Source organism: Raphanus sativus, chromosome 5, assembly GCF_000801105.2.
Source record: "Raphanus sativus cultivar WK10039 chromosome 5, ASM80110v3, whole genome shotgun sequence".
NCBI classification, from domain to species: Eukaryota; Viridiplantae; Streptophyta; class Magnoliopsida; order Brassicales; family Brassicaceae; genus Raphanus; species Raphanus sativus.
In genome coordinates, this window is record NC_079515.1 from 26047814 (window position 1) to 26158434 (window position 110621).

General features: G+C 35.6%; 19 protein-coding genes and 2 pseudogenes across 29 annotated transcripts; 11 read left to right on the forward strand and 10 right to left on the reverse strand.

Annotated features, from left to right (window-relative positions):
* The first annotated feature begins 537 nt into the window (after positions 1–537).
* On the forward strand, positions 538–3437 carry LOC108860843 (regulatory protein NPR6). Of its 2 annotated transcripts, none has more exons than XM_057010881.1 (2): positions 538–1500; positions 1689–2238. In XM_057010881.1, exons 1-2 carry the CDS (start codon positions 1015–1017, stop codon positions 1854–1856), a joined length of 654 nt encoding a protein of 217 aa, XP_056866861.1. In that variant the 5' UTR covers positions 538–1014; the 3' UTR covers positions 1857–2238. The 2 variants fall into 2 exon arrangements, with proteins under 2 accessions (XP_056866861.1, XP_018490194.1); XM_018634692.2 differs by lacking the exon at positions 1689–2238 and adding an exon at positions 2247–3437 and having other exon boundaries at positions 559–1500.
* An 11452-nt stretch (positions 3438–14889) lies between these two features.
* LOC108863193 (N-acetylglucosaminyl-phosphatidylinositol biosynthetic protein gpi1) lies at positions 14890–18201 on the reverse strand. 7 transcript variants are annotated; one of them, XR_008946352.1, is made up of 9 exons: positions 17700–18201; positions 17265–17585; positions 17035–17190; positions 16840–16946; positions 16029–16745; positions 15570–15946; positions 15384–15472; positions 15194–15306; positions 14890–14959 (listed from the first exon to the last, which is right to left on the reverse strand). XR_008946352.1 is itself a non-coding variant. In XM_057011066.1 (9 exons), exons 1-9 carry the CDS (start codon positions 17871–17873, stop codon positions 14895–14897), a joined length of 2124 nt encoding a protein of 707 aa, XP_056867046.1. In that variant the 5' UTR covers positions 17874–18200; the 3' UTR covers positions 14890–14894. The 7 variants fall into 7 exon arrangements, 5 of the variants coding, with proteins under 5 accessions (XP_056867046.1, XP_056867047.1, XP_018493030.2 ...); XR_008946353.1 differs by having other exon boundaries at positions 14890–14972; XM_057011066.1 differs by having other exon boundaries at positions 15384–15477; positions 17700–18200.
* A 75-nt stretch (positions 18202–18276) lies between these two features.
* On the reverse strand, positions 18277–21060 carry LOC108863205 (GTP-binding protein BRASSINAZOLE INSENSITIVE PALE GREEN 2, chloroplastic). The gene is made up of 4 exons (XM_018637547.2): positions 20850–21060; positions 19444–20771; positions 18840–19007; positions 18277–18755 (listed from the first exon to the last, which is right to left on the reverse strand). The coding sequence occupies exons 1-4, from the start codon at positions 20956–20958 to the stop codon at positions 18405–18407; spliced, it is 1956 nt and encodes a 651-aa protein (XP_018493049.1). The 5' UTR covers positions 20959–21060; the 3' UTR covers positions 18277–18404.
* Positions 21061–21607: 547 nt separating this feature from the next.
* On the forward strand, positions 21608–23530 carry LOC108861300 (peptide chain release factor PrfB3, chloroplastic). The gene is made up of 6 exons (XM_018635139.2): positions 21608–21893; positions 22023–22240; positions 22318–22518; positions 22600–22797; positions 22876–23047; positions 23122–23530. Exons 1-6 carry the CDS (start codon positions 21746–21748, stop codon positions 23412–23414), a joined length of 1230 nt encoding a protein of 409 aa, XP_018490641.1. The 5' UTR covers positions 21608–21745; the 3' UTR covers positions 23415–23530.
* A 1058-nt stretch (positions 23531–24588) lies between these two features.
* LOC108859046 (glycosyltransferase-like At3g57200) lies at positions 24589–27582 on the forward strand. Its single transcript, XM_018632890.2, has 11 exons — positions 24589–25113; positions 25291–25440; positions 25523–25575; positions 25731–25839; positions 25927–26064; positions 26162–26206; positions 26275–26462; positions 26584–26725; positions 26816–26862; positions 26945–27032; positions 27129–27582. The coding sequence occupies exons 1-11, from the start codon at positions 24766–24768 to the stop codon at positions 27369–27371; spliced, it is 1551 nt and encodes a 516-aa protein (XP_018488392.1). The 5' UTR covers positions 24589–24765; the 3' UTR covers positions 27372–27582.
* A 414-nt stretch (positions 27583–27996) lies between these two features.
* Positions 27997–30700, forward strand: LOC108859269 (uncharacterized). The gene is made up of 11 exons (XM_018633156.2): positions 27997–28454; positions 28648–28735; positions 28923–29014; positions 29091–29209; positions 29300–29415; positions 29504–29631; positions 29723–29809; positions 29907–29967; positions 30055–30095; positions 30181–30301; positions 30405–30700. The coding sequence occupies exons 1-11, from the start codon at positions 28087–28089 to the stop codon at positions 30462–30464; spliced, it is 1281 nt and encodes a 426-aa protein (XP_018488658.1). The 5' UTR covers positions 27997–28086; the 3' UTR covers positions 30465–30700.
* Positions 30701–31700: 1000 nt separating this feature from the next.
* Positions 31701–32853, reverse strand: LOC108859826 (glucan endo-1,3-beta-glucosidase, acidic isoform-like). The gene is made up of 2 exons (XM_057010237.1): positions 32748–32853; positions 31701–32638 (listed from the first exon to the last, which is right to left on the reverse strand). The coding sequence occupies exons 1-2, from the start codon at positions 32836–32838 to the stop codon at positions 31701–31703; spliced, it is 1029 nt and encodes a 342-aa protein (XP_056866217.1). The 5' UTR covers positions 32839–32853.
* A 2621-nt stretch (positions 32854–35474) lies between these two features.
* On the forward strand, positions 35475–36652 carry LOC108858618 (ethylene-responsive transcription factor ERF061-like; annotated as a pseudogene).
* A 132-nt stretch (positions 36653–36784) lies between these two features.
* LOC108860009 (glucan endo-1,3-beta-glucosidase, acidic isoform-like) lies at positions 36785–38244 on the reverse strand (annotated as a pseudogene).
* Positions 38245–39262: 1018 nt separating this feature from the next.
* Positions 39263–40630, reverse strand: LOC108859830 (glucan endo-1,3-beta-glucosidase, acidic isoform-like). The gene is given in 3 exon segments (XM_018633740.2): positions 39263–40325; positions 40327–40394; positions 40505–40630. Coding segments are annotated over 3 exon segments (1029 nt in total). The 5' UTR covers positions 40596–40630; the 3' UTR covers positions 39263–39455.
* Positions 40631–43262: 2632 nt separating this feature from the next.
* LOC108863368 (protein FATTY ACID EXPORT 1, chloroplastic) lies at positions 43263–44819 on the forward strand. The gene is made up of 6 exons (XM_018637764.2): positions 43263–43446; positions 43625–43856; positions 43941–44108; positions 44333–44379; positions 44457–44497; positions 44592–44819. The coding sequence occupies exons 1-6, from the start codon at positions 43348–43350 to the stop codon at positions 44683–44685; spliced, it is 681 nt and encodes a 226-aa protein (XP_018493266.1). The 5' UTR covers positions 43263–43347; the 3' UTR covers positions 44686–44819.
* A 157-nt stretch (positions 44820–44976) lies between these two features.
* LOC108863384 (eukaryotic translation initiation factor 3 subunit E-like) lies at positions 44977–47499 on the reverse strand. Its single transcript, XM_018637791.2, has 8 exons — positions 47192–47499; positions 46940–47094; positions 46435–46662; positions 46228–46349; positions 45817–46036; positions 45585–45727; positions 45320–45457; positions 44977–45241 (listed from the first exon to the last, which is right to left on the reverse strand). Exons 1-8 carry the CDS (start codon positions 47418–47420, stop codon positions 45142–45144), a joined length of 1335 nt encoding a protein of 444 aa, XP_018493293.1. The 5' UTR covers positions 47421–47499; the 3' UTR covers positions 44977–45141.
* A 462-nt stretch (positions 47500–47961) lies between these two features.
* LOC108862532 (chromatin-remodeling ATPase INO80) lies at positions 47962–55495 on the forward strand. 3 transcript variants are annotated; one of them, XM_018636693.2, is made up of 22 exons: positions 47962–48243; positions 48361–48448; positions 48547–49346; positions 49439–49639; positions 49757–49867; positions 50142–50569; positions 50648–50756; positions 50842–50922; positions 50995–51167; positions 51305–51430; positions 51632–51793; positions 51888–51945; positions 52215–52445; positions 52566–52712; positions 52812–53372; positions 53472–53732; positions 53806–53913; positions 53999–54093; positions 54180–54336; positions 54504–54713; positions 54829–54990; positions 55185–55495. In XM_018636693.2, the coding sequence occupies exons 1-22, from the start codon at positions 48184–48186 to the stop codon at positions 55398–55400; spliced, it is 4545 nt and encodes a 1514-aa protein (XP_018492195.1). In that variant the 5' UTR covers positions 47962–48183; the 3' UTR covers positions 55401–55495. The 3 variants fall into 3 exon arrangements, with proteins under 3 accessions (XP_018492195.1, XP_018492193.1, XP_018492194.1); XM_018636691.2 differs by having other exon boundaries at positions 47963–48243; positions 48535–49346; XM_018636692.2 differs by having other exon boundaries at positions 47963–48243; positions 48544–49346.
* A 1093-nt stretch (positions 55496–56588) lies between these two features.
* Positions 56589–58895, reverse strand: LOC108858621 (uncharacterized). Its single transcript, XM_056985808.1, has 2 exons — positions 58445–58895; positions 56589–58336 (listed from the first exon to the last, which is right to left on the reverse strand). Exons 1-2 carry the CDS (start codon positions 58893–58895, stop codon positions 56589–56591), a joined length of 2199 nt encoding a protein of 732 aa, XP_056841788.1.
* Positions 58896–60136: 1241 nt separating this feature from the next.
* Positions 60137–65389, reverse strand: LOC108862337 (putative calcium-transporting ATPase 11, plasma membrane-type). The gene is made up of 7 exons (XM_018636434.2): positions 64944–65389; positions 63613–63667; positions 61576–63500; positions 61322–61477; positions 61064–61235; positions 60687–60985; positions 60137–60605 (listed from the first exon to the last, which is right to left on the reverse strand). The coding sequence occupies exons 1-7, from the start codon at positions 65112–65114 to the stop codon at positions 60306–60308; spliced, it is 3078 nt and encodes a 1025-aa protein (XP_018491936.1). The 5' UTR covers positions 65115–65389; the 3' UTR covers positions 60137–60305.
* Positions 65390–76205: 10816 nt separating this feature from the next.
* LOC108862188 (chaperone protein dnaJ 49) lies at positions 76206–77703 on the forward strand. The gene has a single exon (XM_057010316.1). The coding sequence runs from the start codon at positions 76399–76401 to the stop codon at positions 77491–77493; it is 1095 nt and encodes a 364-aa protein (XP_056866296.1). The 5' UTR covers positions 76206–76398; the 3' UTR covers positions 77494–77703.
* Positions 77629–82561, reverse strand: LOC108862187 (nuclear pore complex protein NUP93B). Its single transcript, XM_018636240.2, has 15 exons — positions 82402–82561; positions 82222–82313; positions 81940–82006; positions 81564–81623; positions 81385–81474; positions 80785–81048; positions 80446–80541; positions 80226–80360; positions 79990–80043; positions 79786–79869; positions 79571–79660; positions 78594–79496; positions 78272–78453; positions 77899–78187; positions 77629–77819 (listed from the first exon to the last, which is right to left on the reverse strand). The coding sequence occupies exons 1-15, from the start codon at positions 82501–82503 to the stop codon at positions 77742–77744; spliced, it is 2586 nt and encodes an 861-aa protein (XP_018491742.1). The 5' UTR covers positions 82504–82561; the 3' UTR covers positions 77629–77741.
* A 173-nt stretch (positions 82562–82734) lies between these two features.
* Positions 82735–83926, forward strand: LOC108859308 (uncharacterized). The gene is made up of 4 exons (XM_018633199.2): positions 82735–82939; positions 83026–83157; positions 83246–83629; positions 83712–83926. Exons 1-4 carry the CDS (start codon positions 82827–82829, stop codon positions 83845–83847), a joined length of 765 nt encoding a protein of 254 aa, XP_018488701.1. The 5' UTR covers positions 82735–82826; the 3' UTR covers positions 83848–83926.
* Positions 83927–84174: 248 nt separating this feature from the next.
* On the forward strand, positions 84175–87619 carry LOC108857368 (xylan glycosyltransferase MUCI21). Its single transcript, XM_057010315.1, is given in 4 exon segments — positions 84175–85517; positions 85613–85687; positions 86161–87095; positions 87097–87619. Coding segments are annotated over 4 exon segments (1662 nt in total). The 5' UTR covers positions 84175–85129; the 3' UTR covers positions 87361–87619.
* A 2550-nt stretch (positions 87620–90169) lies between these two features.
* LOC130494949 (uncharacterized) lies at positions 90170–98023 on the reverse strand. The gene is made up of 16 exons (XM_056985809.1): positions 97960–98023; positions 97712–97836; positions 97522–97591; positions 97174–97260; positions 96931–97041; positions 96785–96841; positions 96541–96621; positions 96267–96446; positions 95278–95719; positions 94241–95172; positions 93607–94156; positions 92852–93183; positions 91975–92193; positions 90950–91902; positions 90829–90835; positions 90170–90750 (listed from the first exon to the last, which is right to left on the reverse strand). Exons 1-16 carry the CDS (start codon positions 98021–98023, stop codon positions 90170–90172), a joined length of 4791 nt encoding a protein of 1596 aa, XP_056841789.1.
* A 9459-nt stretch (positions 98024–107482) lies between these two features.
* LOC108857369 (agamous-like MADS-box protein AGL18) lies at positions 107483–109675 on the forward strand. 2 transcript variants are annotated; one of them, XM_018631349.2, is made up of 9 exons: positions 107483–107647; positions 107801–108026; positions 108406–108523; positions 108601–108656; positions 108741–108840; positions 108923–108964; positions 109045–109086; positions 109170–109315; positions 109413–109675. In XM_018631349.2, exons 1-9 carry the CDS (start codon positions 107629–107631, stop codon positions 109504–109506), a joined length of 843 nt encoding a protein of 280 aa, XP_018486851.1. In that variant the 5' UTR covers positions 107483–107628; the 3' UTR covers positions 109507–109675. The 2 variants fall into 2 exon arrangements, with proteins under 2 accessions (XP_018486851.1, XP_018486852.1); XM_018631350.2 differs by having other exon boundaries at positions 107497–107647; positions 107790–108026.
* Positions 109676–110621: the final 946 nt, after the last annotated feature.

Genomic DNA, 110621 nt, shown 5'->3' on the forward strand with positions numbered 1-110621 from the left:
TAACTTTAGTCTTAGCATTTTAGTATATTGTATATTGCTAATATGCACATTGGTTATGGGTTCGGTTTAGTTTGGTTTGGTTCAACGTGGTTCGGTTCAGATCGGATTCGGTTCGGTTGGTTCGGGTTGGAAAAATCTTAAACCTAACTGTTTGATAATAGACTTCGGTTCGGTTCGAATCGGTTTCGGTTCGGTTGGTTCGGTTCGATCGGTTCGGTTCGGTTTTTTTACCACCCCTAGTACTGATTGAGTTTCACATATGTCGTGAATCAATCGGAAAAGACAGTTGCCCAATCGTCTTGGCTTGCTCTTCTATTTTCCTTGCAACTAATTTTGTACGTGATTATGTATGCGACTAAAGTGTTAGGTGGCATGGATTAATTCGGGGTATTAGTTAGTCGGTAGCTAATGATATTTATAGTGCTAATCAAGATCTATAATCATATTTTATAATTAGTTTCTCTCTCTTTCTCTTAAATGTTTTAAAAAATAAAAGCTGATTATTTCTCTTCTTTCCATATTGGATTGGCCCCAAAATGGATTCGGCTCGTACTTCTATGTTAATCACTTTTCTATCTTCCTATTTTAGAAACAAAGGATATCACCAAAATTTCTCTTAACTCTCTAATTGCTGAATTTGCTTGTGATGACCAAAAAAATACTATTATACAAAACTCCAAATGCTTCCATCCAATAAGAAAGAGCACACACGTCGACATTAATCATTTTGATCGTCTTTTTCTTTATTATAAATTTATTCATATTAATATCTTCCGGTCCGGTCATTCAGATCTCTGTCGTCTCTTTCTCTCTCTCTATATCTATTATACACACAAACCAATCTTTAAACACTACAGAGTCTCTATCTCTCTTCTTCTTCAGCTTCTCCATGAGCTTCTATAGATAAAAGCTTGACCCATCTTTGCTTATAACTTCTTTCTTTAAGAAAAAAAGACTATTTTCTTCATCTTCTATAGGACTTTTGTTAGGTCCTCTACAAACCCTAATTTTATAATGAAGAATCAGCAAGAAGCGATGAGCAGTAATATCGAAGATTCTCTAAAATCTCTATCGTTGGATTACTTAAATCTATTAATCAACGGTCAAGCTTTCTCCGACGTCACTTTCAGCGTGGAAGGCCGTCTAGTCCACGCTCACCGTTGCATCCTGGCCGCACGTAGCCTCTTCTTCCGCAAATTCTTCTACGGATTTGATCCTTCACAAGCCGATTCAGCTGACCAAACCGGGCCAGAGGCTAGAGCAGCCGTAGTGGGAGGAGTCATACCGGTTAACTCGGTTGGTTACGAAGTGTTCTTGCTTCTACTTCAATTCTTATACAGTGGCCAAGTCTCAATCGTCCCGCATAAGCACGATCCAAGATCGAACTGTGGAGATAGAGGGTGTTGGCACACGCATTGCACTGCAGCTGTGGATCTCTCTTTAGATATCTTAGCTGCGGCTCGTTATTTTGGCGTGGAGCAGCTCGCTTTGCTTACTCAGGTTCTAATAAATTGAGAAAAGTCTATTTAGGTTATAATGATGAATGTTCTTTAAACTTGGTAATGTACTGTTTAGATTTGGTTTGGTTGAGTTAAAATTTGAATCCATATTGATGATGCACGCATAGGAGTTGTTATTGTTTTGATTTCATGTGTAACTGGCTTTAAGATTGATTGCATTGCACGTACTGCAACATCCTTTCTTCCGACAGGCAATGGACTGATATGTTTTATACCGATAAAAATTACTTAAAGATATTATATGTGTTTGTTTTCTTTTTCTTTAATGTTTTCCTTTCTTCAATATCCAAACTTTTTACTAATAAATATATCTTTGAAATTAGTAACTTTGACTAATAATAGGGATCTTATTAGCAGCCGAAAAATATAGATGTGACATGATCTTTTTTGTGATTTGGATGATTTTCTATTCAGATATATGTATAGATTTAATTCGTTGATTTCGGTATTTAACTAAATTGTGCCATCAAATTTCGCTTTTAAAAGAAATATTTTTGCCTTATCTTCGGCTTTCAAAATGTTACTAGTATATCTATTTTTCCTATAATGGCGCTGCCCTATTTTCTTCATTCAGGTTTGAATACAATGAAAACTCTGGTGATGAAACATAGTTTCTTTTGAGCACTCCCTTACAATGAACATGCATAATGAAAAACAAGTAGTGGCTAGTGTCTTTGAAAATTCTCATTTTATCTTACCCTTATTCTTTCTTTCCTTAAATCACAGAAACACCTGACAAGCATGGTGGAGAAGACCTCCATTGAAGACGTGATGAAGGTGCTAATAGCTTCAAGAAAGCATGACATGCATCAATTATGGACCACTTGCTCTTACCTAGTCGCCAAATCCGGTCTTCCAACAGAGATTCTAGCCAAACATCTCCCAATCGAACTCGTAGCCAAGGTTGAGGACCTTCGTCTCAAATCTTCCATGCCTCTTCGCTCCCTGATGCCTCACCAACATGACCTAACCTCTGCTCTAGACCTAGAGGACAAAAAGATCAGGAGGATGAGACGAGCATTGGACTCCGCAGATGTCGAGCTCGTGAAGCTAATGGTTATGGGAGAAGGACTCAATCTAGACGAGTCCCTAGCTTTGATTTACGCTGTGGAAAATTGTAGTAGAGAGGTTGTCAAGGCACTTCTTGAGCTTGGAGCAATCGATGTTAACTATCCAGCGGGTCTCACAAGGAGGACCGCACTCCACATTGCGGCTGAGATGGTCTCACCAGACATGGTGGCCGTCTTACTAGACCACCATGCTGATCCGAACGTCCAGACAGTTGATGGTATCACTCCTCTTGACATCCTTAGAACCCTAACGTCGGATTTCTTGTTTAAAGGGACAGTTCCTGGATTGACTCATGTTGAGCCTAATAAGCTTAGGCTTTGTCTAGAGCTGGTCCAGTCCGCGGCATTGGTGATGTCCCGCGAAGAAGGGAACAATAATAATAACGATAACAGCACCGTGATGTACCCTAGGTTGAAAGACGAGCACACGAGCGGAAGTAGTTTGGATTCAAGATTGGTTTATCTTAATCTTGGAGGTGAACATGGAAACCAAATGGAAGGAATGAGCCTGCATCATCATCATGACCCGCCAACAATGTATCATCATCAGCACCATCACTTCTAAGTTTTTATAGCCGATCATCTTCTAATTGAGATAATTAAGAGTTTAGACATATTTGAGATCGTATTTATTTGTTATGGTGGACATACGCGAACAATGTAAACTTTTATGTTCCATGAAGGGTGTGGGAAGGAGAGACGAGAAGAATATCAGGCCACCAACAAAATGGTCATTAGAAAAACGTATTTTTATATAAAACGAACAATTATGCTGTTGTTATTGGAAAAACTCCATGTAAGAATACATTTATATAGTTCTTATATTCTCTTTATAATTTTTTTTTAATTCTACAAATTTTGTCTTATAATCTCATATCTCTTCTCAAAGTCCCTCAAATACAATTATTGACTCAACATAATTATAACAATATTATTCCAGTTTTTAGATATATAATAGCATGCTATATATAGCTATTTCAATTATCATTATATTTTAAAAGACCAGTCAAATACATATGATTCAACATCAATTTCAGTGAATTTTTGTCAAGAACTTCACGACATATATAAATTTTATTTTGTAAATCAAAATTGAACCATAAGTATTCTTTTAAACGTTATCAAAAGGTTAAACCCAAATAATTGATTCTAACAACATTTTAAAGATTGGATAATATGGTTCAATGAAAATTAAATAAAGAAATTCTCCAAAGATTTACAGTTACGGTTAAGCGTCATACTCAATCTGAAAATTAAATAATAGTAGCTCAGTATTTATAATCGAGCAATTAGCACATTAGTTAGTCTTTGGCGGGAATAGTTCTATTGGTGGAAGTTTATTTCAGGAAGAAGTTTCATGGCTAAAACGAGGTTTAACCAAATTTAAAAGTCTGCACAGTACACCAAAACTATTTTAAATAATCAGAAAATAATTGGTTATTACAAGTTACAACCCTAAATGAGGCACGAAGAACGCCTCATGCTTATCTTTTTTTTTTTTGAACAACTACGCCTCATGCTTATCTAAAGAGTCATATATACGTCTCTCTCTTGGCTAAGAGGACAATCCTTTTTTTGTCCAACCTTATCTTATTTTATTAAAACAGAAATATTACAACTTTTTCTATGTGAATTTTAAAGTTGTACCTTATGTAACTAATGCTATATTAATCTACTTATTATTAGACATGCCTTTTTATAAATAACTAGGTTTTCAACTCGCGCTACGCGCGAGTTTGTTTTAATAATCTTAAATTTTTTATTTAAATATCTTTAAAATAAAATATAAACATTTTTATTTGTATATTTAATTTTTTACACAATTATATTCATTACATAGCTAATATTTTTATATTTTTTGTTTGTATATGTAAATATATAACTCTATCGATAATAGTATATATTTTTTTTATTAATCACAATTTGAAATAATTATATAGACTGTTTCGATGAATCTTAATTAGTTACTACTGCATTTTTATAAATAATTTTACTATAATTTTTTTTTTCATTTTAAATGTCATAAAGATTACTTCATATGCATAGTTATAACTTTGGTTTGCAATTACAAAACCTATAAAAAAATAAGTATGACTATTATACGAAAAAGGATTCTCAGCTACATGAATTATGCATCACTACATTGCCAAAACCAACGACATGAACTATATGATTACATGACTACATCTCAAAACTATCATGTTTTATGTTGCTAACACCATCAAAATCTATCTAATAGCTAAAAAGTTTTGTTTGATTTTAAACCCGACAATTTCTAATGAGGTTTTAACATATTATCACATGTACTCGGATATATAAAATCAATTTTGAATTATTGATTTTCGTATTTATTTTTCTTTCGATCTCTTGTATGTTTGTTATAGTCTATTTCTAAGAGTTTAGTTGATAAACTTCTTACCAAATCTTGCTAGATCGATTTCAAATCTGAAACATCTTTTACTATTGGAAGGATGTTTATGGTGTAAGCAACATAACACCTCAAGGATGTTGTCAAGTGAATCATATACTTTATTTTGTCCTAGATACATTTTGTTTTCCTAGATGTGCATCCATGAAATCGCATATAGTTTATATAGCTCATAATCATTTTTCTATTATTATATACTTATCGTGTGCATAAATGAATATGTCTTTGAAATAATATAATTTTATTCGTTTAAATACATATTTGATAGTATAATATTTATAATTTTTTAGTCATATTTATTTTGATGAAATTGAAATAATATTAAATTGTTTTTGTTAGATATAAGAAAAGGAAATAAATAGAGATTTTTAACTACGGTTAAGTGTTTTAAATTAAAATAAGAATTTATAATAGTAGATATATTTTCTACTTGATTTGGTCATAATATAATTTATTGTCGAAAGTATGATGGTTTATTAGTTCACATATTTTTTTCTTATTGCTTGAAGTTTGTCAGAATTTCATTGTTTTCAATTTATTCATTAATTTCCCATAATACCAATTGATTAATGTATCATGAATATTTTTCATATCTTTCTCATCAGTTGTCGCAGAGATTATAGTCTAATGTTAATACTATTAAAAATATTGATAAAATTTTAAATAATTTATTTGGTTTAGAATTTTTGTGTTTTAACATATTTATTAAAATTGTTTAATAAAACTCATGTGAAATCATTTTAAAATTATATGTTACGTTGATCACATAATAAAGTTTCATAAACACAGATTGTTTTCAATTTTATTTCTAAATTACATCAAAGAAGTATAAATAGTCACCATGTACGTGTTTTATTGTTAATGAGTTATAATTTTTAGAATACCTAAATTTTCAGGTATGTTTTATTAAATCTTATTTGGTTAGTTTAATGAAGATTTAGATTAAAACTTTCTAAGAACATTTATTTTGAAACATAATATATTAATTTTTCAAATTTTAATTGTTGATGAGTAAAGTAAATTTAAATTCATTTGATTGAAAAATGTAATTTAAAATCACATCAGTAAACAACATGTGTCTTACATGTGTCTACACATGTGGATTACTTTCACCATCATTTATTTTTAATAAAACTTTATACTTATTATTGTAAGTCAAAAAATGAATTGGCTACATTAAAAAGGACCAAAATTAATAAATTTTGATGCTAATTTAACATATTTTGATATCTAAATTATATGTGAATATTTTTTTAATAATATATAGCATCTATCCTAAAACGTCTGTGTAATTTGGTTTTCTTGTTTTTTAGATTAATTATAAATATAACTAATTATTAGACGTAATACTTTAGACTCATTATTTTTTCATCTTTGTTATATATATATATATATTTATAAGAAATCATCATGTGGTTTTATTATTGTTAATGACAGTAATATAAGATGATAGTGTTGATTACAATTTCAAAATTTAATGAGTAAATAGATTTGATAATTTCTTTTGATTGAAAAAATCAGTTTAAAATTCTTAAAATAATATTTTTATACAATATGTGTTTCACACAAGTGAATTATTCTTACATGTGGTTCCTTTAAAATAAATGTTTTATAAGTCAAAATAATAAATTGGCTCCGTAGGAAGAAAGAAAAAAAATTGAAACCAGCCATTGTTTTAAAATTGTTTAAAAACCATGTAAAACCTATTATAAATTTAGATAATTATTTATATTCTATACAACTACTTTAAAATCTATATTAATTTCATGTTCAATTTCTCCTAATTTTATTAGTCTTTAAATTTTGATATTATTATATTATTATATTATAATATATACAATATTTTATGCTTCAACATACTTTAGAACAAAAGGGTTTATTAATTTCTTTGACGTTTTTTCACCAATAATAGCATGTATATTATGTTAACATAAACTCCCCTATATTTGTTTATATATTGATTTGCTTTTTATTTTTAAAATAAATATGTTATTCTGAAAATCTTGATATTTTTAAATTCTGTGTGTAAATTTTTAATATTATGTAATATCAACTTTTAAAATAAGTGTGTTTTAAATTCTTATAATTTAAATTCTTGAAGTTTATATTTTTAAGATATTTTAGTTATTTTTTTATATTAAGTTTCCAAAATGTGTATATATGTCAATTTAATTCTTTGTAGTGAGTTTAAAAGTTTATCTTAATTTATATGAAAATTTATTTTATTTTAAATAATAGGTTTTTGGAAAATTGTTGACATTTTATTTATCTCATTTCATAAAAGATTCTATCAAATCCAATGTGGTCATCATCCTTCGAAAAAACATTACTGAAATCAAAGTCAGCGTCTTTCTAATCTCGCAGTCGGTGCAACATGGGTAGAACCTAGGCAAGTCCTAGGTGGAGCAAGTGCCATAAGAGAAATTGTTTTTTCCATTAGTTGAATTGAAAATCAAAGATCTTAAAATGGCTTATAATCTTCAATGCCTCCATACACCTTTGGTTACACTTTGTTATTTTATCAAGTCTACCCATATGTGAAATTTGCTAAATCCACCTCTTGGTGCAATGGATCCAGTCCAAGATCAACCGATCTTATAATTTCTCAAGAAGCGTCAAGATTCACCACTCATCTGTTCTCACATTCATTGCCTTTAATTGGCACACTGAGTCGAGGTTTAACTACTTATAGCCTTCTCCCTACAGCTTTCTCTTCAGCTCTTCGGCTTGTTTATTGTTAAGCTCAATATATAGTAATCAATATTGTAATTTTTATATTATCTCCTGTGTAACAAAGCCATTATGTTTCACTTGTATTTGATGTTTCTTTTACCAAAATAGGAGTAAATCTCTTAGCCGCTTCAATTTTTGATATATACATAATTATTTATTTGTTTCGCTTCTCTCTTGCTTGAATTATAATAAGAGTAATTTATCCAAAGAGATCATATATATATATATATATATATAAATTGACAACATGCCATGGAAGTTAACTAATTAAAAATTTGTTGAAACCTTTAATATTACTTTTACCCTAGTTTTCGATTTTTATCATTTACTTTTACATTACTAAAAGTCATCGCTGCAAAGTATTTGTTTTATATTATTAAAATTATTGACTATAATTTATTTTTAGCAATTTTCATTCAATTGCCTATGTCACAAGAGAAACTCAAAATGTTAATTTTGTTGAACATATTAAAAATAATAAACGTTTTTGAATAGGGGTTTAACTAACTAATGGTATCGACCAACCCAATATAGACAACTTTTTGAAAATATTGATTTTTGATAACAGTAAATTAAAATAATGACTTGTCATATTTTGATCTGAGTTTTAAATCATATGTGTTTTCACTTCCTATAGCTTCGATTAAAAAACTTTCGTATTCTATTTAAAATGTTAATTTTCCAAAAATAAAAACTATATATATTCAAAAACATATTGTTGGTTTATGTTATTTAAATGTAATTTAAAATTATAAGTGATTTAAATACTATACATTTAAATTTTACAAAGTTTTGTATTTTAAGAACATATTTTCAGTTTCTAAAAAATCATATATATTAATTGGTTTATATTGATTTTTTTTATTAGTAACTGTATTTTGATGGATTTCTATTTTATTATAGAAAACTATATATTTGTAACTTTTTATTCAAAAATAATAAACTAAAATAATGATTTAGCATATTATAATTGGTGATTTTAAATCATATGTTCAATGCTTATAGCCTCAACATATTATAAGAAGAAGTATTTTTTTGTTAATATTACAATTCTAATTTTCATTTTCCATTTTACTATAATAATACCATTTAAAGCAAGTTGTCAAATGTTAATACTTATGTTATTAATTCAAGTTAATATATATATATAGTATTATTTCGTTTCATTTATATATTGGAGATATTAACATTTTTTAAAATAATAAAATAATCTATTTTCTACTTTGACTACTTTAACATTAATTTCTATTTTATTTTGGTATAAATGTATTTTAGATTTATTATATCTAAAAAAAGTAATTTTTTGGTACTATAACTATTTTGATTTTCCATTTTCTATAAAAATTACCATTTATTTAAGTAAGTTGTTAAATATTAATATTTATTTTGTTAGTTTAAGTTATATAAACAATATTAATTTCGTTTTTAATTTTTTTGGAAATATTAAAATTTTTTAAAATAATAAATTTAAAATCTGATTTGTCATATTTCAATTGAAATTTATTTTGCTTTACTTTAAGTTTTGTTTTTGGAAATTTTAACATTTTTAAAAAATGAATAAATCTTTTTTGTCATCATGAATAAATCATAATGATCAAATAAGTATTCGTAATGTAATAATTAATATATTCTTAACTATTTATTGTTAAATTTCGAAATTATTATATATATTAAGTTAATATATGTGTAATGTTTTTACTTTTGTTAGTTTGCGTTATTCGAAATCAAATAAAACAGTTTTTGGGAAATATTGACATTTAAAAAAAAAATTGATGTGTCATATTTTGATTGGTCGTTTAAAATCCTATGTGGACGTTCTCAATGGCTTATAGCCTCAACTTTTATATAGTATAGATTAATATCAACCCTTATCATAATTTTTTACTTCTTACCTTATTATTATATCCACTACGTATGTTTCCTTATATTGCATATATTTTACTATAAGCTAGATACATCCACTAGCATATTATACTATAAGATAGATTATTAATAATACATCTACTAACATATAATACTATACGACAGATTACTAATAATACAATATATTATCTGTATTCATTAACTTGCATCTATCAATATTATCAATACTATGAAGACGACTAACTCTATACTTTGAACATATAAACCATGATATACTAATTTATAACAAAAATGATATTACTGTTACAAATTAGTTTTTATAAAAATTATTTATAGCAGCAATTTGTTATATAAGATAAATTTAATCAAGTTCCAAATCTTTTTTTTTCCTGTTCAAAAAAAAAGAAACCTACGAATATATATCATTAAGTTAGCTAAAAATCTTCCGAATAAATAGTAAATCTCACCGAACCAAGAAAATGAATTAAAAATATAACAAAAGATATTATGTTTGAAATTTAGCTCACTGGGTCGGGTATAAATCTGTTCATTTCAGATATGAGTTCTTCCAGTTCTTAACATTTCGATCTAAGTAGATATTTGGTTTTTTTTTTGTGCGGGTCGATTTTTTTGGTTCCGATCATTCTAACTTTTTATATTATAATCTTAAATAATATACAACATATATATAAAATATGTGAATCAAAAGATAAATCCGCGCAGGCGCACGGATCATAATCTAGTATATATTATAAGAGGACAATCCTTATATTATAAAAACCACCAGGTCCACCAAACCACCATCGTGGGCGTATTTTGACCGCACAATAATTAAATATGGGCGAATATATTGTATAACTATAATCTATCTTCATCACAAGAAAAATGAGGTTTTAACCGGGTACAACCTCTAGTTTAAATACTGTTATTCTTTAACATTATTTTATACAAACGAATCATGTGCCCCTCCAAGCACCACCGCCCACGATTTTCTAATATATTCGAATATCCTGGTTTATGCCTACTGATTCGCATATTGGCCAAGAAGAACCCCAATTTTTTTCAAGGAAAAGACCCCATTGTTTTAAATTCTTATATTTTGGACCCCCAAATTTTTACAAAATAGACAAAATCCAGCTCTTTACTTTTTTTTTTGCCTATATATACGTCGTAACAAAGAAACACTTCTCTCTAAACATAACACTCACAAGAAAGAAGAGAAACCACTAAAAGACCAGGACATGGCCGGACTACAATACAGTTTCTTCCCTACCGACTTCTTCTACCCACGAGCTTCTCCTCCGGCTACAAGCCTCGTCGCTGCTACTCCAAATTTGAAGATAACCCAAAAGAGAGGTGATTCAATAGTGGTTGATAAAACTAGTGTGTCTAATTTGTCTCTTCTTATACGTGAAAAAACGAATACTCATCAGTCACGTTTCGATACGCAAACATGGAAGATGAAGAAGCCACTTCTGATCGAAGATGACATGTTACATTTTTGATATAACTTTGTAATCATCAAGATACAATCCTCCTTTCAGTCTTGAGTTGCTCGTTGTGCCTATACACATCAATAAGGTCATGGTCTATATTTCTATTTCTAGTATAAAGGTTTTGAGCCTCACAGATGCCAATAGGCAATACAGTTTTATTCTCATGATCTGTTTATTGTCTAGAGCTCTGATGTATACCTTTACATTTTAAGTTTTTGATAGATTGTAATAAAAAACGTATGTTCTTGCGTAGACTTCTTCTCTTGTAAACCCAACGTCCATGACTATGATGCTATTTCAATAGAAATTCAGTCCACTACTTTACTATTTATTAAATAACACTAGGACAGTGACCATCGACCATCGTTAATATTACCAGTTTGAATAAACGACAATGTTTTTGAACATTAAAATGTTTGTTTTGTTAAGCTTAATGATTTTCATTACGTAAATTTTTTGATTAATTAATAAATTCTCCATGTACAGTTGTTTTTAGATTTCGAGTTATAGCCAGATTGTTATCTTGTACTTGTACTTTTACATACAAAACAAAAACTTACACATTTTATCTGTAAAAGTTGTTGCGTAATGAATAATTTTTTAATATGATAATAAAATTCTGAATCAATGAAACAAGAGATGAGAGCAATAAAGAAGCAGAGAGGGTTGCCAATACTGTGTAACATCATTTTGTAGATGATGAATTCACTAATTTAGCGCCGGCTAAATAATTTAACGAGCCATTGAGCTTTGAATCCTTAAATTTAATATTTATATAAAGTTTGCAATAAATATTTTTAAAAAATTTTAAGTAAACTTTTATAAGTAAACTTTTACAAATTTTATGTTGAAAATATGTCTATGTAAAATATTCTAGAGAAATTGCCAAAAATACAATTTTCATAGTACCACTTTTCATGTTTACACTAACCACTTTTACCACTACTTTTAATGAAGGGTTTAGATTTGAATGTTTAGGATTTAGGGTTAAGATTTGATGTTTTAGGGTTTAAAGTATATAGTTTAGGGTTTAGAGTTGAGGATTTAGGGTTTAGAGTTGAGGATTTAGGGTTTATAGTTTAGACTTTAGGGTTTAGGGTTTAGGATATTGAATTTAGGGTATATAGTTTAGGGTTTAGGGTTTAGAGTTGAAGATTTTGGGTTTAGGATTTAGAATTGGAGGTTTATGATTTAGAATTTGGGATTAGAATTTTGAAAAGCATATAAAAACAAAGATATAAGAGTTTTTACCATTTTAATAAATAAGGTATTTTTGAAAATGTGTCTTTAGTGGTGGTAAAGATGAATAATGGTACCTTGAAAGTGGTATTTTTGAAAATTCCCCAATATTCTAGAGACCCTTTTATTAATTTTAACAAAATAACTTATATTTTCTAAAAAGTTCAGGGTTTTGAATGGTGACCAAGGAATGAAGATGAACACTAAATTCCTTATTATTCCTAAAAAATCATCATTTGCAAGGAATATTTTTTTCTTTTTCATTCCTCCAATTCTTTTTATTAGAGAAATATAGAACAAAATTGTTTTTTTTGCTAGATTTGATAAAGAACAAATATTCTTTTTCATTCTTACTATTTTATTCCTATACATTTATTTTCTATTCTTTCCTATTATTCCCGAAAAAAATCACCAGCCAAAACCATATTTTAATTAAATATTATAAACTGAGGGATACGAGATCATACGTGTGATGGTTGTATCGCTTGTTCCCCATCTAAACGAGATCATACGTGTGGTGGTTGTACCGCTTGTTCGCCATCTAAACCAGCACTGAGTGACGCTTGTTCCCCATCTAAACCAGCACTGAGTGAATTCCCCAAGTAAACTCAGAAGAAAGTCCACAGCCATTAATAACTTATGATCCAGATGATAAACATATATAAGACAAAAGAGAAGAATAAGATGAGATCAATAAAAATAAAACAGCAAACAATCCAATTTCACAGCTTCATGCATAAACTCCCCTCAGAAGAAAGCATCCAAGACACAACAACAGCAAATAGCAGCCAGACTGCAAAGAAAAAAGAAATGCAATTAATTAAACACAACAAAGATTGCAAAACATATATTCAAAAAACAGAATATAAATCACATCGTATACTGGTAGCAAATATTAGAGCATCCACGGTGCCAAACCCCTTCAATCTCGATTCCCAATATGTATTTTTGATTATTTTTTGTTATTATTTTTATTTAAAAAAAAACAAAATTAATAACTGAATTTATCGCGGATCACCATGTGTCGTGGGGTCCGTAGAACAGTGACGATACGGGTTTATCGTGGCAAATTTGCATGATACAGGTTCATGACTTTGTCTTTATTATATTCATTTTTTTTGGAATTTGTGTGTATCTACCTTTAAATTTCTTAATACAGATGTTCTAAATACGCAATTGAAAAACCACTTGCAATAAACTAGAAATGTAAATAAAGCTTAAATAAACCTAACAATATCAGATAAAGCATTTTTAATTAGAAAATTAAAATCCATTTAATCAAATTACTTCCACAAGGAGATAATTAGATAGAAAGATAAAAACCTTGTGAACAAAACCAGAAAGCGAGACAAGATTTCTAAGCTCTAAGAATTTAGAATCATATTCAGGGCCGTCTCAATATAATTGTGGACCATGTTCAAAAATATTATCGATATATTTAATAATGTAATAAAATAGCTCTAATTATTTGTATATATATTATGTTTTTAGACATTATATACTCTAAATTTAGATGTATATTTAAAATTTTAAAATTTTCGACTATGATTTATATATTTATTAATTTATAATTTTAATGGAATCATATTATCTACGCATAATGTATTGTACCGTTTCAGTTTGGGACCATAAAAGTTTATTAATTTATATTGTTTAGTAATTTATATAGTATTAATTTATATACTTTTTTCTAGTGTTCAAGAAAGCGTTAGGCGCTAAGCGAACGGCGACTTAACGCCTAGCACCTAGAACGACTAAACGGACGCCTAGATTAGTAGTTAAGCGTTTATAAATTATAGCAATATATTAAATATATGTAATATTTTATACTTAATAATAGTAAAACTATTATTTATATATGATAAAAATTATTATCATAAGAATATATATATTACAATATATTATTTTTTATAATTTATGAATAATAAATTATATATTATTTATTATTACAATATTGTAATTATCTAGACAGTTTAAAGAGTAAATGCCAGAGTAATTGCCACAGTCCTATAACGCCTAGCGCATAAGCGCCGCGTAGACCACTTTTTAAAACACTGCTTTTTTCTATAACAAAGAAGTAATTTAACCAGAGATAAAGCCGGTATACGTTCATAGATCTAGTAGGTTAACGTTGACAAAAAGAAGTAACTACTGATTAACAAAATCAAGGAGATGCCCAATATGTATAAAGAAGGCCCAAGAAAATTAAGGCCCCACATTATAAAATATTGATTCAAATGGGAAAACAAAAAGAAAACAAACTTACTAATGAGCCAAGTAAACAACAAAAAGCTGAACCACGGCTAAAAAAACTAACAACGATTCAGACATCAATTATAATAACTTCTCCTATCCTCAAGCTGCTCTGTCTACAAGTACTGCTTCAGGTAATCAGACTCTGATCGTTTCATTAGCAGCATATCCATAAACGAAGGTCATATTTTTGTCTGTGATCATATGAGAATATCAGACTGTTTCAACTTTCAACTCAGCAACAAGACTTAACAACATCTGATGAGATTAACAAGATATAGACTGACCAGTCCTATGACGATGATGATTGAGATGCTTTTGGTAGTTCCTTCTCCAAAGACAAATCATGATTAGAACCTGAAAGAAGATACTGAACATTATTCTAAAATGACTCATTTACTGTCTAGTGAGTCCAGTATGTATAAACAAATCATAAGAAACCCAATACTTTATGCCTTGCAAGTTGTACAAACCTACAAAACTTATAAGGAATAATCTAAATGTGGTTGACGGAGTAGAATTAACTGTTAACCAAATCACAGTGCCTGCTTACACAGTTATAACGCTAGAAGATTAGTTAGACGGATTCACCTTTTTCTGAGGATGAGATAATGGAACCGTGGCATAGGATCCAGTACTGTCTCAACGGCATGTGCATCCATGGCCTTGGAGGAGGGAGATCAAGCCCCAGTTTCGATGGCATTCTGGAAAGACCGACCAGAAGGTAAATCAAAACTAAAAAGAGAGGTAGCGAGAGAGGCTAAAGATTATTCAAATTCACCTTTTCCCACTGAGGACTCCGCGAGCTGAAGTAGTCAGAGAAGAAGCTGATATTCCTGAGAACATTGTTGTATAGTGAGGCAAAAGAATCTGTCCTGCAATATGTTTCATACAAGGCTAAGTCAGCAAAAAAAAAATTAAAGCATAAACACAAGTTATAACAGAGCATCCAGGTGAAAGAGTTCACCTATGCTTAAAAAATTGCTGCGAAGATTGGAAACCATTCGAAACGGATTCTTCTCAGGACTATCATTGGAGGAACTGAGGATATTCTTCTTATAGTGTTCAATTTCAAACCAAACACCACAAGGGAATCTTTGACGCCTGACAAGCCAGATCATAATCTCTGCATACGGTGTTGCATGGACGATAGAGATGGCGAATTCAATCAACATACATACGGAGTTGATTGTAGTGCTTGTAATGGTGAAAAAGATGTAGAATACTGAAGTTGTTGGCAAGAGAAGCAGAAGAGGAGTGAACAGAAGAGATCCCACTACATGTTGCTTCACAGTGTAGCCATAGCTGTCCAGCCTTTGTCGTAGAGGATTCATTTTTCGTCCTCTGAAAGAACAAACAAACAATCATTCAAGACAGTGTAATGAAATGAAATGAACTTAGCTGGTTTTAATAATATAGATTTTACCTGAAAAGCCTCCACAAAGCTGCTAAAGCTTGAATCTGGTGAGAGTAGACAAGTGTGATTGCCCAGTGAAGAGCAGTTACATGAAGCGTTGCAAAAGTAATGACATCTATGACAAATGCAGCAGAAACTGTTGCACCAAAGGTGATTCCCAAGACGGCAACTGCTCTGATCAAATAAAAGATGAAAGAAGCCATGAAGATCCAGAGAGTAGACCATATTTGGATTACATTAAGAGACACCATTCCTAAAACTCCAGCCAACTCTGTGTTTAGCTTAAACCCTGCTGGGACTCCCATCAACCACACACAACCGGATCGCAGTATGTCGTTTGTAAACTCCTTTGCAAAGTGGAATAACCAGGAGCAGACAGATCCGGTGTTAAACAATAGACCTAGACCAACCAAGTTCCCCAAGACGAGATCAACAGCCATGGCTGACCACGTAGAATGTCTCTGCAGTGAAGCTTTCTCTGCATCTTCCACACAGGATATGGATCTCGTGTCATTCTCTTGAAGGAGGGTTGGCCAATATAAGATCTGACAACTGCGTACTCTGAAGTTGATCCATGTATTCTTGAGTAATCTCTTTGATGCTATACGCCCCCATGAGAAAATAGGAAAACTTGAAAGTACATATATTAACTGGAGAAGGCTGTAGTATAGACTTGATAAAGAGCTTAAAAGCGTGGCGAGTAACCACCATGCCAAAGTAGATATCCTGAAAAGTGAGATGCAAGCAGTTAAAAAGAGCTAACAAGAAAGATAGAGGAAGCACTGAACAAGTGAAGTAAAGTCTCACTGAGAGCGCTTACAGGTAAGTAACAGAAGACTTCCTGGAAGAAGTCTCCAGCTGCGTGGATAGCTTCTTATAGGCTATCTCAGCAGATGCGGCGCAATTTATGGAAAGAATTACAGTTTCCTGCTTACATAAGAATACGATAATATTAGCAACAAGTATAGAAAGCAACAGCACAACAAAGAGTGTCCTTTTGGAAAAACTACTTAACCATTTCAATCAGAGGTTGCCTCTTGTGAAGATCATTAACCCAATTGGGTTTCTGAAGAGGAGCTTTAGTCTGAGGAGAAGCATTCCAGAAGCTTAACGAGAAATGGTGAGAACCAAACACTGGAGTGTCATAGACTATAACCTGACAATGTCCATGCTATACAGTCAAGTAGGGCATAGACTAAAAAAAAGAAGAATAATACAAGAGAAAGCCATCATGAACTTACATACGTGAACATCACATTGAGATACAACATCCTCATTCCAATGTATATGATGCATTCTAATCCCACGCTCCCTAGAAGAATCGTGCACCATATGAATCCAGTGACTGCTCAAAGAATCTTTCCTGAACTCCTCTAATAAGCCATCAACCTTATGACAGCCACAGCTGTATCTGCAAAGACTACCATAAGATCCATCTTCATCTGTTGCATTCTTGGGTGCGTTTCCGTTAGCACTAAGACATGTATCATAACAACCAAGAAGAGTAAAGGCGGCTTTATCCGGTAAGGTCAAAGGCATCATCTCATTTGTTTCACTGAGAATTTCCTGTTAGACATCACCAAAGAGAAAGAGAAAGAGAAAAAAAAAGGTTGTCTATCAAAATGCTAGAGACAATTGGTAGTTAATTAAAAAAAAAATCTAAAGTAAAGTTTTTTTTACTTGGAGGCTAGATCCGCGGGATAAGGAGACTTCATCAGTGATGAAGGCCACAACAACGTCGAGACAAGAAGAGGAGTGGGACACGAACCATCCAAACAAGAGACTGTGAGGAGTCGAATCATCATCAGTTGATGAAAGGGGCTTAGGCAACCAAATCCTACATTGTCTCTTCATTACAGCTCTCTTCTACACACAACTGCCAGATCCTCCAAACCCTACAAGATCCTAACTTTCGATCGATACTTTGGAGAAACAATCAAAAAGTCTGCGCCTTTAAGAGGGAAGGGAGGAGATCTCCGGACACAGACTTGACAGGTGAAGTTATTCTTTCAATCCATTTGAATTGAGATTAGGTCACGGGTTCGACGAAACAGAAGTAAGATGCCGGAATTCAGACAGAGAGAGAGAAACTGTTGTGGGGTAAGAAGATGACGAAAGCAAGTGTAAAAGAGAGATCTTTTAACTAAAGCTACCAACGCCCCCCTCTCTCTGGTTCCAATGTCTATTTTCTTTCTTCTTTACATAAATGAGTATATGCACGTGGTCGTGTATCGCAAATGATTGGTTATGTGGCAAATTCATGATAAATCATATGTTATTTATTTTAAGATAAACAAATCCAATACGTTAACTTTGATTTCAAACGAACTGAAAAAAAGAAATATTTTCGTTTGTATCAGCCCTAGATCTTTAACCTCTTTTATTTTAGACATCAGAGAGAAAATCAGTGCTGTCTTGTTGCTTCTTCCTCCTACGAGCATCATCAAGTTTACTAGAATAGGTTCCAAGCGCTTCTGTGATGGCCTTTGGCAACCAGAAGCCAGGCCGCTCAAGAAACGGTGCTCTGTCGATTACCAACGGTTCTCTCAAGGTCACATCAATCCCCTGATAAGTCCACAGCGCTAACGTTGCTTCGCCTTTGAGACCAAGCGAAAACCAGCCGAGACCAGCTACTGCTACGTCGATGCTTTTCACCTCCCAGCTACTTCCTGTCACCTGGATCTCCTTCTCTTCCCAGTTTCCCAGTTCAGACGCTCTCTCCTCTCCTATCGGTGGCTATTTAACAAATAATAAACGAAGGTTTTTAGTTACATTTTTTTATGTTATGGAAACGGGTGAGAGGGTAGACTTTTAACTCACCTGCAAGCGTAAACCGGAATGGGACTTGAGTATTTCTTCTGCGTTCTCTGTTTTTCCCAGATGCAATGAAACACTGTGTGATGCCCATACTGTTATGTATATTGTTTCAACTGTAGCACGAACAAGGTCTAGCCTCACCAGGCCACCAATGTGAACAGACTGTCCTGCCTGCAACATAAAAGATTCAGCATAACCAGCTTAGTTCTTGGAACAAGAGATTCTATTTGAAGCATTTAAAACAGGTCAAGTCAATTCTTTCTTTGAACAGTTCACTTGCTTAGAGTAAGCTCTCTCTAGAGTTCTATTAGAAAAACAAAGGTTGACATCATTGTCCCCATGTACTATTAGTAGCAACACCTCGGTACACCCACACTTGTTAGTGTCTCTCTAGACTAGACTAATAATGTGATCAATTTGGTTAAATTTAGGTTTTAATCGAACTAAACTACTAGAAAATCTTTTTCAAGCAAAACGTGATTATGTTAATTAAACGAGATTTGCTTAATTTGATAAAATTATGGTGTGTTGATTGTTGAGTGTTGGCGCCAATCATTCAGGTGGATATCAACCAAAAAACGTTATATATAAGTAAGAGAGGGCTTGCCTTGACTCTGTAAGACCGAGGCTGAAGCTCCTTCCTAATCTCCACCATTTTCCGCTCCTCTGAGTTCAACCTAAGAGACATAATGTAAGGATGCAAAAGACCAGGAGTGTCATACATCTTCGCCTTTGCAGACAACACTCCACCAATTCTCAATATTCCAAGAGTTGTTCCAGGAACCGGAGCCTCCGTGAGCCTTGTGACCTTTGCACCGTCTTTCTTCGAGAAGGCATTGATCAAAGTAGACTTCCCTGCGTTCTGAGCTCCAATAACCCACACGTTTCCTCTAGGACCAGCCAGTTCCTTGATGTAAGCTAACAGGTTCTTGATACCAAGATCTTTCCTAGCACTAACCATATACACGCCGCTCAGCTTAGGCGCTCCTCCCGCCTTGGCACGATGGCGAACCCAACGGTCCAACCGAGCTGGTGAAATCTGTGATGGGAGTAAGTCTACTTTCGTCGCAACGAGCACAAGTTTGGGAAGGTTCTTGCCAACCTTTGGATCGTTTTCAGCCTTCTGAAGCGCCTTGAACAAAGAGTTAGCTGCTCGTTTGGGGAAAGAGCCATCAAAGTCCACACAATCAACAACCATGACTACAACCGTGGTACTTGAGTTCCTACTCATCGGTTTTATAAGTCTAGTCGAGATCATCCTATCGAAATCGAAATCAGGCAAGAGATTCTCAGCGGCTTGGTTCTTCACTTGGCCGTAGTTTCTCAGAGAATGGCAACGAGCACATACCGTCACACCATCATCAGCAGCATCCTTGTCTTTCTTGGCCTCCTCTCTAGCTAACTTCTTCCTCTCTGATTTCGAAACCCGTTTCTTCTCCACCGTCTCCTCTGTTACATTACCATATCCAACGCCAGCTGGAGCAAAACCATCGAGTTCAACTTCGTTTCCTTCCTCCTTCTCTTCCCACTCATCTGACTCCCAGTCAAACTCATCCTCCTCACTTTCAGAGTCACTATCCTCCAATACATTCGTGATATCATCATCATCATCATCATCATCATCATCATCAACCATTTCAAACCCATCAAGCTCATCTTCAGTCACCTCTTCCAAGCTCTTTGGAGCGACCTTTCTCTTCTGATAATACCCAGGCAAATCAGAATCATTATCCTGCATAAAAATCCCACAACCTGGACAAACAAGCTTCCCATACACCTCATCTTCATCTCTACCTTCGCTCATCATCATTCCTCCTTTCTTGGGAAAGATTGTCCCTTTAACTCTATCCACGCTTTCAACAACTTGCTCTTTCTTCACAGCTAAACACTTCACAACACATGTCTTCTTCTTCTTCTCATTCGTCTCACTCAACCCTATTGAAAAAAGTTGTCTTTTCCTTCAGAATTCAATCACGAAAACGAGTTTCAACGAACAAGAGAGAGAAGATTTACCTGAGAAAAACTGAGCTTCGGGTCTGGGTATTAACCGGTTGACAAGAAAGCTTGCGCCTTTGAGCTTTACTCTGCAAATATTCACTGTACTTGAAATCAAAACCACCATTTTATTTGTTTCTGTGTATCACTAAGCTGCTACATCCGTCGAGAGGATAATCAGAGTGAGAGAGTGAAAACGCAGCGTGTTGGCTCGGTCCGAACTTGATTACTTCAGTCTTCACTGAGTCCTATCTAAACCCTACGGACAATTACTTAAACACCCTTCAAACTGCGGCTGCAATTTTCGGTTTATTGGTTTACTCGGTTTAGATATTTTCGGTTTTGGTTAATTTAGTTCGGACATTCCCACCAAATGAACCAAAAAAATTGTTTCGGTTTAGTTTTTAGATAATTTTGGTTTTAAATATTCTTCTGAAAATAACCAATTTTTAGGTTTTTATTAAATTTTGGTATAATTTTTATAAGAATCAAATAATTTCAGTTATTTTTTGTTGATTCGGTTATTTTTTTTGGTTTTGTTATTCTTTTAGTTTGGTTAATTCAGTTCAGTTATTGTTGGTTAATTTATTCACTTATTTTTATTTTTTGCAAAATTGAAAACCAACCAAAAACCAAATTATTTTTCAAAATCGACCCAACTCAATCGAACTCAAAACAGTGTCCAACCCGAAAACGGAAAATTTTGGTTTGGTTCTGTTCGGACAAGGTCTGCTACAAAACATCTTATGCTTTTTTTGTAAGAATTGCGAGTAGCTAATACGTGGAACACGTAAAAGACTCAAACTTTAAAAACAGAGCTTGACGATAAGGTTGTGCGGAGACCCATCCCGCGGGCAAGAACTGAGCTTAAACCCCATTTGATTATTTTCTTGCCGGAGCTCCGACGAACAAAAATGGCGGCAAAGATTATATTCGGAGGCTGTTCATGGCGGCGCTTCTCAAGAAACTTGGACAAGAGAGCATCATCATCTCGAGTTCTTCTCTTCTCTGTTCGTTCCTCTCATTCCATGGATGACATGGACACCGTCTATAAGCAATTGGGTATCTCTCTTTCTGTCTCTCGTCTTCATCTAAAGATAGTGTCTTTGAACTGAAGCTGATGAGTCTTCAGATAAAGTCTGGAGCTTTAAGTTTTTGAAAAGTTTTTCTTTGTGTGTGAATATGCTTTAGGACTGTTTTCACTGAAGAAGAAGATAAAAGATGTTGTTCTTAAGGCAGAGATGTTAGCACCAGATGCTCTTGAGCTCGAAGAAGAGCAATGGATTAAGCAAGAAGAGACATTGCGTTACTGTGACTTATGGGATGATCCAACCAAATCTGACGAGATTTTTCTCAAGTTAGCTGCTCGTGCCAAAGCAGTTGATACTCTCAAAGACCTCAAGTACAAGGTTCTTACTGTTTAATCTTCTTGTTTTAGTTTTCTTTTTGCAAGACGTTTAGTTTTGAATGTTTTTTTGATGATTAGGCAGAGGAAGCTAAGCTAATCATACAATTGGATGAGATGGATGCTATAGACTACAGTCTCTTTGAGCAAGCTTATGATTCATCCCTCGATGTGAGCAGATCTTTGCATCACTATGAGATGTCTAAGCTTCTTAGTGATCAGTATGACGGTGAAGGCGCATGTATGGTTATCAAATCTGGTTCTCATGACACAAAATCTCAGGTCACTTTCACCATTCTTAAACAAGCTTCCTGTCTTACTTTCTTTATGTTCTTATAACATTTTTTTTTTGAGGATTTGCAGATGTGGACAGAACAAGTTGTAAGCATGTACATCAAATGGGCAGAGAAGCTAGGCCAAAACGCAAGAGTGGCTGAGACCTTGAGGAATAGAAATGGCGTGAGTTCAGCCACAATAGAGTTTGAATTCGAGTTTGCTTATGGTTATCTCTTAGGTGAGCGAGGAGTGCACCGTCTTATCACAAGTTCTACTTCCAATGAGGTATATTATACATTATGATTCTCATAATCAAACACTCTCCATTGTAAAAGAACTAAAAAGGTGTTTTCTTTGTGATAGGTTTGTTCAACCTCTGTAGAAATTATACCGTTATTCTTGAGAGCATCTCCTGATTTTGAAGTAAAGGATGAGGATTTGAATGTAACGTATCCTGCAGAAGAGAATCATAAACTAGCTGAGCAAATGGTTCGTATCCAACATCTTCCGAGTGGCATAACCGTAGAGTCTTCAGGTATTCTTGACTTGTGTAACATTTGGTTTACTGCATTGTATGCAGGTTATAATATGTGATTGTTTTGATTGCAGGAGAAAGAAACCGGTTTGCTAATAGGATCAAAGCTCTAAACCGGTTAAAGGCAAAACTGCTTGTGATAGCAAAAGAACAAAAGGTTTCAGATGTGTATAAAATCAACAGCAAGAACATTGTGGAGCCATGGAGAGTAGAAGAAATCAGGAGATATGTTTCTAAAGGTCAGAAGATGGTGGTTGATTTGAAAACCGGTTTAGAGATCTTGGACCTGAATTCGGTTTTGGATGGAAACGTTGGACCGCTGCTTGGAGCTCACATTGGAATGAGAAGATCAATTGATGCCATTTAAAATTAATTGAGGCTTTTTGTTATATCACACATAATATAGTCAAGCTTTGTAAAAAAATAAAATTTAATTATATAACTAGATCATATTACACAATATAAATATTTTGTTTTTGAAAATCTAAGATTCTGGATTTATTGATTGTCATGATTTATAATTGGTAAAATATATAGAGGTTTGGCAGAAATCTCTGATATATAAGTAGAGTTTGGCAGAAACTTTAAATTATCCAGTCTCCTAGATTAGTACTCCCTCTGTTTCTAAAAGATGTATGTTTTAGGAAATTTTTTTGTTTTAAAAAGATGTATTTTTCATATTTTCAATGTAATTTTTGTCAACTAATTATGAATAATTGTGAATCTCAAAAACATTAATTGCATTTCTTAAAATCTTATTGGTTTAGAAATATAGAGAATATAAAATAACAAAAAACCATGCACTAATAAGTAAGTTTTAATATGTTTTATTAAAAAGTGTGAAAATCTTAAAACATGTATTATTTAAAAACAGAGGGAGTATAAATTTAATTAGTTTACGTTGCCCATGACCAGACTAGCTAATTGGTCAGTTTGCACAATAATTAAATGCAATTTCTTTGCTTCTGATAAAAGTTAAAACCATAATTTAATGCGATTTCTCACCATCATCCTTTCAGCAATACATTAATTTTGACTAACTCAACAACCCGTTAAAAGGGTAATAGAGAAATCTAATTTATGTATTTGACCAAAAAATCTAATTTATTGTTTACCAAAAAAATAAACAGGAATTTTAAGTATTTTGGATTTAATAGTATAACTTTTTTAGCCAGATTTGATGGCCATTCATTAGTACACCACATCCTGATTTTCCTAAGCAGATTTTGAAATATGTTGACATATGTAATCTAAAACTTCCTCAAAATCAGTTTTAGTTTTTACAATATTAATTTAAAATAGTTATAAAAGATCTCATAAAAAATTAGCAATTATTTAAACATATGCTTTTGTGTTTTTGTTTCTATAATTTTAGACAATATTTTTTGTCAGCTTTAATTAATTTTGGAGTATAATTTATGTAGAAAAAGACAAGGTTTATACTACTATGAAATTAATTTGTATTTTCCATGTACTGTAAATAAAAGAGATTTATTAGTGTATTTGTTGATATTATTATAGGAAGGAAGAAAGGCCAACTGTCAAAACGGCTTTCGTCTCCAAATTTTTCTCCTTTAAAACTCTCTGTTTTTCAGTTTCAACTTCGTCTCCCTCCTCCCCCTCTCACCATCATCTCTATATACACACACTCCCTCCCTCCCTCCTATGGATTCATAATGTAACAATCTTCTTCCTCTTCCTTTACATCCTCACATCACATGGCGGGCCTCTTCTACTCCTCCTCAAAACCCACTCCTTCATCAACACCCTCTTACTCGCGTCTGTTATTGCTGGTGACCCTTCTCCCTCTCTCCCTCGCCTGTTTCGCCTTCGTCCTCCAATGGCGCGGCGGACTCGACGACCCGGCCACCCACTGGTCCACGGATCATCTCGAGTTCCCCGGAATGGCCTCCACCACCCGCGAGAAACAACAACAACAACAACAAAGCTCCTCCTCGCGTCGTTCGGATTCAGGCTGCGTAGATCTTCTGGGTCAGAGCCGTTCGCCTTCCTTTCCTTATTTCCGTGACTGGACTTTCGATTACCAATCCGATCTGAATCCTAAGGTTGGGTTGATCTCATAATCTGGGAGGGTTTTTCCTGATTCCATGTTTGAATTGCTATGATCTGATATAATAAAGTTGTGATTTTTTTTTTTAAATTCTAATCTGGGGTTGATGAAATTGGCTGAAAGGTTCTGACTTTCTGAGGATTTACGTTTTTTTTTGTTTTTGCTATGATAGATATGTATAACAACAAGCACTTCTGCTGGGTTAGAGCAAACACTGCCATGGCTGTTCTACCACAAAGTTATCGGTGTTTCAACGTTTTATCTTTTTGTTGAAGGGAAGGCTGCTTCCCCTAACGTGTCTCGAGTTTTGGAGAGCATACCAGTAATAGAGCTATTTACCCCCTGATCCTTTTGCTTTTGTTTTTCTTAATCTTCCTTTTGGCCAATGAGATTTGTTGTTGCAGGGTGTTAAAGTTATACACAGGACCAAAGAGTTAGAAGAGCAGCAGTCTAAAAGGTACTTAATGGTGTGAGCCTTTGTTGATTATCACACAAGGGAGTTTCTTTTAGTGTAGACAAGTTCTGACTTCCCCCATGGATTAGCATCAATTTTTTTTGTGTAGAAAAGATTAGTAATGGATATGCTCTGCTTGCATTGTGATTGATTTACAGTCGGATATGGAACGAGACTTGGTTGGCGAGCTTCTTTTACAAACCGTGCAACTATGAGTTATTCGTGAAACAGTCTTTGAACATGGAGATGGCTATCAAAATGGCTCAGGTATCTTCTTATTACATTTTTTACCATATAGTCGAATTACGTCATAACGTGGTTATATATATCTGTTATGCTGGTGTGTGTATTTAGGATTCTGGTATGGAGTGGATAATTCATCTTGACACCGACGAGCTTATACACCCTTCTGGAGCCACCTATGAATATTCTTTAAGAAAATTGCTTGGAAATATCTCTGCAGACGTTGATGCAGTTATCTTTCCAAACTATGTGAGTCTTACAGAAGATGAGGATCTTCATCTTTATACTGAATATATATAATGCCTTCTTGATTCTGGATTTCATCAGCGTTGTCTCCTTGTTTCAGGAGAGCAGCGTTGAGAGGGATGATATCAAAGAGCCTTTCAGTGAGGTACTGAACATTAATTAATCATCTTATGTGTTAACTTGCTTCTTAGTAACCATCTAAAGCTATTTTAGGTGTCAATGTTCAAGAAGAACTATGACCATCTTCCGAGGGATGTTTACTTTGGGAACTATAAAGAGGCCACTCGTGGGAATCCAAACTACTTCCTAACCTATGGAAATGGAAAAGCTGCTGCTCGTGTGCAGAACAATCTTCGTCCTAATGGTGCTCATAGATGGCACAACTACAGAAAGAGTCCAAAGTATGGTGTCTTTTGTCTTTGGATTAGACAACTTGGTCTATTATTTGACTCTTTGTTGTTATTTGGCATCACTTTACTCTGCATCTAATATGTTTTGATTTTGTGGCATGATTTTTGACAGGGAGATCAAACTAGAAGAAGCGGCCATTCTGCACTACACTTATCCCAAATTTTCAGATCTTACTTCAAGACGTGATCGTTGTGGTTGCAAGCCCACCAAGGTGGATGTTAAGAGATGTTTCATGTTGGAGTTTGACAGAGCTGTGAGTGGGGGAATTGATACTTTTCTTTTTCTTTCTATTTATTGATTACTATTCTAGAGCATACACGTCACAGTCATAATTTTTGTGCAGGCATTTATCATTGCTTCAACCGCAAGCTCAGAGGAAATGCTTCAATGGTATCAATGTTGACTCAAACATAAACACTACTCTTGACCCCATTTTACGGATGGTGCATTCTAACAAGCTTCACTGATACAGGTACAGAGAGCACGTTGTGTGGACAGACGGTGCATTGAAGCTGAAACTCCTTAGGAAGGGAATCCTGACTCGCATTTATGCCCCCATGGTAAAGAAGTAACCCCAAACCTTGGTTCTTAATTGGACGTGATTCATGCTTGGTTTTCCACAAGCTGCACTCATTTTTTTTTTAATTTATTCACAGGTTATAATCCAAGAGTTAAGAGAGGCAGGTGTGTTCAGCTCGGTGGTAAACTCAGCTCACATGTCTCTGAACAACTCTTCAACCCTAAGCATAAGCCGAGACTCATCTCAGGTGACTGGTAGGAGGAGAGTGTTGGAAGCCCATCTTGATCTTGATAGTGAATCTCAAGCATCAGCCGTACCACCACAATCGCCTCCAGGCGTGGAAGCAACCCAGATAGGACACAACAATCAATCTGAATAGATATTTTTATTCATAAAGAGAGTGATTTTCGCAAGGTTTTGAAACATGAGCTGCTGGTGTACATTTCGGAAAAGTTTGTTTCCCTATAGGTTGGTTATACACACAGATGAATAGGAGGAAATAGAACGTTAGCAGGCTCTCTATTCTCTATGTAATATGCAGAATACTTGATTCTATATTACTTCTAATACAAAGTCATCACCTTTTCTTATCCAACTGGTTCTCTCTTTTTATCTTTCTGGAATTGTAATGTTGTTTCTGACACATGACTCATGTCTTTATGGGTTCTGTGTTAATCAGCTGATGTTTGAATCCGTAAGTTTGCAGATTCTTTCATGTTGTTGCTCCTGCTCTCACCCCCCCAGATGAAACGTTATCAGTCTAATCCTCCTTTCTGCATAACGTCCTAGGACTTTAATAACATCTCCAATTATGGGATAAAATATAGAGTTAGGTTATTAATCAATTTCACTAGTAACAAATGGAGTTGGGTTGGAGATACTCTAAGCAAAACTTTCAGTTTAGAAAAAGAAGAAAAGAAAAGTTTGGGCCTTTCTTAACAATTCAGATTTTCTTTTGGGGCGAAACTGAAAATTTTCTTTAAACTCTGAATACGGTGTCGTATCGGCAACTCTAATGACGCGTGCGGTGGTTCGAAAGCTACAGACTTTCAGCTTTAGCGAAAAGAGTCGAGAAATCCTCCAACGGATCCGCCATGACAGCTCGCAAGAGAACCACCTCCTCAGCGACTAACTCAGACAACCCGCCTTCTTCTGCGACGACGGAGCATAAACCCAAACCCAACGTCGCTTCCCCTGAAGATTTCCGTCTCGCGCCGCCGAAACTGGGCGTGATCTTCGTGATCTCTTCGCTTCTTTGCTCGGTGTACCTCTACCTCCTCTGTTTCCACTACAATGTCGATGGTGAGCTCAAGCGTCCGATCCTCATCAACGCTGGGCTTAGCTTGGTGGGGTTCTTCGTCACGCTCAAGTTGATTCCGGTTGCTGCTAGATACGTTCTGAGGCGTAACATGTTTGGCTTTGATATCAATAAGAGAGGCACTCCTCAAGGTCATGTTAAAGTGTAAGTCTTTTTTAAATTTGTCTCCTTTACTTGTGTTTAGGTTTCAACTTAAGTATATTTAGTGTTCTATGGAAGTTTAGGATTTGATTTGATCTATGTGACATCTGAGTTCTGTTTGTGGTGGTGGGGATTAAAGAGTATTGGTGTGGTGAGTTTCCCCCATTTCTTACTTTGTGTTCATCTCTTTTTGTAGGCCTGAGTCGTTGGGAATCGTTGTGGGCATTGTCTTCTTGATTGTGGCGATTATATTTCAGTTCTTTAACTTCACTGAAGATTCGTTGGTAAGTGTGCTGATCTCAAAAGCTACAAGCTTGATTGTTTATCTCTTTTGGCTGAATAATGAGTCAGTGGTTAAGCAAAGCTCATGTGATAACTGTTGAATGTGAACTATGAAGTTAGTAGCTTTTGGTTCATTTATTGCTTTGAAGACACATTTTGTAACAATATGGCTTAATGACTATGTTGCAGTGGCTTGTGGAGTACAATGCAGCACTGGCATCTATTTGTTTCATGATATTGCTTGGGTTTGTAGATGACGTCCTTGATGTGCCTTGGAGAGTGTAGGTGCACTTCTTTATTCTCTTTCATTATTAAGTTCATGCGTGAACTTTGTTCACATATTAGTTACATATGCAGGAAGCTTCTCCTGCCATCTTTTGCAACCCTTCCACTCCTGATGGCTTATGCTGGACATACAACTATCGTTATACCAAAACCTCTTGTTTCTTATGTTGGCTTGGAAATACTTGATCTAGGTACACTTCTTCTTCTTGTTACAAACTATGAAAAATTGCGCAGCAACTATCTTCAAATTGATTTCCTTGATTGTATATTTATTGTGGCAGGTCGGATATATAAGTTATATATGGCGCTACTGGCTGTCTTTTGCACTAATTCTATAAACATTCACGCTGGTCTGAATGGCCTTGAGATCGGTCAAACCGTAGTTATTGCAGCTGCTGTAAGTTCTGCAATCAAAATGTGTCGGATTTCTTCATTTTTTTGGTTCCTCTTTAAGTGAAGATATGATGTATCTTATTTACTTGTAGATTTTGATTCACAACGTTATGCAAATTGGAGCATCTGTGGATTCTGAGCTTCGTCAAGCTCATGCCTTCTCTATATATCTTACTCAGCCATTGATGGCAACATCCTTGGCAATGCTTGCTTTCAACTGGTATTACCTTCAAGTCTTTTCTCTGGAATAGTTAAGAAAAAAACTAATGGTTACTCTTACCACATTGATGTCCTCTCTTTCATGTTGTTAGGTATCCTTCTGCAGTTTTTGTTGGAGACACTTACACAGTCTTTGCTGGAATGACTATGGCAGTTGTTGGAATTCTGGGTCACTTCAGGTTTGTTTCCCTCTTTTCAGTTTTGCATCTTACTGAAGTGTGAAGCCTGAAACTAACTAACTAACTAACTCCATCTTCTGGAAACTCTCCTTTGCAGTGAAACACTCCTAATCTTTTTTCTTCCACAAGTGTTGAACTTTCTATTGTCGCTTCCGCAGGTTTGGTTCCATTTCTCCCTCTTACACTTTCTTCTACTTTTCAAGTTTCTTGTTAAGCATCTAACTTGCTAGTGTGTAACTCCTTAGCTTGCTGGTATTGTTAAATGTCCACGGCATCGTCTCCCCAAGTAAGCTAATTTCTTTCCCCCTGTTACATAAAAGCAGCGCCGGCAACGCATGAGCACATGAGTAAGCTAATTTATTTTGAACCAGGTTTGATCCTGCTACGGGACTATTAACTGGAACAAAAGATGGGACACTCGTCAACGTCTACTTGAGGATTTTTGGTAGAAAATCAGAAAAGTCTCTTTGTATTCACCTTCTTGTTTTCCAGGTAAGCTTTCTTAATGCCCATTTATCTCTAGATACAAGTTGGCTTAATATTACTTGTGTGAGAGTCAGAACTTACAGATTTGGTTTTTGTGTTTATGTTGCAGGCATTAGCTTGCGCCTTCTGTTTCCTACTTCGGCATTTTCTTGCTGGTTGGTACAAATAAATCTCTGCAACATGAAGAATCTTTTAAACGGCTCCTCGTTTTATCTCTTCATTCAAGAATCACACATACAGAACTCGGTTTTGTTTTCATATCCATTAATTAGCGTCATCGTTTTACTTCACTTGCAAAGATTGTTTACATCCTTAAAACGAGATCAATGTAGTGAATCTAAAAAATATCAGTATATTTGTATTTTGTTACATTTTCAGCTAATTGCAGAGAGATTAAACCGAGGATTGAAGCCAATGAGTGAATCAAAACCATTTCTAATGGAATGTATATCACTGCATAAACTTATTTATTTAGTATCTGTGTCAATTACTAATATGCTAGAATGATAATGTAAATAGTACAGTGGTATATGAATTTTCTTGTTGTCATCCATTATCCGAACCTTTTTTTTATAACCGTGGTGTGATCCCAAATAGTTTTTTGGTCCAAAGACTAATCACCACAAGACCCACAAAATCCGTATTTTCTTACCACTTAAGTGTTCCGAGTGTCATCCATTATCTAAACTTAGGTACTTGCATCAAACTGATTTATAAAATTGTAAAGAAAACAAATTTAAAATATAAAACAAACTGATTTATAAAATTGTAAAGAAAACAAGTTTAAAATATAAAAAGAAAGAAGAAAGTAAGTTAAAAAGATATAAAGAAAAACCTTTGTCAAATAAAAAATATATTATAGAAACAGATGGAGTAAAACATAGATAAATAGCATTTTACTGCATCTCTAGCCCTTACTTCTGTAAGATTTTAGTTCAAATTATTAGGGTAATTCTCTTAAAACGCAATAAAATAAGTTTTTCAACCAAAAAAGATTAAAAATGACTAAAAGAGATTTCATTAAAGATTAGAAGACCATTATATTCTTAATTTATATGTATATAAACATAAACAATTATTTAAACTAAAACTAAATATATATATATATATATTTTCGAATAATACGTTTTTGAACTTTTATATTCTTATTTTCATATTTTTGTTAAAAAAAATTTGAAATCCAAAAATTCCTTTTGAAACTATTTAAATTTTTTATTTAAATCCTAAATTCCACCCCTTAAATCTCATCCTTCAAATTAAGTTTAGATTAATTAATTTTAATGATATAAATGTTTATTTATCTCTTTAATGAAACATTTTGTTCATTTTAACTTTTATATGCTATAATTGTGATAAAAATAATGTTATTTTATAAAATTTCTCTTTTTATTACATTATTATTTTATTAGTTGAAGTTAACATTATACTTAGGCTGTCTACTAGGAAGAAACAACCCCCAGAACTTCTCAAGCTCAGGGGGACCCTTCTGATTCTCATCGAACATAGCGAATATATAAGTCTCTATAGCTTTCCCTGGCCTTCTCGGAGTTCCACTCTTCACATGTTGTATCAAATTATTAACGTAAGTCATAGCATTCTCCACGCTAGTCCCTGCTCCTCCCTGCGTTGGCCAACCGCTCTCAGACACCACGATCTCCAACGATCCTCCCCCTGATTTCTCCAATGCCGCGTAGACCAAGTCAAGCTGGGCGTCGAAGAGGTTTCGGTAAGAGTACTGACCGTCAATGACCGGAGGAGTCGGTTTGAACAGAGCGTACTCTAGAGGGATGTTCGCCATGTCGTCCTTGTAGCTGAAGTAAGGGTAGCTATTCAAAAGCAGAGGATATTGCTTGCTCGCCAAGAAACCTATCACTGGTCCGAGAAAGCTGATATAATCATCTCTAAATCTCCCGTGCGACGGAGGGTACGTGTCCATGGTGGCTCCCATGTCTATAGCCGTCGACACCTTGATCCTCAGTCCTGCTCTAGAAACCGCGTTATCGATGTTTTTCATGGCCTGGAAGAGAGCCCTCGCAGCTGGCTCCGATGGTTCCACCTCGTTTCCGACCGTGATGTACCTGAACCTGACACCGTTGTAGCTCTTGACGTTGTTTTGGACCCACGTGTCGGCCTCGGCTTGGCTGGAGGCGATGCGTACGAGGTCTGTTTTGGGAACGTCGAGGATGAGCTCGATGTTGGAGTTGCGGAGAGCGTTGAGAGTCTCGTGGTCGGGGTCGTAAATCCGCATCCTCTTGATGTTGCGCTGCTTGTAAAGAGCCACAACGTCTGATGGATTTGGCCGGGGATTGCCTAACCTCCCGTAGCATACTCCGATTTGTGCAGCTGTATCATTAGTAATAGAATTGCAGCAAATAATGTAATATTTTATAACATAATCAATATGGTCATACGAGATGATTGGTGTGTGTAACATAAAGGTTGAAAAATATACACGTGGCGTCGAAAAAGGAAGCTATTAGAAGGCTGAGAAGAACCAGCAACATTAGTGATGAAGGTAATATCCTTGATTCAGACATTTTCATGAAATAAACGTGAAGATGTGATTTTTATGTTATACTTTGAACCGTACCATTGTGCAACTAATTTATAGTGCGAATCTGGGGTTCAAGTCAGTCGATGGATGAAGTATCATTAACAAAATTTCCTAAAATCTATATCTGGTTTGAAAAGTCTACGAATATGAATTTTCTGCCAAAGTAGCTTTTAATAGGGTCAAACTAGCTAGAGCGACTGAATTGTTAAATGATTAAATGGTATCAATCGCCCAAAACAATTTTGTATTCGGTTTTCATAATCCTAAATATAAATCATTCTTGTGTTTTTTCTTGGGGTACTAGCTAGGTCAAATCATGGTATTATTAGTCATTTTATATGTCAAACAGGCGTCGACTGTTAATTAAATTGTATCATTACGTTATTAGACTTAAGACTCACTAGCCAACAACAGTAGTATTCTAGATTTTTATGGCAATGAATTATGATAACCATGCAAATAGTTAAAACATTAAATTTCTAAATATTTCCAAATAATAAATCCATGCACACACCTACCAATAGAAAGTGATGCGATGAGGAATTTGATTTTGGTATATCATGGCACAAACCGTTAAGCGCACGTCAATCATTTGACTTATAATTATACATCCTTACGTCATTAGACAAACTAGGCAACATCAATCATGGTAAGATGATTTTCGTTACTAATAATTCCTCTAATCATCATTCAAAGTTCTGTCGTTTACGGTTTATCTAATAGCCAAAGAAAGTTCTTTTTGGGATCGATTTCAGTTCTGGACAACAAAAAATAGACGCATGGTGGCTTTGGTTAGGCTTGTGTTACGTCCAAACGTTTGTTTTAGACTTTTATGTAAGATTTATAAGTTTTGTTTTACTACGAACGAAAAATATCATAGTTATATATACTGTAGATTTTAAAACCACTCTCGTTATATTATACTACTAGGTACTAACCTGCGCCTTGCGCAGGGTAAGATGATTAATTGTGTTATTTTATAAGATATAAGAAAGTAGATCTGTTTAGTTTGAATATTGGTTCGATGTTAGGTTTTGTGTATTTTTTGGGTGTTTCATCTTGGTTGTGCTCATTGTTTTTTTGGTTTTTAATACGTAAGTAGATCCGTTTAGTCTGGATATCTATGTAAAAATAAAAATATATATAACCAAATACTATTTTTTTGGTTTCTACATAGTAATTAAAATGAGAATTTGAAATTATCCAACATTATTTCTGCTGTAAGAAATTTCATATATGTTACGCATAATATAATTTTTTTATAAAGGTTTATAATCTTTGATATTTTAATGTTCAAAATGAATATTAATTTTATTTCAACAAACCTTTTAGTTGAGTTTAATAATTTAACTTTTATAACTTGTAATTCTATATGATTAATATTTAATAGTTATTTTTACTATTTTAATTTGTTCCTTTTACTCTAATATAGTTAAAGTAAAAAAATAATTAGATTTGTAATGGATCATAATATTTTAATCTTTTCTTTATAAGTTAAAGCAATGTTATTGTTTAAAAAAATTGATATTAAAAAATATCAAAGTAATGTAAATACATAATGGCTAATGTAAAATATAAACCCAACATATTATTATAACTAATTATAACTAAATGGGCAAGGTAATATATCGATTGTTTTTGTCTGATATCTAACTAATTAAAATACTTTTTCACTAAACCATCCAACGAATGTATAAAAGTAAAGAAATACTCACAAAAATCATCGTACGTACCGTGCATGCAAATGTATAAAAGTTTAATTTATACAAGCATTTTAAGGTTGCTAATATTGTTGACTTTAATTAACTCATGTGGAGAACATAAACCTCTAGACTTAATAATATTCATTCACACGCATTGATTTATCTGATTATTCTGGTTAACGTTGTACATGAGCAAACAACGTTAACAACATTTTTTTTTCTTGCTCAAAAAAAACATCAGCGTGCTCTTACAACACACACATATATATATATATATATTGGAACAAAGAAATATGAAACTGTCGTTTGTGTTCATTGTATATATGTTTTTAAGATAGTTTGCGCCAATTGTGATCTCTCAAATCATATACCAATTGTGACCTCTCAAATCATATTCCAAGAAAGAGAGTAACATCGCCAAAACTGTTTCAAGAAAGAGAAGAAGAGAATGCAAATGTATAAAAGTAAAGGAATACTCACAAAATCTATGTACGTACCGTGCATGGAAGGCAATAGAGTTGTACATGTCTCTCTGGCTGCACACATACAGTGGAGGATCTTGTGAGATTCCAGTAGATCTGATTGGATCCTGCCTCTCGGGTCTCCAAGGAAAGCCTAAAGCAGATATAAAAACATCAGATCAAAAGAAAGCCATGTGAAAAGTTTTAAGCACCACGAGAAGCGACAACTAACACAACATCTGTACGTAGTTTTATGAAACAGTTTCAAAAGAATGATGCTCAGAACTGATCCTTCATGTATATTTCCTGTTCCATACAAAAATACTATATGATTAAACTTTTAGTGAAAAAAGTATTTTATTCCCTTTTACTCTAAACAAACTTTTTTGTTCATTCACAACTAAATCCACCCATGTTTTTTCTAGATCTCCAGAAAAACAAAATAAATTCTACTTTTTCTTATAACAAAACTCTATCTGAACTTAGAAACCCACCACCACCATCCTCTATTTGATCGCTATTTTTGTTTAAACACAATTTTTTTTCTTCCTCTTGTTATAACACTCCAAGAAATCAGGAAGATTAGGTGTTCTAATAATCTTTTGTTCTTAGAGTTTGAAAACATAGAAGAACATAACTATCATTCTCAGACAAATTTGAGTCCCAAAGTCTCAGAAATCAGAGCTTCTCTTTCTCAGATCATATTAGCAGGAGGACCAAACACACTCGACTCAGTCTTCTCATTTCTCGCTACTTCCTCCGTCACAACATCCCTCGACACTCTCAATCCTCCGCCGCTGCAGCTCGGCTCCTCCGTCTATCTCCACCAGCGAGATCTTATCGAGAGCTTCCACCTTCAAAACAGAGCAATCTCCACTCCTCCTCCTCCTCTGTTTTCTTCATCGTTTGATCATCAATCTTCTCCGGCCGCAGCTTTCGCCGCAGCGTTAGCGGCATGGTGGACGTTGAAAAAGAAGAAGCTATACAGAGGAGTGAGGCAGAGACACTGGGGAAAATGGGTGGCGGAGATAAGACTACCGCAAAACAGAATGAGGGTTTGGTTAGGTACTTACGAAACCGCGGAAGCCGCCGCCTACTCTTACGATCGCGCGCCGCGTATAAGCTCCGCGGAGAATACGCTCGTCTCAACTTCCCGAACCTCAAGGACCCAAGCGAGCTGCTCGGACTCGGAGACTCCTCTAAGCTAATAGCTCTCAAGAACGCGGGAAGATTCAGTCGATTTGCCAGAGAGTCAGAAGAGAGAGAGAGAGAGAGCCAAAAAGAGTAAAGATTCTCCGTGCGACGGCGGATTCATTCTCGCTGGGAACTCTGTATTCTCCGGCAGCAACTATTACTGCGGTTAATTCAGAGGATATCTACTGGAATAGCATGAATAGTTCTCCAGCGTCGGTTACTGTCTCCGATGAAATTCTGGCGACGACATCGACGACGGAGGAAGGAGACACGATGATGGATACTGAAGGGTTTTTACTTGCGAGGATGCCATCGTTCCATCCAGAGCTTATCTGGGAAGTTCTCGCCAATTAATTCACACCAAACTGTGAATTTTGATCAGAATCTTAGGAAAGTAAAAAAAAAACTTGGGTATCAGTCTCCACGCAACCACTCGATTGTTTTTTCAAATGTGTCGTTTGACGTCAAAGATATGAAAAAAGAATGTAAAAATAAACTGTTCGAGCATGAAAAAAAAATGGTTACGTTTCTTGTCATTAAAGTAAATAAGAAAAGAAAGCTAAGAATTAAATGATCTGTTTTTCTTAAAATCGCTCACAGACTGATACGTGGAATGGAGCTTTCTCATGCATTCTCACCAAAATCGTTTAAGGAAAACCTTAAAAATGCTTCTCCTTTAATACATAGGGGATTGAAACATAAGTAAACATAGATTAAGGCTCAGTATTCTTTATTGTTACAACAAGTTCCCTTTTTTTTTTTAAGTTCCCACTTTTTAATACTCAAATAATAGATAAATAGCAGTTCATTGCATCAATAGCCCTTGCTTCTTCAAGATGTGTCTTCAGGCATAGATGAAATTAACATTATACTTAGGATGTTGACTAGGAAGAAACATCCCCCAGAACTTCTCGAACTCCGGAGGACCCTTCTTATTCTCATAGAACATAGCGAATATATAAGTCTCTATAACATTCCCTCGCTTTCTCGGAGTTCCCGTAGTACTCACATGTTGTATCAAATTATTAACATAAGTCATCGCATTTTGTACACTAGCCCCGGGTCCTCCCTCCGTGGGGCAACCACTCTCCGACACCACAATCTCCAAAAATCCGCCACCTGATTTCTCCAATGCTGCGTAGACTGCGTCAAGATTGGCGTCAAAGAGGTTTTGGTAAGCGTACTGGTCGTCATCGACTACATTGGATTGTGAAGTGAACAGAGCGTACTCTAGAGGATTGTGTCAATGCTGTCCTTGTAGCTGAAGTAAGGGTAGTTATTCAAGAGCAGAGGATATTGCTTGCTCACCAAGAAATCTATCACCGGTTGGAGAAAGTTCTTGTACTCATCCGCGAATCTTCCTTGCGACGGAGGATAAGTGTTTGTGGTGGCTCCCATGTCTATAGCCGTCGACACCTTGATACTGAGGCCTGCTCTAGAAACCGCGTTATCGATGTTCCGCATTGCCTGAAAGAGAATCCTCCCAGCTGGCTCTGACGGTTTCACCTCGTTGCCGACCGTGATGTACCTGAATCTGACACCGTCGTAGTTCTTGACGTTGTCCTGAACCCACGTGTCGGCCTCAGCTTGGCTGGAGGCGACATGTTCGAGGTCCGCTTTGGGAACGTCGAGGACGAGCTCTATGTCGGAGTTGCGAAGAGCGTTGAGAGCTTTTGGGTCTGGAGCGTAAAGCCGCATCCGCTGGATGTTTCTCTGCTTGTAAAGAGCCACAACGTCCGATGGATTTGGTCGGGGCTCGCCTAACATCCCGTAGCATACTCCGACTTGTGCAGCTAATCATTAGTGATAAAATTGCATCAAATAATGTAATTAATATTTATATAACATAGTCAATATGGTCTTAGATGATTAGTGGGTGTTACATAAGCTTAAATGATGATTCAACCTGTGGTGTCTAAGAATGAAGCCATTAGAAGGCTGAGAAGAACCAGCACCATTGGTGATGAGGATAATATCCTTGATTCAGACATTTTCATGAAATAAGTGTAAGATATGACTTTTATGTTATACTTTGAACCGTACCATTGTGCACCTAATTTATAGTGCGAGTATGGGGTTTCAAGTCGGTCAATAGATGAAATATCATTAACAAATACTATTTCTCTAGATCTATGCTTTGAAAAGTCTACGAATATTAATTTTTTGCACAAGTAGCTTTCAGTATGGTCAAAGTAGCTAGAGAGACTCAAGTGTTACGTTGGATCAATCGTCCAAAACAAAATTGTATTCGGTTTTCAGAATACTCAAATTTAAATCATTCTTGTGTTTTTCTTTGGATACTAGCTAGGTCGGCTCACGGTAGGAATGTATACGAATCGAATATACATTGGAAGTATTCAGAATGCTCAAATTTAAATCATTCTTGTGTTTTTCTTTGGATACTAGCTAGGTCGGCTCACGGTACGTAGGAATGTATACGAATCGAATATACATTGGAAGTATTCAGAATGCTCAAATTTAAATCATTCTTGTGTTTTTCTTTGGATACTAGCTAGGTCGGCTCATGGTAGGAATGTATACGAATCGAATATACATTGGAAGTATTGGTGATCCGATCCATTTTATCCAATTCAAGTCATCCAAACCACACATGTATTGAACATGATTTAGCACACGTCAGATACATCAAAGCTAATTATGGGTCTAACTGGTAACCATCTCGGGAATGCTAGGAACAAATAGGAAAATAATGGATGGGAATAAAATTATAGGAATGATGAGGAATGGTTATTCCATATCAAATTCAGTGAGGAACAAATTAATTTTTTAATTCTTTACAATTAAAGGAATGAGAAGGAATGAAAAGGAACGACTATTCCTTGTGAATGGTAAAATTTGTTAGGAACATTAAGGAATGCATTATTCCTATCCGTTCCTTGGTCACCAGTTAGACCCTATATGTTTCATGAGTTTTTAGCTCAAATGTGTTGTTCATCCAAGTATTGTTTGTAAGTTTAATTGAAAAAATCATGTATATATTGTAGAAATTAAAGAAATTAAACCACACTCATTATATTTTTCTTTCTCACTCTCATTATATTATAGAAACGGATAGAGGAAAACATAGTCTTGGGCTCACTATTCCTTGTTATTACATAGTCTAGGGCTCATTATTCCTTGTTATTACAACAAGTTCCCACTTTCTTATTACTAAATACAAACTCCCAAATAACAGATAAATAGCATTTTATGGCATCACTAGCTCTTCAACAAGTATCTTCAAGATATTAGTTGAAATTAACATCATACTTAGGCTGTTGATTAGGAAGAAACATCCCCCAAAACTTCTCAAGCTCAGGAGGACCCTTCTGATTCTCATCGAACATAGCGAATATATAAGTCTCTATAGCGTTCCCTGGCTTTCTTGGAGTTCCACTCTTCACATGCTGTATCAAATTATTAACGTAAGTCATAGCATTCTCCACGCTAGTCCCTTCTCCTCCCTCCGTGGGCCAACCGCTCTCAGACACCACGATTTCCAACGATCCTCCGTTTGATTTCTCCAATGCTGCGTAGACCGCGTCGAGATTGGCGTCGAAGAGGTTTGTGTAAGAGTATTGGTCGTCACTGACTACAGGGGTCGGTTTGAACAAAGCGTACTCAAGAGGGATGGTGTCCATGTTGTCCTTGTAGCTGAAGTAAGGGTAGTTATTCAAGAGCAGAGGAGACTGCTTGCTCACCAAGAAATCTACCACCGGTTGGAGAAAGTTCTTGTACTCATCCGTGAATCTTCCTTGCGACGGAGGGTACGTGTCCGTGGTGGCTCCCATGTCTATAGCCGTTGACACCTTGATCCCCAGCCCTGCTGCAGAAACCGCGTTATCGATGTTCTGCATGGCTTGGAAGAGAACACTTCCAGCTGTCTCCGAGAGTTTCACCTCATTTCCGACCGTGATGTACCTGAATCTGACACCTTCGTAGTTCTTGACGTTGTCCTGGACCCACGAGTCAGCCTCACCTTGGCTGGAGGCGACACGTTCGAGGTCTGTTTTGGGAACGTCGAGGATGAGCTCGATGTCAGAGTTGCGGAGAGCGTTGAGAGCCTCAGGGTCTGGAGCGTAAAGCCGCATCCTCTGGATGTTTCTCTGCTTGTAAAGAAACCACAACATCCGATGGGTTTGGTCGGGGATCGCCTAACATCCCGTAGCATACTCCGACTTGTGCAGCTAATCATTAGTAACAAAATTGATCAGACTATATAATATCATATCATATAATCAACAGGGTCGTGTGAGATAATTTATTAACGTTACATAAGCTCAAAAGATGATTATACCTGTGGTGTTGAAGAAGGAAGTCATTACAAGGCTGAGAAGAACAAGCAACATCGGTGATAAGGATAAGATCCTTGATTCAGACATTTTCATGAAACAATAAGAAAAGTTAAGATATAGATTTCTATATTATATTTTGAATCGTAACATTATGCGATAATTTATATATAGTGCGCAGTGCCGGTTCTGAGATATTCATGGTCCAATACGAAATATAAAATCGAGGCCCTTAGATAATATAAAAAAAATCTGTCGATAAAAAACTCAAGTCTATAATAAAAAAATTATAATATCCTTAAAACTAATAAAAATTATCAGTTCTTAAATATAGACCTTGCATTTTTTCCTGCAAAATCATCCATCAAACTTTAGTAATCAAGGTTCTTGATCATATTATTTTCAATCGCCAATATAACCAAACTATCAATCTTTCTTGTGACATAGTTGACCGCAAGTAAAACTTTATCAACTTCAGCTTCGAGAAGCTTCTTTCTACTGAGGCAACTGAAACCGGGATTGCAAACATTACTAGATAGGCAATCCAAATTTAACTTAGAAGATAATTATTCTAAATCAGTTATTTTCCTTTTTTTGTCATCATAATACTTTTCCTTTTTTACTTTTTAATTTACTCATGTTTAATAACATAAAAGTATGTCCACCACCTTCCTTAATCCTTACTTATCGACAATATATAATATAGTACATGTAACAAAATTTCTATGTTTATAATTAATACTAATGGAAAAACTAGGCCCTAAAATTTTACAAAATTAATAGGCCACATACGGATGTTTCTAAAGTTTGTGGTCAAAGCCGGCACTGATAGTGCGAGGTTGGGGTTCAAGTCAGTCAATGGATGGTAATACCATTAACAAATATTTCTGAAGATCTATGCTTTGAAAAGTCTATGTATATGAGTTTTCTGCACAAGTAGCTTTCGGTATGGTCAAAGTAGCTAGTGCGACTGAAGTGCTACGTTGGATCAATCGCCCAAAACAAAATTGTATTCCGTTTTCAGAATACTCAAATTTAACTCAATGTTGTGTTATTATTAGTCGTGCATCTTACGTTAATCACGTCAATCGCGCCGACCGTTAACTAAATTGTGTCATTACGTCCAGGGCGGATTGAATACTTCTTTAATTTTCAGTATTAAGGATATTCAATTTCTTAATTTGCTTTGTTTTGGATATCCGCTTATCCAGATATCAGGAAAATTTTATGAATATTTTATCCACTTTATTTATTACAAATAAATTTAGAAAAATATATAAGTTTGTCTTTAGAAAATATCTTTAGAATAAAATTAAATATAAAATAATGATTAGTGAAACTATATGTTTCATAATTTTTTAAAAAAATTAATTAAATGTTCTTATAAAACATAAAGTTTTAGAAGAATTGTAGTTTTATAAAGAATTTATATTCATTTCTTAATTTGATTCTTTATAAATAATTTTATAAATAAAACTAATAAAGTTATATGTTAAAATAATAGTTATATAAAATTATACATTTAAACTTCTATATTTAATTGTACATATACATATATTTGTACAAAAGTCGGAGTGGATCGGATATCCGACTCTGAAATTTTTAGTATTTATGTTTTATTTCGATTTTAACAGATATTGATTTTTAATATTTGTTTTGATTCGAAACTTGCAGATATCTAGATTTTTTTGGATCAAATTGAAGCGAATAAAAAGTCTATTCAAAATTAAAAGATAAAATGCCAAACCTAATTACGTCATCAGACTATAGACTCACTAGCCAACATCAGTTATGGTTAGACCCAAAGTCACCGTGAAACAAGTTAGAATCTAAAGTCTACAGTCTATACTTTGCTATCATCTAAACAACGTAAAGAAGAAAAGTAAGAAAAACACATGTGGAATTCTATAAAACACGGGTGTGTCATGTGTGCATATTCCGATATTCGTACATATGTAAGAATGTGGTTTCTATAAAATTGTGTTGGTCGTTGTGGTTACTGTTTTGTGGTCGTCAAAGCAGCTTAGCTTAATGACAATGGACCGGACGAGTCAAAAATGACTTTTGTTGTCGGTTAGTCTTGGAGTTGGGGGCATACCTAACGGTATTGCTGTTCGTTGTTGATCATTAAAATTTAGAAGAAAGAGTCTTTCATTCTTTTCGCTCCAATATTCACTCCAACGACTGAGTATGTCAGTTATGCTTATTAATTTAGTTTTACACCTAAGTTTTTAACTTCTCATGTTTCACTAAAATGAATTGAATTTTTACATTACGGGCCTTTTGCTAGACACTCGCGCTATGTTTTGATTTTAAAACTTTGGAAAGAAATAAGCCCAACAAAGAAGACTAACACGAGCCCACTTAAAAATTAAACCGGAATCTAAGCATAAACCACCTAAACCGAATAATTTAACTATAATTCACGAAGATAATTTAAATATATTAAAAAAAATTCATATACAAAAAATCGATAACTGAATTGAGAAATATTAAAATATAAGAACGAAAAATAAAAAACTTAACTTGTCTTCTGATATATTTTTGATGATATACAGTAGTTTTAATTGAAAAAACCGGAATTCAAACCAAACTTAAACCGTATCAAATTAATGATACCAAAAGACAAACCAGAAAAGTCCTAACAAAATAATAAATCCAAACGATAACCAACTACATCTTGACCGTTCGATTTTTCAAAACTCAACGGACGGTCACGATTGCCTGATCACCATCGTCTCCATTTCAACAAAGAGAAGTCCTTAAACGCCGGCTGAATCAAAAATCAACCACTTCCTCTCTCGTGTTGTTGACCACTCCTCCACTTTGCAGTCTCAGATCTCGAAAAATGGCAGCGAAAATCTCTCAGCTTGCTTGTCTCTCCTCCACCCATCGCCAATTCCGAATCCAGAACCGATCGTTTCCGGGACTTAGGTTCCGTCCGGAGGTAAAACTTTCGCATGAAAAGGACAGAGCTTTCTTAATTGCTGTCAAAAAAAGTTAGGAGCTTTGATTGATTTTAGTCTGTCTTAGAAATAATCTTATCGCTGTGTGATTTGAATACTTTGTTTGGGAAACTGATTAGTGTTATGAGTGGCTAATACGCTTAGAATGGTGCCTGCCAGTCTTTTGTAGTTAGAAGCGTCGATGGGAACAGCTCAGAAACAACACCAGCTTCTTCTCTCAGCTATACAGCTGAGGTTTCTAAACCTTTCGTTGTGAAAACATCCAACTCCACAGTGGATGAATCTGCTACGGGTAAAGAGATTATCTCAGAGCCAGTAGAGGAACATGTTGCCCCAACACAGCCTAAAAGAGCAGCAAAGATCCATGACTTCTGTTTTGGCATTCCTTATGGTACTTTGTGACTCTCTCTCTCTCTCATATCTGAGCTGCCTGTTAAGTTCTTAAAGCAACCCATATCATATTATTTATTGTCAGGTGGTCTGGTTATGAGTGGAGGATTGCTTGGATTTGCGTTTTCAAGAAATCTTACAAGTTTAAGTACTGGAGTCCTCTATGGTGGTGGCCTTCTTGCTCTTAGTACATTGAGCATGAAGATTTGGCGACAGGGAAAATCTAGTTTCCCTTACATACTAGGTCAAGCAGGTAATCTTCAGATACTACTGTTTACAGGAAGAACTAATGGGTACTTTCGAGTAGTACTGGTATCTTACACATGATTAGTGTATTATATATCAAAGAAGTGGGATTCTAACAAGTGTTCATCTTTTAACCAAGATCATTATGTGCACATGGAACTATCTAAATGCTAATGTTATCTATGAAAGCTTCTGTGCTTACTCAATTCTTTCGACACCCTGAATTTGCAGTGCTTTCAGCTGTCGTCTTCTGGAAGAACTTCACAGCTTACTCTATGGTAATTCCTCATCTTTATGAACATTCTGATTGTTTAATTTTTGCCTTGCTTGACTTCAAGTGCTTGTACTTATACAGACTAAGAAGCTGTTTCCTGCCGGGCTATTTGCTGTTGTCAGGTCAGAAGATCTTTTGCAATATACTGCAAGAGTCTGATGTATCTATGCTCATTCGCTTCATCTAACCTTGTGTTCATGTCGTTTTTCATTGCAGTGCTGCCATGTTGTGTTTCTATTCCTATGTGGTGCTCTCCGGTGGAAACCCAGCTCCAAAGAAACTGAAACCATCTTCTAGTCCTTCATACTGAAGAAACTTAACATAGGGATCTTCTCTCTTCTCTCTTTTGATGGTGTGGTTGGATTCCTGATGTAATCTTATTATACTTTTGAGAAGCAACAACTTTTGCATGTGTCATTATTAAAATTTTGTTTACTGGTAACATATGTTTGTGCTCGTCTTTAATCTTAATCGAACTATAAATGCTAAAACGTAAGGCAAAAACTTATGTTGGCTTAGTCACAAGTCAAAAACCTTACAGCGGGTTGATTGTAAAATAGCTTTCACAAGATTAAACAAAAGGTTAATTGGTTTAATGAAATTAAGAAAAATTCTGAATCCAATATTAAATCGAACTTCTTCAAAGATGACCATGTGTGTAGGCAATGATTCAAAGGTCAAAAACAATTGATTCCAGACAAAACAAACTGATGATTATCAAGGAAAGGGTGTCTAAGGATAGACAGAGTCAACAGCAAAATTGTGATTAACGAGCTGCTTGCCCCTGTGTGTGTTCTAAGAGCTGAGTCACTAACTTGTAAGTCCGTCCTGACAAGGCTTTGGTGTGGTTAATCAACTGCTCATGCCTGCATTACGTGGGAAACGAGTTTAGACTGTAGAATTTTCAGACATAAGGGACTACTATAAGATGGTATTCTTCTTACACGTTGGGCTGAGTAGGCTCCATGATTACGGTTCCTGACTCGGAATCAATCTTGGCATCGAGCTTTGAGGTGCGGATAAGGTTCACAATCCATCTCTCTGCCTCCTCGTAGTTCAGATTCAATTTCTCAGCAAGTACCCTGACAAGGCCATAATATCTCAATATAAATACAAGGTAATACTACAAGACCCACAAACTCTTCTTGCCATCATCAAAAGCAGCCAGGTTTGTGGGATTTTGATGCACAAAAAATATAGAGAACTTACCCCATGTCAATTCTCTGATGAATTCTGCAATAGGTTTCGAAGATAAAGAGGCGGGCATTTTCAAGAAACTCATCTCTCAGTGGAACAGTTGAAAAGTTTCCATTCTCTACTCGCTTTCCGAGGAATGGATCATTCACAATGACCTACATCATAGTAAGCATGTCAGACTTTTGATTATATTATCCTGCACAATTTCAAAATATACAAAATAGTACATGTGAAAGGCTTTTACCTCTTCACACTCTTTCATCTTCTTTTGAGCCCCATCAAAGTCATAATTGACAAACACACATGCCAGGAACTCCACAATAGGATCTTTGTAGGAGTAGTGCTCTTGTTGAATGACCTTAATGAACTCTTTCAGTTGAGGCCTTTTCCTTTTGTTGACAACGAAAGCAGTTGCCAAGTAACGCAGCAAGTGTGGAGCACTAGTTTGTATGGCGTTCAGATACCTAAAAGTTTAAAGTAATATTAGTCTGCAATAACTACATACACGCAATAATGGATGCACACAAAAGCAATCTTGCATGTCAAATTTAGCTAAGGCTAACTTAGATGCAAAAGAAAAGAAAAAAGGTGAAAGCATAGATAAGGTTTGCTACTATATAAACCTGTATTAAGGAATAACGAGGGTTGAACTTACTTGTCTTGGTTAAAAAGATCAATGATTTGAGTCCTTCCGTTATCATGGTTGAAAAAGATATAGAGACCCCAATGCATCAACCAAATCCTGTTCTGCACTTGGTTTAACGGTGACGCAAAACTCTGAAAAAAAAAAGACAAATGCTAATTGATATATATAAACTCACATAAGGCTACAAAAAAGCTTGAAGAGACTCAGAAACAAGACCTTTGAGTCAATAATATCTTTAACACGGTTAAGCTCTTCAAATGCAATGTCCCAGTTCTGCATCAATATCTCAGATGCAAGCTTTCCCCACAAAGCGCTCAGACTCCTCTCAAGGTTAGAGCAAAGAGTCCTGTACTGGTAAAGGTAATCAGCAGCACCAGAATAGTTACCACACTCAAACTGAAACTTGGCGTACTGATACAACGCCTCTATCTGGTCCGGACCAATCTGATTAAAAAAAAACATCACACACAGCAACAAGAACTGAGTTCCGCATAATACCAAATGCAAATCGGACAACTTTTTGTGCACAAATCGGACAACTTTTTGTGCACAAATCAGACAACTTTTTGATGCAAATCAAGAACTGGATTTCTTAATAACCAAAATGCAAATCAGACAACTTTTTCAAATCAGACAACCTTTTCAAATCAGACAACTATTTCAAATCAGACAACTTCTTGTGCATAAATCAGACAACATTATCATACAAAAACACACAAACCTGGTAACGTTCCTTAAGCATCTGGAGATTATACTGCTTATCAGCTCTCAGCTCCTGAACCGCAGCAGGGTTCAAAAGGAAAGTCACGAGCGGTGCAGCAGCCTCCTCCAGAGACTTGAGCCTCGCAACCACCTCAGCTCTCCTCTCCACCATATCTATACCACCACCACCACCACAAGAGATTCATAAACATCAAACCAACCAACCAATCAATCAACCCACAAAGAGGCAAACTTTTAAGAGACATTATACCTTGGGGAGCGTCTTCGGTGTGGTATAGACTCTTGTGAATGTCCATGGCGTAATCAACCATGTTGGTCTTGTTCAAAAGCTCGATCTTGAACTTGAGGATCTGCTCATCAGGGTAAAGCTGACGCTCCTGAAGGAACTCGAGTATGGGGAACACCAGGTGCCTGTCTAGGTTGGGGGCTACTCGAGGTGTCAGGTCATAGTTCTCTTTGATTTCCGCCATCGTCGCCATCTCTCGTATCTCCGTCGAGCTCTCAAGACGGCAGAGATGGAGAGTTTTGGAGACGATGTGGGAAACTCTCTGTATAGTGAAATTAGGGTTTACCTCGAATAATACTTTCAATATTTATTAAATAGCCCCTATACTTCTTATGTATTCTTATTCCCCCTATTTTTTCCTTTTTAACAAACGACACCGTTTCTCACGAGATCTTTATAGTCTTCGTCGTCATCTAACCGGCCGGTATAGCCCATATACACTTCTTATGGAGAGCTTAATGGAATGGCGTATGTTAGTATATTGCAAATAGGGTTTAGATCAAATAATACTTACAATATTTATACATTTACCCCTAAACTGCTTATATATTCGTATTTTCTCATATACTAGTTCTATATACTATCTGCCCCCCCAGATTTTACTTTCGTTAATACGACACCGTTTCACACGATGGATCTTTATCGTCTCCGTCGTTATGTAACCGGCCGGTATATCGGAGGTTTTAGCATTAAAATGAAAAAAGGGAAAATTAAATGATTTATGTGGAGGAGGGCGCACGGTAAGAAGCTTTCATGGAACAGCGTATGTTAGCATCCCACTAACTCGCGCATCTCATCTTTTACCTTTCTTCTCTCTATCATTACTGAGATTAGGGTTCTTCTTCCTCGAGGCCAACTCTTCTCATTATATCTCTCTCGGCGGCGAATGTCTCGCAGCTTTTAAAGGCTTTTTTTCTCTGTCTCCGAAAAATTCGACGGCACAGTGTCTTTCTCTCATGGATCCTTCGAGAAGGCAATTGAAGGACTCGCGTTACGCTAATCTCTTCGATCTCGAGGTCCGTACGGTCTCAAAGTTTCATTCTTTCTGATGTTTCCTTTTTGATTCAACAACTGTATGATGAGAATGTAGTTTTTGGTGATTGCGTGCTAAAAAAAAGTTTGAATCTTTGCAGCCGTTGATGAACTTCAGGATCCCGAGACATGAAGATGAGACTGATTACTATGGGAGTAGTAGCCAGGATGAAACTAGAGGCAATCAAGGTACTAACTTTATTAGGTTTTATATGTTTGGCACTTTTGATTAATTTTTTTGTAATCTGTGTTTGACTGTTTGGTGATGATGAAAGGTGGGTTAGTAGCAAACTACGGCAACGGTGTTAAACCGGGGATGAATTCGAGTGCCAAGAAGAGAAAGCGGTGGACAGAGGTTGATGATGATGTAGAGGATGGTGATGATCATAACTACAGTCGACATGTTACCGAGGAGCATTACAGAGCAATGCTTGGGGAGCATGTGCAAAGATTCAAAAGTAGGTCCAGGGAGTCTCGAGGGAATCACGCGCCTCTGTTGGGTGTTCCGGTGCGTAATAAGAGCAATGTGGGCATTAACAGAGGTAGGAACGATCACCACAGGAGATTCTATGACGTGGACACCTCCTCGAATTTTGCTGCTGATGGGATTCCACAAAGGCGTGGAAGCTATCGTGAATCCAATATTACCCCCAAAGTAGCATATGAGCCTTCGTATTTGGATATTGGGGAAGGTGTTGTCTACAAAATCCCTCCGAGTTATGACAAGCTGGTGGCGTCATTAAACTTACCAAGCTTTTCAGATATTCATGTGGACGATTTCTACTTGAAAGGAGCTCTGGATCTGAGATCATTAGCTGAGCTGATGGCTAGGGATAAAAGGTCTGGAGCTAGAAGCCGTAATGGAATGGGTGAGCCTCGACCTCAGTATGATTCACTTCAAGCTAGAGTGAAGGCCTTGTCAGCTTCAAACTCCAGCCCTAACTTCAGCCTCAAGGTGTCAGAAGATGCAATGAACTCTGTCATCCCAGAAGGAGCTGCTGGAACTACTGCACGGACAATACTATCAGAGGGTGGTGTTTTACAGGTCCATTACGTCAAGGTTCTTGAGAAGGGGGATACATATGAGGTTTGGGTCCTGTGGCAATAAATTTTCATAATTTTGTATTATTCTTCCCGCCTCTGTCAACAGTATATGTTTTTCCTTTAATTGTTGTTCAGATTGTTCAACGAAGTCTGCCTAAGAAGCTGAAGGTAAAGAATGATCCTGCAGTAATTGAAAAGGCAGAAAGGGACAAGATTCGAAAAGTTTGGATCAACATTGTCAGAAGAGATATACCAAAACACCATAGAGTTTTCACAACGTTTCATCGGAAACAATCAATTGATGCCAAAAGGTTTGCAGATGGTTGCCAACGAGAGGTAATTGAATTTGACTCTCATATTATGGCTTTACCTACTCATTTAAATTGTAAACTGTCATTCTCTTGCATTTCATCTTAGAGTAAGTTCTCATTTGCTGTTACTTTGAGTTCACAGGTGAGGATGAAGGTGGCCAGATCATTCAAACTGCCAAGGAGTGCACCAATTCGCACCAGGAAGATATCCAGAGACATGCTGCTATTCTGGAAGCGCTATGACAAGCAGATGGTACATTTTTCATTCTCCATATACTCTGTAGTACGCTTACAGGCTGCTAATTAGATCTGATTACACATTCTGCTGCCAAATTTATTTTATCATACATGCTTTGTTTGCCCTTTTTCATGGATGAGGACTTAAACAGTACTCACAACTCTATAAACTTGGCTATAGAAAGGGATGTAGTGATGCTATAAAGAATTGATATCGAATGTTATTATGTCATTCTTGTGCTGGGGTTCGTTTGTATGGTGCACTTGAATTAATTTCACTATGTTGACAGGCCGAAGAGAGGAAAAAACAGGAAAAGGAAGCGGCAGAGGCATTAAAACGTGAACAGGAGCTTCGAGAGGCACAAAGGCAGCAACAGAGGCTTAATTTTCTTATTAAACAGACTGAACTTTACAGTCACTTCATGCAAAACAAAACCGATGCAATGCCTTCCGAACCCCTGCCGATAGGAGATGAAAATCTGGCTGACAAAGTAATCCTGGAACCTTCAGCAGCAAAACTTTCTGAGGTGGAGGATCCTGAAGTTGCTAAAATGAAGGAAGATGCCCTGAAGGCTGCTCGAGAGGCAGTGTCAAAGCAGAGAAAAATAACAGATGCATTTGACACTGAATATATGAAGCTACAGCAACCTTCTGACATGGAAGGACCATCAATTGATGTCTCAGTCTCGGGCTCGGGCAATATAGACTTACATAACCCGTGAGTTTGTGTACTTGTTACCTCATTTTATCTTCATGATTTTAGAATGCTAAGCCAATTAATTCTCTCTACATGCAGATCTACAATGCCTGTCACATCAACAGTTCAGACTCCAGAAATGTTTAAAGGAACTCTAAAGGAATACCAAATGAAAGGCCTTCAGTGGCTAGTGAATTGTTATGAGCAGGTTCTCTCAACTTCATCTACATTTATTATTTCTTGTGGACTTTATAGAGGAATGGGTTACTAAGATTGTTATTTATATGTTCCAGGGTTTGAATGGCATTCTTGCGGATGAAATGGGCTTGGGTAAGACTATTCAAGCTATGGCGTTCTTGGCACATTTGGCTGAGGTAAATTAACTCTTTGTCATTTTTATCCTTTGTGGTTTATCTATTTTAAAACTCCTTCATCCTCTCACACAGGAAAAAAACATTTGGGGTCCATTTCTTGTTGTTGCCCCTGCTTCTGTTCTTAACAATTGGGCTGATGAGATTAGTCGTTTCTGTCCTGACTTGAAAACTCTTCCGTATTGGGGAGGGTTACAAGAACGGACAATTTTACGAAAGAATATCAATCCCAAGCGTATGTACCGAAGGTAACGCCTGTGTGATGTTTTTTTAAGGTTATAATGATTTGTGTTTGACCTCTGCTTATTCTCTCATAGGCTTCGCAATCAATATATCTTCTTTGCTATTTTCTGAAGTTACTCTGTTTACTCCCCCACTTTTTCAGGGATGCTGGTTTTCATATTTTAATTACCAGCTATCAGCTATTAGTAACTGATGAAAAGTATTTTCGCCGGGTGAAGTGGCAGTATATGGTACTAGATGAGGCCCAAGCAATCAAAAGTTCCACAAGGTTCTTACCTTTCCCTCGAGTCAGTTGAATCAGGGTTGCTTGTTTTCGCAATGATCATCTTATTCCATTCCACTCTTTAGTTTTCTTTTTACCCCGTTGTACGTTCCTGAACATGAGAATGTTACTTTTGTTTGAATTAGCTTGTAGATCTCTTGAATGCTTAATTCTTATGCAAGTTCATTTTCCCTTTTTGTTTGACAGTATAAGATGGAAGACCCTGCTTAGTTTCAACTGTCGGAACCGATTGCTTCTGACTGGTACTCCAATTCAGAATAACATGGCGGAGTTATGGGCCTTGCTGCACTTCATCATGCCAATGGTGTTTGACAGCCATGAACAATTTAATGAGTGGTTCTCAAAAGGGTATGTACTATTTTCTTGTTTGATGGTCATGTAAAAGTTTGTACTGAACAATATAGGAAATTGTTTATGATACATGATCCGTATTGATTAACAGAATCGAGAATCATGCTGAACATGGAGGCACTTTAAACGAGCACCAGCTTAACAGACTGGTGAGATTTCACTTCAAGTTCTTTTTGTTTCTGTCTGCTTCTTTTTTTTGTTTGCTAGGGTCCTTGAATAGATTCTTGCACTATGGTTCCGCTTTCATTACTATCCTTTCCATCTTTATTCCTGTCGAGAATTTAAGAAACACGACACTCATGTGTATGCATATGTCATAAACGGAAAGCTTCTGCATTCTTGTTTCTAACTGGCAGCCTTTTATTCCTTCCTTTGCCTTTAATCTAGTTACTCACATTTTCCTTATTTTCCGAAACAGCATGCAATATTAAAGCCATTCATGCTGCGACGTGTCAAAAAGGATGTGGTTTCTGAGCTAACTACAAAGACGGAAGTTACAGTACACTGCAAGCTCAGTTCTCGACAACAAGCTTTCTATCAGGCTATCAAGAACAAAATTTCTCTGGCTGAGTTGTTTGACAGCAACCGTGGGCATTTTAATGAAAAGAAAATATTGAATCTGATGAATATCGTCATTCAACTTAGAAAGGCAAGCTCTCTTGTCCCCTGCGTTCTCATATACATTATTCAACATGAAGTTGTATCTATCTCTCAAACTACATATGTGCAACACTGTGGCTAATGGTAAAAATATTTTTCTGCAAGTCAGGTTTGCAACCATCCAGAGTTGTTCGAAAGGAATGAAGGGAGCTCGTATCTCTACTTTGGAGTGATGTCCAATTCCCTTTTACCCCCTCCCTTTGGTGAGCTAGAGGATGTACACTATTCTGGTGGTCAAAATCCCATAACATACAAGGTGAAGTTCAATACCTTATATAAAGTGTCAAGGTCGACAATATCTTGTAGTATCTGACTGCATCCTGACGTTGGTTTCTATCTTTCAATTCTCTTTCAGATACCTAAACTCCTAGAGAAAGAAATGCTCCAAAACTCTGAAACGTTTTGCTCTTCTATCGGGAAGGGCTTATCAAGAGAATCCTTTCTGAAGCATTTTAATATATTTTCACCAGAGTATATTCATAGGTCAACACTCCCATCTGATGGTAGCGTAGATCAAGCAGTTAGTGGAAGTGGAGCATTTGGCTTTTCCCGTTTGATGGATTTATCACCATCAGAAGTTGGATATCTGGCTTTGTGCTCCGTCATGGAAAGGCTATTATTCTCTATACTGAAATGGGAGCGGCAATTCTTGGATGAAATAGTAGACTCTTTTATGGAATTCACAGATGATGATCTTAATGGAGATAACATCACAAGAGTTAAAACCAGAGCTGTCACAAGAATGTTGTTGATGCCATCAAAAGTTGAAACGAGTTTGCTGAAAGGGAAAGTCAGCACAGGCCCTACCTGTCACTCATTTGAATCTCTAGTGATCTCTCATCAGGATAGGCTACTTTCAAATATCAAACTCCTACACTCTGCGTATACGTTTATCCCCAAAGCCAGAGCTCCACCGGTATGTTTTCTTTGGCTTCTGAAGTTACAAAACACTAACATGGGTAGTTTCCTTCCTACCAAGTCTTCTCAGCCATGTTTTTGAACTTTTATTTTTCAGGTAAGCGTTCATTGCTCGGACAGAAACTCTGCATACAGAATTACAGAGGAAATGCACCAACCATGGCTGAAGAGACTATTAATCGGATTTGCACGAACCTCTGAAGCTAATGGGCCAAGGAAGCCGAGCAGCCTTCCACATCCTTTAATCCAAGAAATTGACTCAGAACTTCCAGTTGTGCAACCTGCGCTTCAACTGACGCACAGAATATTTGGTTCTTGCCCTCCAATGCAAAGTTTTGACCCTGCAAAGTTGCTCACGGTAGTTTCTTCTCTTTTGCATCTTCTTTTTTACTATGAGCTCTTTGTTTCTTACCACAAAAATTGGATCCTAGGACTCTGGGAAGCTGCAGACACTTGATATATTATTGAAGCGGCTTAGAGCTGGAAATCACAGGGTGCTCCTCTTTGCACAAATGACAAAGATGCTGAATATTCTCGAGGTTAATACAAATGAATATATGCTTTTACGTCTAACGTCGACATAAGCACCTTTTGATTTACATTTCGATTTAATTTTGTATGCAGGATTACATGAACTATAGAAAGTACAAGTACCTCAGGCTTGATGGATCCTCCACCATCATGGATCGCCGAGATATGGTTAGGGATTTTCAGCAAAGGTAGGAATAAACTCTCACATGCCTTATTCTTTTTAACCAGTGAAGCTTGCTGTGCACAAGTGTAAAACCCTATTAATGGTCTGCAGGAGCGATATTTTTGTGTTCTTGCTGAGCACTAGAGCTGGAGGACTTGGTATCAACTTGACTGCTGCTGACACAGTCATATTCTATGAAAGTGATTGGAATCCCACCTTGGATTTACAAGCTATGGACAGAGCTCATCGTCTTGGTCAAACAAAAGATGTAATTGATTCTCTCTGTTTTTATTCTGTGCATTGATCACCAATTCTTTTTTTTTTTTTTCAATTTATAATCAAAACTTCATGCTGCTAGTGAATAAGCATCTGCTGATGGGATTTGATTATTTTCTTTCTAGCCTGACTTCTTCTGAAAACCCTCTCTTTTTATAGGTTACTGTTTATCGGCTCATCTGCAAGGAAACAGTGGAAGAGAAAATATTGCACAGAGCCAGTCAGAAAAATACAGTTCAACAGCTTGTAATGACAGGAGGTCATGTACAGGGTGATGATGTTTTTGGAACTGCGGATGTGGTATCGTTGCTTATGGATGATGCAGAGGCAGCACAACTAGAGCAGAAATTCAGAGAACTACCATTACAGGTATAGGGAGAGGACAGCATTGTAGTCACCTCTAAGTAGTTGGCAGTTCATAGTTAAAAAAAATAAGGTAACTCAAAATGAATTCTAGATTCAGACATTCGTTTTGTCTTTACAGGTAAAGGACAGGCAGAAGAAAAAACAGCCAATGAAACGAATCAGAATAGATGCTGAAGGAGATGCAGCTTTGGAAGAGTTGGATGATGCTACCGAACGTCAGGATAATGGGGAGGAACCTGCTGACCAAGAACCGGAAAATACAAAACCTAGTAACAAAAAGGTATATATGCCTTGCTTTCGCCTTTCTCATAACCAAGTGTGTGTCAAGTCTCCGATCCATCTTATGATCTCTTATCCACAGCAAATTTAAAAAAATGATAACACAATGAGTTGGTCTACTTATTGAGCCTGCCTTGGTACTAGTTTGATACCCTTCTAGCTTGAGTATATTACTAAATGACGTGTGATTTGCAGAGGAAGGCTGCGTCAACTCCGAGAGCTAGAGTTCCTCAGAAAGCAAAGGAAGACGAGAATGGTGAAGGAGATGATACTCCTCTTCAGCCTCAGAGAACAAAAAGAGTAAAGAGACAAACAAAGAGCATAAACGAGTCTCTTGAACCTGTCTTCTCTGCATCAGTTACTCCAACAAATGGAGATTTCAACCCAAGTACCTCTAATGCAGATGGTTAAAGCTTTTAATAGATATTAACTCCATGCAGATTTTAGTAAACTTGGTTCCTAGCTTTTGAACTAATTGTACAGATTTTAATAAGTTTTTAACCCTACATCGATCTAATGGTATGTACATTTATAAATATTATTGTCGATTTATAGTTTGAGAACGTCTCCGACTTATATCTTTATATTTGACTCTCTAATATCTTTTTTTTTTGTCAAGAAGACTCTAATATCATTTATAGACGGGATAGGCCATAAGAAACTGTGCAGCTAGCAGTTAAGCAATGTCTGTTGATGATCTAGAGGACATAGTGTAGTTTGCTATTTTCCTCTACATCAATATGAAAAAAAGAGAAATTTACTATGAAGACCCTAGAATTTCTTTTATCACAAATATGTCACTCAAAGGTCAAATGACCAAAATGATTCATTGAAAAAAACAAAAATAAATACTTTGTGAGACACAATGAATAGGTAACATTCTATTAGATTGGACTTCTCTTTTCTTAGAATGCTCATTGGATGCTGTGAATCAAGAAAGAAATTAAGCTGCAAATGCACGTTCAAAGTTTGCAATAGACGGGATTCATAATTTATCTCACATATATAAACGCAGGCATGTAGAGAAACCACCTCCACTCAATTTTCTAATTTTGTCTCTAAGTCAGTTTCTCTAAACTTTCCTCACACGAATTTTTACAAAAATTGTTCTGACTTTCAAGCGAATTTAACAGTTCTACTCTCGTTTTCATGCAGATTGTCTTCATCTTGTATCTAGATTCTAGTTATTAGGTAAGTTTCTTCTCGATCATCCACATATATGAATTTCTCCATTCATATCATCGTCTTGTTTAACTCAACTAGGTCAATTTCTTCTAGCATCTACGTGTGTAAGTGTTCTTTTCTCGTGTTTGTCTGATCAGTCTTGTTCTCCATGTTGAATGATATTTGTTAGATTGATACTGAGAATTTGTTTTGATTGAATCACTTTGAAATAGTATTATAAGGAAATGATGTTATGTCGTTTTACAAGATGTTTTGGAAGCCCGAGTGAAGAAGTGGTGGTGACCAACCAGTGGCGAAGCCAGGAAGTTTTTTCAAGGGGTGCACCAATAATAAAGTAAGAGATATTAAATAAATTATTAAAATATTAAAAACCAAATATTAAAAACAACATTATTGTGTAAAAAATCTAACATTTTATAAAAGCATTCTTCTTTCACTCATGGCTTGAAATCGGATCAACACTTCTTCGTTTGCGACATCATCAAGCAATTCTTTTTCGATAAAACAAATGAGATAATCACTTAAAAGATCATCCCCCATTCGATTTCTTAGAGCTGTCTTCACTATCTTCATTACAGAGAAGCATCTTTCAACACTTGCAGTAGCAACCGGCAAAGTCAAAACCAACTTCAAAAGCCTATAAACCAAAGGATGTGCAATATGCTTTTGCGTATCTACCATGAGAAGAGAAAGATCTCCAAGACTCTTCAGATTTTTAAATCGCTGATCATGCCGTACATTGTCGATGAAAATACCAAGTTGTTGCTCAAGAGATAAACAGTCCATAAAACTGAAGTCCTCTGGATAGAACTTAGCCAACTTCACCAACTTTGACTTGTCGAATGCCCGAAAAGCACCAATAGGATTTAAGGAAGCCATACAAATAAGCAGCTCAGTGTTTACCTCAGTAAAACGATCGTTGAATTCCTGAAGTTGCAAATCCAAAGTTGCATTAAAGCAATTAACCTTATAGTGATGCAAATTAGTGATGTTGGTTTTTTTCCTTGGCCTCCGAGAATCGATAAAACCTTCTTCCATATCGAGCATCTGAGTATCATGTTTCTCACAAAAAGAAGAAACTGTCAACATTAGTGAATCCCATCCATCATCTCTTACTCTCTGTAACTCCCGCTTAGTAGATTCTACTAGTGACATAGCATTCAAAATGTCTTGATCTTTCCTTTGCAAAACCATCGATAGATTCTCACATATTCCCAAAATAAGTAACATCAGATGCATATAGAACACACAATCAAATGTCTGAACATATTTGAGAAGACCATATGCCTGGCATCTCTTAGAATCATCTGCGCCATCCTTTTCGATATACTCAAGAACTTTAATAATAGTAGAAAACAACCCAACCAAACGCAACAGCGTTTTATAATGAGAGCCCCACCTTGTAGTTCCAGGCCTTCGAAAAGAAATTTCTTGATTCTGTCCTTTCCCAGTGTTAATGTCACCACTAGCAATTCCAGCATTTATCTCGGCTCGATAATTTTCCCGGACTTGATCTTTTCGTTTGCAAGAAGCTCCAACCACATTCAATAACATAGAAACCATATCAAAGAAATCAGAAACCTCAAATATCTTTTTCGCAACAGCCACTACAACCAACTGGAGTTGATGAGCAAAGCAATGAACATAATATGCAGAGCTGTTTTCTTTAGAAATCAATGATCGCAGGCCATTAAACTCTCCTTTCATATTACTAGCTCCGTCATAACCTTGTCCTCTCACTTTTTTCAAGCTCAGACCATACTTAGCAAACAACTCATCAATAGCATGCTTCAAAGATAAAGAAGAAGTCTCTTTCACATGGACAACTCCAACAAACCTTTCTTTGACTGCTCCTTTCTTATCAACAAATCGAAAAACAACAGTCATCTGTTCTTTGTCAGACACATCAGCAGATTCATCTACTAATAGACCAAACACTCCGTTGTCAATTTCTTCAATAACAGATTTCACTACTTCTTCTGCAAAAGCGTTTACAATATCCTTTTGAATCTCTGAAGAAACCATCTTGTTATTTCCTGGAGCATTCTCCAAAACAACCTTTTTTATAACATCATTGTGATCAGCTGTGTATTTCAGAAGTTCTAAAAAGTTTCCTTTGTTAGAAGACTCTTCTCCTTCTCTATGACCTCGAAAAGCTAATCCTTGTCGCAATAAGTATCTAGAAACATCAACATAAGCATTTAATCTGATACGATACTCATTTTTCATCGCATTAGTCTTCTTGTACATAGCATGTACTATGGATTGACCTTGATTCATCAAATCATCACACTTCTTGACAGCATTATTGTGAGAACTGTTAAGTTCTCCTACATGGAAAGATAACCTATCAGGCTTATGCCAATTCGAGAATCCATCCCTCACAAATCCAGGATACGCATCATCTCTAAACAAGTAGCAACACAAACAATAAGCCTTTTTCTCCGATACACTATACTCTAGCCAATTACCATACAGACCAAACCAAGCTGGATTAAATCGTCTCATTTTACCACCTATGAGTCTCTTTTCAAAGTTATGACCAAGTGGTTGACACGGACCTCTAAGAAGGTATTTGTGTCTTACCTCATCGACTTGATTTGCATTATAATCCTTGATATTTTTTCTTTTAGCAGGATCCCACGGCAAATCATCAGTATTATTAGATGGTAAAGTGTTATCAGATGGTGAAACTGATGCTTTTTTGTAGTACCGTTCCATTGATTAAGCTAAGAAACTAAAAACATAACATAAATCAAAATGTATAGTCTATCAAAAGTATTATTTATAAAAATTATAAGCATGTAAAACTTGCAAACTATCAACTCTAATCAAGAATAAAGCCTCTATCTATGATCTTGGACTTGTATGACTGGAACAAAAAATTCAGATGCTATTTAAATAATTACTAATCATAGACATTGACATTGCTGGAACAATTGAACGATTCAAAACATAATTGCACAAATATAAAGAATAGTTAATTAGTTACCAGTTTTGTATGGTATACAAGAGAAGAAAATTCTCTCAATTTGATTTGATGATTTGCACTTGCAGTTGCACGTTGAAGAAGAAGCTTGAGCGATTAAATTTTGTATTAAGCGTAGACATAATTTAGAATAGTTAGGTTTAACAAAAACTGTAGAGAATATAATTGGGCTTTGGAGTTAATTGTAATCTGTAATGGGCTAAGTTATTTTTTCTTTTTATTTTCATTAAGGCTTTGATGCAAGCAAATTTTAGTGGGTGCACAATTATAAATTCATAACAGTTAACACTAATTTTTTTAAAAATTGGGTGTGCACGTGCACCCTCACTCCACTGTGTAGCTTCGCCAATGTGACCAACGCCTCAACCTTTTTTGCTGTTTTGGTCACCACCACTTCTTCACTCGTAATAAGTAGACCAAACTCATAGTGTTATCATTTTTGTAACACCCAAAACCTTTACAAGATGTTTTGGAGGCCCGAGTGAAGAAGTGGTGGTGGTATTGTACTTTCTGCTCTCAGTTCCTGATTCAGCCATAGATTTCTCATGCCTGTCTTAATTGGGAATTACATGGGTTTTACACACATTTGCGAGATTTAACAAGGTATTGATTAGTTGCGTTCCCAAAAAAAACAAGGTATTGACTAGCTGCATTTGGCTTGAGAAACAAGTCTACAGTAAGCTGCATCATCTTGATTGTCTTAATGTAATTGATCCTTAGTTATTTATTCACTGGCTTTAAGCAAGGAAGGGTATGCGTGCAGAACATATAGACATAATGTGAAGAAAGTTTAGGTGTCTTGCTCGAGTGGTGTTTCTAGGGCTTTACTGAATGCTATCCTGAGCTTTGTTTGATTGGGTCAAACATTTGGTTGTAACCAAAGGATTTAACAAAAAAAATGTTCTTTCACTTTCCTCTTATCTTGATTTCCAAAAGAGACCATCGAAATCAACAATCCAGATAACAAGACAAGTAGTCAAAAATACATTTATTGATGACACACAAAGACAAAGAAAGAACTCAAAAACCCCGGTAACGCATGACGTGTTAGATTTTTTACATACTTAAATCAGATCACTATCATGGAGAATAAAGAAACAAAATTCAAATATAGGACGTAGCAAGCATACCAAGAAACTGGGTCATGCAGAGTCAGATGGACCAGAAGGAAGCAGCTCGTATCCATCGTGATGACTGTTGGATTCAACCGGGATGAATTTAAGACCAACGGCTAGAATCATGCTTATGGAACCAATCAAAATGCAGAGAAGCCAATGTTGCCAGCTCAAAGGAACAGTGCTTGCAAATGCTCCAAGGAACTCAACAATGATCACTTGGAATCCAACTGTTGCAGTCATCACAGCAACAAACACCCAGCTGTTGAACATTCCTTTAAACACGTTTATCTTCTCTATCTCTCGGCTGTTCACCTCGTTAAACACCTGTTTTAGCAGCAAACGCATTTTAGTCTTCTTATTTTCTGAAACACTTTAAGTAGTAGTGAATGTTGTTATTTGTTTTACCTGGCAAAAGACGAAGGAGTTAAAGATGATGGTGTTGAGAACGGCTGTTGAATCTGGACCCTCGAGGTTGAGGATTTGTTTGCCAGAAAAGTTTAGAATGCCGAGGACGATTAACTGATAAATGCTTTGACCAATGATGTTTCTCCACATGGCTCTGGTGATGAAGCTTGCGGTTCTACCGATTGGTTGACGTTTCATTAAGCCTTCGTTTGGAGGTTCGGTTGCTAGTGCTAATGCACCGAGTGTGTCCATGATCATGTTGACCCAAAGCAACTGCACCGCGGTGAGTGGTGCAGATCCTAAAAGCAAAGAGACAAAGTTTATGATCAGAGCAACAATCATTAAGTGAAGTTGAGTGTGTGTTTGGTTTTACTTACCTGTAATGCAAGCAGATACAAAGTTGATGATCAGAGCAACAACATTAACAGTTAGCTGGAACTGAACGAATTTCTGGATGTTGATGTACACAGCACGTCCCCATCTCGCCACATTCACTATCGTTGCAAAGTTGTCGTCCATTATGATTACATCAGCATTCTCTTTGGCAACCTGAGAGTATGGAACATTCAATAGTTACCGATTTGCCAATGATAAAATAATCAGTAACAGGGAAGAACCCAAAGGCTATAACTAACCTCTGTTCCAGCTATTCCCATGGCAAGTCCAATGTCAGACTCATGCAATGCAGGAGCATCATTTGTTCCATCTCCAGTCACCGCAACTACCTCTCCAATTTTCCTCAAATTGTTGACTAGTGTATGTTTGTCCAACGGTAAAGACCGAGCCATCACCTGAAGTAAGAGAGAAGAGATTATTCTAAAATGCTAATAAACATTTAAAGAGAGAGATGAGAGGATGAATGATTCATTCTACTAATCTAAATCAGAACCTGGATTTTGGGTAAAATGGCTCTCATTTCATGTGGAGGCAAATCACGGAACGTTGAACCTTCAATAGCTACACCTCCTGCAGTAAGAATTCCACATTCCTTTGCAATAGCTTTGGCCGTGCTTAGGTTGTCACCAGTTACCATACGAACAGTGATTCCAGCATTTTGGCAAGTTTGAACGGCTTCTCTAACACCGGGACGAACTGGATCCTTGATTCCAACAACCGCAACCAAAGTATAGCCACCATCAGGAAGATCCCCACTTGGAGCTTCATCAAGATCTGTGTAAACCAAGCAAAGAGTCCTCAGAGCCTCTGAAGCAAATTCCTCTATGACTTCAGAGATTTTCGCAATCTTCTCTTCAGATAACGGAACAGACTCTCCGTTTGAATCCACAACCTTCTCGCACATCTTTAAGACAATTTCAGATGCACCTTTGCAGAAAGCGCGTACACTGCCACCAGAATGAGATGTAAGAACTGACATTTTCTTCTTGTCTGAGTTGAAAGGCTCGATCTTGAGTATCTTATGTTCTCGGCGTTGAGTTTCAACGTCACCACCCAAAAGCAAACCAAATTCCAGTATGGCTCTTTCAGTAGGTGATCCCAGGATCTGAGTTTTTCCTTCCTTATCCTTCACGACTTCAGAACCTGTATTCTGAAATATGGCCTGGATAAGGAGATTCTTAACTTGTTCAGATAGGTTCAGCTGGAAATTTTCCTCATTCCTCTCCTTGACATTTTCACATATCCAAACTTTGTTGACTACCATGTGGTTAGTGGTCAAGGTCCCTGTCTTATCCGTGCAAATGCAGGTAGAAGAACCCATCGTCTCACAAGCAGACAGATGCCTCACAAGTGCCCTGTCCCTCATCAACTGCTTCATAGCAAATGCAAGACTTAAGGTCACAGCCAAAGGTAAGCCTTCAGGTACAGCAACGACTATGATGGTTACAGCAATTGCAAAGTAGTCAAGCAGAGCCAATGCATCTTCAGAAGACCACTCAGCGATACTGCCAGAAGTGGCTTTGTCTATAACGAACCTTATGCACAACACCACAAACGTGAGCACTGCAAATCCTAAACCAATCTTACCTATAATTGTAGCAACTCCGTTTAGCTTCACCTGCAGAGGGGTCTCATCCTCCCCACCTTCACTTAGAGTTTCCATCAACTTTCCCCACTCAGTCTTCATACCAACGGTAGTCACCAGCATCTTTGCAGAGCCGTTTTGGACTTTTGTTCCCGAGAGCAGAAACGGCTTCTCTTTATTCACGTGTGATGGTTCACTCTCTCCCGACAAACTTGACTCGTCTATCTCAAGATTGTATCCGGATATAAAAATCCCATCAGCTGGAACTCGATCCCCTATAGATAGATGAACCACATCTCCAACAACCAAGTCATCAATGGAGACCTCTTGTCTATTCCCATCCCTAGTGACTTGGATATTAATCTTCTTCTTCTCTCTATCCAAATCTCTGAACTGCAGAGATTGCCTGTAGTCACTGATAGCAGTAACCATGACCACCAAGATTATACTTAGCAAGATCCCCGTCCCATCATACATTCCCTTTGGAAATCCTTCTGTGGCAACTCCCACTCCTATGGATACTACAGCGCAGACCATAAGGATGATAAGAGTAACATCTTGAAGCGCTTCCCAGACAAACGTAAAAAATGATCTGGCTGGTTTCTCAGCATATCGATTTGGTCCGTAAATTTTTTCTCTGATGTGTAGTTCACTAGAACGGACACCTTCACTGACAGAAACAGACACTTTCTGAGCAATTCCCTCAGCTCCTCCATTGCTCTTCAGACTCTTCGTGTCATGATTGCGAACCATAGAAGCAAGTTCATCTGGTTCAACATAAAATCCTGCTTGTTTGACCTCATCAGTGAGTTTGTATTCTGTCCGTGCACCAGCTGAAGAAATACAAAATGAACAAAAAAGGATTACAAAATCATAAACCCATTCAGTCATCAATTAAATACTGCAAATCATGCATATCTGAAACTCAGCATTGGATATTATTACCATCAATGAACTGAAGAGCTGCCTTTTGAACATAGAAGGCAACCCGTATCTTTTCCTGGTTATGAAACAAGGAAAACGTGAGCTGATTTGAAGAATACTACAACGACTAAATCGTTGGCCCAATTAATATTTACCGTGCAGTCAACATATTTATGCTAATTAACAGTATGAAAACATTCAAACTTCAATAAAGATTAATAGCTTAATTGCTTGCACTATGCTTTCTTAGGCATGAGAGGATATTAAGCTTTCTGCCACACCAGCTAAACTGTTATTGTAAGTCAAAGTCTTAGTAATCTAACAAGATACAACCCGAGCCAACACAATTTAAAAGGAGTAATTTGCCTTTGAAGCTAAAACTCACTAACATGTCATATGCTATTACTCCAAAATTAAACCTTTTACTTTGCAAAATTTTCATACGTTATTATAGTCAAACAGCCTGCTATTTTGTTCAGTTGATTACAGAACTGTCAGTGTTTCGATTTCAACGGGAATAGAAAAATATGACCCCAAAGAACTGTTTATTTATTCAAATTCAGGCAAGTGGACATATAAAAGATGATAATGTCATTCTCTCCACGAAATTTCCTCGAAATTGACAAAAGCTGAGGTAACTCAACAACAAGTCAAAAAACATCTAACAACTATATGAACACTGACTGAGACAGGTTAATTATGATTAAAACAGGTTTAGAGTGGATCATTAGTTATCACACTGAGCTATAAAAAAATAAAACTTGTAACGATTGGACGCTTAAGTCAAAACTGGTTGATTTAATTTAGACACACGTAAGCATGAGCTAAGTTAATATATGATATAGACATACATACAGTAATAATAAAGAAGTCATCTGTTACACATTTGATGATCAATTATCCTTGAGGAATATTCTGTAAGACTAAGCGAACCCTAAAATACGCGTCACTTTTTTGTGTTTGGTTGACTGAAAATTTTGAATTTTTTTTTGCTGAAATGAAAAAAAAAATTATAGGATGTACAAAAAATAAATTATTAAAATAATAATTTTTGGATTTTGTTTTGTAAAATATAAAATATGATACCAGATTTTGGATCTTTTCACAATATATAACCAATTATTTTGGATCTTTTAGTTGCAAATCTGAAAGAAGAAGAAAAAAAATTAACAAGAGAATATTGAATGGATCATCGATGGAAGCATTTCTCATATCAAACAGCTCGTGATCTGTTAGTAGTGTATAGTCGAAATGAGATCAGATACTATTTTCCCCCGGAAACCAAACATTCTCCAGAAATCAAAATCACAGAGTCAAAATCTCACGAGAAGAAGGAAAAAACAAAAACGGACCTGGATCTGGCATCTCTTCTTGTCATTCTCAGCGAGCGTTTCGAGATTGCTGATCATACGGAAACGACGAGCTCGGTTTTTGACGATGGATACGGATGATCTCCATCGCTGCCGAGCTTCCAGCGACGGATTCTTAGGGTCCACCTCGAAATCCTTCAGGAGATTAGACATTTTCCCCCCCTAGAAAAATCACTCTCTCTATCCGTTTACTTTCTTCTGCTAGAGATCGAGTCGTTGCTAAACAGAGAAATCTTCTTCGCCGGCGCGAAGGAAGCTAAAGAGGGGAGAGAGAAGAGTGAAGAAGAGCCTCTTTCTGTTTCTTTTATGCTAACTCTCTGGCAAACGTGCGTTTTTAGTCGGGTTATTGGGTAAACATTCGGATCGGGCCTCTTTTTCGAATCAAAGTGGGTTTCGGTTTTTATTTGACGCCATCCAAGCTTGAATCAAAGTCTTTGCTTAGAGCATCATCAACGCAAGTTGTTTAGAGAGAGTGCTTAGAACAAAAATATTAAATAAATAAGTGGGCCCCACAAAAAAACATAAGCCACACACGATTTGTTGTTAGTTTAAGCAGCGTTGTTTGGTGTTTTCGCGGGCCCCACCGACACGTGGTGGCCCGCGATTGGTCCTTTTTAATTTTTTTTTTTTTTTAAAATCACACAAAAAAAAAACGAAAAAAAACTAAAAAATTTAAGCACCTCTTTTTTAGCGTTCTGCGTTGATGATGCTCTTACGTCCTCCTTTCGTGGAGTATTATTTATTATTAAATCATTCTTCTATTACGAAAATTTATTGAATTTATAAATAAATGTCGATATTCAAGATCCGACCCGATCAATCGGCCCAGTGTTAGTTTTTTCTATAAATATATGAATGTTGAATGATATTTCTTTTTTTTAGGAGAAATTCTATAAAAATACCCGAACTAAATTTTGTTAAGTTTTTAATACCCAAACTTTTTCAATACCCAGTTTAATACCCTTTTTTTTCAATGAAATTGTATTAGAAAAAGAAAGAGAGTTTAGCCCGTGGGCCGGCCCATTACATATGTTGGGATTTTGAGAATGAATTTGGCTAAGGCATCAGCCCGCCCATTCTCAGCCCTATTGAAATGGAAAAACATTAACTCGACAAACAAAGACGACGATTCTTCGATATCCCTTAGGATACCATAGATCTCCTTCTCAAACAGCTTATCGTTGATGGCCCTGATCAGGGTTTGGTTATCGGAGTAAATCCGGAGGTGGGTGACGTTTCTCGCGGCCGCTGCGTTGATTGCTTCTCTTAGTGCTAGGGCTTCAGCCGCAAGAGGTGAGATGACGTTGTGGTGGATTAGCGCATCCTGCGCGATGATCAATCGAGATGAGTCCTCCATGATCCATGCCAGTTCGGCGGTGAGTGATTGCTTGTCCCAGGCGGCGTCAGTTCTACAGACGGTGGTGGCGATTTGATTGTCATGTGATGGGGCTGATCGAGGTATATTGATCCTTCCTCTCTGCGCTTGTCCTGTTTTTGCTTGTAAGCTTGATTGAGCTTGAGCTTGTCCCCATTCCCTGGCTAATTTAATTCCTTTAATTGCCACTTCCTCTACTGTGTAGGTTTTGTGTTCGAAGATGACCGTATTCCTGGCTGTCCAAAGAGCCCAGAGAATCCATGGTAGTATGTTGGTGGTGACTCCGAAAGGAGGGAGGCCTCTCACCTTTCTGAAGGCTACCAGTGCTTCTTTGATAGTGTTCAGAGCATCAATGTTGATACCCAGTTTAATACCCTAACTAATTATTTTGCTCATTTTAATACCCAAACTTTTAATATTATTCCCACTTTAATACCCAAACTTTATTTATTTTAATAAAAATATTAATAAGTTTCAATCAAAACTTAAAAAATCTCAAAAATCTAAGAAAAAAATATTAAAAATTTTAATTTCATTTTTAGATTTAGGAAAGAAGGTAGATAAACCATGGAAAATTTATTTTTTAAAAAATAAATGAATTTGAAAGATAAAAATAAATTTCGTTTTTATTTCAGAAAACAAACTAAATACAATATTTAAAACTTAGAAATTTTATTACAAAATTTAATATTTTACACTATTTAGTTACTTTTATTTCTCAAACACTGAAATTTCTTAGAATTTTCTGAGTTTGTTTTGTAAATTCTAGAGATTTTTTAAAATTTTTGTTTGAAACTTATTAGTATTTTTATTAAAATAAATAAAGTTCAGGTATTAAAGTAGGCACAGTTTTAAAAGTTTAGATATTAAAATGAGTAAAATAATTAGTTGGGGTATTAAACTGGGTAGTGAAAAAGTTTAGATATTAAAAAGCTTAACAAAATTTAGTTCATGTATTTTTATGGAATTTTCCTTTTTTTTTAATACACTATGATCTACAAAATAGACGTGCCTATTTTCATGAACAACCCGATCGTAAATACATTACTCTGAGAATCGTATTGTATCGTTCAATGCTACTTCTCATCACGTTACCTTATGTCAACACCTTTTATATGTTCATTTTTTTTACTACGAGTATATTATGTTCATATAATCATATGTTAATGTTATATAGTTGTTTCTTTCAAGTTTACCGAGTTAACAAATTCTACCAAACCATGTTCTAACTAAAATTTAGAAGCTATCAGATATAGACACTCGTATTTGTTCGTAGATGATTAACCGAACTGTGAATTCAAATTTTAGGAGTTGGAAAATTAAATAAAAACTGAATCTATGTCTGATGGATAGATTATAGAGATTATTATATCACAAGCGTTTAGTAAATTATATGGATTACTGCTTTGAAGGTGTGTGGACGCACTATAACACATGCCGCCCAACTTGCTATGTTGTAGGGGCTGACTGGTTTTCCCGCTACCACCCGCAAAAACAGCTTTTGCGGTTCATAGCGGTTGTTGGCGTTTCGAAACAATCACAGAAAACGCTACAAATCGCTTCAAACCACTCCGAACCTCTTAAAATCAAAAGCTGGTTCCAGCTACCGTTTGCAGTTGCGGACGGTTGCGGGAAGGTAAATTTTTTTCTTTTAAAACAGAATAAACAAAAATAATACTAAAAATATCCAATAAAATTTTTAAATTTGAAATAATAGAAATTGTAAAATGTATTCATATTATATTTCAATTTATATTATAAAAATTTAAAACTAAAATATTTTCTATAAATTTTTAAAATTTAATAATATGATTTTATATATATAAATTTATATTTATCATATTATAATTATTTTAATATTTTTATAATTACATAAAATGTAAATATTATTAAATTATTATTTAACAGATGTTGCGTTTAGTAGTTTACCAGTCATAAGAGTCCCGCAAATGCAACAATTTCTAACAGCTGTACCAGTCGTACAAATCTCTAGAAAACGTTTAAAACCGCAACCACTCGTATCCGCAAACTCCCGCAACCGCAACCGCAACCGCTGCGGTTACACCAGTCAGACCCTTAATAGAATCCTCACTTTATGAGGCTGCGCTGCCTTGCCTTCGTGTACCACCTTCTCTATCTCTTTTATCGTCTTCCAGTTTTCATTCTGTCTTTTTACGATTCTTATAACTTTTAAATTTTATTACACATTCTTCTCAACCAAATACACTGTATAAAATATAACTTTACAAATTTTGCTGACTACTTGCAATAATTAAACAAGTGAGAAGGCAACAAAAGGTGGTCGACAGACTTAATCTATTGGTTAAGTTTTGGGATACAGTTTCGGTACAATCCAATGCTTAAATCTAGCTCTTCTGTATAAATTCAGGTTTATCAACAAGTTGACAAATAAAAACCACGTTGATCTCAAATCTGGGTGCCTTTAAAGAATCCATATATAAAAAAATAGATCTACACAGACATCTTTAGACCTGAGAACAATCATACTTCATAAACAATTCTTTAAAAAAAAGAACTCAAGAGAATGTAATAGGTGGTCATATTAACCCATACTCCCTCCGTTTCAATATAGTTGATGTTTTAGAAGGATAATTTTGTTTTAAATTAGATGAAGTTTTGAGATTTTAAGGTTAACCTTAACTTTATTGGAAACTGTTCAACCAATTAGATTTAACTGTTTTTTTTATTATTGGTTAGTTGATTCTAAAGTAATATTTTTAAAATATTTTTTTTAGAAAAATCTAGTTTTCTAAATCTTTGTGCAATAAGGCAAAACATCAAGTATTATGAAACAGTGGGAGTATAATATATATAAGGATATGGTATAATGTGAGTGTGAATTTATTAATGTATTTTAGGGTAGCTCCATAGTCAGAAAATGCATTTAATATATTAATGGAGGGATTCATTGCTGTCCACTGGCTTGCCATTTGCCAACCATGGCTGACCCAGTTTCTCCAAATTAGCAAGTCTTATTTAACAAAAAAAAGTATTAGGTCTAAGGTCTTGTTACCACACAAATATAGTAACAAGGCTTTAAATTGTATTAATTCATCTATATATTTATTATGATACTAACTGCCCTTGCCGAGAAACAAAACCCCCTCCCCACTATTGATATCCACCAACAAAGATCTTTCATGATCTGTTGTTTTGTTAGTATTTTAAGTAAATTGGCCATTACAGACAACAGTTGACACAATGAAGAAGCACCGATAGAGAACATGCTAACCATTCCATTACAACCTACTGGATCATAACATTTCTACGAACAGAGCGAGCTTGTTAAGAAAAATGAATTGTTAGGAGAAACTGATGATGTCACTGCAAACCAATCAAGTAGCTATGCAAATTTTTAATCTAATATGAGTCACAACAAGAAATGCTCTCAGATGATTATAATCATTTCTTTTATATTAGAAGAAGTTAAGAGCACATGGCGGGAAGCCGGGAACAACTCACAGCTTTAAAGACTGAAGCTTCTGCAGTACTGATATTACTCTTCCTTGATTACGGTAGTGAAAAAAGAAAAGTTGGTTGGGACACCAACAGGCACTAGTCCAACTCGGTAACAAGTAAATTCTTACTTCAATGCATCTTGTAGTTAAGAATCCAAGGTTTTTCGAACTTCTTTTTGTGTGTTTGGCTAAAATCTGGTACATAATATTTAAATGTAGCAAGAGTTTTACGAGGAAAAGGATGGTTAACTACATAAGCAATACACCACCACATGGTTACACATTTTTTAGCAAAAGAAATGTATCTAAAACTTTTCTACATGAACTATATAATTCCCATGACAACATCAATAAACTATCAAATGTTATGTTTCTAACACTATAACCATCATTTTGTTGGCAAAAAAGGACGTCAAATTTGGAGTTCGACAACATCTGATAAAAAATTCGTCAACTAAATTTCTTAAAAATTTCTATAACACATACAAAAGATAAAACAAAAACAAAATAAATGCAATGCAACACTAGGCAACCAAATATATGTAAAAATGTCTCAAAACACTATTAGAAGTTGACGGATTTGAAGTCTGACACATGTCTTAGCTCTCAAACTAAAGGCCCCAACGGTATTGGGCCTGTCAAGCATTCAGTAAAAGCCCAAGAACTGCAGAAGAAGTCGACCGTTGCTCAGCCCCAATCTTCAGTCTTATCGTCTTGTGCAAAAGCGTTCAACGCTCAGCTCCGTGGTACAATCACGCCAGCTCATGGGATCATTGCAACAAACAGATTTGAGGTCCTTAACAGCTGTATCGTCACGTGATGACGATTGACTGAATGGATAAGATCCAGACCTATCAAATGTGTATATAAAGATGTAAAGGCTCACTCTTGTATTCAAGTTGAAAACAGTGAAAATAAAGTTAAAGTTTTCCTCTTCTCTTGTCTGGTTTCTTGCGAATCACATGGTATCAGAGCCATGGATGAGCAATCAGATACAGTTTCCGCTCCGTCATTGAGCATTACCCAGTGTGTTACTTTGAAGCTCTCGTCGTCGAACTATCTCCTTTGGAAGACCCAGTTCGAGTCGTTTTTGTCAAGTCAATCGTTGTTAGGGTTCATCAATGGTACCTCTCTCCGTCCTGCTCCAACCATCACGCGTCAAACCGGAGATGAAGTCACCGAAGAAGCGAACCCAGAGTTTGTCAAGTGGATTCGCCGTGACCAGTTGGTCATGGCTTGGTTGTTTGGTTCTCTTACAGAGGAGGCTCTTCGGTCAGTGTACGGTCTCAACACAGCGCAGGAGGTCTGGCACAGTCTCGGTCAAAAGTACAACCGAGTATCTGCTACGCGAAAGCTTGATCTCCAGCGCAAGCTACAAGGTATGACTAAAGGCCAGAAATCCATGACTGAGTATCTAGGAGATGTGAAAGGTGTGTGTGACCAGTTAGACTCGATAGGATGTTCAATAACAGAGCAAGAGATGATTTATGGTGCATTGAGTGGTTTGGGGAAGGAATATGAATCTATATGCACTGTTATTGAACACTCCATGGATTCAGTCAATCAAATGAGTTTTGATGAAGCGGTGTTCAAGCTTGTTGCCTTTGATGATAAGCTCAAGGCTTATGCCCAAGTGGCTGAGGTCAGTCCACATCTGGCTTTTCATGCTGGACGTGGATACAGCAGCAGAGGTCGTGGAAGCTACAGAGGTGGTTATCGAGGCAGAGGAAGCTCGTCTTACTCAATGAGAGGCAGGGGCTTTCAGCAGCAGTTCTCAGGAGGATCCGGCGCAAACAACAACAACAGATCAGTCTGTCAGATTTGTGGACGTCCGGGTCATACAGCTCCACGTTGCTACAATCGATTTGATCAAAACTATCAGTCGCCAGAAGCTGTTCACAATGCACTTACAACTATGCGTCTATCTGATCAAGAGCAACACTCAGGAACTGACTGGTATCCAGATTCAGCAGCCTCTGCACACATCACAAACAACGCCAACCAGCTGCAGTCCTCTGCTCCTTATCTCGGTAATGATCAGGTGATTGTAGGTAATGGAGACTTCCTACCAATCACACATGTCGGGTCACTCTCTCTGCAAACAGCTCAAGGTAATCTGCCTCTAAATGATGTCTTGATATGTCCTAGAATTACAAAATCTCTCTTGTCTGTGTCAAAGTTGACTGCTGATTATCCTTGTGAGTTTACTTTCGACTCTGACTCTGTATGTGTAAAGGACAAAGCAACAAAGAGGGTGATCACTCAAGGAAGAAGGAATAAAGATTTGTATGTGTTGAAGGATGCTCGGTTCAAAGCCTTCTACTCTACACGGCAGCAGGCAGCAAGTGAAGATGTATGGCATAAGAGACTGGCTCATACACACAAGGATGTCCTTCAACACCTGTCTCGTATTTCAGCTATCGTAATGAATAAGGCAAGCTCACGGTTGTGTTGTGATGCTTGCCATTTAGGAAAAAGTTCTAAGCTTCCGTTTATAGACTCTGAATCTGTCACTCTTCATCCTTTAGAGAGAATTCACTGTGATTTGTGGGGTCCTAGTCCTGTTCTTTCCTCTCAAGGATTCAAGTACTATGTTATATTTGTTGATGGATTTTCAAGATATACCTGGTTTTATCCTTTGAAGTTCAAGTCAGACTTTTTCTCTATCTTTCTGCGGTTTCAAACGATGGTAGAGAATCAATTTCAAAGGAAAATAGGACATTTTCAGTGTGATGGAGGAGGTGAGTTCATCAGTAATCAGTTTCTGGCTCACTTGGCGAGTTGCGGTATCAGACAGCTCATGTCATGTCCTCACACTCCTCAGCAAAACGGAGTTGCTGAAAGGAAGCATAGACATATAACGGAACTTGGGATCACGATGATGCTTGAGAGTAAGGTTCCACAAGAGCTGTGGGTAGAAGCTTTCTTCACTGCAGCCTTCATTGGAAACCTACTTCCCTCCTCTGTTCTTCATGATAAACATAGTTCTTACGAGAAACTCTTTGGAAAGGAACCTGTTTACACATCACTACGAGTCTTTGGGTGCAAATGCTACCCATATCTCCGGCCTTACATGAAGAATAAGTTTGATCCCAAGTCCTTAGTATGTGTGTTTCTTGGTTATAATGAGAAGTACAAGGGGTACAAATGTCTCTATCCACCAACTGGAAGGGTTTATATCTCTCGTCACGTTCTGTTTGAAGAAAAGATTTTTCCTTTTGCCGATGAATACAGCAAGTTTCATCGGCCCACTGAGTCTCCTCTGCTAAACTCCTGGAGATCGGTTAATTTAAAACTGCAGAGCTCAGTAACAAATCCCTCAAGTGAAGAAGAAGAACTCCCTGCTCAGTCTGCGCGAGTGCAGGTACCTACGGTCGCTTCAGTCCCACCAAGTCCGGTACTGAACAATGATGTCTTGCCACAGTCTCCAAGCTCTGCAGAAGAAGGTTCTCAATCAGATGTGTCAGTACAATCTCAAGAAGAAGAAGTTCCAGCTGCCCAGCCCCAACACTCCATGACAACTCGTGCTCGTTCAGGGATTGTCAAACCAAACCCACGATATGCTTTGATGACTATTAAAACAGATCATCCTGAACCACGAAGTATAAAGGCAGCACTTCAAGACCCTGGTTGGAATGGCGCTATGAGTCTAGAAGTCGACAATATGAAAGAAACTGGTACCTTTGAGCTTGTTCCTCCTGAAGACGGTCAGAATCCTCTTAACTGTGGATGGATACACAAAAAGAAGTTGAATGCTGATGGCAGTGTGCTCAAGCTAAGATCAAGACTTGTAGCAAGGGGAAACGAACAGGAGGAAGGTGTCGATTTCTTAGAAACGTTTAGCCCTGTCGTGAGAACTGCAACAATTCGAACAGTCTTACATGTTGCAGTGACGAAGAAGTGGAGTATCAAGCAACTAGATGTTCAAAATGCTTTCTTACACGGAGATCTCAAGGAGTCAGTGTTCATGAAACAGCCTCCAGGATTTGTTGATGCTTCTCGTCCAGACTATGTATGGAAACTGAAGAAGGCCATTTATGGTTTAAAACAAGCTCCTCGTGCTTGGTTTGACAAGTTCAGTACATTTTTGTTGGGGTTTGGGTTCACCTGCAGCTTCCCTGATCCATCATTGTTTGTGTATCACAAAGGAACCGATGTCATCTACCTCCTACTCTATGTGGATGACATGCTTCTTACAGGAAACAATGATGTTTTGGTGGCTCAGTTACTTGAGAAGCTTAGCTCTGTTTTTCGGATGAAGGATATGGGGCCAGTTCATTATTTCCTTGGAATACAAGTGCATCAGTGTGAGGATGGACTGTTCGAATCAGTCCAAGTATGCTCAAGACTTGCTAGTCATTGCAGGAATGCAAGACTGTGCTCCGATGCCAACTCCTCTCCCTCTGAAGTTGGATAATCTACCTGGTCATGATGAGTTGTTCCCGGAACCATCATACTTTCGCAGTCTTGCTGGCAAGTTACAGTATTTGACCCTCACAAGGCCGGACCTTCAGTTCTCTGTGAACTATATATGTCAAAAGATGCATCAACCTACAACTTCTGATTTCAACCTCTTAAAGCGGATTCTCCGGTATGTAAAAGGGACGTTTGAAATGGGAATCAGTATCAAAGCATCTACAGCCTCAACCTTGTTGTGTTACAGTGACTCAGATTGGGTTGGATGCAAAGATACAAGACGGTCTACAGGTGGATTCTGCACAATGTTAGGCTCCAATGTGATTTCCTGGTCGGCGAAAAGACATGACACAGTCTCTAAATCATCAACAGAGGCAGAGTACCGGACTATGTCAGCAGCTGCTTCTGAGATCGCTTGGCTTCAACACCTGTTGCGAATTATGGGCTTGCAGCAACAAATAACACCGTTGCTCCTCTGTGATAACTTATCAGCAGTATGTCTTACTGCAAACCCGAGGTTCCACAAACGCACCAAGCACTTTGATGTAGACTTTCATTATGTGCGTGAACGGGTGGCACTGAAGTCTCTTGAGGTCAAGCACATACCGGCGACTCTTCAAGTAGCGGACATATTCACCAAATCCTTAGCGCAAGAACCATTCTTCAAATGGAGGAACAAACTTGGTGTTTTGCTGCTTGATGCTTCCTTGCCACTCACGCCAAGTTTGAGGGGCTGTAAAGGCCCCAACGGTATTGGGCCTGTCAAGCATTCAGTAAAAGCCCAAGAACTGCAGAAGAAGTCGACCGTTGCTCAGCCCCAATCTTCAGTCTTATCGTCTTGTGCAAAAGCGTTCAACGCTCAGCTCCGTGGTACAATCACGCCAGCTCATGGGATCGTTGCAACAAACAGATTTGAGGTCCTTAACAGCTGTATGGTCACGTGATGACGATTGACTGAATGGATAAGATCCAGACCTATCAAATGTGTATATAAAGATGTAAAGGCTCACTCTTGTATTCAAGTTGAAAACAGTGAAAATAAAGTTAAAGTTTTCCTCTTCTCTTGTCTGGTTTCTTGCGAATCACACAAACTAATGCATATGGTGTAAGCAACATTACAAAAATAATAGTTCATGGATATTTCATGTGAATCATATAGTTTTGAGTAGTTTTCGGTTCATTACTTTTGTCCATACATCATATATGTAATCACGTAGTGGTATATTGTTCATGTAATTGCCAAGTGTTTTTCCTTCTTACAACTCTATTAAACCCCATGACAAAAATCTAAAAGAACCCATTAGTGAGAAAGCTAGAAGCTTAGAAAAACCCAAACTATAGCCCAAAAAGAGATAATTGGCCTTGAGCCAGAACATGAGAAGAAAAAAGTTGAAGAAAAGAGAGAACATGAAAAGAAAAAGAAAATTAATGACTTAGTCAAGAGTATGTACTTTTCTATTGCCATTCTCCATATTTATCCAACAAAAATGTCTTTATCACAAAACCATCAAGAGTGATCGATCGGATTAGAGTACAAAAAATTCTTTTGAAGGTATATGGCTAATAACTTGGAATCAGAAAGATGCATTAGGATGAAGAGTCAAGAACAGGCCTAAAGCCTTCAAAGCTCTGCAAATGCTATGAGACTTTAGTTGTTTTGCAAACACGTAAGGTTTATATGTATGCTTTGAGCAGTAAAGTGGCATACCCAAATGCAAAACAATCAATTTATAACATACGAGCACCCCCGTTCATTGGAATTAGAAGGGTCAAGATTATTAGGCCAAAAGATTACAAGTAAAATCTCACGTACTACGCTTGAGACAAAAAAAAAAGAAATCACAAAACTATCCTGCTGAACCGAATCGAACCGATATTGAGAATCTAGACCGGTTATACGGATTAATAAGTTGATAACCGGAATTGATTAACTTATCTACCGACCTTGGTACGCTAATCTCCACAGCAAATGGTTGCCTTCCATTAGTCTGAGTCTCCGTCCACAATTCCAATCTGAAAATCCGATCGGGAGAGAAAACCCTAATTTCGAAAAAGCTTCGCTTTATCTCTGTGGCCACACTCTGTAATCTTACTCCTCTTGATTCTCTCAATCTGTTGTTTCTCTCAATCTGTTGTTTGGTAGGGGGCTGATTCGAGATCCGAAAACATGGATGGGAACAAAGAAGACGCGTTGAAATGCCTGAACATCGTCAAGGAAGCGATCAAATCCGGAGATCGAGAGAGAGCTCGGAAGTTCCTCTCCAAAGCTCGTCGTCTCGATCCGGATCTCCCCATCGACGATCTCAAATCCCAGCTCAACAACCAACCAGGATCCGAAAAACCTCCTCCCGCCACCGCGGCGAAAGATACCCCAAGTTCATCATCTCAGCCTTCTTTACGCCAACGTGGATCGTCCTCGTCTTCTTCTTCTTCAATCTCCTACACAGAAGAACAGATCTCGATCGTGAGAAAGATCAAATCGAAGAAAGACTACTACGAGATCCTAGGCCTCGAAAACAAATGTTCGGTAGACGACGTGAGGAAAGCGTATCGGAAACTCTCCTTGAAAGTCCATCCCGATAAGAACCCAGCTCCCGGCTCCGAAGAAGCTTTCAAATCCGTCTCCAAGGCGTTTCAGTGCTTGAGCAACGAAGAGTCCAGAAGAAAGTACGACGTCAGTGGCTCCGATGAGCCAATCTACCAACCGAGACGGTCCGCTAACGGATTCAACGGTGGTGGTTACTACTACGAAGACGAGTTCGATCCCAACGAGATCTTCAGAAGCTTCTTCGGTGGAGGGTTCGGTGGAGGAGGGATGATGCCTCCCGCGAATGCTCAGTTCCGAACATTCAACTTCGGAGCTACACGGCATAGAGCAGCCGCTAATCATAATAACAATCAAGCTCATGATGCAGGTTTTAATGCTCGTGTGCTTCTCCAGCTTCTACCGGTTCTACTCATTCTCCTCCTCAACTTCATTCCTTCTTCACAGCCTGTTTACTCGCTCTCGGCGACTTACCCTTACCATTACAAGTTCACTACGGAGAAGGGTGTTAATTACTATGTGAGGTCGTCCAATTTCGAGCAGGAGTACCCACGAGACAGTCACGAGCGACAGAGTGTGGAAGAGGATGTTGAGAGAGATTACGTCTCTATACTTGGTCAGAATTGTAGGTATGAGCTGCAGAGGAAGCAATGGGGTTTCGTTCGTGAAACGCCTCACTGTGACATGATGAGGAAGTTCGAGACGGCTTCTGCTTAAGAAAACCACTCAAGGTACTTATAAGCATCTTCATGTCGATGCCTAAGAGTCACAAAACAGATATATGTTTTTTTTTTTTTTTGCTTTTGGACTATGTTGCAGAACATAACATACGAATTCTTGGATCTTGTGTGATTATGTCTGAATTAAGATTTTGCTTTTGTTATAAAATACTTGTTAGGAAGGAAAAACATATCTCGTTTTTAAGGTTTTGACAAGTGCAAAGAGATTATTAGAGTTTCTCAAATTCAAAAGCTTCGAGCCACCTTCTCGTACAAGTCTCGAGGCCAGTTCTGATGTGTGTTGCTTGCAAGAAAACCAGCAATCTGCGGAAGACATTCAAATAGTTAATAACCCATATCATGAACTCTCCTGACGCCACGTATTAGTTTGTAGTATGTGTACCTTAGATCTCATGACTCGGATAGACCCGTCACGGTCGGGTACGTTGTCCAGACAAGTCAAAACAACTTTTAGTAAATCAGGTACGCAGGTCTTGAAGTAAGGGGACGCTCTCTGGAACTCGTCCGGGGTTGTGTCCGAGAGTCTCGGATCGAGATGAAGGAACGGGAGTTTAGCGGCTTCTTTCAAGGCCTCTAGATGATTGCCTAGTCTGGCCAACTTGTGGATCGACAGTATTGCCTCAAGCTCTCGTAGTATTGTTTCTTGTTCATTGACCCGATCTCTTTCCTGACTGGTGTATACAAAAAGTGTGACACTCTTAGTACAAAAACTTTAAGACCAGTAAATAAACGATTTTATTAGTGTCTCAATTTACCCGATTTCAGGGCAGTATCTGTAGGTGTCGAGAATCTCGTTTCCTGAGAGAACGAGTCCTGCTGTTCGGCTTTCACCATCTGACCTTCCACGGAGAAGAGAGCAAATGGCTTCAGACAGACACTTGTTTATTGTTTCCAAGGCAGCCGCATAGGCACCAACTCTCTTCTGTATTTCTATAGACTGCATCAACAAACAGTTAGCAGAGTGAAATACGGTGAAGGAAACAAATGATTGGCATGTGAAAAAACTTAAGTTGAACACAGAACCAACGTGTTTCAAGTAGTTAGAGGATATGATCAAAAAGCTCAAAATCTACTTACTTTCTCAAACAATCCAGCGTCTTGACATTGATGCGCAGCTTCGATCAAGAACTGCTGCCTCAGTTTTGAATCAGGGAAAAATCTTCCAAGCTCGCCTTCTTCACCGGAACCTCTAGCACCAAGCAGAAAGTTAATACCACCTTCTCGTAACAGAATCTCAGTAAGAAGTTGCTTCAGCATCAAGTTCCTTTGCCTTTGCTGATCAACATTGCTTCTCCCGGACCAAGCTAGTTGCCCCCCTCCTACTGCAATAGCAGCTTGTGCATAGTATTCCAGCGTCATTTGCAGATCACCATGATGCAAATACATCGACCCGAATTGCCTTATCAGGCTCGACGCCTCAGCATTTGCATCCATCACGCTAAGTTTGTGCCCAGTCCCAGAGCCTTCAGAGATAACGGAATGGTCCACTAGCGAAATAGCTATATGGACAGCGTCGATGTTATACCCTTCATCTCCTGCTTCTTGAGACATGTACATGATCGCCGGTAGTAACTGATTGCTAAGAAGCAGAACATATGGGTAAACCAGAGGGTCTTTGCCGTTCTTAGTGTAATAAGAAGGCTCAAACTTATTAAGATAAGCCTGAAGGTCATCTAAACTGTAAGGAACTAGCCCATCGTTGAAGACCAAAGATGAAGATCCACTAGCAACATCACGTATGCATGATAAATTGAACCAGAGAAAGTCTTCTATTGTGTTGAAAAGCGTCGAAAATTCCCTCAAGATGCGATCAATCTGCCTTCGGGAACCAGATATGATAGTGTAGAGTAGGAGTTTCTTCTTGTCATATGTTGTTTGGCCCAACCGATCACCCAACCTAAACAATTTCTCACATTCTTCAGAAGCAATAGCGGCGGTATTTGCAGTTACAGTACCACCTGTGGTAATCCACTCTGTAAGCTGCGAAGAAAAGGTAAATCGTAAGCTGAATCCGAAATTTTTATGTATGTTGTTATTAAGACGGAGAAAAATACCAGCGGAGCAAACTGTTGTTGAGATGATCGAGATGATTGGGCGATTTCTCTTGCCTCCTCATAGTAGCCACTTCTCAAGCAAAAATATATCTGCAATCGAAGACATAAATTAAAGCAATTTCTTGTTCAATAGCAATGAAAAGATGATGTAGTTCAACTTTATTTTCGAGGACAAACGCTGAGAATTCAAAGCATGTGGGGAAATTATGAGTCACCTGCTGCCAAGTAGTATCAACTGGAGGCTGTCTACGCGCGTCACCTGAATCAAAATCCAAAATTCCATACTCCCGTAGACGAATCTGCGCCATATTCGAAACCAGAATCAAGCAACCAAACAATCCAATGTAAATGACTGCCGCGAAAAAAAAAATCATGTGTGCATATGCTTCGCATTAAGCTATTCAGTCTCTCGCACTAACCCGAAGAAAGGCACGAATTCTTTGCAAATTTCCAACAGATCCACCAAGAGCAGCCTAGAGCAAAGAAAAGGGGATAGGAATAGGTTATAAATATTAACGCCTTTGAATTTAGAGTGAAAGACTAGGGCACGTTCTCAAAAGCATCCTTGAAGTAATTACTTAAAATATGCATCAAGACAAATGCAATATGGGATTAGCACGTATACAACAAATAAATACAAGATAGAGACAAGTACTTGTGTAGGATGACTTTGAATTGTATCCATTATATGTTTCTGATGCCCACATTCCAAGTGGCGTCTTGCACCTATCACGAGGGACATCCTCTTGGAAACATCTTTGCGTACTGCTGAATCTTCACCCGTCATTGCCTGATTTTATAGATTGTTACAAGCATTGGAAGTGTAAAAACAGTCCTTATAGATTGGAAAATAAAACTTGTAATCAAAAGATCACCTGAATAAGTTGCCATAGTTTCTGCACATTGACTGATTTCCCACGAGTCAAATCAATCCCTAGACTTTCATAAGCATCTTTGAACGATGTTGCAGGCTATACAAACGCATGAATCAGAAATTAGTAAGAAACAGAGCCAAACCAATCAGAACGAAGTCAACTAGTTTACAAAAATGCTACACCAAAGGCAATCATCATCAAATGGTGAAGCCTGTACAGAATTTTTGAAAATCTAACTGGATGTCTAAAAGCGATAAGGAAAATTGCATGATCTTCAGCTGCAATTATCAACCAGGACGTCATTTAAAATGCACGCGAGGAGGTACAGGAAGACCATACCTTAAATGGCAAGCCTCGTTCTCTTGAAAAATTAAGTTTCTTCACAACCTCTGCATAGACATGTGCTTTCTTCTCATGAATTGGTCTGTTAGCCAGAGACGCAAGTTCTGTTCCAGTGTTTGAAGATACTTGAGGACTCGAAGTCACAGGCACCATCTGACCAGCATGAGTGTGTCTGCTTGTATCGATCAACTTGGTCTTAGGTACCAATGAAATTTTGCTACGACTTTGAAGGAAGTCACGTTTTTCTTTTCTACAGTCCTCCTGTCAGAAGATTTCACATTGAGTATGTGAGAACAGACATGACATAAAATCGGAAAATTGTCTTTCTACTTTGCAATAAGCACTCAACCAGCTTCTAATCCTACGTCAAGAATTTTCAAGTTACAATCCACATAATTTCTAGGCATGACGAAAATATTCCTCCGTTTCACCATTGCAATCTCATGCTACTATCAGTAACCAATCATTGTGTGCAGTAACTTAAGAAAAAAAACAAGAGGCGAGGAGGAAATATTCTACAACCATTAGACTATATTGATTGAAGGGATAAAGTAACATGGAAATCAAGTTAAAAAAAAAGGTAGTCACAATACTGACCTCCAATACTTTCAGCATATAATCATTAAAGCTGCGAACATTATCTTTCTGGGCCTCCTGTATAGCCGATACCATAGCCATTTCATGAACCTAGAAGAATAACGTTATATAGAACGATCAGTTATCTTCAAAAGAACCAATCAGTGATCTAAAATAGGGAATTTTCAAATAGAGAATACCTGTTGCAGGTATTCTTCAACACTTGTTGCCTCGGCAGGGAATACATCTTCAAATGTCGTCTTTTAACAATCCAACAAAAATAAAACAGCTTAGGCAAAGGGCGTTAACTAGTACCTAATATAATAGGGTAATTGCAGATGATTAATCGAACAAAAATAGGAGTCTTAATACCTCTAAAACCATTAAATTAAAGAATAAGTGCTGCCACATTAGAACAACTGATCTGAGGTCTAATAAACTAAACAAGTATCTTATAATGAAAGCCAAAGTATACATTTACCAAAACACATAGCAGCCTTTCAAGAGACCCACTAAAATACATAGTAGTAGCACAAGCTAAGTGATAGATAAAGAAGACAAATAAAACGCTCTCACCTTCAACTCGAACGACTTTAGATCGCGAGACAATTGCTCTGCATTGATTCCCTCACGTGAAAGTAGTCTGCGCCATCCAATTAAAAAAATAAATAAAAGACTTAGCAAAACCATCACTCAGTTGCAATAGCTAAGCTACACCTTACTGTCATATGAAAGTTCTAACAAGGAAACACCACAGTTCCTAATAACACCGCACCCTAACAGTCCTTAATCCCCAAATCGATTCACAAATCTTAGATTCTCGAACAGTCAATCCATTAACGAGCACACAGATAGTACCTAGTGGCAGCAATAGACTGTGAAGGAGCTTCGTTTCTTAAGGTTTTAGCCTTGAGCTTCCTCGACAACGCTTCCAATTGATCCAAATTCCTCTAAAAGCCACAGTACGAAATCAAGCTCGTTAATAAGAAAGAAAATGAATCCAAAAGCGAGGGAAGAGTTTTTGGCGAGTAAAAGAACCTGAAGAGGAGGGAACTGAGAAGACGGAGCCGCTTGCTCGAGAAGCTTCGTAGAAGAATGGAGAAGATCAGTCCATCCACTCATCTCCTGGTCGTTCGCCATTGATTATTCGATTCGAGCTGCTCTTCGGTAAGGAGGAGAAAGGGTTTTACGATTTCAAAACTCATTTGTTTCTCATAAACGCTCTATGCAGTTTAAACCGAGCCGGTTTAGGTCTTATTCCTAATTTAATCGATTTGGTAGAAATTAAACTCAAAACAAAGAAAACCGGTTCGGTTTGGTTCTATTCCTCCATTTATAAAAGTCAAAACCTAAAAAAAATAAACAAGAAAGCTAAGCACGCGATACGCACGAGCACTCACGACAGAACTAGGTTGTACACCAACTGTTCGAGGAATTGCCCCACAAAGATTCTGAGCTTTATTATGGAGGAAAAAGACTGGGAAGCAGCTGCCTCTTCAAGCGGCGAAGAGGAAGAAGCTGGTTTCGCACTCGATGATGACGATGAATTTCATTCAGGACCCAAGTTACAATTCAGGTTTGATTGACCTCAGCAAATCGTTTTCTGGGTTTTGCTGTCTAAAGGATTGTCTTTTGTTTGTGTGGGTTTTTGCACATTTGTAGAGTTGGATCTTCAAAGGCTCGCTGGATTACAGAGTTAGCAATGGCCGAAGTTGAGGTTAGAAGAGGGAAGCTTTGGACAACAACTGGAGTCATCCGTAGTGGCAAGACATATTGCTTCATAGAAGAGGCTTTGTATGTCGAAAACATAAGTGTGTTTTAGATTAGTTTTTTTTCACTCAGTCATTCTGATGAAATAGTCTCTCTCTTCTTATTGTGGCAGGTATTTGAGTGAGATAGGAGAGTTGCAGATCTTAGGTAGTGAAGAAGTGATCCCATTGAAGGGCTTGTATGAGAAGATTGCAGAGGAGAAAAACGGCTGCTGTTGGGAAAGCTACGAGGTTTATAGATACTTGAAGGGTCTAGGTTACATCATTAGAAGGCATGGTGTTCCTTGGACGTCAAAGGATGCTGCCATTACGACACCAAGTGGTGAAGAAGAGTCGGTTTTTGCCGGTGAATGTCCTGAAGACAAGGATGATGTAACTAGACTCTTGGAAGATATGCAAATATGTGGTGCAAGAGCGGTGTTTGATGTATATTTACCAAATAGCCGGTTCAAGAAGTCTTCTCCTGGTGAACCTAGCTTCGTGGCTTGCTTCTCTGGGTAAGCGTTTTCGTTAGTCCGAGCTATGAAAGCAAGTGTCTCAATATGCATCTTACTCAACATACTCGGTCATCTTTTACAGGGACTCTCCACCAAGCAAGGAAGATGTTAAAGTCCTGCAAAGGCGTATAGCTGCACCGTTAAGGTTCTGTCATATCGCTCAGGGCCGTGTGAGTTTCTTTTCCTTCAGTTCCACAGATCTCCCCGTCTTACCATAAATGTAACCAAGAAAACCAAATGGAATGATCTTGTATTCAATAAGACAAAGTCACAAAATAAGCTCAGAGATTACTTTAAGTCACAAAATATGTGCTACAACTTTATGTTTTTCTACAAGGCATTAGTAAGAATCTTATAAAGTGCTAGAAAGAGTTTGAAAGACAAAAGTTTCCTTGAGTGAGATAGCTTGTATCCTGGTAGATAAGTCCTTTGCAGTGGCAAACCACTTGGTTGTTATCATTGAGAGGTATGGATACAAGCCCTTGTGTGTTTCTTTTATTTCTTGAACTCCAGTTGCTTCTACAATACCTGCAAGTACATAAGTTATACTTGTATCCATATCTGTCATGAGCAACGCATCAAATGTACATAAGTTAGGCAAAGAGAAGAGCTGGACAGTTTTTGCCCATGACCTGGTATGTAGAGGGTTCTAGGACTAGGAGATAGATAGATAGATATATATACCGTACTACATGTCACGAAGGATTTCTAGATATCTTAGAATTTACCAAATCACATGCACACTTACATAAGTACATTCAAAAATAAATGGAAAGGAGAGCATATCTAGAGTAGAAGAAACACATCACATGCATATATGCAATTGCAATCTAGTTCGTTCTCGTCCCATGGAAAGGGCTATTACTTGTTGATAATTTAAACAAAACTCGCTGTGTTAATCAAATGATAAGGTAAAATAAGTTTACTATGTTTACTGTTTTAGTACGTTATAAACTGAATGTATATCTCCATAGTTAGTAATAATGGCAAAAGGTGGTATAAACACATCGGCTAGATATAGTAATCAGTAAATACATTCCCTTAATTAGGCTAGATATGGTGATGGCCCACCGGCTGACCATTTATTCGATTGCGTGAATTACGAACCATCTTTTCATCACTTCCAATCTAATTTCCCTTAACCTCCGGTCTAACATGGAACTGTAGTCTAGTAGTGTACATGTTTAATCACTGTAAACCGAAAGACTATTTTGTTTTTAGGTCAGACAAGAATCTTCTATACAAATAATCAAAGATTAATTCAAAGTTTATGTATACTGCAGTCATCATCATATATGAAGGTTTTTTTCAAACAGAAAGATTAGAAGATCAATTATTTACTAAATTCTTTGAATAAAAAACTTCTTCTTTGACACGACTCTCGGTTTCTCCTTGATTCTATATGTGATGATGACTAAACATTAAAAATTGCTAAAGTCTAAAAGAAATTTCATAGAAAACAAAACCTTTCAAACAGAAACATCCTTTCTCGAAAGTCTCATGTTCTCTTGTTTCTCTGTTGGTGTAAGAGAGCGGCAAATCCCAGAAAGACATAAAAAACGTCTTTACAAGACACCTCTCTCTCTCTCTCTATCTCTCTCTCATTTTACCGGTGAATGTTCTTATGGGTTAGCCGGATTCTTAGTCAGAATACCAAAAGTTGATTGCTTGTGGGTTTTCTTCCAAGAAATGGTGCAGTACCACAGACTTATCAAAAAAGGAGAGAAACTTAAAGTTTCAGTTGAACAAGGTTGTTCCGGTGCCACCCCCGTCTCCGTCTCCGGCGACGTATACCTAAAGAGTGCAAAACAGAAGATTCTATTGATTATTTTTATTTCTTTCCTCTGTTGCTGTTACATCTTCAGCTTCTCCTCTTTCTCTCTCATTGGTAAAGTACCCCTTTTTGCTAGCTTCTTTCTTAGCTTTTCTCATTTTCCGGTTTGTGACTTGTGAGTGTTGTCTTTACCTCTCTCTCTTCTGCAGATGCTTTTAGCAGAGAAGATGGACTTATGCCTTATGAACAGTTCATTGCACCTCTATGTTCAGGATTCTCCTATGGTAACTTTTCTTTGCCAGCTTCACTCCTAGGCATGTGGGTTCCGTTTTTTTGGTTAGTTCGGATTGGTTAGTTCAGAATTCGGTTAGTTCTTTCTGGTTCACATCTCGTCGAAGTGAACCAGAAAAAATCAGTTTGGTTTTTGGTTAGTTTGGTTTCGACCAATGTCTTTGATTTTTCGGTTAATTTCGTTTGGCTTTTTCGATTTGGATTTTAGTTTAGCTCAGTTCAAAATTTTGGTTAAGATAAGTTTTGTTTGGTAAAAAAAAAAACTTTTTAAAAAAAACCGAACTAACCGATTATCGAACCCAAATCAGATTTTCTCTTTTTAGTTGCCAAATTGAACTGAACTATAAACCAAACTTTTCAATTTTGGCAGGTTCGGTTAATAACGGCAGGACTTAATACTAACGAAACTGATGTCTCATAACACACTCTTTTATGTCTCTGTCTGAATTGTTTATGCTGCCTCCAGGAACAATTTGTTGTGACAGAACCGGTTTTAGATCCGACATTTGTATCATGAAAGGAGACGTTAGAACACACTCTGCTTCTTCATCAATCTTCCTCTTCACATCCCTCAAAAACAAGTCCAAATCCCCTGAGAAGATCAAACCTTACACAAGGAAATGGGAAACAAGCGTGATGGAAACCGTTCAAGAACTCGATCTCGTTTACAGAGATGCCAACGATGAACATCATAACAACAACAACGTCTGCGATGTTGCGTACCATAACGTTCCCGCTGTCTTTTTCTCAACGGGCGGATACACTGGAAACGTTTACCACGAGTTCAACGAAGGGATCATCCCTCTGTTCATCACTTCGCATCATTTCAACAAGAAGGTTGTGTTTGTGATCGTTGAGTATCGTAACTGGTGGGTTACCAAGTACGGTGATATCCTCTCTCAGCTCTCTGATTATCCACCGGTGGACTTCAGTGGCGACAAGAGAACGTACTGTTTCAAGGATGCTATCGTGGGGCTAAAGATTCACGACGAGTTGAGTGTTGTTCCATCGTTAATGCTTGGGAATAAAACGATTCTTGATTTCAGAAACGTGTTGGATCATGCTTATTGGCCACGTATCCATGGATTGATTCAAGACGAAGAAGAAGCAGAGAACAAGACTGGTACAAGGTCTCGAGATTTCAAACCGAGACTGGTGATCATGTCAAGAAACGGATCGAGAGAGCTGCTGAACGAGAATCTTCTGGTGGAACTAGCCGAGGAGATTGGTTTCTCTGTTGAGGTTTTGAGACCGGACAAAACAACAGAGCTGGCGAAAATCTACAGATCTTTGAACTCTAGTGATGTAATGATCGGTGTTCACGGAGCTGCGATGACGCATTTCCTTTTCTTGAAACCGAGAACAATGTTTATACAGATCATACCGTTAGGAACCGAGTGGGGCTGCTGAGACTTACTATGGAGAACCAGCCAAGAAGCTGAGGTTGAAGTACATTGGTTACAAGATTAAACCGAGAGAGAGCTCTTTATACTATGAATATGGTGGAGATGATCCGATAATCAGAGATCCAAAGAGTTTTACTAGAAAAGGATGGAACTACACTAAGAAAATTTATCTTGAGCGCCAAAACGTGTCGCTTGATCTGAATGGATTCAAGAAACCGTTGTCTCGTGCTTACAAGCTCTCCATTACACGAAACAAGTGATTAATTAAAAATTGTTCAACCAATCACAAAATAGATTACATTTTACATTGGTTACACAGTTTTTGATAAAGTTAAAAAGTACATTGATATACTAAAACATCAACTATTTTGAAACATCAAAAGCTCCCTAAAACATCATCTATTTAGTAACGGAGGGAGTAGTATTTTATTACCCACTAAACCTCGTTTAAGCTATGTATGTTTTTTTCTATTCCAACAAAAATTTTAAAATACTGGATAAATTTTAAGATTGTGACTTTTCTTCCGGACATTATAATAATATTTTAAAATTGTGCTTATATATATTGACCTTCAAATTTTAAAATAAAGTTCAATTTTCAAAAAAAAATTATTAATTTAAATTATTACTTAACTAATATTATTAGAAATTGAAATATCTTTTTGAAAATTTAACTGTATTTTAATGTAATTTTATATACATAAACAACACAAAATTCTAAATTTTACAATATATTTAATTTTTAGTAATACTGTAAACTAATTGTTTAAATTAATAATAATTAATTTAAATTAAAATACATAAATAGTTATCTATTTATTTGAGAAAATAAAACTAAAAAATAATTGACAACATTTATTTGATTAACTTATATATAAATTAATGTTTACACAATTTATACAAGAAAATTATTTTGGTTTAGCAGTTAATATACTCTTATTTTTCCACAAGTGTGAGACTTATCTTCCAAAAAATAATTTTTAATTTTAAAAAATTATCCAAAATAGCGTCATTTTGATAATTAATGAATAATAATCAATATATATATATAAGTATGATTTTTGAGAGTTCATATAATATTTTTAAATTTTTGTTTAGTTTAATATGGTATCTTTGACAATCAATATATATAAATACAATTTTGAAAATTAATTGCTCTAGTGAATAATATCTCTGACAATCAATATATGTAAATACAATTTTGAAAATTCATAATAAGATGATTGGTACAGCTCATGAAGAAGCAGTAGCTCTCATTAAAATTCTTAATAAGATGATTGGTAAAGCAGTGGCCGTATACAATTTTATTTTATTTTATAAAAAATTAGTATATAATATGTTTATTTTAAAATAATATATATTATAAATAATATATATATATATATATATATTTGTAAATAAAATAATGAATCTTAATTAATAACATAAATTAAATTTTAAATGTCAAATCTTATTATTTAAAAAATGATGTAAAATTTATATCAAATAAAAAAATATTTTTGGATATAATATAATTTTGAATATTATTAAATAAATAAAATAAAATAAAAAATTATTTTTCGATACAAACATAATTTTTGGAATTAGTAAATAAAATAAATAAATTATAAAATATTATTTTTTTATAAAATAAAAAAATATTTTTGGATATAAAACAATTATGAATATTATTAAATAAATAAAATAAAATAAAATTATTTTTGGATATAAAATAATTTGAATATTATTAAATAAAATAATAAACTATCATTACATATATACATTTTTATATATTAATATATAAAAGATATATAATTAATTTATTTAATTAATAATTTCAAAATTATGTTTATATCGAAAACTTTATTTTTTAAATAAAATTTACAATTAAAATATTTTTAAAAATAATATTTCGCATTTAAAATATAATATAATTTATATAATTAAATTATATTTTAAATGTGAAATACTATTTAAAAAAAATTATATTTAAATTTATTTTAGAAATCTAAATTTTATTTTCTGGATATAAAAATAATTTTATAATATTATTAAATCAAATAAATGAACTAATTATATATTTTTTTCTTGAATTTATAAATTGTAAATACAAATGCTATTCCAAAAGTTTCGTATGAGAACATTTGTTAGAGAGTATTTAGAGTATATTAGCATTTAATAAATGTTTTTCTACATGTTTTTTAACAACAGTTGATTGAATAATATAGAGCATAATGGTAACTAGGTGACCGGCCCGCACCCTGTGCGGGCATGAGTAACTTCAAAATTTGGATTATATAGTGTATAGCTTTAGAAGTAACGGATTGACTTTGGATCATCAAGTCACGTGATTTGGAGAAAGCTTTAGCGAAAAGGAAAAATATTTACGCAAGATCTGATATAGATGAGAGGGTACCAACATTTGGAAATATGTTAACTCGAGATTGAAGATGTTAACTCGAGATTGAAGAGGTTGTTATTGTTTGTATGTATAATTGCAAAGTCTCAAAATAATTAGTGTGTTTAAGAATATATATTTTCATTAAAACTCCGAGTTCTAAATAGTGTAATTATCCTTTGTAATTAGAGATTGTATTGTATATGTGTTGTAATATCGGGTTATAATATAATATAATAGTATTATATTACTCAGTAATTTAATTATTAATGTGCACATAATAAAAGAAAGAATAATTAATAATGAATATTATCCATAAATATTAAACATAGATTTCATTTAATTACATAATCAATAAACGACAAAAAATTATGAAATACCCATTCTCGATAAAGAAAACCAAATCCATTAGACACCTGAAAAAAATATATTATGTTTGGTAAGCTATTGGACCAGATAAAATTATTTGATAGATATAAGAAAATATATGATAATTTTATTGAACATAAAATTCGATTAATGGCATACCATCGAAGAAATAGGCTGAAAGCTGGATGATAATCAAATAAATTAGGTCTGATGACTCAGAATACTTACCCATCTTGCACATCCTTGTAAGAAAATAATTATTCTAACAGTTAGACATTAAAACTATAATATTTGAAAAAATATATTATAATTACGTACCCTGATTACGGAATATTTTGAAAAACTTGTTTGTAGACAACATTCAATGTTTTCGTCTGCGGCTTTGAATCTTTACCAGTTATTAGGATTTTTAATCCCGATCTTGACTTAACTCTTGAAAGTGCAACATAGAGCTGACCATGAGAGAATACTGGCCTAGGTAAGAACAAACCAACTCTTTCCAGTGTTTGACCTTGACTTTTGTTGATGGTCATCGCAAAAGCCAATGTAACCGGAAACTGTCTTCGACGCATTCTGAAGGGAAACTTTGCGTCAGGTGGCGTGACAAACATTCTAGAGATCCAAACCTTGTCTCCAGAAATATTATTTCCCGTTATAACTCTAGCTTCAATCACATGGGGCAGTAACTGAGTAACAATTAGCCTAGTACCATTACATAAGCCATCTGCAACATCAATATTACGGAGACACATAATAGGAGCACCCACCTTGAGCTTCAAACAATGTCTAGGCAGTCCAGCCACTTTAACACTGTTCAAAAATTCTGCAGGATATACTACATTTTCTTGTATGTCAACATCGGATGGGATAATACTGTCCGAGCTAAGATAAACCTTTTCTTCACCTGAAAGTTTATGTGGACGTTTTATTAGTGATCTCTTATTGCTAGTGGAGCATAAGAGTAAATGGTTCAACATGTTACCTGGCAACTGCGAAAGCATGTAATCATTAATTTTATCAACTTCATCATTTGTGGGAGTAAGAATCGCTCGATGTCTATACAAATCCTTATCTGTTGAGGTTTGAAAAGCTTGTCCATAAACCTCTTTTGCCATAGTATCAATAGGATCTCCTCCAACATTTTCTATCAGCAAATCAGAAGGGATATCAATCTCAACTTGACCGTCGTTGGGCAAATTTATTTTTCCATCTCCAATATCCAAAATCCAGTTTGAAAACGACTGAAGCTCGTTTGCTGCATCATCAGTAAGACCAGCGAGCAATCTCATGTTTTTTGTTAACTTCAAAACTTTGCAGTGGTCCCAAAGATAAGACGAATTCAGAGCCGCCAAAACCGTCTCTGCTCTACCACCTCCGACGATAACCGGTAAAATCTGTCTGAAATCTCCACCAAAAACAACAACTTTACCTCCAAACGGTTTGTCTTCCGAAGATCTTATAATATCACGCATACTACGATCCAACGTCTCGAAACAGTGTCTGCTCATCATAGGCGCCTCATCCCATACAATTAACTTTGCCGCTTTAACTAATTCTGCACGATCTGATCCTGGTTCCATTTTCTTGCAGGTACTGAAATCGTCTGCATCTATCGGAATACCAAATCTCGAATGTGCGGTTCTACCTCCTTCCAACAACAGTGCAGCAATTCCACTGGATGCAGTATTTAAAACAATCATACCTCTAGATCGGATAGCTGATGAGAGTGCTCTGTATACGAAAGTTTTTCCTGTGCCTCCATAACCATAAAGAAAGAACACTCCACCCGTATCATTTAAAACTGCATCTAGAATCTGGTTGTATACCGCTCTTTGCTCATCTGTTATCAACGCCATAAGCCTTTCATTTTCTTTTAGCTGATCTTCCACAACATAATTAAGCTCATCATCTATAAGGCGATTTCCATTGTAACAGGCAAAATCTTCTGGCTTTGGCATAAGAGGCCATTTTTTGAGGCTACGACCATTGCTGAGCAAATGATTTTCGATCTCAGTAAGAGCAATATTTTTTATCTGCTCTATGCTCAAGTTTATATCTGCAATTTATTTATTTTATTAAATAACAGAGAGAGGTATCAAATATGAGAGTTTAAAAAGACAAAACTGACCAGGTCGTCCAGTTTCTCGGCGCTTCTTGTAAAGGATATCTTCGGTGAGATACTCCCAAGTAGCTTCCCAGACAACATGAGGCTGAGATATCGTTTTGGATACCAACATTCTCGCAAATAGCTTTCTGGCATATGTGGCAGAACTATTGTCAGTAGCCTCTTTGATAGCTTCAATGAATTCCTTGTCATCATCCATCAATCCTAACGCAAAGCAAGCATCTTCGTATGTAGGATATAAAACCCCATCAACTGTTTTTATATCTTCGTACGATGTCGGACCTCTTACCCAATTTAGCAATACTCTTAAAAAATATAGCTCATCACCTAAGAAAATATGGAAAGTGATGTTAAAGGACATAAAATAAATAAATTAATATTTTTATTACGGAATCCCATTATAATAGTTATTATAAAAACCAAAGACACCTAAGAAAAAACTTTAATATTAAACGATATCTCATATAATATTTTACATAGTTCTTATATATTTTAAAAATAAATATATAAGGCAATAACAAAATTTAAGTAGGTATTTAAATGACTTAAATTTTATTATAATAAATGAAAACATATGATAAGGCAATATAAATAGTTTAAATAATTAGTATACAAAAGAAATAGTTTATGCTCTAAACAACGATAAATAATATTTAGGTAATGTTATATAATCATGTCTTAATTTTGTAATATTTACAATACTTATTATATAATTATATTCGAATACTTATTATATATTATAGTTTGTTCTCTATTATAAGTAATAAATCTTACATTATTAATCTTTCCATAATTCCGATAATTATTTTCCATAAATACGTATTTGTAATATTCATTTCTTATATGGCAATTTCCGTATTAATAAATTATAGCTCATTACCTGATGGATCAATATGCGCAATCCTCCCTATCGCAAAGCTTCGTTTCCGTGGTACCCATTCTTTCGTAGATGATTTCCACACAAATTTAGTTGGAAATTCAGCATATGTCAACTCTCTAGCCTCTGGATATTTTCTGTTTGCTATAAACCAGGCCAAAAACATGGATTGGTTGACCGTCTTTTTGTTGAGAATACTCTCAATAGGTTCATCTTCATCAAAAAACACCAGCTCCTGATCGGGAAGATGAAATCCAAGTTTCTCTACAGCAGTAGTACGGAAATGTGTAGGAAAAGCAAGAATTCGCCATGAAGACTCGCATGCCGTAATATATCTAATTTTTAAGATACAGAAACACTAATTAGTAAATTTTAAGTAATTCCTTAAAATGTCAAAACAGTTAAAATTGGTGTATTAATAAATGTATTTATTCATTTATTAAGTTATTAAATTGAAACAATTGTTATATATAATAAATAAATAATTAAGTTTTAAAAAATTTAGTTATGTATATTTCAGGGTCAATATTATAACACATTTTAGAATATTTGTAGGTATACACTATTCTATTTCTTTTAATTATAAAAATCCGTTTTAAAACCCTTTTACATGACCATTTTTCAAATATATATTGGAGAACATATTAACATGGATTTATTATAGTGTGTCTGCTGAATTTTATATATATTGGTAAATAGTTTGTAGAATTTAGTAAATTGTATGACATAAAACTAATTAATGTAAGAAATAAAAATACCTGCAGTCATAATATGTTTTAATTTCGTCAATGACACCATCTTCATCTTCCATATCCATTGCAGCTGAGGCATAATCAGGTCCCTTATGAATATATTTGAAAAGATACTTAACAGCTCGTGTTTGGACGCACCACTCGACATTCATATGCGCGCGATATCGGAGCATGAGGTCTCTGTTGTATGGTACAACATATCCATTGTCTAGTCTGATTCCATTTTTCTCAATGAACCTACCATCAATCCGACGCATGTACGCTGGAAATCCATTTGGGTCAATCGTTGTTGTTGGGTTGAGACGTTTCGGAAACATCTTAGAACATTTTCCGTTGACCATACATACATTATCCTTCTTTGCTGGACCGCAAGGACCATGCATCATACATTCCCCAACGATTTCGTAGAGGTCTGGATCTACGGTCTTGTCGGGTATTTCCGCAGAAATAATCTTATCTATATCATCGGCTGTTGGAAATTTAGATCCTTTTTCCATGAAGACAAGAATATGAGCGTGTGGCATTCCTCTTTTCTGAAACTCAATCGTGTACATTACTAACAAAATGAAAAAAAGTGTCAGACAATTTTTAATCAATCATAACGGGGTTTAGCAAAGATATCATGTGTATTGAGATTTACCTGCAGCAGTAGGGCCAAATAAGGATCCGTTCTTTTTTGTCAACTCACCGATAAGATTATCCAGTTTTATCTTGAAAACTCTACACAATATTTCTGGTCTGTCTTCACTGGTCAGGTTATATTTTTTCAGATACCTTGTAACTTCAGGCCATTTTGGATTGCAAGTAAAAGTGATGAAAATATCTGGAAATCCATGGTACTTGCACATAGCCATGGCATCATAGTAGTGCTGCTTCATATACCTTTTTCCTCCGGTGAAAGTTGCTGGAATAAAAATCCGGCTCCCTTGCTCAGCCATCTTAGCTCCACCTTTAGCAGCTGCTTTCTGGATTGCATCGTAACTGCTAGACCGTAGCTTTTTCTGATTCAACCACAAGTACCGCAGTCTACTCGATTCTATCATTGTGTAGGCGTCCACAAGGAACTGATGAAACAATCTGCCTGATCTTGTAATTGTTGGTGCTTCCCACCTCCTCTCTAAAATCCGAAAGGCAAAATACTCACGCATAGTTACATTTTTGCGTTTTCTCGCAGTGCTCTCCTCAAAACCAATAGGAATATTTAATCGAAAGCCATCCTCTCCATATGGAAACAACAGTGGATATTGCAGAGGCAAATACGCCGGATGTAGTTCACTTATCCTTTGCAACTTTCCACTTGTACTCTCAAGAACAATATCTCGAGGTTCCATATTCAAAACAAAATCGCCAGGTATCAAAGCAGCTACTTCATTTGCAGTCGGAAGATTATGGGTCCGTCCATCAGATTGTCGACTCTCAATCAACCTCATCCTATAACCTGTAGATCCCTCCACGTCGAATCTGTCTCTTGCAGACCTAAAAGCCTGAACATGAGGGTTACACTGATCTAACATATTCTTCAGGAGAAGAACAACCGATTCTCTTAAATTCTTAGCACCCGCTCTGTCTGACCTGCAACATATGTATGTACAAAATATAAGAAAACAAAATGTTGACCATAATGCAATCGGACTAATATATATGATAGTATTAAGTTGAAAACGAACAGAAAAATACCCGGCATAAGCGTCAAGTCTATTTCTGATCTCATTCAAAGTATCAATGATATACAGCTGGGAAAATTTTGGAGATTCTCCAGGCCCGGGGACTATATCACCAATACGATGATAGTTCTCACCGGACATTCGGAACACAAATGGTCCACGACCATTGTTAATAGAATGATCAATCTTGCCCCCAAGAGATGTGAAAGAGAACATCATATTGTAAGCTCGTATGAACTCTCGAAAATGTTTGCTTAACTCGTCTCCTTTGCATAACAAATACATTAACTCCATTGGGGGATTCGCGAGCCGAGGAAGCACAACTTTACCACTTTTACAACACATTGTGAAGACAGGATTGGAACTACGACGGCGTTTTCCAATTCTTTCACCAAACCACATATATGCTTGACAATACTTACAATTCCAAACCGGATCTCCATCGTCGTAATAACCTGCGTAAGAAAAAATCTTTATAAAATTATTGATATTGCCTTATCAAACGGAGGAAAATTTCAAATAAATCATACACTTTAAGACTTTCGGCTCAAGGAAAGATTAAAAATATATGGAATCACTTAAGAAACACATACACCTATTACTGTTACAAAGAATCCCCTATACATTTTTATAAAAAATTTATAAAATTATAACATTTAGTTTTTACTAAATAAAACCTTTATGATCAAGGTTTAAATTTGTTTCTATATTAAGATAATAATGATTACGAACCAGAATGAAAAAAAACTTTTATTTAAATAGGTTTTAATGTTAATATATATATATATATATATATGTATATATATATTATTTAAATTCAACTATACATCATACATTGATACATACTTATATTTTGATATTTTCATTGAACAAATTTCTGTAAGGGTAATATTAAATGTCTCTCAAGCCTCCACCATCATATACTCTATCAGGCTTATCAATATCCTTAAATATATTGTCACAAAATGAAAGTCATATATTAAATTGAAAAAAGGTGATTACCGTTTTCTTGTATCCCGATGATAATAGGCGGTGTAACTGTTTGATTCGTTTCTTGTGGGATATGTTGTGGCGATGGGTTTATCAAAGACTCTCCAGCTTGATAGTTAGTGTAAGTTTGATTCTCGTCATCTTCATGTTCACTTTCAGACTCACTGTCCATTTCATATCGATTATTGTAAGCTGCGTGAAAAATAGTATGATCTAGTCAAAACATAGGTTCAAAATGATAATAAAATTTTGAATCTCTGGTATATAGATGATGAATAAATTATACCTTCAGGATGGTCCTCGACAATGAACCTTGGTGGAGGTACGAATTCATTTGTATTCGTTTGCTGTCTACGATTTTGATTATCTGAAAATAATGTTTAAAATATATAAAAAGGGTAGCACAGACAGGCTGAACACTAAATCGATATACATTTACAGCTAGAAATTGCTAATAACTGGTATGATATAAGTATTTAAGTTAACTGTCGTCAATATATTACTACAATTAAAATTGGGTCTAAAAATACCTTCAGTATTTGGAAAAGTCGGATTTGATTGTCCTATCATATTTGAACCTTGTCTTCCTGTTAATTTTTGGATAAGTTTAGACGCACTTTATGGAATATAACTAATTTATAGATATACGGATTTATTATTTAAGAACTGTTGATACCTTTCGTTTGTCTGGTCTTTGAATTCACCGATGGAGGTGATCCAAGAGTCTTTCGTATCCTGGCTGAAATGTTGCTACTCCGTTGAATACCTTCTTGGTTCCCAGTTCTACCTAAAAAATGACACTCTGATTATTCATACTATTTTACTCTAGATTGTGCGAAAGCCTAATTTTCAGTCTTAAGTATTTCGATAAGAATAAATATACAAAGCGATACTTATATAATGTGCAGTTATTACTTACTTATGCCATTACTCGCAGGGTGTGAGACGTTTCCAGAAACACTGAAATTTGCACTGCTAGGTGAACTTTGTGTTTCAATATAGGGGCCTGCATTCAAAAATAATATTATCATTACAAATAAGGAAGCTAATTGTGAATCGTGGTGCTTCCAATCATTCTTCCTAAATTACTTAATATATTGATTGTAATGTAACTTTTACTCGAAGTTGGTACAAGTGGTGGCTTTGTTGGCTTGAAAATCCTTGTAACTGTTGAATAAAATATAAATAAATTGGTCAGTTAAGATCTTATTGTCAACAGATTAATAAGAATGAGCACGGGTAAAATGAAAGCTCTTAGAAGAATTACCTCTATTTGAGGTAGTAAGGCCTATGGTTCTTTTGTTATCCAGTATTTCCTTTCTTACAACTCTTGCCCTCTGTGTCGCATGTTTAAGACTTTGAAAAACACAACTTAATGGGACAGTAGGCGTCGGAGAATTTTCAACAAAGTTTGTCCCATTAGAGCGTGATGGGCGTGGATTAATGGGTTGAAGTACTTGATTGGTTACATTCTGTAAAGGCACCCTAAAAGGATTTTGGATACTTGGTGTAGGTGAAACATCTGTGACAGATGATTTTTGTGTTGTGTTTCCCACAACTGTATTCTCTTTGTCATTACTACCTGCATTTACATATTAAAGAAGACATTAGCCGATATGATTCTAACTAATATGATAATTCCCCCCCTTTTAAGTAGAAAGGACCCTTTAAAACAAAATTCGTTTTTTTCTTCAGTATAACATACCTTGTTTGGCTTTCTTATGTGATTTATTCCCTGTGTCTGTGGACACTGTATTGCTTCTCTTCATGCTTCCAAATCCAGGTAAAAGGTTGTGTTATCCCTCGTGAACAAAACACTTTCTGTATATTTAGCTTCTATGTAGTTAGAAACACGATTAGAATAAAGTAAGAATAGTTTATAAAAAACCGAAGAAATCAAGTGCAGACGCCGACCTCTGTTTTGAGCATATAGGATAGAGAATAAGGATTGAAGGTCTTAACAAAATTTATAATAGAGAAAACACCTACTTAATTACATGACAGCCAGTTAAAATATATTAAAAATCTTTAAAGATTGATACTATTTCCTTATCAAAGTGTTGCCTTATTGGTCATTCTATTACTTGCGCAAGAGATGATATATATTGGAAAACATTTTAAGACAATATAACTATTATTATCTTCTTTTACATTGTTTAAAAGAGCATTACTTGATATCCACTTACGCAATATATGTAACAATTATGAGTATTAATAATATTTCCTTATCAAAGTCTCATACTTATTCTACAATCTATTACTTGCGCAAGTAACTATATGCGAGTATTGGAAACACTTTATGGCAATAAAAATCTTACTATCTTATTCTACAAAATTTCTTTAGTGAATATGATAAATATGAGATTGTTTTATAATGTAATGTTTATTTTATCACGTTAGATAAATAAACAATCTCGCTACGCCTATTGTAATATTTTTATTTGATATGCTATTGGTCATTTTTTTACAATATATAATAGAGGGGTAAATACAGGATCACTAATATTATTCAATATATATTATACGCCAAAGATTAAAAAATGAGTTAAACTCCAATTGTAGCAATCGGTTTAAAGGATTTTCAAACTCTTCCCCAACTATTTTTATATAATGGGTAAACAATAATAGATTAAAGGAGCTTTAAAAAAATTTAGAAACAAATAAGAGGAATTATCGGGTCTCTGATAAATGTAAAACCAAAAAAAGGAAACTGGGAAAATAAAACAAATTTAAGAAAACATAAACAAATAATATCTTAAGCTCATCCACTGGACCGTGCATCATCGAATTCAACTTCTTCGGTTACTTTGGGATTTTTATGCAACTCATATCTCTTCCTCATCCGAGTCATAATCATTAAAAATCACAACATGTGGCTGCACAAAACGTTGCACCTGGTTAGATAATATATTGCGTATTGGCAATATTGAGTAAAAACGTAATTTCAAAAGTACATGTGGATCAAACTGTTGAATTATTTCTGCATCGTCAACCAGTTGATCAACAACATATGTTGAATTTTGTTCTTTCAGACCATAAGATTTTATGGTGATCCAAAATAAAACTTTTCTCCCAATTACATCTGTTAGAGATTGAGGTAAAATCCATGGATTTCCCTGAAAAATTAATGGAAATATTCATAATCAATATAATTGTTTGATATATAACTTAGTCCATAAAATATTTTGAAAGAAGGAAATACCTCAGCAGCCTCTACGACTAACTCAAAAGCAGATCTTCTAATGAGTTTATGAGCAGCATTGTTGAAAAGCAAAAACTTGGCTTTTGCTTTTGATTTATCAGTTACACGTAAAACCAAATAATAACTAAAAAATACAAAATTGCAATTACTAACAGAACATATAATAATATGAGATTATAAAGGTAGCAAGATCGATGAATATAAAACGGCCATACCAGTGAATGACATGTTCAACATCTTTCTTGCATGCAATGCAATTGTATCGAGGGTTCAACTGAACATGGTTCTCAATAGCATCAAAATCATTTACTTTTCTTACGACTCTTCTATTGCAAATATTGCACGCAGTGTAGTACCATGATTTTTCCACATCAACAGCCTCAATCGTCGCAACAACCACGCATTGTCCAGCCTACATTGAGTTATTCCAATAATAACAATAATTAAGTATCGATATCTAACTTAAATTAGCGCACACCCAAAAAATAAATGGTCGGCAATACGTTGCTTCTTGTAAATATTTACCGATTTTGCTTCTTGCATTTCAGAAATTGTTTTCTTCATGCTTGCCATTGCTTATAAAATACTGTGTATTGACAAAGAGAAAAAATCACCACTTAATCGATTGTTATAACCTAAACACAATCTTCATAATATAGAAGATATAGAGTGGAGATTGTAACCTCTTTCGTGACTTAATGGATATGGAATGACTGCGAGTATAGTACAAGTATTTATAAGAACATATGAGTAACCTAGGTACCCTGAAATATACGTGTGATTGAGTGGAAAGGAAACACTATATACACTTGTTAGAGCAACAAAATATTCAACTTGCTAAGAATACGGACATGAGTAGTGGTCAAGTAATCGTTTAATAGCATAAAATATTCTATTAAGTTAACTTTCATGAATTTCGTCATTAATTTCAATGCGAAGAGCAAGGCAAAAATAGACCAGCCGGCAAATTTGTAGAAAAAGGAAAGTAATAAGGATCGAATATGTAAATATTTTTACTTTCTAAATACAATGATCGACATCTAACCAATTAATTACATATCCTGAGTTTTATAGTAAAACATTATTGTGCAAGTAATCAATCTTCCTCATTATTGTCCCTGTTTTACTATAATTGATATTGATAAATTCAGCTGAGTATTGACCAAGTAATATTCAAACTGAGACAGGGTTCTAATTTGTAGTATGTGAGATATTGATATGAGTATTGACAAAGTTATAGTAAACCACTTTTGATTTATGATTATAGTTTTTTTACTGTTTTACTATAATTTTACTCTTTTCTTGTTTTACTATAATTTTACTAACCAAATTATATTCTCGGTTACCTTATTCAGGGGCCATATTCTCATCACTTCTTCCATTTAGCAAATCATATTTAATTAAAAATAAAAAGTAAAACAGATTACCATACGGTTTTTATAAGAAATTTTATTAGTTCCATCTTAACTACTTAAAACATAGAACTCGCTATTATTAATTTAAAATAAAAATAACAAAAAAAAAACAAAGTACTAAGATCATCAAATATAAATTTGGTAATTAAGAATTTATCAAGTTAGACAAAGCCATAACAATATGAAATCCACACTATTTTTAATAATCGAGATCCAATACCCCATATTTGTTTTCAAAATATAAATTTAGGATTCCATGTCTTAGCTTTACGATCCCAAAGTGGTTTACCAAAACCAATCGTTTAACTCAATATTTGATAACTTGTATATTTCTCAATCAATATTCTCAAAAAGCTCAAACAGATCTTTGATATTGAATAACTGTTAATTTTAAAATCTATCTTAAAATCATGAAACCAATAACACTATATTTAAAATTAGATCTTAAAATGATAGAACAATAACAATTAATTTAGGTTGGATTTTCAAATCTATTAAAAAACCTGATTATAACACCCTCTTGATAATAGTGACATATCCTATATTTATTCGATATAATCGAAAACATAATGGTGGCAATTATAAACAGTATAATAGTAATTCAAAGGATTAAGATAACATTTAGGGGCAACAACTTCAATTATAATAATAATAATCTCAAAAGATATAAAACTGAAAGCCATATTGAAAGGTTATGGGAGATCCCATACAAAATGAAAACAGAAAAAAACAGCCCCATATCCTAATAGAATTACATAACCATCAGCCACTTTTATCAGTCTTGAACATTTTCGTCAAAGACGAACGTGGTGCCTTTCGATAACCACTTCGTTTCTTCCATGCTTTCAGCTGACCATCATATATGAACTTAGTTGGATTTTCGGAATATCCAAGCTGTTGCACATCAGTGTATTTATTCTGGTTTCCATTTTGTGCAGAATACTCAGTCTCGATTGTCTTATGAGTGCCCTGAAGTGTTACACATATAATATAGAAATTTATCAAGTAGACACACATTCAGTGTATAAATAAAAATAGAGCAGGATCACATACCCAAGGTACTTTCCTGTAAAGTCCATAATCTTTTATCATTTCGGAATGAGGAATGATGTCCAGTACTTGGTAAGTATGGCAGTACTGTAGGACATTTTCCTTCTCTATAACTATTTTAAAAAAAAAGGTTTCCCCTACTAACTGACTAAGCACCTCATGGTATGTAAACTACAAACTCTTTTGATCTTTTTACAATTAAAAGACAAAACATATGAGTTCTATAAACTCTTTTGATCTTTTGTGACGGTTTTAAACATATGCTTAAAGCAACATGAAAGCCAATTGTGAAAGTAATAAGAAACCGAGAATGGGATATGCAAATGAGAACTTGATTACTTATATAATAATAAGTTTATAGTGTAACAATTAACCAAGATTAGAAAACGAGATAATGTCTTCATAAAAACATAACCAAAACACAAAAAAACATTAAACATATTATTATTGAAGAGATGGCTCATGGAAGAAACATCTGTGGCTCGTTGAGGACAAACCAATCGATCTTCGGTACATAAACATCACTTGCCTTCGCCTGGGCTAGCATGAGATCCGACTCCAACTTCTCTTTCTCTTCCTTCAATGCATCATTGTTGAAGAGATCGTTAATGAGTTCCAGTTTGCCTTGTATGCGCGACACCTCAAGCTCCTCTTGAAATTTCTTGTACTCGGCATCCTGTTGTTTTTTGAGCATCATCAGTTTGGCCCGGAAATGGTTTGTCATATCCTCCACACATTTGTCGAATACCTCTTCTACGGCGGTCCCATAGTCTTCAGCCATGAGCGACTTGAGTTTGAGGTCGCTTACAAAGTTTTCCATGGTGAGATCTTCGTCTGCATGCAATGATCTCTTATTTGGTTAGTATCCAAATAACACAATAAACCACGAATTTCTATACATAATAAAGTTTTCCACAATGACTATTTCACTAAATCCGTTGCATGAAGAATAGTTACTAATGAAAACAAATCATTACAATTTGCCAAACATCACGATTCGTTATCTTCATGATTTTAAGAGACCAAAAAGAAGAGAGTATATAGATTACAATCAACAGAAATTGAATAGACAAAAATGTAACTAAGTACACTCGTGATGATTTACTACCCTAAATCGAGGCAAAAAAATTACTAACCGGATTTTGAAGATACGAAAATGTTTTAGAAGAGAGTTTAGAAATTGTAATGAGAAAGGTGGGATGAAATGAGATGCGTATTGGTCTTATTTATAATGGAAAGGGAAGACTCTCCAAGGGTTGTGTCGATTCACAAAACTAAATCGGTTACCATCGTTGTCGAAACAAATCTTTTGGAAACTAAATCGGTTGAAAAGGTTTTTTACATAAATGTTATGCAAACTTACCAAATATTTTTCCTCTCACACATTATAATTTCATTAGGACTTCAATAACCTTTTTTTGCTAATCAATTATTAATAATTAACATGATTTCATTTATAACGGTGATTTAATTTCCTCTCACACATTGTAATTTCATCTCCGGAATTATAGTAATTATAATGTTTCATTTTTTACACATATTATGAATTCATTAGATTTGTGAAAGTAATAAGAAACCGAGAATGGGATATGCAAATGAGAACTTGATTACTTATATAATAATAAGTTTATAGTGTAACAATTAACCAAGATTAGAAAACGAGATAATGTCTTCATAAAAACATAACCAAAACACAAAAAAACATTAAACATATTATTATTGAAGAGATGGCTCATGGAAGAAACATCTGTGGCTCGTTGAGGACAAACCAATCGATCTTCGGTACATAAACATCACTTGCCTTCGCCTGGGCTAGCATGAGATCCGACTCCAACTTCTCTTTCTCTTCCTTCAATGCATCATTGTTGAAGAGATCGTTAATGAGTTCCAGTTTGCCTTGTATGCGCGACACCTCAAGCTCCTCTTGAAATTTCTTGTACTCGGCATCCTGTTGTTTTTTGAGCATCATCAGTTTGGCCCGGAAATGGTTTGTCATATCCTCCACACATTTGTCGAATACCTCTTCTACGGCGGTCCCATAGTCTTCAGCCATGAGCGACTTGAGTTTGAGGTCGCTTACAAAGTTTTCCATGGTGAGATCTTCGTCTGCATGCAATGATCTCTTATTTGGTTAGTATCCAAATAACACAATAAACCACGAATTTCTATACATAATAAAGTTTTCCACAATGACTATTTCACTAAATCCGTTGCATGAAGAATAGTTACTAATGAAAACAAATCATTACAATTTGCCAAACATCACGATTCGTTATCTTCATGATTTTAAGAGACCAAAAAGAAGAGAGTATATAGATTACAATCAACAGAAATTGAATAGACAAAAATGTAACTAAGTACACTCGTGATGATTTACTACCCTAAATCGAGGCAAAAAAATTACTAACCGGATTTTGAAGATACGAAAATGTTTTAGAAGAGAGTTTAGAAATTGTAATGAGAAAGGTGGGATGAAATGAGATGCGTATTGGTCTTATTTATAATGGAAAGGGAAGACTCTCCAAGGGTTGTGTCGATTCACAAAACTAAATCGGTTACCATCGTTGTCGAAACAAATCTTTTGGAAACTAAATCGGTTGAAAAGGTTTTTTACATAAATGTTATGCAAACTTACCAAATATTTTTCCTCTCACACATTATAATTTCATTAGGACTTCAATAACCTTTTTTTGCTAATCAATTATTAATAATTAACATGATTTCATTTATAACGGTGATTTAATTTCCTCTCACACATTGTAATTTCATCTCCGGAATTATAGTAATTATAATGTTTCATTTTTTACACATATTATGAATTCATTAGATTTGTCCAACATTTTTTTTACTCTAATAATTACCCTAAATCGAGGCAAAAAAATTACTAACCGGATTTTGAAGATACGAAAATGTTTTAGAAGAGAGTTTAGAAATTGTAATGAGAAAGGTGGGATGAAATGAGATGCGTATTGGTCTTATTTATAATGGAAAGGGAAGACTCTCCAAGGGTTGTGTCGATTCACAAAACTAAATCGGTTACCATCGTTGTCGAAACAAATCTTTTGGAAACTAAATCGGTTGAAAAGGTTTTTTACATAAATGTTATGCAAACTTACCAAATATTTTTCCTCTCACACATTATAATTTCATTAGGACTTCAATAACCTTTTTTTGCTAATCAATTATTAATAATTAACATGATTTCATTTATAACGGTGATTTAATTTCCTCTCACACATTGTAATTTCATCTCCGGAATTATAGTAATTATAATGTTTCATTTTTTACACATATTATGAATTCATTAGATTTGTCCAACATTTTTTTTACTCTAATAATTATGATCTCGTGATCGGTAAATAATAACATATTATGGTTTCTTCTAATTTCTTTTCTCATAAATTATAGTTTCTGAGACAATTTAAATTATTTTAAATTACTAATACTCTAATATTGTCACATAAATATGTCATTATTAAGTTACCATAATAGAAAATTGAAATATATATCGAGTAACCATAAGACACGATATATCGAGTTACCATATATATCGAATTACCATTACTATAAATTTGCATTGTCACATAAATATGTCATTATTAAGTTACCATAATAGTACCTTTGAAATATATATTGATTAGTTAAAAACGTATATATCTATATTAATTACATGGTATGTGTTTTTGGAAAGGTTTGGCCGATGGAAAAAAATAATTCAAAAAGAAAATACAAAAAAATCGACCAATAAGATTATAAGAATTAATCCGAGAGTGTCTTGTATGATCGCCACGTAAGCAGAAATCACTAAAGTGACTTCTCTTTTAATATATAGGGAGATGCTAATGCGCTATCAATCAAAACTAAAGTTTGAGAAAAGAAACACACAATATCTAAAGTGTATAATATTTTAAAAATTTTGTTTAGTTTAATATGAAATCCACACTGTTGGAAAGTTTCCGAAAGGAAAGTAAAGTTCAGACTGAAATATGTCATTTTCTCAATGACACATGAGTCCAATAGCACGTCAAAATTGTAATGGGCCTAAAGGCCCAAACGTGCGTTGTTCTTAGACCCAGACATACCAATAGCACTTTACGTCGTTAGAACTTTTTGACCTTGTGTACAAATTGTTTTTTGTACAAACTAAATTAGCGAGATTCGCGGGACAAGTAAAAGTCGGATTTACAGCGATAATTTTTGTTACTGTTTTCAAAAGATATAGACCATATCTACAAAAAGAATATGCTATTTTCGTCTTATGTATCTTTTGTGATTATCATCACATTTTATTATTTTCTGAAAATATATTTGATTTAAACTAGTTTTACATATACGAAAGTTAAAGAAATTGCATAAAATGACGACAAGTGGTTGGTTCTGTTTTTGGCAGGTTACCAAAAGAGTTTTACAAAATTCAAAGGAAAATAAAGTATTTTTTTATGTCCTTTCTCAAAAAAAAAAGAGAGTACTTTTCCATTTTATTTTGGTTATACACACATGGGGGAAAGAGCATGGAAATTGGTGTTTGTACCATCAATTTTGTAATGTCACCATTTTGGAGTGGTATGCAAGACTTTTATTTTATTTATTAAAATTTCAATTTTTAGCATAGTTTAGACCGGTTTAAATTGTTCAGGCCAAGCTAGAAGCCTAGAAAGTTCACATGTGAATAAGAAATGATGGGTGTTAAAAGAAAGGAATAAGAAATGATATTGACCCCAAAAAAGAAAAGACCAGCATTAATGATTTAAAGGTATATATTTAAACACATATCTTGAGCTATCATTTACTCTGAAAATAAAAGTGTTGAGCTGTATTAAAAAATTACTCAAATATTTCCAGATATGTAAAGATATATTTCCTTTCAAATTATTTGTTTACAAAAATGTCAACCATCCAATTAGCGATCGGATTTACTGCATGCCAATATTAGTATTTTCCCAATGTTCTGATAATTTTCTGATAATTCTGGAATATAACAAATCTTATTCTCTATATATTTTCGGGTGCAGTAGAAAATTCTTTTAGAAAGGAAAAATCTTCTTTTCTTTTAAATATAACAAATTCAGTTTAGGGAGAACGTAATCTTCTCTCTGTGGTTTTACTATCTACAGAAACGTTAAAGCTTCAGCTTTTGCTTTTCTTATCGTATCCTGCTTCAATCAATGCCACATTTAGCAGCTGTATCAGTCACAAAATCTTGATATATTAAAAACTAAAATACTGTAATTAATTTCGTATTTATCATCTTTAAATTAGAAAAGGATAACTGATTAACTTATTATATATACGAAATATCCAAAGATAAACACTATGTGATCTATAGAATATGAATGATTCACGTTGTCAAAAAAATAATTAAAAAACAGGGGATTGACCAAATATTTTCTCTAATATTTATTATCTTTACTAGACAGAAATTACATTTACTTATAAACTAAAATAACTTTTTAATTTCTAAATAGATTGAGTTTATTAAGAACCGTCATAAAAGCATGAACTAGAGCATAGCAGGAAAGAAAACCCTAGATATTATACTTGTAATATATATAGCAAGAATAATAGAAAAAGAAGAAGCCAAACCAAACAAGGCGTTTATAAAAGAGGGAAGAAAGTTACAAAAGAAGAAAACAGAGGACGAAGCAAAGCAAATTAGCAAAGCAAACCAAATATGGAAAATTGCTACTTATAGTAACTCCATCTTTTTATGAAATACCCTAATTTTGGTATACTTTTCCTTCCTTAGCCTCCTTTCCCTATTGTCATATTGAATCAAATTCCTAAAGAAAAACTCATTCCTATATATATATATATATATATATACAAAATCTCTATCTTTATATACACAAAGACTTAACTCTGTTTTAGATTCTGTACAGAGCGTAGATTGATTGGTTGTTGTTCAGAGAAGAATAAGAAGACGATGGGAAGAGGAAGGATTGAGATTAAGAAGATTGAGAATGTGAACAGTCGTCAAGTCACTTTCTCCAAAAGACGTAACGGGTTGATGAAGAAGGCCAAAGAGCTTTCTATCCTCTGCGACGCTGAGGTTGCTCTTATCATCTTCTCCAGCACCGGCAAGGTTTACGATTTCTCCAGTGGCTGGTAAAAAAAATGATTCTTTTTTGTTTTTCATGAGATTTGGAAGAGATTAAAAAAAGATATAACCTTTATGTGCTCTTATAGCGTTTGAAAACAGAGTAAAGTGTTGTTTGTGGTGGTTGAAATGCATTTTCTGGCTAAATCTTAGGGTTGGTTGTGAAGTATTTGTGATGGGTTTTGTGGTTAAGGACTCGAGATTGTGTCTCTTTGTTACATTTGATAGTTGTGAGTTATTTGATGAAACAAACGCTTGGTAGTTTGTTTGGGATCTAAGTTTGGTAGTTATGTGATAATTAGTAAGACCATAGAATAGAAGAGTCGATTTGTCTCGGAAGCGGTGTGTGTTTAATGGAGACTTGTATTGTTTGAAATGTGTTAAAAGCATGGAACAAACCCTTTCAAGATATGGACACACTGCTGCGTCCGCCGATCATAAACCAAAAGAAGAAGAACAACAACAACTTCTACTCTGTTCTTCGCAAGAGAACGGTGCTGTTGTGGTATGTATCCATAAGCAGAGTCTCCACCACACATTTTTTTGTGTAATTGCATCCCTTTTTTGGTTTTGTTGTTGCAGTTGCGTAAAGATGATGCTATGAAGAACGAACTTGAGAGATTACAGCTTGCAATTCAGTATGTCTCTCTCTCCCTAGACAAAATAAAACTTGCGTCTTGTATGAAGTCTCCGGTTGATTCATCGTTTTTATATTTTGGTAGGAGGCTGAAGGGTAAGGAGCTTGAGGGTATGAGTTTCTCGGATCTTATCTCTCTTGAAAACCAGTTGAATGATAGCTTGCATAGTGTCAAGGATCAAAAGGTGAAGACAACAATTTATATTCCAAAAGATTGAAATCTATCTTTGAATCATCTCTGACTTACAATGTTCTGTTCTGATTCAGACTCAAATCTTGCTCAACCAGGTGGAAAGATCCCGGTTAAAGGTAACAACAAGGCTCCTCATTATTGTATCAGCGTTTTTTTCTTTCACACAATGTTACAGTTCTCACCATATTTTTTTCAGGAAAGAAGAGCATTGGAAGAGAACCAAATCTTGCGCAAACAGGTAAAGAAAGATTCTAGCAAGCCCTTTACATTAAAGCTCGGTCTGGTCTCTTCACCAAGTTTCAAATTTAATTTCACCCTCAGGTAGAGATGTTGGGGAGAGGTTCATCAGGACCAAAAGGGCTGAGTGAAATACCTCAGTTTTCTAGCCCACAAGCGGAGCCCGAGAGCTCTTCATCAGATGATGACGACGAGAATGACCTCCATTCCGACACTTCCTTGCAGCTGGGGTAAAGCTGCAAACATAAACCCTACCTTGTCTTTCAAGCTTTCTCTGTTTCTGTTGAGAATTATATAAAAAAACTTGTGTGTTTTGGTTTTCTCTAGGTTGTCGTCATCGGGGTATTGTACAAAGAGAAAGAAGCCGAAGATTGAATCGCCCTGTGGCTATAACTCTGGAAGTCAAGTTGCTTCTGATTGATTAAATATCAATTTGTTAGTCTCCTAAGTATGGTGTTTAAGTAGAGGTTTTAAATGTGTATTCTCCTTGTTTCTCAAGTAGAAATTGATTTTATGTGTTTAAGTGAACCATTTTTTTCCTTTAAATCAAGAAGGATTTGAATAATCAAGATAACATTAGCTTTTTCTTACTTAAGTTCCCAACGATGCACACATTAGTTGATGAAATTTCATTTCCAGACTATGTACAGTACATAATGTACTCACAGATTTCGGTGACGTCATGAAACAGAACACATCAACATCTCGAATCCAAGATGAAAATGAAACAGTAGAAGAACAATTCAAAACGTGAATCAAGTCTTATGAATGTGGTCATTAAGCTAATCTGAGCTGCACAACTACTGTGTAAATATGCTACGTGCACAATAACCCAACCCGTCTCATAAGCTCGAATAAAATACAAAGCCCAGCCCAATATATCTGAGGCAATTATGTAATGGGTTACAAACTTACAATGTGTTTTCTTATTCTTTTTATGAAAATTTTGGGCTCTTAACATAGGTTTAAGTTCAAAAATGTGCAAAGGCCACCGACAATTCCAGGAATCGCCGACGGTTCGAGCATGGTTTAGAAACAGAAACTGGACAGGCTGCTCAGACCCATGCAACAATAAATAAAATTTATTGAGAGTCCTTTTTTTATATATTTCTAGAGAAACAAGAAAATCACCATAGGGGTTTGACAGGCGGCAAAAGGTACAAGCTGCTTTATTTCCGTCAGTAAGTACTACAAAGTCGCGATCGACCAAATTTTTATTGGACACTTTTTGAAAAATGTTACTATATGAATACTCTTTTTTTTAGAAAGGGCTTAATATGAATACATTAATTAATAGTTTTAGCCTTTTAGTATATATAGTTTAATTAATATTTTAATATTTTACATGTATTAATAAAACTAAATACTTATTTTATATATTAATTTTGGTTTTTTTTTACCATTCATATTTTTAGATTTAATTTATATTTTTACTTAAACTAAATGCATTAGTTGAGATTTAAACATTAATCTTTCAAATACAAAAATAAAATAAAATATCTTTCTTTTAAATAAGGAAAAATTATTTTTTCAAAG

Bases quoted from the DNA above. Each gene is read 5' to 3' on its own strand.
- LOC108860843 (XM_018634692.2), top strand. From the start codon at position 1,015: ATGAAGAATCAGCAAGAAGCGATGAGCAGTAATATCGAAGATTCTCTA. The intron at 1,501-2,246 runs GTTCTAATAAAT...CTTAAATCACAG, and splicing joins AGCTCGCTTTGCTTACTCAG to AAACACCTGACAAGCATGGT.
- LOC108863384 (XM_018637791.2), bottom strand. From the start codon at position 47,420: ATGGCGACGATGGCGGAAATCAAAGAGAACTATGACCTGACACCTCGA. The intron at 46,037-46,227 runs GTAAGTTCAACC...TTAAACTTTTAG, and splicing joins GATCTTTTTAACCAAGACAA to GTATCTGAACGCCATACAAA. The intron at 45,728-45,816 runs GTAAAAGCCTTT...ACTATGATGTAG, and splicing joins AGATGAAAGAGTGTGAAGAG to GTCATTGTGAATGATCCATT.
- LOC108859269 (XM_018633156.2), top strand. From the start codon at position 28,087: ATGACAGCTCGCAAGAGAACCACCTCCTCAGCGACTAACTCAGACAAC. The intron at 29,210-29,299 runs GTACACTTCTTC...TTATTGTGGCAG, and splicing joins CTTGGAAATACTTGATCTAG to GTCGGATATATAAGTTATAT. The intron at 29,632-29,722 runs GTATTACCTTCA...TCATGTTGTTAG, and splicing joins GCAATGCTTGCTTTCAACTG to GTATCCTTCTGCAGTTTTTG.
- LOC108858621 (XM_056985808.1), bottom strand. From the start codon at position 58,895: ATGGAACGGTACTACAAAAAAGCATCAGTTTCACCATCTGATAACACT. The intron at 58,337-58,444 runs GTCAATCCATAG...TATTGCGACAAG, and splicing joins TGATGATTTGATGAATCAAG to GATTAGCTTTTCGAGGTCAT.
- LOC108863193 (XM_057011066.1), bottom strand. From the start codon at position 17,873: ATGAAGAGACAATGTAGGATTTGGTTGCCTAAGCCCCTTTCATCAACT. The intron at 16,947-17,034 runs GTTAAGTAGTTT...TTATGTAAGCAG, and splicing joins GGCAACCTCTGATTGAAATG to GAAACTGTAATTCTTTCCAT. The intron at 14,960-15,193 runs GTGAATCCGTCT...ATCTTCTTTCAG, and splicing joins TATCTCATCCTCAGAAAAAG to GTTCTAATCATGATTTGTCT.
- LOC108862188 (XM_057010316.1), top strand. From the start codon at position 76,399: ATGGATGGGAACAAAGAAGACGCGTTGAAATGCCTGAACATCGTCAAG.
- LOC108859046 (XM_018632890.2), top strand. From the start codon at position 24,766: ATGGCGGGCCTCTTCTACTCCTCCTCAAAACCCACTCCTTCATCAACA. The intron at 25,576-25,730 runs GTACTTAATGGT...ATTGATTTACAG, and splicing joins GAAGAGCAGCAGTCTAAAAG to TCGGATATGGAACGAGACTT. The intron at 26,863-26,944 runs GTATCAATGTTG...TCACTGATACAG, and splicing joins TCAGAGGAAATGCTTCAATG to GTACAGAGAGCACGTTGTGT.
- LOC108862337 (XM_018636434.2), bottom strand. From the start codon at position 65,114: ATGTCTAATCTCCTGAAGGATTTCGAGGTGGACCCTAAGAATCCGTCG. The intron at 61,236-61,321 runs GTTAGTTATAGC...CCATACTCTCAG, and splicing joins TGGGAATAGCTGGAACAGAG to GTTGCCAAAGAGAATGCTGA. The intron at 60,986-61,063 runs GTAAGTAAAACC...CTTTGCTTTTAG, and splicing joins TGTATCTGCTTGCATTACAG to GATCTGCACCACTCACCGCG.
- LOC108859308 (XM_018633199.2), top strand. From the start codon at position 82,827: ATGGAGGAAAAAGACTGGGAAGCAGCTGCCTCTTCAAGCGGCGAAGAG. The intron at 83,158-83,245 runs GTATGTCGAAAA...TTATTGTGGCAG, and splicing joins TGCTTCATAGAAGAGGCTTT to GTATTTGAGTGAGATAGGAG. The intron at 83,630-83,711 runs GTAAGCGTTTTC...CATCTTTTACAG, and splicing joins TTCGTGGCTTGCTTCTCTGG to GGACTCTCCACCAAGCAAGG.
- LOC108862532 (XM_018636691.2), top strand. From the start codon at position 48,184: ATGGATCCTTCGAGAAGGCAATTGAAGGACTCGCGTTACGCTAATCTC. The intron at 53,914-53,998 runs GTTAATACAAAT...TTTTGTATGCAG, and splicing joins AGATGCTGAATATTCTCGAG to GATTACATGAACTATAGAAA. The intron at 54,714-54,828 runs GTATAGGGAGAG...TTGTCTTTACAG, and splicing joins TCAGAGAACTACCATTACAG to GTAAAGGACAGGCAGAAGAA.
- LOC108859826 (XM_057010237.1), bottom strand. From the start codon at position 32,838: ATGAAAATGTCTGAATCAAGGATATTACCTTCATCACTAATGTTGCTG. The intron at 32,639-32,747 runs GTATATTTTTCA...CTAATGATACAG, and splicing joins TTCCTTTTTCGACGCCACGT to CTGCACAAATCGGAGTATGC.
- LOC108857369 (XM_018631349.2), top strand. The intron at 109,087-109,169 runs GTAAAGAAAGAT...TTTCACCCTCAG, and splicing joins ACCAAATCTTGCGCAAACAG to GTAGAGATGTTGGGGAGAGG. The intron at 109,316-109,412 runs GTAAAGCTGCAA...GGTTTTCTCTAG, and splicing joins GACACTTCCTTGCAGCTGGG to GTTGTCGTCATCGGGGTATT.
- LOC130494949 (XM_056985809.1), bottom strand. From the start codon at position 98,023: ATGAAGAGAAGCAATACAGTGTCCACAGACACAGGGAATAAATCACAT. The intron at 97,837-97,959 runs GTATGTTATACT...ATGTAAATGCAG, and splicing joins ACATAAGAAAGCCAAACAAG to GTAGTAATGACAAAGAGAAT. The intron at 97,042-97,173 runs GTAAGTAATAAC...GTCATTTTTTAG, and splicing joins CCCTGCGAGTAATGGCATAA to GTAGAACTGGGAACCAAGAA.
- LOC108863368 (XM_018637764.2), top strand. From the start codon at position 43,348: ATGGCAGCGAAAATCTCTCAGCTTGCTTGTCTCTCCTCCACCCATCGC. The intron at 43,857-43,940 runs GTACTTTGTGAC...ATTTATTGTCAG, and splicing joins CTGTTTTGGCATTCCTTATG to GTGGTCTGGTTATGAGTGGA. The intron at 44,109-44,332 runs GTAATCTTCAGA...CTGAATTTGCAG, and splicing joins TTACATACTAGGTCAAGCAG to TGCTTTCAGCTGTCGTCTTC.
- LOC108862187 (XM_018636240.2), bottom strand. From the start codon at position 82,503: ATGGCGAACGACCAGGAGATGAGTGGATGGACTGATCTTCTCCATTCT. The intron at 81,049-81,384 runs GTCAGTATTGTG...ATCTTCTGACAG, and splicing joins ATATGCTGAAAGTATTGGAG to GAGGACTGTAGAAAAGAAAA. The intron at 80,044-80,225 runs GTACTTGTCTCT...TCTTTGCTCTAG, and splicing joins TTCAAAGTCATCCTACACAA to GCTGCTCTTGGTGGATCTGT.
- LOC108863205 (XM_018637547.2), bottom strand. From the start codon at position 20,958: ATGGTGGTTTTGATTTCAAGTACAGTGAATATTTGCAGAGTAAAGCTC. The intron at 20,772-20,849 runs GTAAATCTTCTC...TTTTTTCAATAG, and splicing joins CGAAGCTCAGTTTTTCTCAG to GGTTGAGTGAGACGAATGAG. The intron at 18,756-18,839 runs GTGAGTTAAAAG...TTTGTTAAATAG, and splicing joins ATTCCGGTTTACGCTTGCAG to CCACCGATAGGAGAGGAGAG.
- LOC108861300 (XM_018635139.2), top strand. From the start codon at position 21,746: ATGGCGGCAAAGATTATATTCGGAGGCTGTTCATGGCGGCGCTTCTCA. The intron at 21,894-22,022 runs GTATCTCTCTTT...AATATGCTTTAG, and splicing joins CACCGTCTATAAGCAATTGG to GACTGTTTTCACTGAAGAAG. The intron at 23,048-23,121 runs GTATTCTTGACT...TTTTGATTGCAG, and splicing joins CATAACCGTAGAGTCTTCAG to GAGAAAGAAACCGGTTTGCT.